General features: G+C 37.1%; 1 protein-coding gene across 3 annotated transcripts; it reads left to right on the top strand.

Moving 5' to 3' along the window:
* The first annotated feature begins 28126 nt into the window (after window positions 1–28126).
* GNAI1 (G protein subunit alpha i1) lies at window positions 28127–114202 on the top strand. 3 transcript variants are annotated; one of them, XM_030825837.1, is made up of 9 exons: window positions 28127–28200; window positions 28682–28932; window positions 83913–83955; window positions 84057–84198; window positions 94167–94324; window positions 98678–98806; window positions 105980–106109; window positions 108417–108570; window positions 112110–114202. In XM_030825837.1, the coding sequence occupies exons 1-9, from the start codon at window positions 28130–28132 to the stop codon at window positions 112298–112300; spliced, it is 1269 nt and encodes a 422-aa protein (XP_030681697.1). In that variant the 5' UTR covers window positions 28127–28129; the 3' UTR covers window positions 112301–114202. The 3 variants fall into 3 exon arrangements, with proteins under 3 accessions (XP_030681697.1, XP_003268246.2, XP_030681698.1); XM_003268198.4 differs by lacking the exon at window positions 28127–28200 and having other exon boundaries at window positions 28451–28932; XM_030825838.1 differs by lacking the exons at window positions 28127–28200; window positions 28682–28932 and adding an exon at window positions 75604–75698.
* The last annotated feature ends 29977 nt before the right edge of the window (window positions 114203–144179 follow it).

Raw genomic sequence — 144179 nt, 5'->3', positions numbered from 1 at the left:
AAGTGCCAATTAAAACCTTCATATTTTATTATATTAGTCTCTGGTGATTCATGTGAAATAATTTCTCAGGATCTTAATAATCTCTGAGTAAACTCATAAAATTGTGACTTTCGCATATAATTGATACACAATAATTCTGCAGAATGACTGAACATGCAAACCTCAAGAGCAGTTTGACCACATGTACCCTTCCCTTCCCTTTCTTTTAAGGATCCATTAGTGTCCTTTTAAAAGCATCCTCTATGCTTGTTGTTTGTTTGATAGTTACTTTAGTTTTAGAGTCTATCTTACTGGAAGTATTGGGGTCATCCGAACAGCCCTGCAGCACACAAAGATGGTGGAGTTTTTGCGGCCTCCTGGGAAGGGTATGGGCTGGAAGGGATGCAGTTTGACCCTGCTGGATGTCACAGGTATTGCCTCATAGTTTAAAGTATTATAGAAACTAAACTGGGCAAAAGCGAGGAGAGTCAGCAGTGTTCCTCTGCTCCTTGCCTCCCTTGTCTAAGCTAATTACGGCAAATGTGCACCCAAAGTTAGCCAAGTCCAGCCAGGTTCAGACCAGAGCTAGGATGGCAGAATCAGACTAATGAGGTAAAACACCAGGGATGAGACAGAATTTACAGAAGCAGGGGGAAAGAAAAGAAAATATAAAAGAGGAAAAATGTGAATGGAGCTGTGGTAATTATACAAGAGAAAAACATACATAAAGAGGGTGGCCATTGCTTTAGGAGGAAGGGAGAATCTTTGTTATGCCCTTTCACAGCCACTTCAAGGCCTGACAGATATCCATGTTCCTTCCCTGGCTGTTTTGAAATTGTCTCTCTTTTTAAGATATAACTAGAGAGATATGGCCATGTTCACTGCAGGAAAAAACCCTGAAAAACAAAATTGTTTTACTTTGACTGGATCCCAGGAGGTGAACTGACAGTATCAGTTTTGAAAAAGAAAAAAAAAGGCACAGACAAACCTGATAAAACTCTCCTTTGAAATTGAAAAGAAATCACAGTTATCAGTATCACACATATACACACACAATTTATATTCCTTATTAGGCCTTTGCTAACTGTGGGAATATAAACAAGTTATGTAACCAATTTTTAAGCTTCATTTTCTTCTACAAAGAAGGAACACCTACTTCACAAAGTTAGTCTACATGTTATATTAAATGATTGTTTCGTGTTTCAGTGGAAAACTAAGCATCTTTTACAGGAGACCTACCTGGGATGTTAGATTCTAGCCCTGTTCATTGTCTTTCAGGTATTTTGCAACTCTTTGTAAGTTATAGGTAGCTGACAGATAAATAAATTCTGTGCTGTCTGGTAGTGATTTAATTGACTTCCTCCCCTTCTGTGGAAAACTAGTTTTGTCTCCATTTGCAATTCATCTCCACATTCCTTTATTCCATAATAATTTTTGCTATTTTGCTCTTTTTTCTCTGAACCAGTTATAACATCTACCTGGTAACTTCATATCATAGAAGGAAAATAAATTCTTTAGCATGGGTTCATTTTTATATCTATATGAGTCATGATTTTTTATTTTGCAGAAAATTATCTTTTAACAAATGTATGATAATGCTGAGCACAGTGTATAGTATATACTAGAAATTCCAGAAAATAAATTATATTTCTGATTTTAATTTTTTAAATTTTTATGTGCTATTATATTTTGAATTTTTAAAATTATATTTATTCTTCGTAAAAACAATTTATGGACATATTATAAAGATAGTGCCAAGACTTACAATGTACATCAATAGTTCACTACAATATTCTCCATCTTTTAGGACCTGACCCCACAAATTATGAACTGTGAAATTTATAGCTGTGTATTAATAAATAATATACGTACACAGCTATTTTATAAGTTACCAATTTTAGATATTTCCTATCGATTTCACGTCATGGCAAATTAGAATTTAGCTCTTCCATACCATACATGTCTATTTCTCCTGCCCCCATAATTAATATAGATATACTGTAAATTTTATTTTATTTCATTTTATTTTTTATTTTATTTTGTTTTATTTGACAGAGCCTCTCTTGTCCAGGCTGGAGTGCAGTAGCGCAATCTCGGCCCACTGCAACCTCCACCTCCTGGGATCAAGTGATTTTCCTGCCTCAGCCTCCCGAGTAGCTGGGATTACAGATGTGCACCACCACGCCCAGCTAATTTTTTTTTTTTTTTTTTTTTTTTTTTTTTTTTTTTTTTTTTTTGAGACGGAGTCTTGCTCTGTCCCCCAGGCTGGAGTGCAGTGGCATGATCTAAGCTCACTGCAAGCTCCGCCTCCTGGGTTCACGCCATTTTCCTGCCTCAGCCTCCCAAGTAGCTGGGACTACAGGCGCCCGCCAACACGCCCGGCTAATTTTTTGTATTTTTAGTAGAGACGGGGTTTCACCGTGTTGGCCAGGCTGTTCTCGAACTCCTGACCTCAAGTGATCTGCCCGCCTTGGCCTCCCAAAGTGCTGGGATTACAGGTGTGAGCCACCGAACCCGGCCCATAAATTTTAGTTAAACCAAGTGTTAGTGCTTTCTTACATTATATGTTGTATAAATGGTGCCCCAGAGGCTCTGCAAAGTAGGGATAAAGATTAAATATGTTCACACAAATAATCTTCCTTCCCTCCAAAGTGCTACACTTTGATTATTCTTCTTTCTTTCTAATGCTGCTGTATTCATTGTCTATTGCTGCTGAACGAATGACTCCAAAGCTTAGTTACTTAGAACAACAATGAATTCTGTGGGTCAAGAATTCAGAGGCAGCTTAGTTTGGTAGTTCTTGCTTGGAATCTCTCATGAGGTGCCAGTCAAGATGTTGGCTAAGGTTGCAAGTTATCTGAAGTCTTGACAGGAGCTAGAAGATATCTTCCCAAGATGTCTCACTCATTTGGGGCAGGTTGTTGGCTGGCGGCCTCAGTTCCTTCCCACAGGTGCCTCTCCATGGGCTGCTTAAGCATGTTCATAATATGGTGCCTGGCTTCCCTCAAAGGGAGCATTCCAAGAAATAGCAAGGCAGAAGCATGATATGTTCCATGATCTAGGCCCAGAATTCATATCATTTAAAAAAAACAGATTTTAAAAAATATAATTCACATGCCATATAACTTATCCATTTTAAATGTACACTTTAATGGTGTTTAGTATATTCACATATACGCACAACCATCACCACAGTCAATTTTAGAGCATTTTCATCACCTCAAAAAGAAACCCCATATCCTTTAGCTATCACCACTATAAAACCCTATCATCTGGCACCCAACCCTAAGTGAGCACTATACTATTTTCTGTCTCCATAGCTTTTCCTGTTTTGGACTTTCATATAAATAGAATATGTTTTTATGTGGACTTTTGTACTGGCTTCTTTCACTTAGCACAATGTTTTCAAGGTTAATCCAAGTTGTAGCATGTGTCATACTTCATTTATTTTTATAGCCAAATGATATTTCATTTTATAAGCGTACCACATTTTACGTATCCTTTCATCCACTGACAGACATTTTGGCTAGTGTGAATAATGCTGCTGTAAACATTCATGTACAAGGGTGGGCATGGTGGCTTACACCTGAAACCCCAGCACTTTAGGAGGCTGAGACAAGAAGGTCGCCTGATCCCAGGAATCCTAGACGAGCCTGGACAACATATTAAAAACACGACTCTACAAAAAATCAAAAGAAATTAGTGGGGTGTGGTGGTGTGCACCTGTAGTCCCAGCTACTCTAGAAGCTAAGGTGGGAAGACTGCTTGAGCCCACCTTTTTGAGACAGGAACTCACTCTGTCACCCAGGCTGCAGTGAGCCAAAACCGTACCACTGCACTCCAGCCTGAGTGACAGAGTGAGTCCCTGTCTCAAACAAACAAATAAAAATTTATGTATAAATTTTTATGTGGACATGTTTTCATTTCTCTTGCACATATACCTAGAAACGGAATTACTGGTAATTCTGTTTAATTATTAGAGGAAATGCCAGACAGTTTTCTAATGTGACTGGACAATTTTGCATGCCCATCAGCAATTTATGAGAGTTCCAACTTCTCTACATTCTTACCAACACTTGTTATTATCTGACTTTTTAAACGTAGTCATCCTAGTGGGTGTGAAGTGGCATCTTCCTGTGGTTTTGATTTGCATTTTTCTGATGACTAATGAGGTTGAGCATCTTTTCATTTGCTTTTTGGCTGTTTGTATGTCTTTCTTGGAGAAATGTGTATTCAGATACTTTAGCCATTTATTAGTTGGTTTATTTGTCTTTTATTATTAAGTTGTAAGAGTGCTTTAAATATTCTAGATAAAAGTCCCTTATCATGTATATAATTTGCATATATTTTCTCCCATTCTGTGGTTTGTTTTTTTAAATTCTTGATAGTGTTCTTTGAAGCATAAAGCTTATTGAAGTCCAGTTTGCAATTTTTTCTTTTGTTGCTCATACTTTTGGTGTCATATTGAAAAATCCAAGGTCATGAGACTTACCATTTTGTTTTCTTCTAAGAGTTTAAACTTTTACATTTGTCTTTGATATATAATATCTTGAATTTATTTTTGTATATGGTATGAAGTGAATGTCCAACTTCATTCTTTTGCCTATGACCATCTAATTGTCCCAGCACCATTTGTTGAAAAGAATATTTTTCCCCATTGAATGGTCTTGGCACTCTTGTCAAAATTTGTTGACCATGGACATATAGATTTATTTCTGGTCTCTCAATTACATTCCATTAGTCTATATGTCTATTCTTGTGCCAGCACACTGTTTAATTACCATTGCTTTGCAGTGAGTTTTGAAATTGGAAAATATGAATCCGCTTACTTTGCTCTTCATTTTTTTAAATTATTTTGGCTATTCTGGGTTTCTTGCAATTTCATATGAAATTTAGAATCAGCTTGTCAATTTCTGCAAAAAGTTTGTTGTTATTCTGTTAAGAATTGCATTGATTCTGTAGATAAGTTTGGGAAGTATTGCTATCTTAACAATACTGCTATCTTAATAAATAATTGCTATCTTAACAATGAATAATAATGAATAACAAACAGTCATTGTCATCTTTCTTATATATCCAAATAATACATAATCCAATAATCCAAGCAATTAAACCTTGCAACCCATAAGTTTAGGCTTTTTAAAATTTCTTTCAACTCTATTTCATAGTTTTCAAAGTATACATTTAGCACTTCTTTTATTTATTTCTAAGAATTTTATTTTTTTTTTGATACTAGAGTAAGTGGAATTATTTTCTCAATTTCATTTGCAGGTGGTTAATTGCTAGTATATAGAAATAAAATAGATCTTTTTATATTAATCTTGTATACTACAACCTTGTTTATTATTTGCTTTCGTAAATGTGTAATAGTTTTTAGTGGGTTTTTTAGTATTTACTATATATATATACAACATCATGTCATCTGCAAAGATAACTAGTTTTACTTCTTCCTTTCCAGTGTGGATGCTTTTCGTTTTCTTGCCTACTTGTGATGGCTTGACTCTCTACTGCAATACTGCCTAAAAGTGATGAGAGCAGACATCCTTTCTTGTTATTTTGCACGGTGTTGACTGTGAGATTTTTGTAGGTGCCCTTTATCAGGTTTAGGAAATTGTCTCTATCAAGAATACTTGACTGGAGCTCTCCATTCTCCTGATCCACTGTGGACAGTTTGCTCTCCAGGAAAGCCACACAGCAGTTGTCCTGGAATTTCCCTTTATTGTCATTCTTAAAATTTTACTGACATTTTTCTAGAATTGATCATTTTTTGCTGAATACTACCTCTGTCTTTCTTAATTTACTTCCTTACTTGTTCAAGTATATCCTCTAATAGCTTCCCATGAATTAGTAACTGACATATATTTCTGCATTTCTAAAAATGACTTTAATTTATTCTCATCGTTGATTGATAATTTGGCTGACTATAAAATTATTCATCAAATATCATTTTCATCAATAATTTTGAAGACATTGCTCCAAGGTCTCCTATCATTCATTATAGCTTTTGAGAAGGCTAATGCAATTCGGATTTCTTGTCTCTTGTAGGTGACCTTTGTTATTTTCTCTAGAAGCTTTTTCTTCTTGATACTCGTTATTTTGAAATGTCACATTTTATGTGATTTGTGAGGTCTTCCTTTATTTTTTTATGGGCCACTTGTGCTGGACACCTTCAATTTGGAGATTTATGTCTTTCTAAAAATTGTTTTTTATAGTTCTTGTTAGTTAATCTATTTTGTTTTTTCTTTTCTCTATATATTTTGTATAAAATAGTTGCTGAACCTCATGAATTTTTCCTCTTTCTTTTCTATGTTTACTATTTTCACATTTTTGTGTGTCTGCATGTGTGTGTGTGTGTGTGTGTTAACTTTTGGTCCTTGGCTTTATCTTTCAGTCCTTTTATAATGTTATTTATTTCTATCATAGTTTTATTCTCTTTTCTTTCCTTTCCATAGCATCCTACACTTGTAATATCTCATTGAGAATATTAGATTATTTTCAAATTTTAAAAACTATTTCCTGTATTGTCAGTTTCCAATGGGTATCTTTGTTTTTGTATTTGTTATGGTAGCTCATTTTTATTACTTTACTGTTTTAATATTGTTTTAGTGAGGTTTGCAGAGGAAGAAAAATAATGTGTGATCAGTCATTTAAAAAAAAAATGTACTGGGTTAAATAGTATCCCCATATAATACATGTCTCCTCGGAACCCATGAATGTGGCCTTATTTGGAAATTGCAGAGGTAATCAACTTAAAATGAGGTCATACTGGAGTAGCGTGAGCTCTAAATCTAATATGACTGGTGCCATTATAAAGAGAGGGTAGACCAGGCACAGTGGGCTCATGGCTGTAATCCCTTTGGGAGGCCAAGGCAGGTAGACCACTTGAGCCCAGGAGTTTGAAACTAGCCTGAGCAACATAGGGAGACCTTGTCTCTACTAGGAAAAAAAAAAATCAGCCAGGCCTTGGCATGGTGGCAGGCATCTGTAGTCTCAGCTACTTAGGAGGCTAAGACAGGAGGACTGCTCCAGCCCAGGAGGTTGAGGCTGCAGTAAGCTGTATCATGCCACTGCACTCCAGAGCCTATGTGGCACAGCAAGACGAAGACAAAGAAGAAGTAGAGGAGGAAGAGGAAGGTGGCAAAGGGGAGGGATATTGGAACACAGACATAGATACACACACAGGAGAATGGAAGGAATGTGAAGACAGAGGCAGAGGTTGGAGTGATATGTCTACAAGCCTAGGAACACCGAAGACTGCCGGCAATCACCAGAAGCTAGAAGAGATAAGGATACTGCCCTAGAGCCTCAGAGGAAACATGGCCCTGCTGCCATCTTGATTTCAGGCTCCTGTCCCCAAGAACTGTGAGAAAATAACTTCCTGTCATTATAATTTACCTGGTTTTGGTACTTTGTTAAGGCAGTCTTAGGAAACAAATACACTCTTCCTCATTAAAGTTGGATGTAGAATTTAGCAGGAACAGAAATATTAACTTGCTTTTTTAAAAAATGTTTCAGATTAGTTCCTTTTAAACCTTCCTTTTTTGAGAAACAGAAAAGTGAGACAATTCAGAGTCTAGCACCTCTTCCCTATAATCATTACCAATGTTGTAAAAGTTTGGCTGCCTCTCCCTGTTCAGTGGTTTCTCCTGGCCTGTTCAGTTCAAGCAAGACTAGCAATATTTTCCACCCAATGACATGTGAGTAGAATAAAACAGTTCTTCCTATGGTGATAATTGAAAATAAAATTATAGTTTTATATATTTAACTAATTGGAAGTGTAGCTAATGACTGCTTTTCACATATAATTTTAGGGTCTGGGCAGTTTGATGGCTTTTTTTTTCGAAACCAGATTGGCATTCATTTTTCTTTTATGTCTAAGAATGTGTTCAGCTCTGCTACTAATTTTACTTAAATATTTTTGTCTCAAGACAAGTGAGAGATAGAAGGAAATGTAGGAAACAAAAAAGAAAGACAAAAAAAGAAAGTTTAAGAAGGAAATACTCAACTGTCTAGCAAATGCCACATAATCCAAGTTAAATATTACCTAGAAACTGTTTTATGTGGAGGGAGTTAATGTCATCTTTGGTGTCTTAAATACTGTGAGAGGCCAAATTGCAGCAGGCTCATGATTGCATTGGAAGTGAGGAAATGGATATGTGTAGAGTGCTCTACTCTTTCAAGAAGTTTTGTTTCAAAAGGAAGGAAACAGGGGCAGTTATAATACTTCCAGAACAAAAGTGACTAAGAGTGCTTACACTCAGAAAAGAAAGGGTCTCAAAGAGCCAGTGGAGCTGAGGAAGTTGAAAATATAGGACAAAAGGAAAGACAGAGATGAGATAAAGAGATGGAGCGATAGCAATAAAGAGAGAGCTGATAGAGAGAAAGGAAGAGGGGAGAGAGAAAATTGATAGAGAGATTATCTTGAGCAGGAGGGTGTACAAATATCCAGAGAACAACATCAATTAGCGTCAGCTTTGGACATAAGCACAGCCCCTGAGACTAGAAAGAGAAATAACTGATGTGGACGCAGCTTTGTTTTCATGGAGTTAAGTGAGGAGGTACAGGAAATTGTGAACTCTTGACTTTCTGTGGAATTAGAAGGCAAAATCATGTGCTGAGTGCATTTACAGAAAAAAATTAAATAAGCTAAAATCATTATTTTACCTTGAAGTCAAGGTAGCAATAAAATGACAAAATAAGCAAGTGCTCTAAGAGCTCTCTTTAAAACAACATGGAAAGAGAATCATTGAGTAACATCGAGTGTCCTAAACACATGGCTTCTTAGTAGGCCATTAACAGAATTTATGGATTTCACACAGCCCATCCATCTTTTATTTTTAGTTCATTTACAAAACAATAAATGACAGGTACAGACTGTGGTTTCAGATGCTAAGAGACTGGTAAGTTCTGCTATTTTATCTCTGAGGGCTGTAAGCATCCTATTTTGGTTGGAAAAAAAAATAGTGCTTCCTCTAAAAGATGTCCATTGAGGATGTGGCTTTTTGAGGTACAGTTTTGCTTTTATTTGCCTAAGTGCTTGCTCTTCAGAGTGTAAGAAAAAGCTGCATGGAAATTATATTTACTTCATCTGGTCACACTGTCTTATTCCAGAAAAAAATTAGTACAAGAAGTATGTAGATCCTGTAGATAAAAGTTCCTGATACAAATTTCTAAATTCAGTAAAATAGAGATAAGTTACTTACTGAAGTATTTTATATCAAACTGCTTATTTAGAAAAGAAAGTGCTTTCATCAGCTAAGCATATAATTTATTCAATCGTCTCAATTAAAGGAATGCATTCATAATTGAACATGGCACAAATGTTTGCTAGAATACTAAGAAACACACAGAATAAGACTTTTGTTTACAAAAAATAAAATGTATAGAGACATTTGTAAAACACAAACATTCCAGGAAGAATTGAAAAAGTGTTCTTATAAGCATTGCTGTTTCTATTTATCCTTGCTTTTACTATGTATATAAGTGTATTCTAGACAAAAAGGGAGAGTAATGGCACAGGTACAATTTTTGTATTCAGCTTAGGCACATAGCTACTTGTAGCTGGCTCTATTTCCAAGTGAAATCATACAGTAATTGGTATGAGCCAATCCAAACTTGGATAAAAACTCTGTCTATTTCTAGCAAGTTAATCAATCCTACCATTATGCTGAACCACTTTGTGATGCTTTTCTTCCGTCCATTGGGTTACTGTGAAAAAGCAAAGTTGCATTAAATGTGGTATCTGTCTTCTTGGTTTTTACTTTTTCTGCCAATGATTATTTCTGAATGGATTTTAGTTTTGCAAATTATAGCACAATGTCAGGGTCAAGAATGATGAGAAAAGATGAAAAATATAGAATTATGGAAATGATCCTAGCAACACTTAAAAAACTTTTATTGTAGGTATGCAAATGAGACTGCTTTAACTTAAAAATCAAATAGAAATTGAGCATTCTGATTACCATAGAAATAGAAGAACTGAGTTATTTAAGTGCCCATTTTCTTAAAATAGCAGGGTAATATCAAGGCATTTTGATGTTTGTTGGGAGCTGGAAGAAGCAGTATGTGGGCTGAAAGACCTTATATACTTCATTCAACCTATTAATTGATAATAAAACATTACTTTCATGATATTTTATAATTTTCATTTTATACTAGATTGTTTTTCTTTAAAAATAGAAAATATAACAAGTTATTTTTAAACTGTTACATAACAGAAAATTTCTTTTAAGTATCCAATAATTAAACCAAGTGGAAAGTAACAAATATTTACAGTAATAAATCGTTCATAACCATACAAGAGTACATACACATTGGACATCAATGTTATTGTTCTTGAATTCTTGACTACTTTCCATGTTTAAAAATATTGTCACAAACATGGTATGCAAACTGAGTTTGGTGTTCACAGCCAAGAAAACTAGATAAGCCATAAATGTATCACTTATGTTAACACAGTTGTACATACCTAAATACCTGATAATAACGCACATAAAATGATTAACTTACTGGCTTGTAATAATTTGGGTATACTCTGTTTTTAAAACAGAAAGCTCATTTTCATGGTCCTACATTCCTAGGCAATGCTGGGCTCACTGCTTACCCCTAAGATCACATCAATATATATTACCAAGGATATTTATCAAAATGTGTATGTTTTTGATACATTCATAAAACATTCCCAATTATTAGCATTTTGGTTTGTCTTCTAGAGCCTTCTTATTCAAATGCATCTCTGAATCAGCAGTATCCACAACTCCTGGGAGCTGGTCAGAAATACAGACTCTCAGGCCCCTCCTCAGCCTTGCTGAATTGTGATTTACATTTTAACAAGATCCCCAGCCCGGGTGATTTGTGTGCACATCAAGAGTTTGAGCAGAGATGCTCAAGGAATTAAAAACCTAGTATATTGGAAGGTTTAAAGGTTTCAGGTGGCGTAGAAAATAAATAAATTCCAAAGGAAGGCAACCCAAATCATATTCAACTTTACTTTTTCACATCTTAAATTATCTTTAAAATCTATATGTTGCAATTTGGCCATTGAGTGAGTCAGTTAAATGAACAGGCACAGTTCAGGATTTTGTAGAAATAAGAGACTTTATTATAAAGTACTGTAGTTTGGAAAATTGTTTTGAAAATAGAAAAAGATACGGTAAGGATGATTAGCAATATGTTTTCTGGTTAATTTCTTCAGCATTTTAAATCACAATTTCAATAATATTCAATCTGCCACTGAATCAAAGGCAAAAATCCCTAAATAATCAAGTGATTAAGCACTCCATTCACTTTCATTGCATTAATTGAAAATATTTCCAAAGCTAAAGAAGTTGTAATGTAATGGAAAGTACACAGGACTTGGTCCTATTTCAAAAATTGTCTAAATGTATGTTCTGGAAGTTTTCCTACCATCAGGTATTGAGTTCTCTATAAACATTTTTTGAATAAATGAATTAGTGAGAAATCAGAGACAAAGGCTATTCTTTGTAGAATGTACTGTAACAGGAAAAGATAGAAGGTAATATTCCAAAGGAAGATGTATTCAAAATATTTTTGACTGTTTATTAATCCAGAGAGCCAATTTGTTATTTTAAAATAAGAATTGCATTATCGGCCGGGCACAGTGGCTCACGTCTGTAACCCCAGTACTTTGGGAGGCCGAGGTGGGTGGATCACCTGAGGTCAGGAGTTTGAGACCAGCCTGGCCAACACGGTGAAACCCTGTCTCTACTAAAAATACGAAAATTTGCCAGGCATGATGACAGGCGCCTGTAATCCCAGCTACTCGGGAGGCTGAAGCAGGAGAATCGCTTGAACCTGGAAGGTGGGGGTTTCAGTGAGCCGAGATAGTGCCATTGCACTCCAGCCTGGGGAACAAGAGCGAGACTTTGTCTCAAAAAAAAAAAAGAATTACGTTATCAAGAAGAAAGGATACTCGTGTTTGCTAATCAGTACATTCTCTTCCTGGGGAAAATATGTGTCAGAAGCAATGTTATAATCAGAAAGTTACTGTGAACCCAAAACATTAGATGGATGATTATAATGGCTACTGCCGTCATGCCTGAAAAACTGATAAATAGCTTTTTGCCTTAAGATTATACTAAACGCACAGAATAGATGCTTGTCTTTGTGAGTTTCAAGATTTTTCAAGATCTTTCAAGATCTTATTCAGTTATTTGAATCTTGAAATGAGATTTCTGTGTGTGTGCATATGTGTATATTTTGAAAAATCTTAGTGGAAAATGTGTTGCAGAATCCTGCAGTAATATAACATCTAAATTTATAGGATTCGGTAGTTCTAAGACTTCTCATTACATCTGAAGAAAACTCTAAATACCTCTTTTTATTGGAGACATTTAGATATTTAGTCTGACTAGTGTAGATAATCAAGTGCTTCACAGATAACTAAGAACAGAACAGAAAAACGTGCTAGATGGAAACAGAATCAGCTGGATTCTAACAATTATTAGAAAGCTAATTCTAAAATTAATATGAGGCTTTAATTTCCTGAACCTTTGAAAATATGTCAGTCATCCTACTTGATGAACTCAATCTTTCATGTCTTGAAAAATAACACATTCATTGTAACATTAGAATACAACAGAAACATCCGCTCCTTGCTCCTGGTGAGGGTATTCCTTTTCCCACCCCACCCCCAGTTAACTGTTACCCAGGTTTTTCTCTTACTTTATATTTACCTCTCCTTTCCCTTTAATTCTTAGCTGGTGCACACTAGACCTCATTGTTCACTAAGAAAAATGGCTACAGGGAAACTTCCTCACATTTCCTGCAGCAAATCTATTCATTTTCTCCGCTATTCCTACTAGTACAAAAGAACTAACTGTGCTATCAAATCTACCCTCATCAGCATGCAGATATTCTCTATTATTTCTATGTTAAAAATCCCTTCCCTAATCCCATATTTCTTCCAGTTATTGTCCTATATTTTATTCCTTTCCTCAGCAAAAATCCTTTATCTAGTTGCCTGACTTACTCTCTCCAACTCCATTTGTCCAATTCATCCATCAAACTACACATATTTGACTTTATTCTCCTTTCCACTGACTTTATTCTTTTCAAGGTCACCAACTACCTCACAGTTGCCAATTTCAATAGGAATTTAACCTACTTGGCAATGCTGTTGTTCGAGAAAGCTTCCCTCCTGGATTCCTGGATCTAATAGTTTCACGCTTTTCCTCCTACCTCACTATCTCTTGAACTCAGTCTCTGATTTGCATCCTCCTGCTACTTCTGATTCAAGATTTAGCCTTCCCTCCTCCTCTTTACTGTCCACATCTTCTTCCTAGGTTGTCCCTTTCTTTCCTATGGCTTTAGATCACATCCTTGTGCTCCCATGTTCCAAATCTCATTCTGAGGTCAGACCTATCCCCTTGGTCTGAATTCTAGACTCAGGGGTTCAACTGCCTGTCTGACATCTTCTCTTAGATACCTAATTGGGTTGAAAGGTTCAAACCATAGCTGGTGATTCTCTCCATTGATCCATTCCTCTTCCTGTTAAAAATGGCTCTGCCAGTTAGTTAAAAAATACACACACACACACACACACACACACACACGCACACATCATGCTTGATTCCTCTCTGTTCCATACCAGCATCCCTGATTGATGCCCAATTGACCATCAAGTCCTGTTGGTTCTAACTGAGCTGCCACTGCCCTATTGTAAGTTATCTTCCTATCTTTTCTAAAATGCTGCAAGAACTTCTTACTTCTTAATTACAATCCCTGCTCTCATTTTCAATTTTTCTGTTCTCCAAACTGTGGCAACAGTGATCTTTTAAAATAAATCAGATTACATCCCTTCTCTGTTTATCCCCCTCTAATGGTTCCCATTGTGTCTTTTCACAGTCAAGCCCCTAATTCCTCTGCAAACCCAGGTCCTCTATATCCTCTCTTGCTTACACTCCACGCTCAGCCCCCTGGCCTCCACTCTGCTCCTGTAGCCTCCACCTTACCTTTTTCTACTTGAAATGCTCCTCTTTCCATCCCTACCCATCACCAGGCTCATTCTCAGGAAAATATCCTTTAGATTTCAGCTCAAACATCCCCTCCCCTATACGATATAAAGTGGGCTCTGCCTACTATCCTTTGTCTTCTCACCCCGGCTATTTTGCTGTACACTTATCACCATCTGAAAACACCCAATTTGTTTTCTTGTTTACCATCGATCTATTTAAATGTCCATTTGGATGGATGCTCCCGAACAACGGGAACATTGTCACTTTGGATCTTCCTTAGACCTAGACCACTGCTCACCCTGTATAGCACTTGACAAATAAATGTTAAATAAATATACAATTAAATAAATAGATTATTTGTATAGCATATCTGTTATATACAAAGGGCCAGGGATTTTGAAATTGGATGACATCACAATCTAACTCAAGCTAAGTGGTCCAACACCCTCAACTGTCTAGAAAATCCAGAAAATATTAATAATCCATGGACACACAGAACAGCACAGCTGAAGAGAATAAAAGTAAAACAAATATATTAAGCTGGAAGGGACCATTATTTTCCTTTTCTGAGAAGTTACATAGAAGTGCATATATAACTATAGGAATCTTAGAATATGTTTATAAGAAAAAATAATCAAGAATACATAAAATCCTTCATTTGGTGAGGACCTGAGTTAACATTTTATTATATGATTTTCAGATTTTTCCCATGGAGAGCTATACAGTTACTGAACTCTTGAAATGTGGTTAGTGCAAATGAAGAGCTTTTTATTTTATTAACCTAAAAGTAAAATTGAAGTAATATAAAATGTTTTTTCCAATAAACAGCACTTTATTGTTTAGTATGACTACATTTCACTTCAATTACTGAAAATAAAATGTGTGAATTTAGACACATAAATTCTGGATTTGTATGCTGGCTTTTTCTTTTTCTTTTTCTTTTTTTTTTTTTCTTTTTTTGAGAGAGTCTCACTTTGTTGCCCAGGTTGGAGTGCAGTGACACGATCTCAGCTCCCTGCAACTTCTGCCTCCCTGGTTCAAGTGATTCTCCTGCCTCAGCCTCCCCAGTAGCTGGGATTACAGGCACTTACCACCACAACTGGCTAATTTTTGTACTTTTAGTAGAGATGGGGTTTTACCATGTTGGCCAGGCTGGTCTTGAACTCCTGACCTCAAGTGATCCGCCCTCCTTGGCCTCCCAAAGTGCTGGGATTACAGGCGTGAGCCACTGTGCCTGGCCTAATTTTTCTATTTTTAATAGAGACAGGGTTTTGTCATGTTGGCCAGGCTGGCCTTGAACTCCTAACCTCAGACGATCCACCTGTCTTGGCCTCCCAAAGTGCTGGGATTACAGGCGTGAGCCACCATGCCCAGCCCATATGCTGGATTCTTAAAAGACTTAACTAAAAAAAAAGGAAAATATTTTGCGAATACATTTTTGATGGATAACATGTTAAAATAACATTTGGGATATAATGGATTAAAAATATATTTAAAATAAATTTAACCTATTTATTTTTATTTTTTTCTATGTGCCTATCAGAAAATTTAAACTACATATGTGGCTTATATTTCTACTGAATAGCACTGAATATTTAACCTTTTTGAGTAATTGTTTAGTATTTCAGTGTGTGGAATATTAGAGCCATTCTTAGTGAGTGTTTAGATGGTTTCTAAATTTTCATTTGTGTATACAATGCCAGGATAAATGCATTAAGCAAAACTTTTATTGTTGATGGATGGTTATAAGGGCCAAGTATCTTTTATGCTGAATTTTAAAAGAATTGAAGGGCATGGCAAATTTTTCGAAAATCATTTTTATAAAGCATATAAAAGTACATAAACTTATATACTTTATAAAATATATTTTATATACAGTTGTACCTTGGTATCCACAGGGGATTGGTCCCAAGAACCTCCAGGATACCAGAATTCACAGATGCTCAAGTCCCCAGTGTCAAATGGCTTAGTATTTGCATATAACCCACACACATCTTCCTGTATTCTTTAAATCATCTCTATTTGTACGACACCCAATACAAGGTCTACAACATCACTTCCTTCACATGGATTCAACATAGTACTCAGCACATAGCAAATTCAAGTTTTCCCTTGGAACATTGCAGAAGCGTTTTTTCTGAATATTTTTGATTCAGGTTGTTTAAATCCACAGATGTGGAACCCACTGATATGGAGGGCCAACTGTACTTTGATAAAATATACTCATTATATAGAGGATAAACTATAATCAATATACATTAACATAATGTATATTATAAAGATTTCCATGAGGAACAATTAAAATATTTAAATGCTAAATCATTTATAATTTTCTTAAAAAACACATTCTACGACTATTTCACCTCCCTGAGAACATATTACAATTTTTGATGAAATACTGTTATTTTAAAAAATAGAATACAAGTCCTTGGATATAAGGGACCGAAATCTCTGGTCTGTTTCTGCCATTTTTGCCTGTCTCTGCAGAGATGCCTTGAGTACAACCTCAGAAGACAAAAAGCCAAAAGACAGGTACCCCAGCAGCCCCCCTGGGAAAGTGTGTCCTCTCTGTGCTAATGTCACCCATCTAAGCTCTAGTGAAGGGTTTGCAAACAGAAATGGAATTGTTCTCAGTCCAGTTCAGAGAGGTGTTTACTTTCTGAGAGCCAACCTGTTAGACCCACTCCAAGTGGCCAGAATCTATAACAATACTGTCTCCAGAGAATCATAATACACTTCACATTAGAGGAAATAAACAAAGTAGGACTGTCTTGATTTTCCAAGCATTTTGAGTACTTAACCTGAATATTGACCATTTGCTCAATATTTCAGTATTATATGAATTACATACTCCCAGTGTCCCCAGGCCACCATTAGGTTCCTAGACAGCCAAAGATTCAAGTTTAATATAGAGAAAATTAGAGATACAGAAAGATTATTTTATAACATATGAAAAACTATCAAATTTAATAATTCTAGAAAGTGTTTTAGAGTTTGAACCAGTTATGCTACTTACCTTATTCATAAAGTCATATGACTTTCCTGGGTAAGAGTGTTACAGTTTAGTCTTTTTCATTTGCTTGTTTCATCAGTAAGGGCTTTGCCTTCTATGTCCTACATTGGAATTTACTATAATTTCATTCAATTTATATAGAGAATAAGTGAGATCTAAACATTGTTCACTTTCTCACAGTTACACTTTTATATAACTAGGTTGGAAATTCAGTTAGAAGGCACTCCTCTCTATATAATCTTTGTAGTGTCACAGAAGCATCCAGAAGATTTGCCTTCTTCTTCCAGCCCTGCCATGTATTGATTATGTAACCAAGGATCTGCCAATTAATCTTTCTGGAAGTCAATTTCCTCATCTATAATATGGGGAAAATAAATCCTGTGCTACCAACCTCACAAGATTGCAATGATAATCAAATGGGGTAAAACATATAAATACATTTTGAAAAAAAAAAAAAAAAGAGATAGAGAGATACCATTTCTGGAAACCCAGAACAATTTTAACAGCAATGACAATAACAAGTCCTCATTTTGTAACTATGTCTTGTATTAGGAATTTTATGATTGCAATCAATAGAAATCAACTCCAACTAGCTTAAGAGGGGGCAAAAAGTGGAGAGAGGACTGCATTATAAGGATTCAATGTCATTCTGGTATCTGAAACTAGGAGCACATCAAGATCTCAGGAAAGAACTGGAACCAGTTAACTTTCCTCTCTTCTCTTGTATTTGTTCTTGGTTTATCTGAAATATTATTTCTAATATCTAAAGATATATTTCCTCTGCCTATCCTTGAATAAAATTTTGGCTGCTTGCATATGCAGAGCATGTATTTTCCAGATCCACCCACTTTGAGACACCAATCTCTATTTAATTTCCAATTACAAATTCACTGGGTATCTGGTTATGCTTTGATTATGTGCCCACCTTCAGTTCTACAAATTGTGATGAATGATCAAGATTTTAAAAATGGCTGTTGGGTGAATACTGCTATTCTCCAATATATTAGAGACTTTTTATTTCTTTTTCCTCCAGAAAAAAAAGTTGTTGAATATAAAATCCCTTAGGTATCCACTCCTCTCTTTAACTTTCCAAAGCACTTTCACATGTGAATGAAATGAGATATTGTATTATCTTAACAGATAGAAACAGAATTTCTCTGAGGGGTGGAACTATTTTTGTTGAAAGGGGGAAAAAAGATACTTCAGTAAGCCATTTGAAAGAGAAGAGAGATCTGGAGGGCATAGGTGCCAGCTGAGTCCCAAGAACAAAAGAGCAGCTTGGGGTGCTCTGCTTTAGAAAATGAAAGCCATTGGATTTTGCTCCTAAGAGGATTGGGGAGAAAAAAGAAAGAAGGAGGAGACTGGGAGGCAAAGAGTCCAAGAAATGTGGCGCATCAAAGCGGCATGAGGCAAGGAACTTGTAAAAATCTCCCGATTGGTACTGTGGCCCCCACCCCTTCACCTTTACCACCTCCACCCTACACGAACTCTTTAAGAAGAAAAATATTCAAGATATGATTTCCAGTTGTTTTTGTGCAATTTGAATTATTTGTTCATTCTGCGGAATTAAGTGTGTGCGTGTGTGTGTGTGTGTGTGTGTCTAAATTAAGTACGTCTGGCCTGAAGTGGTGTGGAACAGAGGTAAAGTGTGTTAAAGCAGAAGTGGAGGCAGAGCATACACCACCCAAGGTGTCAAGGGCAGGGAGGCAGCAGCTGACTCTGGGTTATAAATGCATTATCTCCTATGCTCCCTGCAATAACTTGCCAAGTAATTAAAACAGATATCATTACCGTTTGACAGATAAGGAAACCGAAGACAATCATTTACGGAATGTCTTACAACAAATTAGTCTTGGAGCCGAACTAAAATCTATATGTCTTTTCACTGAATTCAGGTTATTGCATTGAACTTCCTTCAAATGTTATGACAGGGACAGGACAATGGTAGCATACCTTAGTGGCAAGAATCAAGAAGACATTTCTTTAAATGAAATGCTCTTAATGCTTTTAGTGAAACCACTAAGATTACCTTTTAGTCATTCTTCCATTCATTTAATATATATGTGTTGAATTCATGCTCTGTAATTAGCATTATGATAGGTGATAGCCTTTTGCTTATGAGTAAGAATCATTTGACCAAAGTGAATCTTTTTTAAAATTTTTTATTTAATTTTAATTTTATTTATTTGTTTATTTTATTTTTTGAGATGGAATTTCACTCTTGCTGCCCAGACTGGAGTACAGTGGTGCGATCTTGGCTCACCGCAACCTCCACCTCCCAGGTTCAAGTGATCCTCCTGCCTCAGCCTCCTGAGTAGCTGGGATTACAGGCATGCACCACCACGCCCAGCTAAATTTTTTGTATTTTTAGTAGAGACGGGGTTTCTCCATGTTGGTCAGGCTGGTCTCGAACTCCCGACCTCAGGTAATCCACCTGCCTTGGCCTCCCAAAGTGCTGGGATTACAGGCGTGAGCCACCACACCCGGACTTGACCAAAGTGAATCTTAAAACTATAAGAAGAAAAAAAGGAATAAGAGGACCATGAAATCCACAGCATCCTGTTTTTTTGTTTTGTTTTGTTTTGTTTTTTGGTACTTTTTGAAATTGCAGTGATGCAAAGTCTGACCTAGATTCAGCACCAGAAGTAACTAATTATGAATCTACAACTGACCATATTAATATTCATACACTGATGGTGGGAATTGAATGGTATATAGCACTTTAGAAAACAGCTTGGTAATTCCTCAAAAAGTTAAATACAGAATTACCATATAACCCAGGAAAATCATTTTAAATTTTCCTTTCTAAGATCAAGAAATGCCTGGAAAGTGCTCTGTCAGCCTAAACACTCTCCCTTATCCAAAAGTTCCCAAGGAGAAGGCTGTATTCTGAATGTCTGTGTCCCTGCAAAATTCATGTTGAAACCTAATCCCCAATTCAACAGCATTATGAGGAGGAGCCTTTGGGAGGTGATTAAGTGATGAACGCAGAGCCTCATGCATGGAGTAGTTCCTCATAAAAGAGACCTCGGGAAGCCTGGTTGCCCCTTCCACCATGAGAGGACACATAGAAGCCATCATCTATGAGGAATGAGCCGTTGCCAGATGGCGAATCTGCTGACATCTTGATCTTATACTTTCAAGCCTCCAGAACTATGAGCAATACATTTCTGTCGCATATAAGTTTCTCAGTCTAAGGTATTTGTTATAGCAGCCAGAGTGGACTAACACAGAACTGTTTAGAAAGGGGACAGGAGCACTTTGTGAATTAAAGCACCACTCTATCAATAGCTGTGCAGCCCCAGATATCCAAAGAAGTGCCTTGGTAAAAGAATGAGGTTGAATTTACAGCTGAAGCTTGAGAGCTAAGCAGCACTTTCCAGTTAACACAAATGAAAAATGGGTGAGCCCGTGTGCTCAGGCTTGCTTGTGAAAAACAACGTTTAACTCAGGCCGGTCCTGAACCCATTGACCCAACCAAGTGCACTGAATGGAAAAGAGAAGCTCCTGCAGAGGTTCTGCCTATAACACGAAGATTGGAAACAGATATGCAAGCAAAGCATGGAGAGCAGAACATTGCTTTTAAGATAAACTCAATGTTCTGAGGCTCATTCCATGTCTGAAACTTCTGCCTACTGAATTTTTAATGTATCTTCTTCAGTGTTAGTGACAGTGAGCTGGGAATAAAGGGGGTAAGGATAAGCCAGGCATAGGAGAGGTGACCAAAGATTTTTTTTCAATACATACATTTTTCCCCAGTCACTTTTCTCAGAGATTTAGGATCTGATCTTGAGCACTTGGCTGACTGACTCTCCACTTTGCATAATGTTATAGATCAGTATATGGAAGATCTGGATAATTTCATGTCTTAAAGCTCCTCCTGTGTAATATTTTTCCCCATTCAATGGCCCTTAATTCTTTTTGTTTTGTTTTTTGTTTTTGTCTGAGACATGGTCTCACTCTGTAGACCAAAGTAGAGTGCACTGCTGCAAGGCTGGAGTGCAGTGGCACAATTACAGCTCACTGCAGCCTTGACCTCCCAGGCTCAAGCAATCCTCCCACCTCAGCCTCCCAAGTAGCTGGGACCACAGGTGCATGTCACCATCCCTGGCTAATTTTTAACTGTTTTGTAGAGTCAGGGTCTCACTATGTTGCCCAGGCTGGTCTTGAACTCCTGGGCTAAAGGGATCCTCCTGCCTTGGCCTCACAAAGTGCTGGGACTACAGGTATGAGCCAATGCACCTGGACCCTGAACTCTTACAAAGAGATAATTTCTTAAAAACTTAAAACATATTTTATTCCTTTTAGCACCTACTCCATATGTGGTCTAATAAACCACTGATATTCAACAAATGTTTGCTAAACCCTTTAATACAATTATTTGGAATAATATTGCCACTGACAGTAATTAGAACAGAAAAGCACTCAGTGCTTCCCTGAATCCCTTTGGCCTGCCTCCTACTCCCAGTCCTCTATCAACCCTTCTGTCGCAGTTCCTGCTGAGCGGAACAAGAGACACGCATGTGTCAGCCTCACAGCTTAAACAAAGAGCTACAGTGAAAGAAAAACAGCTGAGCCAGCAGGAAGCATAAACAGAGGGGGAGGTGTCAAGATAGCTATTTTTAAAGCCAGTGTAGTAAATAAACTCGTAGGCTTTAATAAAGCCAGGTAGCTCTTTTCTTGAGAAGCTAGCCTATGCTTCAAGCTTGGCCCAAGGTTTGCTTGATCCTCTATTAGGACAGCACATTTGAAATTTTGGTAAGGGCAAACAACACTGCGGCAGGGGAAGACATGTCCTCATTCTTAGGTTTATTCTTAAAAAGAAAAATAGGAAGCTTGAGAACCATGAAAACACAAGGCACATAGGAATCACAAAATATGTACAAAATGTTATTGTTGCCCATCAAGATACAAATGGATACATCGTGAATTTGATGACAATTTCTCCTCTTCGCATCTTATCTACATCCCTCCTTCGGGCCCTCAAAGTCCTCAATTGTCCCCGTCACCTTGGTCTCTTTCTCTTTCCTATTTTGTTCTTACTCTTGGATCTGACAAAACAGAAAGAAAAATGCACTATAATTATGAGCACATGATGTGCCTGGAACTGTGTTATGAGTTATCTTACTTAATCAACACTTCTAATATCTCCAGTATTGAAGAAGAAACTGAGGTTTACAAATTCCAATGTAGAATAAATTCCCTCCACCTGAATGGCCTGCACAGCTCTATAGGATCTGGTTTCTGCCCACCTTGCAGCCCTCACCTCCCTGATCTCCTACCCCCCTCATCTCCACTTCAGTCAAACTAACCTTTGAGTTCCTTGATCAAGTCAACTTCCATTCTACCCTAGGGCTGTTGCCCTTGTATTCAACATTGAAAGGCACTGGAATCTGCTTCCTCCAAACATGGTTCCTTCTAGTCATCTGGTTTTCTGCTCAAATGTTGTCACCTCATTAGAGTAACCTTCATGAATGTTCAGTTGAAAGTACCTAATCTTTCCCTCAGAGTAACTCCTTGTTGTGGCCACGAAGGTGCACCATTTAGATGACCCTTTAAGGGAGCGTAGTTGGCTGATAGCCTCCAACTGCCCCATCTTTAGATCCATTGCAGTGTTCACACTTGGGCCTGAGGCTCTCTCTTCCAAGGCTGCCCTGAGCCTGTGACTGAGTAAGGTAGGGGTACTAGACCCAGCCCACTTCGCCACTTCTGCCCAGTACAGGACTTCCCTAATGAACAATATCTACTCAGGACTGGGTTGTGGGACAGAGATCTCATGAGGTTGGCCAAGACTTTCTTCAAGCTGCACCATAACCTGTCCCAAACTCCCTCTTTCCTTCTCTCCTTGTCCAGGTGTCAGAGCTGCATCGCATTCAAAGTGCTCCCCAGCTACTCCTGCTCCTACTCTCTCTTATCCTTCACAGAATCTTCTCCCAAACTCTTGTTTGTCTAATTCTGTCTTGACGTCTGCTTCTCTGAAGACCTGAACTGGTGCACTCTCTTGTAAAACACTGTTTCATTACTTTCATAGCATTTATAACTGTTTTTATTTTATCCAATTAAATTGATCCACTTATGTATCTATTTAATATCTCCCTCCTACCACTGCCACCATCTCCTCGTCAATGTAATCTGTCTTATTCATCACCTTATTCCCAGTGCTAAGAACAGCACCTGGCTTATAATAGGTCTTCAGTTAATATTGTTGAATAAATGAATTAATGGATTTAGAAAGTTAGATTTATACTTTAGTTCCAGCAGCTCCTCTTTATTCAATTACTGTAGGTTTTACTGTTCTAGGTTTTGGACATAAAACAGTAAGCAAGAAAGACAAAGTCTCTGCCCTTTTGAACTTATATTCAAGGGAGGGAAGACAGGTAATAAACACCTAATCACAAACACATATATACTATGTGATAAGAGATATAAAGAAATTATAGTGTGTAATAAGGGAATAAATAGTGGTTGTTGAGTAGTTAGGAAAGATATCTCTCTGATAAGATGACATTTGAACAGAGATTTGGATGAAATAAGGGAGTGAGTCAAGCAGATACCTGGCTCAAGAGTGTTCCAGGCAGGGGGAGCATAAATGCCAAGGCAAATCATGGACTGTGTTTGGCAAGTTCAAAGAACAGTCTGGAGGTCAGTGAGGCTGAACCAGACAACAAGGAGAATGGCAGAAAATACTATGGGGAGGCACATGGTTAAAAAAAGGGTAAGTCCTTGTATGCCATCATAAGGATTTTAGATGAGATATTCCTCTAAGTGAGATGGAAAGTGAATGGATAGTTCTCCCCGACATTTTAAAAGGATGCATCTGGCTGCTAGGCGGGAAACAGTAAGAGATTAAGGTAAAAGTAGAGGGAGCAGAAAGCAGGTTATTTAATATTTCATAAATATCTCTAGTGTCTTTCAGTAAAGATGGCGATATTTGGCCAAGTTCTGGTTATATTTGAAGACAAAGTTAGTAGGATTTCCTAACAGATTGAATAACTAAGGCTTGTGGGAAAGGAAAGAATCTAGGATGACTCCAAGTATTTGGCCTGAGCAAACAGAAAGGTGGAGTTGTTGATTACCGTGTTTTCCTCTGGTCAAGCTCAGCTGAACAGGTGTAGTCATACATAGGCAGAGTAGATTTAACCAGATTTGAAGTTTTTCCTGTTGAATGCAATGGTGGGAGTGTTTTGAGGATATTGCAAAGGAATAATTATCCTGATGGAAGATGGGATATAAGTTGCATAAGGAGAGACACTAGCACATGCAGCGCATGACAGAAAGAGAAAAGGCATATGGTCGGTAGGTGGAAGGTCTCTGTGGGACTGGAGAATTGATGGTAATAATGTAACAGAGGGTGAGATGAAAAGGTCTGAAGTGGTGGTCAGAAAGTAGGGTGGCCATATTTTTTCTTTTGTTCCATAACTGTATTAGTCTATTCTTATGCTGCTAATAAAGACATACCCAAGGCTGGGCAATTTATAAAGGAAAGAGGTTTAATTGACTCACAGTTCAGCATGGCTAGGGAGGCCTCACAATCATGGCAGAAGGCAAAGGAGGAGCAAAGTCACGTCTTACACGGCAGCAGGCAAGAAAGCTTGTGCAGGAAAACTCCTACTTATAAAACCAGCAGCTCTCATGAGACTCATTCACTACCAGGAGAACAGTATGGGGGAATTTGACCTCATGATTCAATTATCTCCACCTGGTCCCACACTTGACATGTGGGGATTATTACAATTTAACCTGAGATTTAGTTGGGATCACCTAACTAAACCATATCAATAGCAACCATATCAATAGCAATCCTTTCTTCTCAGTTGAATAATATTTGAGAAGAGTTACAAGTGAAATGAAACAAATTCCATACCTACCTCTCCAACTACCATCCCATGTGTCAACCCCTCTCCATGGTTAAGATTCTTGAAAAAGTCTCCTTATTCAGCTTCTGCATTCTCCATGTTTACTTCTTAATTCCACATGGTAAGGCTTCCATTCAAAACATAGCAAGGTAAAATTTTGTTTGCTACAGCTTTCAACATCACCTTGAAGCCAGCTAAAAAAGTCTATTCCTTTTGATTTATGACATCTCTTTAGTCATTTGTATCTTCTCATTCCTACATTAAATATCCCCAATTTCTTCAATTATTCCTTATGACATAGTTTGTAGCTACTCTGAAACCTGAGGCTCTCAGCTGAATGTGTTCTAATTTGTCTCTTAACATATGTCTCTAACTCTCTTAACATATAATGTTCTGTATTATTCAGAAATAAGAAGAAATGAAGTACTAGTGGATGCTACATGGATGAACCCTGAAAACTTTATGCTAACTGAAGGCAGCCAGTCACAAAATACTATATACTATATGATTCCTTTTATATAAAATGTCAGAATAGGCAAATCTAAAGAGACAGAAATTAGATTAGCGGTTGTCTAGAACTGGGGAAAGATAAAGGATTGGAGATGATGGCTAAGGAATGCAGAGCTTCTTTTTGTGGCGATGAAAATATTCTACAATTGATTGTAATCATGGTTGCACAACTCTGTGAATATACTTAAAGCCACTGAAGCGTACACTTTAAATAGGCAAATTCTATGGCATATGACATATCTCAAAAAAGCTTGAACCCGGGAGACGAGGTTGTGGTGAGCTGAGATTGTGCCACTGCACTCTAGCCTGGGCAACAAGAGTGAAACTCTGTCTCAAAAAAAAAAAAAGCTGTGAAAAAACAAACATGATGTTGAAAAGAAAAAACAGTACTCTGAAGTAGAGTGCTTTAACCTCTATAATTTCAATTTCACTCTGTATAAAAGAGATAAATAATATCTGCTCCACCTCCTTGACAAGGTTGTTGAATCATATTTTGCAACATCATAATTACGTAAATTATTAGCTTGAGTGACTCTCACCACCTCACATTTGGATTACTAACACAATTCACTTGCTGGTAACCCATTTGTTTTACATGTATGTAGTGGTAAGAGGGTTTTTTTATTTTTTTGCTTTTTAACATCTATTACCCAACTCAGGAAAGAATGTAAGGAGCACTTAGTACCCACTGTATCAAGTCCAACCCTTCACCTTAGCATTTAAAGCTGTCTTCCAACTTTGTCCCATACATCCCATCATTCTTTACACCAACTTTGTCCCACACATCCTGTCATTCTTCACAACCAAACAACTTTCAATTATAAAACCATTGTTTTCTCTTTCACGTATCTTGCATATTAACTGTTTAGCTGGTTATTCCCCTCAAACAAAATAGACCCTATTATGGACTGAATGTCTCCAAAGCCCTAACCCACAATACGATGGTATTTGGAGTTGGAACCTTTGGGAGGTAATTAGATTTGGATGAGGTCTTGAGAGTGGGGCCTTTAAGATGAGGCCTTTATAAGAAGAGGAGAGACCAGACTGCTTTCAAGCCCTCTCTCACTCTTGCTCTGCCATGTGAGGACGCAGCAAGAAAGAGGCCATCTGCAAGGCAGCAGCAGAACCCTCACTGAGGAACTGAATAAACTGGCACCTTAATCTTAGGTTTACCAGCTTCCAGAACGGTGAGAAATATATTCCTATTGTTTCAGCCGCTCAGGCTATGGTATTTTTAGGGCAGCCTGAACTAATACATACTTCTTTAAATTCCCCACCAATATCCTGTTATCACTTCCTTCAAACGTTTTTTCAAAACTTTCTTATCTTAGAATTTCCCCCCATACTGATCAGTTCATTATTCTGCATCCTCTTAGGAATTGTGCTACATATAAATCTAATTTGCTGTTCTTATTCGTTTATGTATCACATTTTAACTCACCTATTTGACTAACTTCAAACGACAGAAGTAATGTTACCTATTTGACAAACTTCTGTTACACGTACTTCATTTCTCCAAAACACAAGTTTTGTGGTCATTTCTACCAATATTCAGCCAGCACTGCTTCTTCTTTTGCTGAAACTGTTGGTTCCACACTCTGGTCCGAATTTAATAGGAAAGACTCACCATAAAAGATAATCAAGAATGGCTAATACACAGTGTGTTGAAATTTGATTTCCTTAAGTTTAATTCCAGAGTTCTGATACACATTAGCATTTAGAGTGCCTAGAATTACAGTGTAGAAGGTGACTAAGTACATTTAAAGATTGTTACTTTTTGTTGTTATATTACAAAAGATTATAGTTGAGGCAGATCTTGAAATTGCATCTCATCAGCCCAGCAGGTGGTGTGACTCCCATAGGAGAACAGGAAAGGACATGTCCCATAAGGAGGCAAGTCAGTCTCTGCTAGCTCACAAGCGTGGTCTCAGTGACCTACTCGAAAGCTATTCTGCTTGTATCATCAGTTCAGCCTCATCTCGGAAAACTCAAGCCCAGTTTTCCCAAATGATTTTTAGAGAATAAGATTTCCAGATGAAAACCAGGGAGCATGTTCCAATTTTTAATACATCAAGGAAGATGTTTTTCCTTGCTACCAGCCCCATTTTCTAATCAGTTAATGCTTCCTGTGATATCTGCAGGAGAAAGGTGTAGTGCAATTGACAGGGAGAGATGAGATCTTAAGCCTCTGCTCATTCATTGGGTTCTGAGTAGTAATGCCTCCCACAGGCCACAGGAACTTATCTCGGCTGATCGGTTACAGCTGGAAGGATGGGGCGATAGCACCATAGATCCACTCCTCATTTTACGGGCAAAGAAGCTAAGGCCTGTAAAAATGGCATGCCCAGTGGTACAGGAGTTACAAACACGGTCATAAATATTGGCTCAAAATTTGGCGTGGAAGCTTATGTGCTGCTCTAGAGATCTGCTACGATGTGGAGATTGGCTTGTGTGGGTGTGTTTTATTGCTCTTGTCATTTAAAAATACTTTTGATTATTTGTCTCCCTTTTTTTAGGTTACGAGGAAATCCTTCAAAATGCGTTCTTGTGAAAAATGTGAGAATGGAAGTAAAGAGGGAGGGATAGGAAGAAGGAAAGAGAAGCAAAAGGTAGGAAGAAAGTTGACCTTGGTGCCCTTTTCTAGTCCCCTCCCCCGACTTTCCTGTTCTCCACTGTGCCCATCTCTGGTTTCACCAGGCTCCATTCCTTCCCCAGCTCCCTGTTTCCCACGGCCCTGAAACCAGCCGACAGGGATTTGCATTTTGAAAAGCCTTGCGTGGCTACCGGCGCTGGGCATGCTCAAACGCCCAGAACTGGCTTTTTTCGGCAACTTTGGCAGCTCTCCCACCCCCACCCGAAGGGGCAGGTACGCACAGCTCCCTCCCTGTGAGTAAACGGAAAGAAATTACCCCACTCCCGCCCAGGGCAGAAGGCCACAGCTCCGCGGGGCAGTGGCGCGCTCCGTGGACGCTGCCAGGGGGCGCCAGGCCCTCGGTGGTGGCGCGGCGCTGGGGTCGGGGGCCGGGGGGCGCGCGCGCCCCTCCGAGGGGGCGCTGTCCGAGGGCACGTGCGCCGGCGCGCGCTCTGGGAGTGGTCGCGGGGTGGTGGGAGGGGCGGGCAGGGGCGGGGCCGCGGCGGCGCGCGGAGGCCGAGCTCTGCTGGGCTTGGAGAGGCTGCGGCGCGGCCAGCGGCGGGAGTGCAGCGGCCACTGTGCCCAGAGATTCAAAACCCCAAACCCGGGAATTGGGGGCGCTGAGCCGGGCCGGGAAGCAGAGCCTGGCCGTGAGGAACAGCCGCCCGTTGCTGTCTGCCCATTTGCGGACAGCGTCTCCCTCGACTCCGCTTAGGAAGTGGTGGGGGTGGCGTGGCCCCCGTCGGGAGGCGTTCGAACGCCCGCTTGGAGAGAGAAAGGATTCCCCTGTGCTTGGAGCCAGCACTCGGGCGCGGAGGGAGCGGCGGCAGGCTCTCGCTCTCGGCACCATGGGCTGCACGCTGAGCGCCGAGGACAAGGCGGCGGTGGAGCGGAGTAAGATGATCGACCGCAACCTCCGCGAGGACGGCGAGAAGGCGGCGCGCGAGGTCAAGCTGCTGCTGCTCGGTAAGGGCGGCCGGGTCGGGGCCCGGGGGTCGGCGGGGGACTGTGTGGCGCTTCGCGGTGACCGCTGCGCGGCCCTCGGCGTTTGGAAACCCGGAGGGAAGGGGGAGGAAGCGCCCGAGGAGGCTTCCGAGCGGGAGCTGGGTCGGGCGGTGCGGAGGCGAGGCAGGTCCCCCTCTCCGGGTGTCTGGCCTCCCTCCGCCCGGGCGGGCGAGGACTCCCCGCGGCGGGGCGGGCGCGTCACTTCACTCGGATGCCTTCGTGCGACCCAGCAAAGAGCCCAGGCGCGAGTCCGAGGCGGCGGGTCGCGTGGAAACCCTTTGCTTTGAAGTTTAGCTCAGCCTTATAAAGATGAAGGGGCATTCGCGGCTAGAAAATAACCCCCCCCCAACCCCTTCCCGGAAAACCCTTCTTCGTGTGAGGTGTAGGTTGTGTTTCACTGTGGTTTTCTCATGCCCATAGTGCCACGTTTGGTGAAATCAGTGCACCTTTTGTGGGGCCTCTGAGATGGGGCTGAAATGTCTTTCCTGTTAACTTCCTATGGCGACTCCTTAAGTGGTCAAGGAGCACTGATTACATTCCCCTAGCGCTGAGAAAAGGCAGCAGTGGATGCTTGATTTTTCTTGCTGTGGGGGCATGGAAGCCACCCAAGTGTGATTGGGAAGCTTTGCTTTAGTAGTAGGCAAGGCAGATACTCGAGTGGTGAAAACTGCTGTGAAAGAGCGAGAGGGTCACGCCAGACAACAGGGTTCTCTCTCCGCTGCCACCGTTTCTGATGAATGAGATTTGCCAGGTACACGCAAGGCTTTTATTTGTTCTTAGCACTGTTCTGTTCGTGAAACGCTACGTGGAGGTCTTTTCCAAATATTTGACGGGGAAGAAAATAAAGATAAACCAGGGTTTTCACTGAGGGAAGCATTAGGAAAATCTTTACAGGTTAAAATTTGTGAGTTAGGGTTTTCTTTTGTTTGCATGTTTTCTTCTCACACTCTAGGTATGTAGATAGATGAAAAATTTCTCAGAATCCTCATTTGCATTTCCAAGGACTGCTTTTATTTTTATACCAGTTATAATAAAAAAGAAATGTTGCACAAACCTGTTTTCAGTAAGCGTCTGTTTCATTGGTTTAATGACTGCAGAAAAAATGGTGGGTTTTTTTTCTCCATTACTAGTAGGCTTGGGAGCAGCAAAGTTGGCATGACTAAAAGTAATAATGATCTGAGTCATTTTGCAAGTAAACTGTCAAATAACTTTGCATTTTAAAGACCTGGGTGGCTTTTTTCACCCTCTCGCCCCCAACATAAATCTTTCTCAGTTAATGCTGTTTGCCTAAGTTTTTACATTAATAAGAAATACTGTATTTTGAGGAGGTTAGTGTGTGTACTTCTCTTGTGAATTGAATGTGAGATGGATATGAAATAAGAGGATTAAGAAGTTTTTTTCTTGCAGTTTTTGCTCTCCTGGTGTGATACGTTGTTTCAGTGTATTTCTGTGTGACTCTTAGTTTGAGCAGCCATCCACCATGTTTAAAGCAATTGAAAAATGAATTATCTGGTGGTGGTGTTTTGTCCTTTAATTAGGTGACTGTTAGGGATGGACTAGAATAAAGGTCCCAGGAGTAGGCTTTTGCTTATGTTCAGAAGAGATCAGTGTGTCTTAATCTTAGCACGGTTGGCATTTGGGGCTGGGTAATTCTTTGTTCTGCAGGTTGTTTTTGTGCATTGTACAATGTTCAGCAGCATCTTTGGCCTCCACTCATTAGATGCTAGTAGCAGCCCCCTAACCTATGAGCTCCAAAAGTGTTTCCACGTATTGCTAGAAGTCCTCTGGGGGCAAAATACAGCGTTAGTTAAGGACCACTGTTCTAGATTAAGACTTAAATATAACTGAATGTATAATATAGAACCAGAAGTTGAATCTTGACAGCCATCATAAGTGAGTTCAGAGAAAGATGTAGCAGAGGCCTCATTTTCAGAAGAAATTATGGAATTCGTATTTCTTTTTCTTTTCTTTTCTTCTTTTTTTTTTTTTTTTGAGACAGAGTCTTGCGCAGTGGCCCAGGCTGGAGTGCAGTGGCCCGATCTCCGCTCACTGCAACCTTCACCTCCTGGGTTCAAGCGATTCTCCTGCCTCAGCCTCCCGAGTAGCCGGGACTACAGGTGCGTGCCACCATGCTCGGCTAATTTTGTATTTTTAGTAGAGACCGGGTTTCACCATGTTGGCCAGGCTGGTCTCGAATTCCTGACCTCAGGTGATCCGCCCGCCTCAGCCTCCCAAAGTTCTGGGATTACAGGGGTGAGCCACCTCGCCCGGCCAGAATTCTTATTTCTCTAAACCAGTACTAACACCATTAGAAATATTTCAGAATGATTTTTAGAAATCTTTAGGTGACTGAATTCTTTTGGCTGTGTTTTCTAGCTTTGGTCTTTTGCTTTTCCCTACCTCTCTCCTCTTTGGAAATCCTGGCTGTCCTGCTGGCCCAGCACTCTCCTCTGTCTTATCCTCGTTCTACTCTACCCTTTTGCCCAGAGTTCCAGCACCCTAGTCCTGTAAACAGAATGCTGGCTTACTTATTCCGGAAATTTAATCTTGGAATGTTTGAAAATACTGTTTTCCTAATTTGACTTTAGTAGTGAATTGTGACCTTTTGGTTCTTTTTTGAATCCTTAAAGCATATGTATAGGCAGCTCAGTGAAATAATTCCATGTAAAACACAGCAATAGAATCAACCGGAAATGTAAAATCGTTTCTAGGTAACGTATAACCAGTGTCACAGCCATTTGCATTCGATCTTGTTCCTCTTCACTTATTCTGTTTTTCTCATCAAATGATGTTTTTTAAGTTTAAGGCATAAAATCTCTAAAGTATTTTTAAGACAGTCTGTTAAATATATTGCATTTTTTTCTTAAGGAATGTATTGTCATTTTAGACAGCTGGGCTGAGTAATTTAGATATGAGACTTGCACACTATTAGTAAAGATTTTGTCACTGAGTGTCTATATGATTTAAATCAGAGGTATTTCACTATACAGGGCAGTGAATTAGGCCTTAAAAAAAGAGTAGCTAGTCTAATCATTGACACTAAGGAAATTAGGCCAGAGTTTGGGTTCTTTGTCTTTTAGGTTTAGTTTTTATGCTTATTAGGATGATAATACTTAATAAACATTTTAAAGAAGTAAGTAATAATGAAAGTTTTTATATAATAATGTCTAATTGTTGTTGAGGAAATTATTTTTTATTGTTATATCTTTGAGAATGTTTTAATTTATCATCCTTTTATGGGCAGTAAGATTAAGCTTATGCTTTATTTCGGTAGGTAACTATAGTATACTACTGGTACTTATGGAATATTATTTTATTATGTGTTTTGAGGACATAAGAGTTCATATACAAATAAATGATCATGAATTAATTTTCTGTTCCAAAGCTTTGAGCAGTATTCTCCTTTATTCCACCTCACTATCCTTCCTTCCGCTGCACTTACCCTCATATACAAAATTCCACACCCTGATCTCCTTCTTTAGCTTGGTTTAAATATTCCAGGTTTGGGGGGAAATGAGCTGAGGGATTGGATTTCTTCTGTTTGGTGGGTATTTTTCTATTGCTGCCACCAGCCAGCTCTTTGGGATGCTGCATCATTAATCTTCACTCCTTTTGAACTTGCCCTGTGACTTCCCCCAGTTGAGAAATTTTGGCATTGCAGGGCCTTTGATTTTTCATTGCTTTGACTTTCTTAGAATTGGTTTAGGATCTTAGATGTCAGAAAGCCCATTTCCTTGAATAAACGGATCCGGTATTTCAGTATGGGTTGTGTGCTTCTCTCTCATGGCGTACCTTGTATTAGCAGTTACTTTAATAAGAAGCCACAGGTGGTTTAAGAGTATATTTTGGAATTGCTGATTTTTTTCTGTACCTTCTGTTTTTCATTTTCATATTTATAGTTCAAGTCCTTCTCTGCCTCTGGTAGCCTAATTCCAATAGGCTTTCCTGCTTCTTGTCTTTCCGTCTAGCTTCCTTGCTCAAAAACCTTTGTTGACTTTTCCGTTTCCTGCAGAATAAAATCTTTTAGCCTTGGCTTCCCTCTACCCTTATACTTTTTCCTTAGGGCACCCTTCTCCAAACAGAAACTGTTGGCCTATGTTAAAGCATATTTGCACTTGATTTCTGGTATTGTTTATCCTTCTGCCCAGCCTATTTTCCTACTGCTGTGGGCACTTTAAAGGCAGAATTTTTGTAGGTTTTCTTTGAATAACTAACAACCCTTCTATTTTATTATGTGTAAAATGACTTCTTAATTATGTAAAATTATTATCTTGCTGGAATGTAAACTTCATGTTCTGCTGTTTTCAGTATCAATGAGAGTAAATAACTGCCCAGCCAAATTATGTAAACAAAAAAGGAATAGTAAATTATGTGATGACCACTGTGAACACATGGCATCTAAAATCAAATTGGTTTAACATTTTTTTCATATTGATAAGAGCTTTTCATAGTCATTCTATTTGTTATATTAAAGTTGCGAAAATGATAATGGATATTCGTTGGAGGAGGATCTGCTATGTTGCAATTATGGCACTTTGCCCTGCAAATTTTTTTTTTTTGTAAAGGTAGATCTCATTTTCTAATTTTTATTTTTGGCCCCAATTTCTAATGCATAAAAAGTATATGACTCTTGTTGAATGTCTCAGTGATAGGAAATATGCCTGTCTTACAGAATTTAATAGGTGTTACTTAAACCTGAAAAAGACTGCTGTAATTTTTTAAACAAAAATTGTGTATTCAACCACAATCTTAATTTTTATTTTGTTGCACATTTCTAACTGCCTTGGAAAATTCTATGTACAGCAAATTCACACAGGAAGACCTGAGTGTATTTGAGTGTGTTTGTTGCAGATTTCTTGGTCACATGTTCTGGCATGCAGTTAACCAATGTATGACTCCCCAGAGTATGACACAGTGAAGTTCAGATCCCAGACTCCATTTGAGTCTTACGGACTAAGATGAGCTCTGCCTAATCTTTTAGTGCTCAGACTGGTTTCTGTCATAACTTGTTAGTGCCAATTAAAAACCTTAATGGAAATAGGGCAAAAAAAATTTTTAAATGAATGTTCATTACCATAAACGTAGTGACAATGCAAAATTTATTGTTATACAGTTGTGGAGGTTAGAAGTCCAAGAAGGGTTTCCACTGGGCTAAAGTCAGGTTGTTGATGGGGCTTCTTTTCTTCTGGAGATTCTAGAGGAGAATCCATTCCCTTGCCTTTTTCAACTCTACAGAGGCTGCCTGCTTCATTGGCTCATGGTGCCTTCTCCATCTCAAAGCCCAGCAATAGCTGGCGGAGTCTTTCTCATGTGGCATCACTCTCCTGCCTCCCCTTTTCACTTGGAAGGACCCTTGTAATTACATTGGGCCCACCCACATAATCCAAGTTAATAGCCCCATCTCAAGATCACATCTGCAAAATTCCTTTTGCCCTATGAGGTGACATATTCACAGGTTTCAGGGATTGGGACATATTTATCTTTGGGGACCATTATTTTGCCTACCACAGTCAGCCCTCTGGCTCCCAAAGGCTCATGTGCATCCTGCATGCAAAATGCATTCACCCTCTCCCAACATCTCCAAAAGTCTCAACCCAATACAGCCACAACTGACTGCAAAATCTCAACCAGGGCTCATCATCTAACTCAGGAATGGGTGAGATTCTGGGTGTAATCCATACTGGAACAAAATTCCTTTCTGTTTGTGGACCTGTGAAACTAGCAAACAAGTTATCTGCTCCCAGAATATTGTGGGTCAGGTATAGGTTATCATTAAATGGAAAGAAAAAGGGAGTCTCTAGTTTTGAGCACTTTCAAAACTTCTTTAGGTTTCAAGGCCTGGGGATAGTTCTCTGTGACTCTGCTCCACCCTCTGGGTACTGAACTTCTCCACTCTTGGGAGTCATCCTTCTTTTCTAATGAAGGGTGGTAGCACCTGTATGCTACTGATTACTTTTATCAGCCTGTTTCTTGCCTGTGGAATTATGGTGGTCTGACAGCATTATTTCATTTCATATTCTTCTACTTCACTTTTTTCCTCTCCCGTTTTACTGTAACCAGCAAGAAAAAACAAAAACAAAGAACCGGCCACATCTTCAATATTTTGCTTGGAAATCTCTTCATCTTAATGTCCAGGTTTATAGCTTATAAGGTCTGCTTTCCACATAACTGCTGGACTTAATTCAGCTAAGCTTTCTGCCTGTATATAACAAGGATCCCCCTCCTCTAGTTTCTAACAACATGTTTCACCTTTCTTCCCATCCAAGTCCTCAGCAGCATAAGGTCCATGCATCTAGGAACAGTATGTTCATGATAATTCACATATTTTCTAAGGTGATAATGTTTCATCTACCATGCTCCTCACTTCATTCTGAGCCCACACTGGGAGAGACATTAACATCGTATTTCTACTAACAGTATGTCAAGACCACCTAGACTTTTTCTCTTATGCTTTTCAAAATTCTTTTAGCCTCTGTCCATTGCCCATTTCTGCGTTTTTAGGTGTTTGTTATAGCAGCACCCCATTTCCCATGATCTTCATTGGTATCTCACATATCACTTTTAAGAGTGCAAAATAATTGTAATTTTTACATTCTCCAGTCCCTCATAATTTATGTGACTATCATGGTAACACTAAAAGCACCAGTTCCTTACATGTCATATTGAACCCATGGTGTTACTCAAGTCGTAATGTGAAAGAATAAAGCTTTTCTTTGCCTGTTCTTCATTGACGTTTCTCCTGATCATCCAGTCTAAATTAGTCTTCCTTCCTCTCCCTTCCTACTAATACCATATTGAACTCATCTCGTACTTTTATTTTTTATTGTCTGTTGCCTTTCTCTATGGCATTGGTCCCATCAGAGCATGAATCTTGTCAGACTTATCACCTGATGGGATGGCGCATAGTAGCTGTTTCATAATTGTTGGTTAAATGAATGGATAAATTGTTGAACATTAATTTTGACTAGTTTTCTTTTAAAGGGAAAAATTGGTATGTATTCTTTGTGCCTTGGGTATTTTGAGTGAATTTTAGCCTAATATGTATCTTGCTGGTTTAGAGTAATGAAAACCTACACATTATTCCTAACACATTTCTAAAAAGTAAACTAATTTAGGGGACCATATTCTTGTTGCATGACCAAAAAAAATCGTGATTCTTGGTAAATAATTAAGTGGTAGAGTGAAATGTGATTTTCATATTTGAATATTCTGGGAACTTTGTTTTTAACAGTATTGTTGCCTTGCTGTTTCACATGTTATTTTGCTGCTTTCTTAAAATGCGTACACTATTGCAATGAGGCATTTAATATATACTCACAACTATATATTTCACACAGGATGATGTGACTCTGGTAAACTTAAGCTTTCAGGAGCCAGCAGGCTGCTCAGAAGCTCACCAGCAGACTGTTCTTTATGTCTTGCTTGTTCTTTTGTGGTGAGGATGATCACTGGTAACATTTGTAAGATATGTTCCATGCTTTTCCTGTCAAATTACGCTTTAGCCTTACCAGATCCTTAAGAGAATTTACAGTCTACTTGGGGAAATACAATATACACATAAAGATAAGTCCTCATAATGTCAAATGGGGAAGAAAAAGAATAAAATAGATACCAGGAAGGGGAGGTGAGTGTCAATATTGGGACTTCATTGTTGATCTTGGGCGGTGGAGGTGGAGGTAGCCTGCCTCTCGGATATTACTTTGGTTATAAATCTGTCAATTGCTTTCATGTATTTCTGAACCTACTATTTAACCCTTATTGGGTGTAAGCTTTGTGTTGTATGGAAACTTGTAATTTAGAAGAGACTTTGCTATCTATGAGTTTAGTTTTCTAACATTTTCCATGTCTAAGGAATTTTTTTTTCCCCTCCAAGGTTTGTTTAGCTCTGTAGAAAGACTTTCCAGAGAGGAAAGGGGAGTTGACTTAGAACTCTGGTGGTATAAGTTTTCCCATGAGACCTTGGGCACGTTACCAAATTTTATAAGCTTCATTTTTTTCTTCTATAAATGCTGGATAATAAATATATCTACTTCATAGGGCTATGTACAAAGTAAGCTAATGCATCTGAAGTACTTAGAATACTACATGGTACATACATTCTTAATAATTATAGGCTATTATTATAAATACTTTAGAGACTCTCTGGAATCAGCCCTCCCTTGCAGTTTCATCCATTTATGATCATAGACATTAAATTCTTTTTATTGGCTTTTCTTAGCAAGGATGTGTGTGTGTGTGTGTGTGTGTGTGTGTGTGTGTGTGTAGTGAAGACTTCAAGAAGTAGAAATTCAGTTTTAAACATTAGTTTCTAATCCCACCATAACTTCCTTGAGGGACTTGGATTTCTCTTAACAGCCTCCTTACTGGGACTAGACCAGGTAAATATCTGTGCTGTGTTAAGAATTCTATAGAGAATGCACTTTAAGTAATCAGAAGACTTTACAAATGTTATAGAAGTAATTTTCTCTTCATTTTATTATCTATTTTTAGAATTAGTGCAGTGGCCTCTTGCAAACTTTTTTTTTTTTTGAAAATAAAGCTGTTAGTGTAAATTATGAAACGTTAAGTTTATTCAAAAGATGGTGCCATTTCTCAGAGGTGTTTATGACAACTTTCCACAAAATATAAAATCTTTCTAAAACTTTCTGTACTGTTGACTCAAAGAGATTCCTGATAGAACTCCAGGATTATAATGGATTTACTTTTAGGAGAAGAATATCTTGAAAAGTGGTGGTAACTTTGATAGAGAACCAGTGAATCATTGAATCTATGATAGTATTTGTGCCTTTTAATAAATTGTAAAATGAGTTCCTTAAGACTTACATCTTGAATTGTATGAAACTCCTCCTGTTACCCTTGCCTCACTAAAGTACAGTCTAGAATTTTTTCTAGTAACTAATCTATATTATTCATTTTTCTTGTTTGGGCACATACATCTTATTTGACAGCCGTTGCTGAAGGCTTACTAATTTTGTTCTTCATGGTATTTAAGAGGGATGGAACTTGTAAGTAAACTTACAGTTATAATCAATATAGTGTAGTAGGAGTTAAAAGAAAACTGCCTTCTTATATGGTTCTGAAGTTAATCTAATTCCAAGAATTATATTTATTTCGGTATAGCTTAAAATTGATCCATGTATACTAGCTCACTTAAGTTTTCACAAACTGAGCACATTAAATCAGCAATCAGATCAAGAAATGTATGCAAGGTATATTTTGTTATTGTAAAAAATAATGCTGGTCAGTAAAGTTGCTGGGACTATAAGATGGTGCTCCTCTAATTCAAGACCAACACTGAGCACTTGCCTCCATCGATTCGTCCTCTCTTGCCTCCAGCACCTTTTTCCATACACCTGATTCTCTAGCATCTTCACACTGCTTTAAAGACTCCTGTGTATTGGTCTCAAGTCATGCCTAGCTTTAAAAGTGATAAAATCCAAGTAATACACCCCTTAAGTAATTTTTAATCTGTTTTTTTATTTAAACTTTTCAGAATATTCAGAAAAATAGGCAGTGTTCATATTTTTCCTTTTTCACTTTCCAGTCACTCTTCAAATTACTTTCTGCTTTAAATCATTGACTTTCTGATTGATATAGAAGTATTGAGAAATAGACAGTCATGTAACCATATCAATCTATATATTTTTTAAAGAGGTAATGTGTCTATTCCCGTGTACTTTTCTCCTTCCGGAGTTCCTTTTATATGAAGGTTGGGCTTCTCATTCGAACTTAATTGTAACTTCTTTGTGGTTTTTATCTTTTTGTGCTACTTACACATTTTCTAGGTTCATTTTTATCCAGTTGGCAATAACTAATCTGCCTATTAATATATTGAGCTTTACATTTTAGTGGTGAAATTTCTATGTCTAAAAACCATTTCTAATCTTTAACTTGAAAAAGTATCTGTTATTCTACTTCTTTATTTTCTGGTTTTTTCAAAGCCATTTTCATTATACTGTACCTATTTCGTAGTCTGAAAAATGATTTTTGAAGTTCTTGAGCTTCAGCTATTTGTGGTGTCTTGACTCTGTCTCGTGTCTCTTGTAATTTTTCACTTGTGAGCATATATTAAGCAGTACATTGTCTGTGTGAATCCTGTAGACCCTGGGTTGGCTGCAGTTTTCCTTTCAATCTCGTGGATGCTGTGGCCTTCTTACTTGGTTTTTCCCAGGCAGCCCTTTCCTGTAGAGCCAGTATGAGGTAGCCAGGTTCTCAGCTGTTTCGAGTGCTTTGCCTTCTCTGGTTATCTCAAGCATGAGGAAAATTATATGTTGCATACATTCCACAGAGGTCCCATGGTGATGGGGAAAGGTCAGCTCAGGCATTCCCTCTGCTTAGCCACACTTCATTATACTGCTTGGATACGTGTTGCTGCCTAGGAGACTTTCTTAACCCAAACAGGCCCCCCTGCCTTTAGCAGTTTCTTCATCTTCTCTGACATACAATTCAGCTTTGGCCCAGAGAGGAGATTAAGATATGGGTCTGACTCTGCCTCTCTTTTCTCCATCTGCCTTCTGCAGTTGCTCCTAACTGAATGCCCTGCAGCTCCCAAGCTTGCAGGCTCTGCCATGGGATGCCTGGGAAAGTAAGGCACTTGTACGCTTCCATTTTTGTCTGGGTGATACCAGTGTCTGTCTCTTCTCCCATTATTCGTGTAAATGCAAAAGAGAAAGAAAGCACTTTAATAATTTTCAAAAATTTTTCATGCTACATTCTCTATTGTATCTGGGTCTGAAGTTAGGTTTTTGTGGTTTTTTCCCACAGTTTTTCCTACTGTATGTCCTTGCTGCAAACCATGTGCTGACCTTATTTTTTTAGAGCTCGTTCTTTTTACAGTTAAACTTTACTATACATAGAAGTAATTTTGAATCTTTCAAAATGCAGATTCTCATTGAGTAGGTCTGAGGTGGGGCCTGAGATTCTGCATTTCTCACAGACTCCCGGGTGCTTGTATTGCTGAGCCACAGTCCAGTCCATCTCAGAGTCCTAGAGGAGGTAATCTTCTCTGGTTCTTTTCCATTTATCCATTTCATAAGCATTTCTCACGTCTTATCTGGCCTTTGCCACATTCATGAAACCTATCACTTTATCAGGAAAGTATTTAAAACAATGCCTTGCACAGAGTAAACATCCTGTTTTAGATATTCACATGTACATGCACACACACATATCTATCACACTTGATGTTATTATTGCTGTTTTATAGTTAATCTTCTAATGTCAACCTAGAAACTTGTTTTAGTAGTGCATTTTGAGAGAAACCATTTGGTATCATCTTACATGGAAACATCCGCTTCCTTAGGAATGACCAAAAACTATAATTAGCGATAATGAATCTTTTATGATTTGGGAAGAGTTTTTTAAGTGGAGTTCTTTTGATGATACGATTATTCAGGTCAGGCTGAAAGAGCCCCAATAATAATGTTTTTCTGACTGTTTTCCTCTGGTAATGTTTGTGACAAAATTCCTTCGTCATAAATAAATATAGTTGCTGGTGCAGACTGAATATTTGTATTCCCCCGAAATTCACATGTCGAAACCCTAACCCCCAAAGTGATAGTGTTTGGAGATGGGGCTTTTGGGAAGTAATTAAGGTTAGATTAAGTCATGAGGGCTGGTCCTTCATGATGAGATTGGTATCCTTATTAAAAAAAAAAGACACAGGAGCTCTCTTGCTTGTACCAAGAAGTGGCCATATGAGACATAACTCAGTGAGGGCCCTCACCAAGAACCAGACCATTCTGGCCCCCTGATGCGATCTCCAGCTTCTTGACCTATGAGAAATAAATGTTTGTTGTTTAAGCCACCCAGTATAGTTTTCTGTTATAGCAGGCTTCACTGACTGAGACAGTTGCAAACTCTGATTAAGTTTACAGTCATTGGACTTGAAATAATCATGCTGCTTTCCCATCACTTCAGTTCTTCTGATCTGTAGGTGGTGCATACAACATGATTTCCTTTGCGTTTAAAAGGGAATTCTGATCTTAGAAAACTACCCTTCATGTTTAGTGATAAGTAATTGCAAAATAAGAACTATTTGGTGATTAAACAGCGTGTGTTCTATAGCTTCTGCTTTCATCATAGTATCATTTGCCGGTTGAGCTTAGTTGCAGTTATGACATCTGGTTCTTATGAAACGTGTAAATTCATTCAACAAATATTTATAGAATGCCAGTTCTATGGCCTGCATTTTCTAAATATGTGGGAATGGAAGTCTTTGGGAAGCTGATATATTAAAGTACATAACACATTATTGGAACATTTAACCATTAGGTAAAACAATATGTTTTTTGTTGTTGTTGTTGTTTAGTTATGTTTAAATATAAAAACTGGGCTGTGGATTCTCTCTCTCATTTGTCTTAATATGCCTTTGTAGTAAATCATCTTAACGATGTTTTAGATGAATGCAGTTTATAGGTCAGGTTGAGTTTTACTGCTTTTTGCCAAAAACTGTTTCAGACTTTCAGAGCTAAGCACTAAGTAAGTGGACTCCCAAGTAATTTATTCCGTGCACATGGTGATGCTTGGAATTTTAGAACTGATTCTCTGGAAAGTTGTCAACTGACAAATGTCCGTTGTAGACTTAGCAGTCCCATCTGAAATAAACTGTAATTTAAAAAGTAGTATAGAAAGAGTAATTCTGAAAAATATAAAACTCTCAAAAAGATCTTAGTAGTGGCCCCCTTTGGAGAATCGGTAGGACTTAGGCTTTGTAATTCATAGACTTGTGTAGATTTTGCATTGTATTTGGGTATATGTCGATGTTTATGTCCATCAGTGAAAAAGATGTTATTTTAAAATTTAAAAAAAACAAAAAACTTAGAAAATTAGAGCGTCTGAATGATTTTATTAGATAAGCAACTTAACTTTTAAAAATATAAGCTAAAAACCATTTTGAAGAATTTCTAGAATGTGTTCATATCCATGGAGAAATAAGTTGAGAACCAAACTTTAATGTTTTAGAATTGAATGGTTGTATTCTAGAAATGATTTAATGTAAAGGTTTGTCTTTATTTCTGAAAGTTAGGATTAGCTATTTAGATTGATGATAGTTTTAATAACTAAATATTATGTGGATGTTTACAACTAATATTTCCAGTTTATTTGATAGAACTTTTGAGGTAAAAATATAGTTATAACTTCCTTGTAATATATTTCCCACATATTTTGAGGTGTTCAGTCTTGAGACTGATAATGTGGTATTACTAATACTAATGTAGTCTCAATAGTCTTAATTATATGCAGTATCAGTGTAGGAAAAAATAGAGGAATTGCTTTCTTTTGTTCTAGTATTTATTTTCAAATGCTGCTTCTCTCTGTATGAAGTATTATAGCTATACTGTGGACATTTAGGGAAGCAAACATTTGAGTAAATTTCTTTTCTCGATGTATTTTGAATGGTTGATGTCGTATTGCAAATGTAACTTTACACTTTTTCTGGGTTAGATATTTACTTATTAAATATTTTCTGTAAATCCCAACTTTAGTGGCTATATAATATGTTTTACAGATAGTCCATAATTTGTCTAATCACACTAATGTTGATATTTGATGTCTCCCACTTTTACAGTCATGTACTATGCTGGAACTGTCAAATTTTATGCATGTATCATTGCCTGTATTCCTAATTATTTCCTTAAATTATTGGGTTAAAAGTTTTGAACCATTTTAAAGCTTATGATGTGTATAGATATTCACCCCCTAAATGGTCCAGTTTCTATCCCTACAGGAGGCATGTGAGGCCGCTGTGTTTCACCTTACCCTCATGAGCATTGAGTGTTCTTGTAATTATCTGCATTAACTTGTTGGGTAACAGTGGCTTCCCATTGTTACTTTAATCTGCAATTTTGGATTTGCTGAGGGGCAGCAGAAGGACTATATACTCTAAAGTTAATGTGCTCCATTTTGAGACTCATCAGAACCTGTCTTGTAATACTTTGCATGTTTGTATATTTCCCCTTCCCTGTGTACTTTTTGATTTTGTTACTATTTCACCTAGATTGTTTTGCTTCATGTTAATGAGAGGATTTAGAAAGCCTTAAATTGTTGGCCCATATAACTATTCCTTGAGTGGTTTTAACAAGGCAATTTTAATATTCACGTAATTTTATATGCCTTCAGGATATACAAACTAAAGTAGAGAAGAATTTGTTAAATGAGAAGAAAAAATGGAAACTACAATAGACAAGATTAATTCATGTTAGCATTGAAGACCTACATACCCTAAACAAAGTGGGACCAAACAGCACACCATCTGTATACCACCTGTTTTCATGGAAGTGCAGATTACAATGAGATGCCATCAGAACTGGACGATACCAAATGTTGACTTGACAGCTTTAATGTACTGTTGTTGGCTGGGAGCATCAATTGGTAAAACAATTTTGGGTAAAGCTTTATCAATACTTAGTAAAGGTATACATACCTTTGAATCGATAATCCCATTCCTAGGTATGGATTCCAGAGAAAGTGTTGTACATGTACCAGGAAAAATATTTACTACAACATTGTTAGTAATAGCAAAATTTCAAAAGAACTAAATTCTTAATCATCAGGAGTGAATAAATATGTGAGCGGGAATGAGTAAATAAATGAGGGTATATACTGAAAGTGAAATACTATGTTAGAACTACACAAATGAAGTACTGTACAGAGATAGTGAATGTATGACAAATCTCAATAACAATGCTAAGTTAAATATGCACTTTGTAAAGTGATATGCCTTAAATCCTCAGAACTATGTCATATGTTTATAGGTACAGACACATAAAGGAAAACTAAATAAATTCAGGGAGAGGATAAACATCAAATTCAGAGTGCTGGTTACTTCTGAGGAGGCGGAGAAGGAAGTGGAACAGGAGGATGCATCCAGGGTACTGCAATGTTTTTATTCTCAAGCCAGATGCTGGACACACAGATGTTTATTATCTTATTTTCTAGATATTTTTATATGACTGAAATATTTCACAAATAAACAACTTTTGTTATTGTAGGCTAATTCATCTCAATTTTGGCATGTTTTCCTGTGATTTCACATCTGGTTATTTCCCAAGCCTTGTTTACTCCTTATTGCATTGCATTGGCCATCCATCATCCTCCGTTTTTCCATTTTTACACAAGTTAGTCTTTTGTAATGTCCTCCTACCTGGTCTTCTCCCTACATACTTCCCACCCTTCAGTCTGTATCAGTCCTCCAAAATGACAGGTTTGATTGTATCAGTAACTGGCCGGAAGTCGTCAGTAGCTCTGGTTATTTACAGAATATTGTTCTCTTCGTTAGCATGGAATTCAGGAGCCTCTGTGGTTTGGCTTCCACCCTGCATTTCCATATTTCCCATGATTCTCCCTTGCCACAGTATGAGAACTTCCCCTGCTTTCCCATCGTGATATCCTTGCTTATGTTGTTCCTCTTTCAGGGAGTGCCCTTCCACCCTTACCTGTTTCCAGTCCTGTCCAGGCATGTTCATGAGCAGAGTTTGGGAGAACTTTTCTCAAAGTTGAATAATATCTGGATTCCCTAATAAAACAATTCTTATGGATTCCTAATATTGATTTAAATGTATTGCAAAATCACTTCAATATACAAAACCATGAAAACGTATAATTAGGTATAAAAATGTTTCTCACTTCTAGATAACCACAAAGCCAAAAAAAAATTACACACAAAACCACAAACCAATAGAGTTCTCATTAACATGACTTGTTCTCTGCTGGTTGTGATGTCAGTCATCTGTAAACTGCTTTCACATGTGGCATGCCTACTATCAAATGCCACAAGATGTCTCAATTCTTCCCTCCTCTTTCTCTGATTGCAAAGTCCTCATTCCTGGGGTGCTCCCACCCCCAGTGGAATAAATGCCTCAATGAAGCATCATCGTGAATGAAAAGGCTCAGTAGTGTTCCCCACCAAGTGGCTGCCTTTCTACATGAAAAAAATACATCTGCCTCTAACTTTCAAACTGCCTAAGTGCAGATTTATTTAATGAATACTAGCTATCGTTTGCTACAGGCTGTGTCAAAGGTTGTGTGGATCCAAACATGTATCATACATGGATCCTGCCTTGAGGAGTTTCGTGGCAAAAGAAACCAAGGAAACGTTATTTACGGGAGGGATAAATGCTAGACGGTGTGATTTGAACTTGTATAGGGAGGCATCTGAATTTCAAGTTCAGAGCTGTTAGTACGTAGCCCTTCAGCTATTAAAGGGCACAAGCAAGAATATGAAGTTGACATGTTTATTTTTAATTTTTTCGCTTTGTTCTCCTTTCACGGCCTCTTTTCAGTTTTTTAATATATGCTATTTTCTTCAGTTTTCTAGAACTAAGGTGGTGGGTAGTATTAATCTCATGTTACAAAGCAGGAAATTGAGGTTTTGATAGATAAGGAATTTGCCCAAGACATACTGCTAGTAAGTGGCCAGGCTGGGTGTTGTCTCCTTCTATACTGTCTCTCAGTCCTCTCTTACGCTTCTTTCCTTATGTTATTTCATGTGCGCATTTGCAGTTATGCAATTAAATGGTATTTCCCCTCTATTAGGGAGACAGGGCCTGGTCAAAAGTAGACACTAAGTAAATATCTGTTGAATAAATTAGTGAACAATTATATCTTATGTTGAAAGAATTAGTAACGACAACACCATTATTAACTGATATACCCAACAGGTGTTTTAACTAGATAATTTAAAAGGGGAGACTAAGTCTTAAATATCCATTGAAATAGGTCGGTGTTCTGTTTTTACAAAAAGAGGTTAAAGAAATCAACTTAAGCATATAATCTGGGGTAGATTCAGTCTCAATTCTTTTTTTTTTTTTTTTTTTTTTGAGACGGAGTCTCACTCTGTCGCCCACGCTGGAGTGCAGTGGCGCATTCCCGGCTCACTGCAACCTCTGACTTCCGAGTTCACGCCATTCTCCTGCCTCAGCCTCCTGAGTAGCTGGGACTACAGGCACCCGCCACCACGCCCAACTAATTTTTTATATTTTTTTAGTAGAGATGGGGTTTCACCGTGTTAGCCAGGATGGTCTCGATCTCCTGACCTCGTGATCTGCCCGCCTCGGCCTCCCAAAGTGCTGGGATTACAGGCATGAGCCACTGTGCCGGGCCAGATTCAGTCTCAATTCTTAAACACCTGCATTATTTATGGCTGAAAGATTTCAAATGAAAAGTGAAATTTATTAAAAAAAAAAAAACCTGAGGCAATTAAATATCCTGAATCTTTGAACAGAGAGTTAATTATATCTAATACACTGTATTTACCGAAGAATGTAGACTTTTATATTTTAGAAAGATTTTTTTTAACATCATTCCTTTCCCATTAACCAAAGTAACTAAAATATTAAATTTATGATAATGTGTCACAATGTAAAAATATTCCTATCATTGACAGGCCAGCCCCTGCATGATAGTGGTAGAGATTCCAAGAGGGCAGTTAATCAAGCTTGTCATGTCATAGTCTTCAAGAAGGATCAAAGGGTTTATTTTAACTTTGTATTCTTTTTTTTCCCATTAATATAGCCATAATATAGTTTTACATCCTTGGTTTTGATTATACAATGTGCATTTTAAAAATTAGTAAGCTGTAGTTAATGCTTGTATTTTTCTAATAACTTTTAATGTATGTTTGAGCACTGATTTGTCTGATTATCAAATTGGAAGTAAAACTATTTCCAATTCCACAAGTTAACTTGGAATAATGTCAGAGGTATTTTTTCTCTAATACAGTAGGAGAAAAACAGTAAGGTGGTTAATAAACAAGACACAGGTGGCTGAGGTAGGATGCTTATTCCATCTGAAATGCTTAAATAGTGTAAATATACAAGAGAGTGTTTCTGGCGAGTTTGTTTTGAGGACTTGTATTAATGGCCTTAACATTCTGAAACATGGCCCTAAAATACTTTTTTCCTGAGGTCATCAAGAAGGTTTACATCCATTGTGCCATAGTCAAGGAGGAGAAAATAAATTTAGGTAACACAAAGTGGTATTTTATTTTTCTTGCACTTTGGTGATTGCCTAGTTAATCTTTTCTTTTTTTTTTTTTTTTTTTTTGAGATGGAGTCTCGCTCTGTTGCCCAGGCTGGAGTGCAGTGGCGCAATCTCGGCTCACTGCAAGCTCCGCCTCCCGGGTTCACGCCATTCTCCTGCCTCAGCCTCTCCCAGTAGCTGGGACTACAGGCGCCCGCCACCACGCCCAGCTAATTTTTTTTTTTTGTATTTTTAGTAGAGACGGGGTTTCACTGTGGTCTCGATCTCCTGACCTCGTGATCTGCCAGCCTCGGCCTCCCAAAGTGCTGGGATTACAAGCGTGAGCCACTGCGCCCGGCCGCCTAGTTAATCTTTATATCTTCTGTAACTTCGTTTCCTTGAGCCTAACTCCTAGAAATATTTCAGGCAGGCAATTTACATGTATTTTTAAGGAAATCAGGCTTATATAGTCACTGAACTGATTATTTTTTAAATTAATCAATTATTTGTTTATTTTTGAGACAGCCTCATTCTGTCACCCAGGCTGGAGTGCAGAGGCATGATCTCCGCTCACTGCAGCCTCGACTTCTCAGGCTCACGCGATCCTCTCGCCTTAGCTCCCCAAGTAGCTGGGACTACAGGCACTCACCACCAAACCCAGCTAAATTTTGTATTTTTTGTAGAGAGGGGGTTTCACGATGTTGCCCAGGCTGGCCTCAAACTCCTGTACTCAAGTAGTCTGCCCGCCTTGGCCTTCCAAAGTGCTGGGATTACAGGCATGAGCCACTGTGCATGGCCACTGAACTTTTTTTTAGAAAGGAAATAAAAGGTGCACTTTTAAATTGTTATTTTATGGTTATAGTGTCTTGTGTTTAATAGAGTTCTCACTTGTAAACATTTTGTTAATGGTGTATTTTTAAGCTTCTGTGTGAATTTGGTGAATTTTGTACTTGGTGTATTATGAAAAACTAGGATTAAACTTGGTGCGCAGGGATTTTAGAAATAAAGCCGTAATCTTCCCCAAGTTCTTGGGTTTGCTCTGGAAAGAGTGGCAGGAATGAGGTGACAACATGATTTTTTGAACACTGTGTATACATTAATTTCCAGACTGAAGTTATCTGGGGCTTCCAGTTTTTATTTGGATGCTTCTTACGTAAACAAGGCTCTAGCATACTTTCTATTGTTTACTGCAGTAACTTTAGGTTCATTGTTGACAAATAACAGTTTAACTTTTACATCATCTTTTGTAGTTGGTTTTCTTTATATTAAAGGAAATGATGTGTACATTGTATATTTAAGAGAAAACTATAATGTTTTCCTGAAAATGGTCTTTTCTTGAAAATAGTATTTACATTCACAAGAAGTTGGTTTTGATTATTGTCACTGGAGCTTTGGGCTCAGCAATAGCTTTCTGGGCTGTGTTCCAGAATTATTTGAGAGCTATAATTGTGAAAGACTTGGATTTACAACTTACTAGGTTATAGATAAAATATTTTTTAAAGTATATTCTTTTTCTATAAAATATAGTTTGATCTTTAGTGAGATGTATTACTAGAGGAAAGTTACCTGTTACCTATTCAGAAAAAAATAAAATGATACATTGCTTGTTTTTTCCATTATAGCCTGCTTTTGAATTCAAGTTTAAATGTATTGTTTGTTATAAATGTATTTCTAACTGAAGTGATTTTTCAAGATTACTGACTCAATATGTGGGATTATGCAATTTTTGAAGTATTGAGCTCTTCTTGGTAAAAGAAAAAGTTTAATACTTTTTATAGTCTCCTTACACGAAGGAAGACAATATTCTGAGTTGATATTAATCAAACACAGGAATTATTTTGGTTTTTGGATATTTTAATCAACATTGAATTGCTTTTTTCTTACATAAAAAATAAACATTCATTGATACATTATCAACTTCAGTAACATCAAATTCTGTATTTGTATCCAGTAGTACATATATAATGCCTAACAGTAATTTCTTTGGGCCTCTGTAAGGTCTATAATATTAAATAAAGTTTTCAGTGATTTCAGTTAGGTAGTTAGAGGTTATGTTTTTATTTATTCTGAAATGATTTCATCAGGATTAAACAAACTTCTGTGTGCTTACCTTCCTTAAATATATTTTATGTAGTCTAGTTTTCAAGACTTTGTACTCTTAGTTATTAAGGTGTCAAAGTCAGTGAGTAGGCTGGTGCCTTTATTATTGAAGATAAGTGATTATAATTGAAGTTTTGAAATTTTAAGTAGCAATGGCATTCCAGGAGGAATGATAGCAGAGTTATGCAGTTAGATGTTTAAGAAAAAAAAATACAGTGTGTTATTGAGCAGAGTATTAGAAAGCTGCTGGGCGCAGTGGCTCACACCTGTAATCCCAGCACTTTGGGAGGCTGAGGCGGGTGGATCATGAGGTCAGGAGTTTGAGACCAGCCTGGCCAATATGGTGAAACCTGTCTCTACTAAAATCACAAAAATATTAGCCAGGTGTGGTGGCGTATGCCTGTAGTCCCAGCTACTCAGGAGACTGAGGCAGAAGAATCGCTTGAACCCAGGTTGCAGTGAGCTGAGATCGCACCACTGCACTCCAGCCTGGGCAACAGAGCAAGACTCTGTCTCAAAAAAAAAAAAAAAAGAAAGAAAAAAAGAAAGCTAATGTACATATCAGCAAGCAAGTCTGCCTCTCTTCCTCGTGAAATTCAAAAACTAAGAGCTGTTGGAGCAGGCATTAGTTTTCTGAGGCTGCAGTATTCATTTGCATAATCTCACTTTTCCAGTCCTAAAAAATATGTTGTACTCATTAGGCATTTATTATATGCTTATCAATGTACCATGTATCCTGTTAAAAGAAATGAAAGAAAATATGGAAAGAAAAGATTCTTTATACTCTGAATGTAGCAGTGAATAAGAGATTTAAGATTTCCTTTTGCAAGGTGAATCAAACACCCCGAGTGTATGTTATGTTATGTTATGTTATGTTATGTTATGTTATGTTATGTTATATCTACCCTTATAAAGGAAAACTTTTTTTTTGAGATGGTGTCTTGCTGTGTTGCCTAGGCTGGAGTGCAGCGGTGCAACCATAGCTTACTCTAACCTCAAACTCCTGACTCAAGTGATCTTCCTTGTCTCAGCCTCACAAGTAGCTGGGACTGCAGGTACATGCCACCATTCCCAGCCAATTTTTTAATTTTTTATTTTGTAGAGGTGGTATCTTGCTCTGTTTCCCAGGCTGGTCTTAAACTCCTGGCCTCAAGTGACCCTCTTATTGCAGCCTTCCAAAGTGATGGAATTACAGGAGTGAGCTACTGTGCCCAGCTAAAGGAGGGCTTTTGAGTACAGAAATGAATGATTGCTTTCTAATTCTATAATTTTTTAACAGACTTTATTGTTTAGAGCAGTTTTAGGTTCGCAGTACTATTGAGCAGAGAGGGTACAGAGCTTTCCCATATATCCCAGCCCCACACATGCATAGACTCCTCCGTTATCAAAATCTCCTACCAGAATAGTACATTTGTTACAATGGATGAACCTACAGTGACACATCATCATTCAAAGACCATAGTTTTACATTAGGGTTTACCCTTGGTAGTGTACATTCTCTGGGTTTGGAAAAATGAGTAATTACATTTATCCAGCATTATAGAATCACACGGAGTAGTTTTACTGCCCTGAAAATCCTCTGTGCCCCTCGTATTTATTCTCCCTCCTACCTTACGCTAAGCAACCACTGATCTTTTTTACTGTCTCCATAGTTTTTTTTTTTTTCCAGAATGTCATATAGTTGAAATCATGTAGTATATGTAGCCTTTTCACATTGGCCTTTTCACTTAACAATATGCACTTAAGTTTCCTCTGTGTCACAGTTTGATTATTTATTTTTTAGAGCTGAATAATATTCCATTGTTTAAATGCACCACAGTTTTATCTGTTCACCTACTGAATGACATCTTAGTTTGCTCAAATTACGGTAATTATGAATAAAGCTATTGTAAGCATCCATGTGTAGATTTTTGTCTGGACATGTTTTAATTTCCTTTTTGCAAATACTAAGGGACACAATTTTTGGATAATATGGTAAGAGTAAGTTTAATTTTGTAAGAAACTACCAAACTGTGTTCCACAGAGGCTGTACCATTTTGCATTTGCCAGTGAGTGAGAGTTTCTGTTGCTCCATACTCTCACCAGCATTTGGTTGTGTCAGTGTTCTGGATTTTGGCCATTCTAATAAATGTGTAGTGGTATCTCATTGGTACTTCAGTTTGCATTTTTTTGATGACATATGATGTGAAGCACCTTTTTTTTTTTTGAGACAGAGTCTCACTCTGTCGCCCAAGCTGCAGTGCAGTGGCATGATCTCAGCTCACTGCAACCTCTGTCTCCCGGATTCAAACAATTCTTCTGCCTCAGGCTCCCAGGTAGCTGGGATTACAGACACTCACCAAAACACCTGGCCAATTTTTTTTGTATTTTTGTTAGAGATGGGGTTTCACCATATTGGCCAGGCTAGTCTCGAACTCCTGACCTCAAGTGATTCACCCACTTTGGCCTCCCAAAGTGCTGGGATTACAGGCATGAGCCACCGCACCCGGCCCTGAAGAATCTTTTTATACACTTATTTTCCATCTGCATATCTTCTTTGGTGAGGTGTCAAAGTTTTTAGCCCATTTTTAAACTAATTTATTTTCTTATTGTTGAGTTTTAAGAGTTCTTTGTGTATTTTATATTTTTTACAATATACATTATTTTTTGAATTGAGAAATATAACCTTTGTATATTTTGGATAATAGTCCTGTATCACCATGTCTTTTGCATGTTTTATCCCAGTCTTGTCTGTTCATTCTATTGACAGTGTTTTTCACAGAGTATAAGTTTTTTATTTTAATGAAGTCGAGCTTATTAGTTCATTCTTTCATGGGTAGCGTGCCTTTGGTGTTGTATCTAAGTCATCCCTAAACCCAAGGTGATTGAGAGTTTCTCTTCTTATCTTCTTGGAGTTTTATAGTTTTGCATTTTACATTTAGATCTGTGATCCATTTGATTTAATTTTTGTGAAGAATATAAGGTCTGTGCCTAGGTTAATTTTTTTTGCATGTGAATATCCAGTTCCATCACCATTGGTTGAAAAGACTGCCTTTTCTCTGTTGTATTGCCTTTGCTTCTTTGTCAAAGATCAGTTGACTTTTATCTGTGTGGATCTGTTTCTGGGTTCTTTGTTTTCATCCATTGATTAATCTGTCTTTTCTTTCACCGATGCTACACTGTGTTGATTATGATAGGCTTAAAGTAAGCCCGTAGAACAAGTAGTGTCAGTACTCCAACTTTGTTCTTCTCCTTCAGTATCGTGTTGGCTACTCTGGATTTTTTCTCATATAAAGTTTAGAATCATTTTCTTGATATCTACAAAATGATTTGCTGGCTAATTCCATAACTCTTAATGAGGTGTTTGTTTGCTTAATCAGTATTCTAATATTTAGCAGTGTTTCCACATACTTATGAAATTCTTGTTTTCTAAAGGGTGACTGATAAGGTTTGGCTGAGTCCCTACCCAAATCTCATCTCGAATTGTAGTTCCCATAATCTTCACGTGGGAGGGACCTGGTGGGAGGTAATTTAATCATAGGGGTTGTTACCCTCATGCTGTTCTTATGATCGTGATTTCACATGAAATCTGGTGGTTTTTTAAGGGGGCTTTACCCCTTTTACTCACTTGCTTCTCTTCCTGCTGCTGTGTGAAGGATGTGTTTGCCTCTCTTTCTGCCATGATTAAGTTTCCTGAGGCCTCCCCGGCATGCTGAACTGTGAATCAATTAAGCCTCTTTCCTTTATAAATTACCCAGTCTCAGGTATGTCTTTAACAGCATGAGAACAAACTAATACGGTGATCTTTAAATAAATAGTCACAGTATACATGGCAAAATACTATTTTCTCAGTTTGCACCACGCTATTCATGCCAGCCTCAGGCAATCTGTCCCTTTCAAATTGCTCCCAGTTCATCCTGGGATTTATAGGGAGGACCTTTCAGCTACAATCTTTGACCTATGGCTCCTGGATTCCACAGGAACTCTTATCATTTTCCTCTTTTCTCACTATGGCTCACAGTGGCGATGTCTTCTAAAGCTGTTGAGGTTAGAGGTGGCATAGCTTCTGTCACGGCCCACCGCCCACCACAGACATGCTGATACTGCTGATGCCCAGGCTTGAATTTGCTGTGTCTATCTTGTGGCCTTGGAGAGTTCCTTGTGATGTTCTCCATGTCAAGCTGAGGGTGCCATCCTGAGCCACATAATAAATAAATATATCTTGTGCTGCTGGCTCAAGTTCTGGTGGCTTGTGCTTTCGCAATCCCACAGAGACTTTTGTGAAACAATTTTTTGGGGGGCTTACTTGTTTATTAGCAGTGCCCCTGTGCCCTATTTCAGTCCCAGTCCAGATGGGCTGGGCTAAGTGACACCATACTCAGAAACATAGTTCTGAGGCTTGTACTTTGTTTTTAATCCAAGCTATGTACATTGATACCCTCTACCCTCATCTTGAGAGGTGTCTAGAAAAACCTAATTTCTAGGTGAGCACATCTAAAGTTCAGTCAATACTCTTGTTGGCCCATAGCAGACGCTAGATATTTCAATTTACTGTCTTTTTTTAAAAAAAAAAGTATGATTGACACATAATAATTGAATGTAATTATGGGGTACAACATGATGTTTCAATACATGTATACATTGTGTACACGATCAAATCAGGGTAATTAGCATATCCATGACTTTAAACATTTATTATTTCTTTGTGATGAGGACATTCACCACAATACTAGCATTTAAAAATATTTGTTGTTTCCTGTTTGGATGGTAGAGAATCTTTAGTGGTGGTTCTCTCCAGGTAGATATTCTTGATTTCACTTTTTTGTATTAAGAGTCTAGTGTTCAAGTAGGCTGAATTTAGTTTGAAACTCAGCTTCCTCGCTGGTGGTGTGATTTGTGGCACATTTCTAGATTTCTGGGGAACTCAATCTCCTTATCTGTGAAATTGACAGAAGACACATCTCATAGGGATTGTGTGAGGATTAGAGCTATATGTTAAGTGTATTGGGCACATGCTAGATACTCGTTATGTGGCAGTAACGTTGACCTCTCTAAGTTGGTTGTATCACTTATTAACTATCAGTAAATAAAGGAATCCCTCCTGTTACTTGGCTTCAAAGATCTGTGCTCAGAGGCAACTCTATTGCAGATCAATTTCCTTAAAGCCTCTCTGGGAAGATGCCTGCTTCTTCTGTAAATTATCACATCAACACTCTACAAGTGACTTGCATACTCTAGGTAGCCTGTCTTCTAAGTTAGGTTATTTTAGAGTTTTTTTTTTTTTTTTTTTTTTTTTTTTAATGCAGCAGTCAGGAGAGTGTAGATTAAAAAAAACAAAACAAAACATCCCATGGAGCCCAGCTTCTCTGTAAATTTTCTGGACCTCATTTTGGTTACTAAGAAAAATGGAAGTAATCAGCCAGGTGATCTTTTAATAACTCATTTGTGTTTAAAAAATTCATTATTCTATAAGAGAAGATCTGTTAGGCTCAATTTTGTATTTTAGGCAGGTGGCTTCCATATATCTAGGATGTATTCTGGTATTTCTGGTGTGGAATTAAATAAGCATCGAGGAGAAATTCAGTATAGGTCAAAGTTTGGGAATTGACCAAGCACCTGTCAGCCCCTTTTGGTTTTGGTCTGCAAAGATTTTCATTACATTTTAAAAATGAATATTTGTGATATCCATTTGCAAATCAAATTCTTCATTTTAAGCTATTTGCCAATGTATTATCTGTTGTGATTTTGTCAGTTGTAACTTTTTAGAAGAATATTACTTTGAATTGTTATGTAGCCCATTATGTTCTTCAGACCATTATGAAATCTGTTTTATTAAGGAGAATATTTTGGTAAAACAATTTGAGTATTTCCTAAGGAAGGCAAAAAGTATATTTTTTATATTCTTTCCATTTAATTCCATTATTTGGTACTAGTTCTAATTTTTAGAAAAAAAAAATGTTCTGGTAATTAATGTAATAGTTGGCATTGTGTAGTACGGTATCTTGCAGTCTTCTCCAGAACACCAAATTTCCACAAACCAAGTGGCTCCCTAGTTAATCACATCTAAGAAGTGCCGAATGAAAGTAAGTTAACAAACTTTTAAAATATAGTACGCTTTTTAATCTTTGATATACTAAGTGAATTGTGAATCCTCAAAAAGAAAGTAGAGTATACACCTACTAAACTACATAGTCTGGTATTCAAAGAACACATGTTGAGATTCCTCATGATATTAGTGTTCCAAGGATACGGTTTGTGAGAAGCTTATTATATAGTACCTTGTAGTTCATAAAGTACTGTTGCATTATTACCGTATTTGTTTCTCACAACCCTTTTAGGTGTTGTTTTACTGGTCAGGTACTTGAGCATCTGAGAAATTGTTGCTACATATTGAAGGCACATACTTATTTACTTGGAGATTAATTTGTGTTAAGAAGGAAATTAGAATCTTAAATCAGCAACAGTATGTTGTTTTGATAAGCATTTTAGGAGTTAATTGAGTACAGCTCTGGTGATTACAGAGAAATCTGTTAGAAGTTGTTGACACAAAGAATGAGTTTAAAAATGTCAACTATTTTACCACTGGGCGTGCTAGTGAAATTTTCCACTCAATTATGTTTGTGTCAACAACAAAGAATTTCTTTAAATGTCATATATTTTTAGCAGTGCATTATGCATTATGGCTGTGCAATATAAACTCTCTTAGTTTTTATTAAATTTAAATGTGTGTTAGCCTATAATGTTATCATTAATGCTGTGCTTGTTTCTAAAGTGGGAGCTCCACAACTCAAAATACTCTGAATCATAGACTGATAGGAAGTTGAGTCCAAAGCGATTTTTTTTAGCATCCCTTGGTTTATCCTCCTCTTCAAAAAGCTGAAATTACCCCTGAAACTACTGGATCATGGAATTACACAGTATGATTGAAAGTCACTGGAAAGATGCTCAAGTTTTTATTTACTGGCAGATACTTATACAGTGCTTACCATTTGCTACCCTGTGTCCTAAAGGATCTATAAATACCAAGTTATTTAATAGTTATTGAGTGTCTGTGCTGTGGACTGAATGTGTCCATCCAAAATTTTGTGTTGAAGCCCTAACCCACAATGTGATGGCATTTGGAGGTGGGGCATTTGGGAGGTAATTGGGTTGGAATGAGGTCATGGAATGGAGTCCTCATGATGGGCATGAAGGGACCTTGAGTTCTCTTTACCATGTGAGGATTCAGCAAGTAAGTGACTGGCTGTAAACCAGGAAGAAGGCCCTCACTGAGAACCTGACCATGTTGGCAATTTGATCTGAGACTTCTAGCTTCCAGAACTATAAGAAATAAATGCTTGTTGTTTACGCCACCCAATCTGTGATACTCTGTTATAGCAACCCAGACTAAGATAGTCTGCTCCTGTGCCAGGTAGTTAGCCTGGTCTTTAAGGCATTTTATGAAATTCTACAGCACCTCACTGAAGAAGTTTGTATTATTTTACTCATTTTATAGATGAGGAAACAGATACTCTTCTGGAAATCTGCTTCTCAAACTGAAGGTACACAGCTGTATGGCAAGGTTAATACAAGCAACAGGAAAAGAACTATCCTACATCTTTAGGATTTGGCTTTGTTGCTGCACAAGCAAAATCAGCTGAATTCTTCTCAGCTTTGTGTTTCTGAAGAGAAAGTTGTTCTTGGAGCTTACCATTTCAGTACCAATGGAAAATCTCTCCACCTACAAAGAAACCCTCCTTGGGTTGAAGGCATACTTTGAACAGCTCCTTGAGGTTGGGGAATAGATGGTTAAGATACATACCTGGGATAAGTAATAAAACGGTCCTTAATCAGCCACACACTAGGATTTGGTGTGGCTGAGCACGATGGATGGGTTTTGAGACATCCTGTGGGAAGAGATTTAAGAGAGTTGAGGTGGCCTTCAGTGAAGAGAAACAGCAAGGAAGAATGGAAGTGTGTGGGTAATATTGATAGGTTTCTGCTCTGTATTGTTTGATGTTAATCTTATTCTTGTCTTCCCACAAAATCTTTAAAGTGTTTGCTTTAAAAAATAATTTGTAAAACTGGATTTGTTTTAGGGAATGTGGCTAAGTACTGACGATAGATTCAAGGAAGACTTAGAGGACTTGCTGAGACACCCAAGGGAGGCTGACAACCCTGGGTTGTCTATCGGTCTGTCTGGGACTTGTGTTGATTTCCTCTGGCAGTATATGTGTCAGTTCTCTTTTATATAGCATCTGAAGGTTTTACATGTTTGAAATACAGAATAGTCCCTATCCCCCAGAACCCCTCAGTATTTTATTTAAGCTACACAATTTTAATTTTGTAATCATCTTTATCCTGCACCTCAGCATCCATAGTACTAGCCCTTCTGTGGGTAGGCTCATACCTGTTTACCAAATGCAGGTGTGTTCTGAACAGTAGTGAGTTCTTACACCTTGCTTGATCTCTACATGTCCTCTTAATAAGATGGTCTGTTTGTAGTAGATTCTCCATCACTCCATTGTGTGTTTAGCGAACTCTTCACTGTTGGCACGTTAATTATATTCAACTGAAATTCACTTACATAACTACTTAGCTCAAACCAGTAACACATATTTGAGAAACTGAGCATTTTGAGTCCAAGTTCTGTATTTTACATTAATTTAAACGTATGTGAAGATAGTTTTAGCCCATTATTGTTGAATTTTGAGATATTTAGAGACAGTAGTTTTCCTTTTGTCTTTTTGCCTACCTCATAGTCAGAGTATGAATTCTGTTGTATATAATCCACATGTTGATACTAATTCATTGATCAGTGTTCTTTAGAGTTGCCCCACCAGGTGCAAACCTACCTAGAGGCCAGCCTTGTATTCTTGTATTGAACATAAGAATATCATGCGGCATATTGTAAAAGCATCACTGAGATTACACTACTCTAGGCCTCAGATATGGTCCATGCCTTTTTTCTTGTGTCTAATAGTCTTATCAAAACAGAACTGACCTTTTTTAGTGAATCTATGCTACTTTGTCAAACTGGTGCTTTCTCTCTCTCTCTCTTTTTTTTTTTTTTTTTGTGGAGACTGAGTCTCTCTCTGTCACCAGGCTGGAGTGCAGTGGCGCGATCTTGGCTCACTGCAACCTCCACCTCCTGGGTTCAAGCAATTCTTCTGCCTCAGCCTCCCAAGTAGCTGGGACTACAGGTGCGCGCCACCACATCCAGCTAATTTTTGTATTTTTAGTAGAGATGGAGTTTCACCATGTTGGCCAGGATGGTCTCATCTCTTGACTTCATGATCTGCCCACCTCAGCCTCCCAAAGTGCTGGGATTACAGGTGTAAGCCACTGCGCCTGGCTGCTTTCTTTTTTTCTTGCTTGCTTTTTTTTTTTTTTTTTTTTTTTTTTTGAGACGGCGTCTTGCTTTGTCGCCCAGGCTGGAGTACAGTGGTGCAATCTGGGCTCACTGCAAGCTCCGCCTCCCAGGTTATGCCATTCTCCTGCCATAGCCTCCCTAGTAGCTGGGACTACAGGCGCCCACCACCACACCTGGCTAATTTTTTTGTATTTTTAGCAGAGATGGGGTTTCACCGTGTTAGCCAGGATGGTCTTGATCTCCTGACCCCGTGATCCGCCTGCCTCGGCCTCCTCACTTTCTTTTTGAGTACTCACATTTTACCTTTTAATGAGTTGTCTTCAGAATTGGCAGAAGTTGACTCTAGACTTTACCTCATTTTATCACTGCCTCTTTTAATTTGGGGCATTTGTCCATCTCTGCTCTTCTCTAACATCCTCCGTGATTTCTCAATTTTTCTTTGATGAGTTTACAAAGATACCAGTAATTGGAGAAGCAAAAATGATGATTTAATAATAGCTGATTGACATTTCAGAACATTAATATACCACTTACTTCTTTACTCGACCTTTTTAATAGCACTGGAGAGGCATTGGAAAAAAGGATATATGAAAAGTTAGAAAATACGCCTATGAGAAAAAGGTAAAGATGGCATTATTTGTCTCCAAAAAAGAGAAAGCTCAGACTTTATATGTGAGGATGTATTGTAGTAGCCAGCTCTTTTGCATGTTCCACCAAGACCCAACTGAAGGGAATTGATTTAGGCTGCATTATTAAGGGATGTATATTGAGTATTAATAGGAGTTTTATGATTCTGAATATTGTTCATCTATGGAGGGACTTTTTGGTAGAAGTTGTGATTTCTCTCCCCTCTTAAATCTCTAAAAATAACATCAATTTTCATCTCTCAGTAGTGTTGTACAGTGCTCCCAAAGGCTAAAAGAGATATTAGGTGACCTTTCAAGTCCTTTCTTGCTCAGTGACTTTGTCTTTTCACAGATCTCACTCCACAGCTAGAGATCTGTTGCATTAGATTCAGTTTTGTTCTTTCTTTGGCATTTAAAGGGCTGTTAACATTCCATCATGAATCTGCTAATGGAAGGGTGACCCTGCAGTTTAATACACTGTTCTGGTGTAAAAATAAAACTCCACTTTGTATGTTTATGTAAAATACAGATACTTTATGTGGTATTTCAGATATTTAAAAAACATGAGATATTTGATAAATTATTTTTAAAGACAGTCTTTATTTTCAGTTTACCTTCAGAGTTTTGGCAGAACATTTTCTCTTTCTGTTGTGAAATTGAACATACTATGCATTTATTTTTATTTTTTCATTCAAGCACTTTATTTCTAGTTCTTTTAGTTAACATATTCTGCAACTAGAAGTAGTTTTCAGTATAATAGTTTTTAAAAACTAGATTACCAAAAGAACAAATGCTATTTGAGAATATCATCTCTCAAAATTTCTAATTTGGAAATAAATCATAGATAAAAAATCAAGGTAAATATGTAAAATATTGTCATAGCAGTTACTGTACCATTTGGATAATATTATCTCATTTGATCTTTGTTACTTTTACTTCGCTGAGAACTAAATACAGAGAGGGTAAATTAGTATACAACCTTGGACTCCTAGATCTCAGCTTAGAAATAGGGATTTTGGGCAATTTGCTTAATCTTTGTTTATTAAACCTCAGTTTTACCATTTATAATCTAGCATGGTAATGGCACAGTGCTTGTTTAGATTGCTGGAAAAATAAATACAGAATCCTTAGCATAGTGTTTATCACATAGTAAGAGCTATAAAGATTATTATTTTTATGCATTAACAACAAATTACAGTTTGCTTACTACCATTCACTGGGCATTATGCTAAGCAGTGAGCATGTAAGGACAAAAATATTCCATTCTTTGCACTGGGCAATCTTTCATCCTTGTATTGGAAACATAGGTAGAAACATGTAATTGTGATACGAGTGCTCATAGACATGCAATCCTCCAGAAAGTAGAGTTGGATAATAATTTGATCGTTGGAGAAAACAGAATTTCGAAATTGTTTAAAAAAACAGAGGGGGTTACTATTTCTTTAGATTGTTCTCATTTTAGCAAAATAGATTGATACATTGTTCTTACAAATAATCTTAAAGTAGACATAAACAGTTTTCCTTTGCTTGAATATAAATGTGTTTAGAAGACAGTTGGAGGAAGTGGAGAGCCTCTTAGTTCCATTTACATACTGATATTAATGTTCTAAGTTGATTTTAGGATTACTCATTCAATTTATATTCTAATGTTATTTATTTAACTCTACGTGTGATAATTTACTTTTAGTCCCTTAAAATGACATGGGTGCTTTGGCAATAATATCTATATTTATAAAGTTATTTTCAGTTTGATATCTCCCACCTCTCACTAATACTGCTGTCATAGATTGGGGATGAAATGTTACAAATGAATCTTCTACATATAATACATGTGTGTACCTGTGGTTCTTAAAAACGATTTGCTGCAGCTTCCCAAGCAGGTTCCAGGTGCTCTTCCCTTTTTAGTCTTTAGATTTATAAGTTGACAAGATGTATAAAGCACTTTTGTCATTTGAGGCTTATTTGTCATGATTAGAGTATATTACCTGACATGTCAAACAGCCTGTGAGAGCTGATGAGGTGACTGTCATCATTATAAATAATAGCCAGTGAGAGTGAGTGGGTTAATGGATTGCCGTTTCCTGGTAGTGTTTTAGAAGCTAAGGTCACCTGAGAACCATTGGTGGTTTCATAGACTTCTTAGAGTTGGAAAGAAACTTGGAGTTACCCCTTCAGCCTCACAGCTAAGAATGACCTTTTTCTACATCTCTGACTAATGGACATCCAGACTCGAACACTGCACATGGATGCATGGAAGAAAGACAAGAAAGTTTTTCCTTGCAATGCTCAGCATTATGTGGAATGTAGACATTTGTAGCGTCTGTAGTGTATAGCAGGAGGCGTATGCAGTTAGATTCACTTTTTGTGCTTAAGATGGTGGTCAGTGTCACAGAAGTGAAGATGGAGTCAGATGTCTGGCAAAGGAAAAGATTTTCGTATTTTACTTCACCTGGAGTAGTAGCTCCCATCCTGCCAGACCCGATGCTCACTCTTGTAATATAATTTTAATGCCCCCTATAATATTCCAAAACAAAATTTGTAGATAATAGTAAGTTATTTTTATATATTTACTAAAAACCACTATAATATGCCCAACTGCAATATATTAGGGAAATAAAAGTAATTTATCCCATGTTTTTCAGTATGTAAATGCTCAGCCACAACTGTGTCTTTGTAAAAGTTGGAAACTTGTTTCCTTATATAGAATCATTTATAGTTTACTATACGTGCAAACTGCAATAGATGTGCCATTGAGAATATGACATGCAGAAATGGTGTTCAACTTTACTGAAATTTCCAAATGACAAGGATTACAGTCTTCTTTCTTTTATGAAGTAGTTGCATTGCTGGAAAAAGTCAACACATATCAAAATCATGCAAAAAAGTCTTTGTGTTTATGTGGAAAATTGAGTTAGGTTGTAGATTCAGATATTGTAAAGTTATGATTTTCCACCAACAGAATATAAGTCATTAGAAAATTGTGCAGGACATGGAAAGTACTCTATTGATGGGATTCTTCTGTATATCACAGTAGTATACCAAACCACACCAATGACCAAAAATGTTCCCACAAATTCCCATTAAACTGTTCCTGGGGTAGCGCTATCCTTTTTGAGAATCATTGCCCTTAGCTGACTCCATGAGAACTTCAACTTGCAACTTGAAGCCCTAGGTGCTGCCTCAGACTAGAGAATATACAAGAAATGGCTTTTGACAGGTGCTCTAGAAATCTCTAGTCATGTACTTAATGCTCTTTTTACTAATTTACTTGGTTTTTAAAAGATTACTGTGAAATGTATTAGAAACAAGCCCCCCGCATGCATACAAAGGCCATAACTAGAACATCTGATTCACTTAAAAATTCTGACAAAATATACATAATATTCACCATTTTAATTATTTTATTTTATTTTATTTTATTTTATTTTTTTGAGACAGAGTCTCACTCTGTCACCTAGGCTGGAGTGCAGTGGCACGATCTCGGCTCACTGCAAGCTCCGCCTCCTGGGTTCACGCCATTCTCCTGCCTCAGCCTCCCGAGTAGCTGGGACTGTAGGCACCCGCCACCACGCCCGGCTAATTTTTGTATTTTTAGTAGAGACAGGGTTTCACCGTGTTAGCCAGGATTGTCTCGATCTGACCTTGTGATCTGCCTGCCTTGGCCTCCCAAAGTGCTGGGATTACAGGCATGAGCCACCGCGTCTGGCCAATTATTTTTAAGTGTACAATTCAGTGGCATTAAGTACAGTCACATTGTTGTTCATCATCACCAGTGTCCATCTCTGGGACTTCTACATCATCCCAAATTAAAACCCTTTACCAATTAAATAATAAATCCCCATTGCTGCTTCATTCCCAGCTCCTGACAACCACTATCCTACCTTTCTAAAAATGTACCGTACTGATTTGACTAAAAATATTTTATTACAGGTTTTTCCTTTTTGATGATGTTAGATTGACTATCTTTTTATGTTACAGGACCTATATATTGCCTCTGTTGCCAGAAACTTATGCTTCATTTTGTTTCTTTAATGTTGCTTGTTCTGTCCCTTAAATATAACTAATAATATTCTAATTACTCTTCTTTCTGTACTTATGTTCCTGATTCTTTTGATTTTATCATAAACTATGATTTTCCCCTTTAAAATGTTCTTAGATTTAAAATAGGGAGTGAGAACCGTGTCTTGACAGATGACAATTGTAGTGAGATTCCGTAATCTACACATGGCTTTTGCGGTGGTTTTCCATCCACTTGCCCCTGCTCTCTTTAATAAAGTTCTGTCGTGACTGTTAAAAGGCCTAAAACCTTTTAACGTTTGCAAGTTGGAGACTTACAGGCTAAAATTTCCTCCTGAGGGAATCCTTTTGTATTTCTAGTATCATTTTAAAGTAATAGACATGTATCGTTTTCTCATATCAAACACCACCCCTATCTATTAGGTAAAATCTTTGGACTTCTATTTTATATAAAATCAGTAGTCTTTCAGCAAATTGTGTATTCAGAAATGCCATACAATAGAAGAGGAGGTGGAATGAAGGTTCCATTTAGGAACAGTTTGCTCTTAGCAAGTAACCAGGTGTTAGTATTTCAGGATGACTTCATGGAAGGGAAGTCATTGAAATGTCTATAATCAGGTTTTTAAATATCATTCCCAAATTATCTTGTTGATTATTGATTACCAAATTTTATTAACCTTTAAAGACAGTTTTATTGAGATATAATTCACCAAAAGTCATTTAAAGTATAATATATATTTCCGTAATTTTTAAGTTTAGGCATAATGTTGTGCAGCCATTACCATAATCAATTTTGGAATATTTATATTACCACCAAAAATTTCATGAACTTTACCAGTCACTTCTCATTTCCCACAAAACCCACACCCTTACTCAACTACTGGTCTACGTTCTGTCTCTATAGATTTGACATTTCTGGACATTTCATATAAATGGAATCATATATTATGATCTTTGGCTTCTTTCACTGAGCATAATAATGTTCATAAGGTTCCTCTACATTGTCACATGTGTCAGTACTTTCTTCTTTTTCATAGCTGAGTAATTCCATTGTACAGACAGGCTACATTGTTTACCTCTTCATCCATTGATGGACATTTGTCTTGTTTCCACCATTTTGCTATTATGATGCTGCTATAAACATTCATGTACAGCTTTTTGCCTGTGAGTATATTTGATTTTTATTGTGTATGTATGCAGGATTGAGTGTTTAACCTTTTGAATAAATGCCAGAGTGTTTTCCAAAGTGGTTGTACCATTTACATTCCTATCAAGCAGTGTATGAAGATTACATAATTCTTCTACATTTCAGCAATACTTGGATTGTCTACCTTTTTATTATGGCCATCCTAGTGGGTGTGAAGTAGTACCTTTATTGTGGTTTTGATTTCCATTTCCCTGATGACTAATATTGTTGAGCATCTTTTCATGTTTATTAACCTCTATTAACTCTGAAAACTTAAGTGTACAAAATCCCTAATGGAGGCCTTATTAGTCCATTCTTAAACTGCTATCAAGAAATACCTGATACTGGGTAGTTTATAAAGAAAAGAGTTTTAATTGGCTCACAGTTCTGCAGGCAGCATAAGAAGCATGGCTGGGAGGCATCAGGGAACTTCAGTTATGGTAGAACATGAAGGGGAAGCAGGTATGTCTTGCACGACTGGAGTAGGAGGAAGAGAGAGGCGGGGAGGCGATATATACTTGTAAGCAACCAGATCTCAGATAACTCACTCACTATCATTAGAACAGCACCAAAGGGGAAGTCTACCCCCATGATGCAGTCACCTTCCACCAGCTCCACTTCCAACTTTAGGGATTACAATTTGTCATGAGATTTGGGTGGGGACACAGACCCAAGCCATATTAGAAGCTCTAACCTGGCAGTTAGCTCCATTAGTGATGATGGATCAAAGGGACATAGCGTATTTCATTAATTCTAAGATAGACATTTTTCACATTTGACATCACTAAAATCAATGCATTTTACAGTAAATATATTATGGCTTTAGTAAAGACAGTTTGGAAAAGAAAATTCAGTTGACAGTTGAGGTTTATTACTTCTGGTTCTCTTAGTCCTAGAGCAACTGATTGAACTAGAAACTAAAGTATATTGTTAAATTAGGACCAAATAGTTCCTTCTCTTACAGCTCATCAGATTAAAATTATGGTGTGATGCCTCTTTACCTACATAAGCCTTTTCTGATGAGTATTTACTTGCCAATTTATAGGCAATGATAAACTTGATATATTTATCCTCATTAAAAAATCCTTGTAAAAAATCTATTAATTTATTGGGCATTTCCTCAAGATTTTTTTTCTATGTTCTTCTTTGTAAACTTTAGGTCTCTGTGTGTCAATGCGCGTGAAATAGTGCAGGGATTTAGTGAAAGCTACACCATCATTTATCATTGTTAGACTCACTCTTGTCTGGCAAAGACAGCTGAGAAAGAAAAATATTGAAAGCTTGTCTTTTATTGATCTCCACTGGACTTTGACCCTTGCAGAAACTGGCTATGGCCAGAATGTGTGAAGTCAACGTCATCTTTTATTATTGATGTTTATTTTAATTTACATCTTGGTGTAAAATGGCATCTAGCGAAACTGTATGCTTCCCATAGTATTATAGAAAACTAGGGTGCAGGGGGAAGCAATCCTATTGACAGATGATGCACTTTGATAGATTCTGGCATCAGATTATTAGATTATATCTTTTCCGGAACCAAATTTGCTTCTGTATAACTTCTGTTTTTGATTTTAAATTTCAGTCTTTTAGTTACACAGTATGACTTCTCTTTCATAGGAGGGCTTTTCAGTTGTTTATCAGACATCTTATTTCCCCTAGTCTTTTTTCCTTCTAAACATTCCTTCCTCCCTCAGCTTTTCTTCAAATGAAATAGTTTGTTTTGTACACCACATCTCTGTATATAATCCTGTTCGTGTGTCCTTCCTGGACAAATGTCTTTAAAAATGATATTTGAAAGAATAGTGGTCCATTGAAAAGTATAATAGTACTTGTACTTTTAGGATTATATGAACTTGTACACATTTTATTTGTATCAGCCTTTCTGTAATCTTTTACTGTCATTTTCTTGTAATCTGAGCTTTTTGGAATTAGGACCTACGTGTTACTTAACTTTGACTAGATTTCTTAACGTTGTCCTGGCTATGTCGATGAAATAGTTCATTTTGAAAGATTTCTATGGCTAGTGAATAGTTGGAGGTTCGTAAAAAGAGGTGAGGCTGAAAGGCCTTTGGGTCCAGTTCTAGAAATGCTTGGAATTCCATGCTAAGAAGTTTGCATTAAAAAGTTGTTACAGATTTAAACATTTTAGAAAAAGAGTTCTGTAAGGAATATGCAATTTGGGAGCTGAAGGTAGTTAAGTTTTGAATATGTTAACATGCAGAGGGAAGTTTTCTTTGTCTCATGGGATCAGATTTTGTCTGTCAAACCAACCTGTCTTAAGGGAACTTCTAAAAACAAAATAAAAATTGCCAGCATACCCTGAGTATTTATTTTAATCAAAAACATATGCTTCTATTCAGCAATATTTTGTAGTCATGACTTTTTTTTCCTTGAAGTATTGTTCAGAGTTGTCTTTTTCACATAACCAAAATGGACTCCTTATTTCCAGTTTCTGTTTCTTTCAAGTGAGAATTTAAAGATACTTGCAAAGCAACTTGAATGAAGAATCCTTCCAGATTGTAACATCCTTTTTCCTCCCTACTTAAGAATTATCTCAGCTGCATTTTTTAGCAGCTTGCCTTACTTATTTTCTTTCCATGGCATTCACCTTAGTTTTCACAAGGAAAACCAAAACAAATTCTTTTTAAAAAACTTTCATCTTGCATGTTTATTTGCATATTAGAAGTTTTTTAAAACGTAAAGATGGAACCGAGGGTAAAGGAAAGAGTAGGTTTATGGAGTGTGACAGAGACTGCCAGTTATCCCCCAATACCCAGTGTCCTTCAGCATCTGTTTTCTGGGCACATGGCCACACAGTTAGTGACTGTATTTCCTAGCCTTTCTTGAAGCAAAATGAGGCCAGAAGACAAGCTTCTGCCTATGAGGATGTGAATGGAAGTGATGGGTACTGGTACCACTTCTGGATTGTGCCCTTAAAGTGAAAGGGCACCTCCTCCACTTCCCGTACTTGTTTTCTCCCTCCTGCTGACTGCAGGGTTCACGTACAGGTGGGATCATGGACAGATATCTTACATCTGAGATGGAAGCCATCTCATGAAGATGGCAGCACAAAAATACATGTCTTTTATATCTTGTCTAAATATACTTTTAAAATATGCTTAGAAACCTGTTGCGTATGTTTTAGTAGGATTACAGTAATTAATTTGGACTATAGCTTAGATGTCAAGTAAAAAAAATTATTTTAATTTATCCTGTACACAGCCTACCTCCTGCTGAGCCCCTACATTCTGATAAGCAGGGGAAAACTATAGAATGTCCGAAAACTGCAAAATGCCTAAGTCTTAGGCCTGTCTGATAATTTAAAAAGTCCACTTATATAGTGTTGAGATAAAAATGCTTCGTCACTTGCCATGCTCCCCTCCTGCTGTTCTCCCCAGTTGGTGTGGGGGGCAGCAGGTGGGTGGGAAGGGAGGGAAGAGTGGCTTAAACTCATTGTAGCAGGAATTGTCTGATCCCATAGATGTGATGTTCTGTGCCTCCCTAGTCTCAGAGATGATGGCTTCCTGGTATTCCTGGCATCACAAATGAAATATCTGGTGCTGTAACTCATAGCTTGCTTGGAGCTTACCTGCTTGAGTTCCCTCTAAGTGCAGTCCTCAGTCTTTTTTTTTTTTTTTTTTTATTATACTTTAGGTTTTAGGGTACATGTGCACAATGTGCAGGTTTGTTACATATGTATCCATGTGCCATGTTGATTTCCTGCACCCATTAACTCGTCATTTAGCATTAGGTATATCTCCTAATGCTGTCCCTCCCCCCTCCCCCCACCCCACAACAGTCCCCGGAATGTGATGTTCCCCTTCCTGTGTCCATGAGTTCTCATTGTTCAATTCCCACTTATGAGTGAGAACATGTGGTGTTTGGTTTTTTGTCCTTGCGATAGTTTACTGAGAATGTTACAAGAAAAAAACAAACAACCCCATCAAAAAGTGGGCAAAGGACATGAACAGACACTTCTCAAAAGAAGACATTTATGCAGCCAAAAAACACATGAAGAAATGCTCATCATCACTGGCCATCAGAGAAATGCAAATCAAAACCACAGTGAGATACCATCTCACACCAGTTAGAATGGCCATCATTAAAAAATCAGGAAACAACAGGTGCTGGAGAGGATGTGGAGAAATAGGAACACTTTTACACTGTTGGTGGGACTGTAAACTAGTTCAACCATTGTGGAAGTCAGTGTGGCGATTCCTCAGGGATCTAGAACTAGAAATACCATTTGACCCAGCCATCCCATTACTGGGTATATACCCAAAGGACTATAAATCATGCTGCTATAAAGACACATGCACACGTATGTTTATTGCGGCACTATTCACAATAGCAAAGAGTTGGAACCAACCCAAATGTCCAACAACGATAGACTGGATTAAGAAAATGTGGCACATATACACCATGGAATACTATGCAGCCATAAAAAATGATGAGTTCGTGCCCTTTGTAGGGACATGGATGAAACTGGAAAACATCAGTCCTCAGTCTTTTACTAAGTCTTGGTCATCTCTCCTACTGCTGTATTTGTCCATGTAGCATCCCAGTGTCTGTCAACTGAGTTACCACACTGTCTGAAAATTGGAGGTGCCTTGGTTGGGAAATATCAGCCCCAGAGGCTCTCCTGCCCAAATGTGGTGTAGTCATTTTTAGGGCCCATGTTGATAAGGGGCCCAACTTGGGAGAAAGTGTGGGGAAGGATTGGAGGTAGGGGTTATCAGGAAACTTTTGAGAGTTAAAAGTAATTTGCTTCAACTAGGAGTGAGATTTATGTATATGAGTGATGAGACGGGAAGATGGGTAGATGCAAAGGAAATTAAAGAAGATGATTTTATTCAACTTTAATCATAGAGATAACCATTTTTTTCTAAATAAATCGCATAATTTTGATTTAGTGTAAAAATTTGGAAATTACAGAAATATTCAAGAAGTAAAATCACATTACTCCAGTATAAACACTTTTTTCACTCAGAGATCATTGTTCTCAGTTTTAATTTTTTAAAATTTATTTTTAAAAAAATATTTCTTCAATGTAATTTTTCCCGTGTACTTGTCTTGTATGAATAAACATATGTATATATAGCTCTGAAATACACTATATATGCTTATTTTCCCTCTATGAATTGTTTTTGTATCTTTTGCTGTTTTTTTAGAATATTGGTATTTTTCTTGTAAGTGTTCATTATGTATTAAAGAAAACTACAGTTTGATACTCATCAATTATGAATTTTTTTCCTATTCTGTAGTTTGCCTTTACATTTTATTTATGGTTTTACATTTTTTTCTTCAAGTAGGTTTTGGGGCTTTTTATTTTATTTTACGTATTATGTTTACATGTTTATATATTTGTTTATATATTTAAGTCTAACCTGCTTTTAAAACATTTGTCAGCGTAAAAGCCAGGCTCTTGGATCCCATAAACCGAACCTGACCATGGCTTAAGGAAGGTAGATGTTTATTTCTCCCATGTCACAAATATAAGTTTAAATAGTCCTGAGGTGCTCTACCCCATGTGGTCATTCAGGGATCCAAATACTAGTAGTCAGTCATTGATTCTTCACTACTATGCACCTGTAATAAAAGAAAAAGCTAAAGAAGCAAAAATTATTATTATTTTCACTAAACCTTGAGCCATAAATATATATCTCTTTAATATTCCATGTGACCAAATGGGAAATACACTTACAGTACTCCTGTATACCAAAGCATGATGGTTGGTTATCGTGAGGGAAAGCAGTTGTATGAGTGTTTGAGTTGTGAACTGAACTAGTTCTTTTCTTGGAAAACCATTTTTAATTGATAGACAAACTATGGTTAGTACACCTTGGGATTGGCAGAGTTAGCCATTCACTTCAAGGAAAATAGCCAACAGTATTTGTTGTCAGCAATAAAATTTGAACTTTCAAGCCAAATAAAATTTTTAAAATAAAAATATTTAAAAACTTGTTCCTGCTACTGGGATCTCGGCATCTTCACAAGACTGAAATCCTTTTCTGAGGAGATTATGAGTAATTTTGAAAAGGAAATTAAAAAATATGTATGTGTATATTTATGTGTGTGTGTATAAAAATAATGAAATACGTCAACATTTGGTCCTGCAAAACTTAACCAATTTCCAAATCAAACGTGGGTTAAAAGACTCATTCCAAGTACAAGATAGACCGATGGATTTAATGTATAGGCATACCTTGTTTTATTGTTCTTCACTTGATTGTACTTTGTAGATACTGCCTTTTTTTTTTTTTTAACAAATTGAAGGTTTGTGGCCACCCTGCATCCAGCAAGTCTGTCAACACCATTTTTCTAATATGTGTGCTCACTTTATATCTCTGTGTCACATTTTGGTAGTTCTCACAATATTTCAAATGTGATCTGAGATCAATGATCTTTGATGTTACTATTCTGATTGTTTTAGAGTGCCATAAACTCTGCCCCCATAAGACAATGAACTTAGTTAATAAGTATATATGTTCTCATTGCTCCACTGGACTGGCTGTTCCCTCATATCTCTACTTCTCCTCAAACCTCCCTATTTCCTGAGACACAGGAATATTGAAATTAGGCTTATTAATAACCCTACAGAGTGGCCTCTAAGTGTTCAAAGGAAAGGAAGAGTCACAAGTCTCTCAGTTTAAGTCAAAAGCTACAAGTGATTAAGCTTAGGAAGGCATGCCCAAAGATAGGCTGAATGCTAGTGCTGTTGCACATGAGATAGGCTGAATGCTAGTCCTCTTGCACCAAACATTTAGCCAAATTGTGAATGTAAAGGAAAAGTTCTTGAAGGAAATTAAAAGTGCTACTGCAATGAACACACGAATGATAAGAAAGTGAAACAGGCTTATTGCTGACATGGAGAAAGTTTTAGTGGTCTGGATAGAAGATCAGACTAGCCACAACATTCCCTTAAGCCAAAGCCTAAGCCATATCTAGGCCCTACCTCTTCCGTTCTGTGAAGGTTGAGAGAAGTGAGGAAGCTGCAGAAGAAAAGTTGGTTCAGGAGCTTGAAGGAAAGAAGCCATCTCCATAAAAGTGCAAGGTAAAGCAGCAAGTGCTGATGTAGAAGCAGCAGCAGGTTATCCGGAAGATCTAGCTAAGATCATTGATGAAGATGACTACACTAAGCAACAGATTTTCAATGTAGGCAAAACAGCCTTCTATTTGAAGAAAGTCTCATCTAGGACATTCATAGCTAGAGAGGAAAAGTCGGTGCCTGGCTTCAGAGCTACAAAGGACAGGCTTACTCTCTTGTTAGGGGCTAATGCAGCTGGTGACTGTTGAAGTCAGTGCTCATTTAGCATTCTAAATATCCTAGAGCCCTTAAGAATTATACTAAATCTTGGCCAGGTGTGGTGGCTCACGCCTGTAATGCCAGCACTTTTGGGAGGCCAAGGCGGGCAGATCACCTGAGGTCAGGAGTTCGAGACCAGCCTGGCCAACGTGGTGAAACCCCATCTCTACTAAAAATATAAAAATTATTCAGGGGTGGTGACAGGCGCTGTAATCCCAGGTACTCAGGAGGCTGAGGCAGGATAATCTCTTGAACCCAGGAGGCTGAGGCTGCAGTGAGCTGAGATCACGCCACCACACTCCAGCCTGGGTGACAAGGGGAGACTCTGTCTCAAAAAAAAAAAAAAAAAAAAAAAAATACTAAGTCTACTGTGCCTGTGCTCTGTAAATGGAAGAACAAAAGCATGGATGACAGCATATCTTTTTTTTTTTTTTTTTTGAGGTAGAGTTTTGCTCTGTCACCCAGGCTGGAGTGCAGTGGCACAGTCTTGGCTCACTGCGAGTTCTGCCTCCCGGGTTCACGCCATTCTCCTGCCTCAGCCTCCCAAGTAGCTGGGACTGCAGGCGCCCGCCACCACGCCCGGTTAATTTTTTGTATTTTTAGTAGAGATGGGGTTTCACCATGTTAGCCAGGGTGGTCTCGATCTCCTGACCTTGTGATCCGCCTGCCTCGGCCTCCCAAAGTGCTGGGATTACAGGCGTGAGCCACCATGCCTGGCCAGCATATCTTTTTAGAGCATGGTTTTCCTAATATCTTAAGCCCAGTGTTAAGACCTTACTGCACGTATATGAAGATTCTTTTCAATATATCTCTGCTCTTTCACAATGCACCACATTATCTAAGAGCACTGATGGAGATGTGCAAGGAAATTGTTGTTGTTGTTGTTGTTGTTGTTGTTGTTGTTGTTGTTGCTGTTTTTAGAGACAAGATCTTGCTCTGTTACCAGGATGGAGTGCTGTGGCATGGTCATAGTTTACTGCAGCCTTTAACTCCTGAGCTCAGGTGATTCTCCCTCCATAGCCTCCCATGTAGCTAGGACTACAAATGCCTGGCCAGTGTTTTTTATTCTTATTTTTTGTAGAGATGGGGGTCTTGTTATGTTGCCCAGGTTGGTCTTGAACTCATGGCCTCAAGCTATTCTCCTGCCTTGGCCTCCCAAGGGGATTATAGATGTGAGCCACTGTGCCCAGCATAATGTTGTTTTTATGCCTTCTAACACAGTATTTGTTCTGCAGCTTATGATCAGGAAGTAATTTGAACTTTCATGTGTTATTATGTAAGAAACACATTTTGTGAGGCTATAGCTGCTATTAGATAGTGATTCCTTTAATAGATCTGAGTAAAGTAAATTGAAAACCTTCTGAAAAGGATTAATCATTCTAGATGCCATGAAAAAACATTTGTGATTCATGGGAAGAGACCAGAATATTAACATTAACAGGCATTTGAAAGAATGCCTGGGTTGATTCTAACCCTCACGGATGACTTTGAGGGGATTGGGACTTCAGTAGAGGAAGGAGCTGCAGATGTGATGGAAATAACAAGAGAACTAGAATTAGAAGTACAGCCTGAAGATGTGAATGATTTGCTGCAATATCATGATAAAACTAAGGAAAGAGGAATTGCTTCTCATAGATGAACAAAGAAAATGGTTTCTTGAGATGGAGTCTTTTCCTGGTGAAGATGCTGTGAACATTGTCAAAATGACAACAAAGGATTTAGAATCCTACATAAACTTAGTTGATAAAGCAGTGGCAGGGTTTTAGAGGATTGGATCCAATTTTGAAAGAAGTTCTGCTGCTGTGGGTAAAATGTTACTCAAAGAGCATCACATGCTGCAGAAAAATCTTTCTTGAAAGGTAGAGTCAGTCAATGCAGCAGACTTCATTATTGTATTTTAAGAAATTGCCACAGCCACCTCAACTTTCACCAACACTACCCTGATCAGTTGGCAGCCATCACCATGGAGGCAGGACCCTTCTCCAGCAGAAGATGATGACTTGCTGAAGGCTCAGATGATTGTTAACATTTTTTGGTAATAAAGTATTTTTTATTAAGGTATGTACATTTTTTAGACATCATGCTATTGCACAGTTAATATAGACTGGTAGAGTGTGAACATAATTTTTATATGCACTGGGAAGCCAAAAAATTCATATGAATTGCTTTATTACAATATTCTCTTTACTGCAGTGGTTTTGAATAGAACCCATAATATCTCTGAGGTATGCCTGTACAACAATAAGAAAACTTCATAGAAGTCGTTTCAGATTCTACACTGTAATCAAACTTTAGGAAGTTACCGCTTCTCAAATTACAACGTAGAATAAGACTATCCATAATTATACTTAAATGTTATTGAATGATCCACCCTTTTCTAACTAAATTATGTGAAAATGGATTTTCTTCTTATATTTCAACCAAAGTGTAATGTATTACAGTATATTAAATGCAGAAATAGATACGAGAATCCAGCTGCCTTTTACTGTGCTATTTGTAGAAATGCAAAACAGTGCTACTTGTCTTACTATTTTGGGGAGGGAAGGGAAAATATAATTATTTCATAAAATAGTGTATTCCTTTTTAATAACTAGTTAGCAACTTAATGACTGTGGTATGATAACTAATCAAGAAAAAAGGAGGTGACCTTTTTCTTCTTTTTCTTCCTTAGTGGCTCTCAATCTTTAGTATGCATCAGAATCACTTGGAGGAATTGTTAAAACACAGATTACTGGACCCCCTCACCTCCAGGGTTTCTTTCTGATTCAGTAAACGCTGGATGGGGCCTGAGATGTCCGTTTCTAACCAAATCCCCAGGTCATGCAGATACTGCCATCATAGCTTCAGAACCACTGTTCTACGTTATTTCTTTGGTTTATTAGGCAAACTTGTTTTACCTGCCGTTTGGGAAGGAAAAATACTAGAATTTTAAAAAGACATGTAGTTCAGGTATAAAGATGCTGGAAGTGTAGTATCCTTAGTTGCCAGAAATTTGGGAATTAATTAAAAATTAAGCAGAACAGTTTGTCAGGACTTATTCAGTGTCTGAGACTTTCCCCTACATACAAGCTAACAATTTACCGTACCACCATTTCATAAGTGCTATGAAAAGACATGAAATTCCTGGTTTGGAGACAAAAAGTGACTTTAATACAGCAGTTATGCCAGAGAATCAGCATTGGTGGTGATTTACCCAGTCCATAAGGGCAGCCTGAACAGTGCCAGGTGATAGGTGCATAAGAAGTGGGTTACATTATAGTAGAGGAACCCTGACCTTAGGGATCACAGTTTTTAAAAAATAAGTCAGTCTGTCTGACCTTTGTCCCAGAGGATATATTACCTTTATTATACTGGACAGTAAACCTATTTTTTGCCGTAGAAGGAGACTATCTGTATCTTGTTGTCTCTGCAAATATCCTTGAAAAGATAGGAATAGGTAGTCTGTGACTCTGCTCACAAATGTTCACAAATGTGAGAGAGGCCCATGAAGAATTGTAGCTTGGCATAGGAAATGTTGAAAAAGTTTGTATATGTTAATTATTTGCCAGTCCTTAATAGAAAACAGCTTAGTAAAAACATGAGAGCAATTAGACTTGAGCTTTAGACAAAGCAGTGTATGATTTCCTGATGAAGAAAAACATCCTCCTCTTGTGTGGTTCTAAATTATTTTCATAAATGTGTGTGTACAATTGTCATAGGAAGTAAAATTTCTTACCCTTATAGGTCTTACATGAACTATAAAACAAAACATTCTTATGAAGTGCGTGTATATGTGTGTGTGTGTGTGTGTATATATATATAAAGTGTAAATGTGAAATTAGTATGAGAAGTAATGGTATGTTAGCCACAATAAATTGCACTTGTGATATGATTCTTTTGATTTGGCATACCTCTTTTGCAAAGGGCTGTATAATGTCAAATTTTCCCACATCTTTTTCTACCTAAAATTCTGTAGCTTTCTTTTGTGCACCATGCAGTGTTTATTTGGCCTTCACTTGGCACAGATGCCTCATTAACCTCCTTTGTTTTTCCCTCATTAGCTCAAGATAATTAAAGTATTACTGCTTGGCACAGGGGTAGTCAAGACTCTTTGGGTCGATGTGACAGAAAGCAACCTCATACCTGGCTCTCATAGCTGGGAAATCAAGGTGGATTTGTCTGCAGTTACGACTAGAGTGATATATTTCCTGCTTGGCCCAGGTCAGTCCAGTTGAGCTTGTGTCTACTTTAACTCTCTAAAGTCCCTACTTGGAAGATAAATTCTATGTTCTCCTGACTGTGGCTTCATGTAAAGGTTCAAACAGTACTGTCAGGCCTCTCATGTCCTGGTTTTCATTCAGTGCTGCTCCCCTAGGTTTTGGCCCATCCTTTAATGGCATCCTCCATTATGTGCTCATTGAAAATGGCTTTTTTGTGGGCCAGATTTCACACATCTTTTCAGTGCTGTGATCTTTCTTGATAGCTTTCATATAAAAGGGAAGGGAAAGACTGGCTCATTCCCTTGTGGGAGGAAAAAAAAATCACTATCTTAAGTGATTGTTTTGTAAGTTTTTATATATATATATATATATATATATATATATATATATATATATATCTTGTAAAATTTTTGTTTGCTGGTTGGTATAAGATCTATAAGCATAAGGAATTTTATTCCCAATGACACCACTCTCATGGGCCACTTGGAAACACATGACACTTCTTCTTTGACCAGCTGGGTGATTGACAGTCAAACCAGATAGAATGGTAGATGGAAAGGTCCCTCCAGCACAACATTTGACATTTGCTTAAGTATCTTAGGGACTTATAAACACAAACTCAAATATAGACCTTGAAACTGTATGACACCCTTCAAACATATGGTGTGATTAGGGTGACTCAGAGTTTATTTTATCACTATACAAATAAAAACACTGTATTAAAATTTTTTGCAGAAAACTTACAGACACCTGAAAATATGCCTATGGCCTCTGGTCTTCCACCCTTCCTCATCGAGTGGGTGTGTAGATTCAAATTTTAAAAACATTTTGTCTGTCAGTTCAGTTAGCCAAATGGTCTATTTGACGGGCATCTCAGAAAAGAGCTTTCAGTGCTGCACACAATTCTTTCTTTTGTCCAGCCTTTCTAGGGTAGCTTTGTGTGTGCCTTCATTCATTTTTTTAAAACCACATAAAGGTATTCTTTCATGGTTCTGCAGCTAAATATTCAAAGTGTCAGCGGGGTTGACTCCTTTGATATATAAAAATTATATATACAGTATACAAGGTGATGTTTTACTAAATGGGTACGTTAATAATTAAGTCAGGCTAATTAACGTATCCATCATCTTGCATACATACCATGTTTTGTGATAAAAACATTTAAGATCTACTCTGTTAGTAGTTTTCAAGTATACAGTATGTTGTTATTAACTGTTGTCACCATGGTGTGCAGTGGATCTCTACAACTTATTCATCCTAACTAAAACTTTGTACCCTTTGACCCACATCTCCCTCCCTCCCCTTCAGTTCCCCCAGCTAATCCTCCTGGTAATCACAGTTCTATGCTGTTTCTATGAGTCTGACTTTTTTAGATTCTACATGTACTATATAAGTTAGATTATGTGGTATTTGCCCAGGTTTATCCATACTATCACAAACGACAGGATTTCCTTTTTAAGGCTGAATAATATTTCATTGTGTATATATATACAACATTTTCTTTATCCATTCATCCGTTGATAGATGATTCAGATTGATTGCATAAGTTGGCTATTGTGAATAATGCTGCAGTGAACATATCTCATCAATATACTGATTTCATTTCCTTTGTGTGCATACATTCTTGCTCATTATAATAGTATGATACCTATCTCAGAAGTGAATGGCTCAGGGGATAGTTTTATATGGAGTTAAGATTGGGGAAAGTGGGTCATTTTGAAGCTCTGGATTTTGGATTTTAATGTTTACAGTCATTATTAAATTCTTCTTATATCCCAGAATGTCAGCTATCTCCCATATATGTGTAAATATTTATTTAAATATAAGTTCAGAGCTTCTTAGAACTAAATGGAGAAGATTTTAGATAATTACCTTTGTTGGGGAATGATAATTAAAAACAAAATCTTCTCCCAACCCAGAAATCCTCTTTACAAAAATAGCACAGAAAGAAAATATTTTCATTATTAAATAAGCATTAAACCAGATTGTGATGTACATCTGCTAAGATATTGGAAAGACAAAAGACCCTCACCCCTTTATACATTACAGCCAATTCAACCTATTACATGCATGTTAACATGATAAACAGTAAGTCCTCAAGTAAGAGGACTTCAAAGCACCTTTGTCACACATAGCTTACCCTACCTTTACTATGGTAATTGGGATGACCATCATGTTAGCTAATTGGCCTTATTCATAAGAGAAAAAGAAACTTCTATCTTTAGGACAGAAGTTAGTTTTGCATCTTGGAGCAAGGTGCCCATGAAATCAAGTTCCTACCCTGCCACAGAAACTGGGAGATAGGATGCTATCTCCCTTGATATTTACATTTCAAAGAGATGGCTCCCAGGTCCTTGAGAAGGACATTCCTGAGTCATAAAGCTGGCAGAAGGCCTATTTTGTTTTCAAAAGAATATATTATATACATTTCAAAGAGAGAGAAAAGTATTTCCAATTATAGTTTTTCTAAAGTAAATGCTCTAAGAAAAAAGGGAGGGGAAATGTTTTTCCTTTCAACAGGGAGAATTGAATGTTTTATTTTTAATTTATATTTGCCCTTGCACCCCTACTTTATCTGCTTCTGTCTTAAATATAAGGACCTTGATCTTATTAATCTTACAGTAGCATTATAATAAAGAGAAAGGAATTTAAATGCATTTATAATTTAGTTTTAGTTCATTGTCAACTAAACTGTAGTTTAGTTTTATTCAGTGTTAACATTTTAAATCGGTAAGTTCAACATAAAAATTAAGATTTCTTAATAGGAGAGTAGTGGTATGAGGACTTCAGCATAAGATAACTTGGCTAAATCCCCATGTTGTAGCCGAACAGCCTGTGACGTTGGACACCCTCCATCCTTGAAGCCAGGAAATAAATGATATAAATGTGACCCTAAGCAGAAAGTTGACCAAAAGATTTTTTCTTTGAAAGAAAAAAAAAGATACTTGTTTTCTGAGGTCAGAAGTGTTTTTTTGTTCGTTTTGTTTTAAACTTTACCAGCAGATAAGACTAAAATTTCCTATGCTACCCCCAACCAAATCAGAGGCAGACACTGTTTGACTATCATATTGATAGCGATAAATTACATAACTCTCTTAAAGGAATTAGAATCTAGCAAAGGGTTACCTTATATCTTGATTTGTTTTTATTTTTTCTCCCTTCCTCCCACCATCTTGACTTGATGCATTTCCCTTTCCTGGATCCTACCTGTAGGCTGCTGTATGTTTGAGACCCCAGAGTGCCCGTGAGTTCTCTCCCTGGTGTTAATGTGATGGTGCTCCTTTGTCCTCAGCACAGTCTTATTTGCTCGGCTCCATATTTGCTCTCAGAGATGCAGTTTTTCGTTAGCCACTTCCTCCTTAAAGGAGACCAGTGGGCGGACGGGGAGGACTCTTCTGTGTGCCTGTTACCAGTAGCGAATCCAATGCATCTGCAGCAACCTCAATTCTTGCCTCCTCAGAAGAAAGAATTCGGCCAAGGGGCATAAGGTAGGGAGACCGAGACAAGTTTTAGAGGAGTGAAAATTTATTAAAAAGTTTTAGAGCAGGAACAAAAGGAAGGAATGTGCACCTGGATGAGGGCCAAGCTGGTGACTCAAATGGTTGGTGTGCAGTTTGGCCTTTTGACTTGCAGTTTTATACATTGGTACGTCCGGGGTCTTGTGTCCCTTTTCCCCTGATTCTTCCCTTGGGGTGGACTGTTCACATGCGCAGTGGCCTGCTAGTGCTGGGGAGAGGAGCCTGTGCAGTGTGTTCACTGGAGTTGTGCCCATACTCACTTGAGGCGTTCTTCCCTTACCAGTCTAGCATTCCTAGAGGAAGGTCATATACCAGTTAAACTCCACCATTTTGCCTCTTAATGTGCATGCTTGAGCTCACTCACCCATGTCTTCAGATCTTATTGGGAAGCTGCTGATCACCAGTTGCAGGTTTTTTTCTATCTATATGGAGACTGCCTTTCCCTTTCACTGACTGTGATCAATTACAATTTTAGAGAAACATTTAACAACCTCCTGTCCATCACCTGATGGTCACCTGACATTCCTGGTCAAGTGGAGCCCTCTCCTGCCCTGCTCATGCCTGACTAGCGACCTACTGTAACATCACAACTTTGGCTTTGTCACCACTGGCCAACCATAACCATAGCACACACATTCTCAGCCCTCTGGGAGTCACATTCTCCCCTCTAAACTCGCATTCACTCCACAGTGATTAGCTTATTGATAGTTCCTGTGCGGGCGGGCCACTTAGTCACCTTGACCAGCCAGGTTTCGTGACTGCAAATGGTCGTGCACTTTGATCTTTCTTGACTGACACATGTTACATATTTCTCTTTTCTTCTTGAAGTTGCTCTTGGTAGATGGGAGCACTTTTCATCCCATCCTGGATTTAAGTGAAAAGTAACAGCAACTTGGCTGAGTACTACTGGAAAAAATTTACCCCCCAACCCCATTTTTTTCTTTTCAATATTGCTTCCTGCTGAAGCCATGTTCACAGGGTTAACAAGATTTCTGGACAGAAATATAGTTTTAATTAAGCATTAGTCTGTGCTTTGACCCACTTCCTTGTAACTGAAAGTCACATAACACTGGATACTGACCATTTGCATCCCCGTTGTTCCTATAGATAGTATTTCTGGCCTTAGATTGGATCTCTGGTGTTAGAATCATGAGGCTTTCGTTTAAGAATTATATAAGTAGATCCTGAATTCCAGTTTAACAGCGGAGGCCATCCAGTTTAAAGACCCTCACAGAAGAACCGAATCAGCCTAAGAATAGTTTCTTCATCTCCCTGACCTATGGCTTTACCCTGCATTTGTCGACCATTCAATCTGTACACTTCAGCCCACTCCAAAACCCTTAAAAACGCTATCCCCAAACTCCTCAGGCAGATGGATTTGCGGTTTCCTCTACCTCTGTTTGGTGGCCCTACTACGATTAAACCTCTTTCTCTGCTGCAGCCCAGGGTCTCAGCATATTGACTTGGCATGCACATCAGGCAACGATGTGCAGTGTTACACTCCCAGCCTCCCAGAAGTGAATGTGCTGCCTGGGATTTGTAGAGAACAACTATTTACTCTTTCCTGTATGGAGAAAATACCAGTGTTCAGAATGTTGAAACCCTAACCACGTGGCATTTGTAATTTTCCTGTTAGGAGACTCTGTATGGAAGTGAGAGTTGAAAACTAATTATGTAAATTGCTAAGCTTTGAAACGTTTTTGCAAAATTTCTGCCTGTAGATATCTATTCCGCAAAGAGTATTTTGTGACTAGTAAAGAAAGTACAAATCCAGTTAATGACTGCCATCCCCACTCTTTTTTTTTTTTGTTTTGAGACAGAGTCTCACTCTGTTGCCCAGGCTGGAGTGCAGTGGCACGATCTCTGTTCACTGCAACCTCTGCCTCCCGGGTTCAAGCAACTCTTCTGCCTCAGCCTCCCAAGTAGCTGGGTCTATTGGCGCCTACCACCACGCCCAGTTAATTTTTGTATTTTTAGTAGAGACAGGGTTTCACCATATTGGCCAGGCAAGTCTAGAACTCCTGTCCTCGTGATCTGTCCGCCTCAGCCTCCCAAAGTGCTGGGATTACAGGCATGAGCCACCGCGACCGGTCCCCCACTCTTTAATGTTAAACAGATTTCAGGGCTTTTTGAACCACAAGCCATTGACTGGATGTGCAATGCAAAGTAAGCTAAGTATCCCATGTTCCCATTTATTTGAAGAGATAAAAAGTTAATTAGAATGTAGAGATAATGTCTAATAGCAGGAAAATTTTTTTTTTCTTAAGGTTTAAACATTCTCATTTGTACATACATAGTTCAACTGGAAACAATCTTATTCTTTACTATTTCTGATTTTCTTTCCTTTCGTGGATCTCTAAACTCACGAGTTTACATCACTTGAACCTTTCTCTGGGCTTTTGAGTTGTTTCACTAACAAAATGGACCATAGTGGCTATTCATCAAAGTTCACTATATCGGTGGAATCACCATCCCTGTGTACGAATCCTGGGATCTCGAGTGACCCATCATCACAGCATGGCAGCCACTGCCTCAACTCACAGTACTCTAGAAACCCAGAGTGGTTTATTAAAGACAGCCCCACTGGAGACTGCCTAGGTTGCACTGCTTGGGTGGACCCCCTGGATTAGAGAAATGTGTGAGCCAGAATGCCTGCCATTGTGCTTTTCATGGAGCCAAGCACACTGTTGTTGATTAATAAATAATGGGTTGTTTATCTTGGAATTGTTTTTATTGGCAGATGCCCTGAAAGATTCAAAGGCTGTCTGTAAATGGAGAATGCCTTTACTGTTTATTCAGTGCCTGCTTTTCTATTCAGTGTGAGGGTATTTTGGGAAAATTTCTTAAATATCAAACCACAAGTAAAATTTAGGGAGTTTTATCCTCAGATTTTCAAATAGGCCATTCAACTATGACCTCTTTTCAGATGCCTGTGATTTGGATGTGTGTATGTGTGTATGTGTGTGTGTGTGTGTGTGTGTGTGTGTGTGTGTCTTTGTGTGTCTGGAGAGGGAAAGAGGTAAAGGGAGAGATGAGGCCCAGAAGTTGACCATCAGTTGTATCAGTCAGAAATAGCTTAAATAAATTCAATTACATTTCTGGTTGATTGATTTTGTGTATAGCACAAGCTAGCTTCTGAGAATTCAAATACAAACATGTGCAACGTGAGAGGCAGCAGGAATCACATGCAGTGTGGGTAAGGAGAGGTTGACAAAGGAGGTAAGTTTGATGGTTAATAAAAAATCACCAGGATGGCAAGACCAGAGCAAATTGCATTTTGGCAGGGGAAACAGTGTTTGAAGATGTGTGGCATGAGCAGCAGTGGGTGTTCCTGGAACTGTAAGTTGTTCAGTAATGCTGAACATAAAACTCTGTAGGAATGGCCCAGGGAAAATGGGAATACGGAGCCTAAAATGAAATGAAAATATAGTGAAAATCCTGGGCCCGGTCTCTCGAACAGTCATAAATTCCTCCAGGATATTGTAGTATTGGCCAAAGAGTATGTGAAGCCGAATGATAGACTTGTCATATCTTCCATGTCTTGTGTCCTTTGCTCAGATGTTCTCAATACCCAGCAATCAAGGGAGGGGAGCCTGACAAATAATTGCTCTAATTTGGTATAAAGATAGCAGCTATTGTTAAGTGGAAAGGGTATTTAAGAAGGGCCTGATTTTGTAAACCGTCATTTCCTTAGTAGTATTTTCATTTTAGGGTAGCATAGCACTAGGAACTCAAATCTTGAGGAGACCCTGCATGTATACAGAGTGAAGGAGAGTTTTGAGAATGGCTCCTGGCCTTTTGGCTTGCATGACAATGAAGATGAAAAAACACTTTCTATTTTATTTTATTTTTTTGTCCAGCACAATACTGAATCCTCAGTGCTAGCAAATCATGTTAGTTCTGTATTAGGTTTTTAATAATGGTGATCGAACACATATTGCATGAGACGTAGCTGTTTGAACATCTGATATTTTAAAATAGTTTTTCATATGGCTTCTTGGTGCCACTGCTGCCTATTTCACAAGAGCCACAGGTTAAAATTAAGATAATTGGTCAAGCAGTTAAAACATCTTCCAGTGGGGAGCAGAGTCTTAAATAAAACTAATTTATACAGATTTAATTTAACTTAGAGAAGACTGAATTTTTTAATGCTTTGGAGAATACACACAAACAACAGTAGAAGCATGTTTTTTTTTATTTGAGTTTATTGACTTTAACTATATGAAATAATAGAGCAGATGTATTTCCCAGAACTTTTCTGTGTGTTTGGAAAGCGATGAAGCTCATTTTATTTATTTGTTTTAAAATTTTAAATGCATACAACATGATGTTACAAAATATATGTATCAAAATGGTTACTATATTGGGACAAATGAACATATACATCATTTCATGTAATTACCTGTTTGTCCCCTGTGGCTAGAACAGCTGTCATCTACTCATTTAGCAAAATCCTGACTCCATACAGTATTATTACTGTACAACTACAGTTCTCATGTTGTATGTTAGATCTTCATATTTATTCATCCTACCTATTTGCTGCCTTGTATCTCATTTTAGTATAAAACAAAATTCAGCTCTAAGAGGTAGACACACAGAGAGAGACTGGGGTGTGTGTGTGTGTGTGTGTGTTGGGAGTTGAATATACTTAAGTGATTATGATGAAGTTAGAAACCTTTTATGTTTTATATTTTTAGGTGCTGGTGAATCTGGTAAAAGTACAATTGTGAAGCAGATGAAGTAAGTAGATTTAAACACTAAATTTGCTGTTTATGTTTAAGTTAGTGTACCGTTCTACCAAAGGAAGTAAATATTCTTTTTTTTCCCTTTTGTCTCATTAGAATTATCCATGAAGCTGGTTATTCAGAAGAGGAGTGTAAACAATACAAAGCCGTGGTCTACAGTAACACCATCCAGTCAATTATTGCTATCATTAGGGCTATGGGGAGGTTGAAGATAGACTTTGGTGACTCAGCCCGGGCGGTAAGTTATTAAATTTGTTGGAGCTGACCTGATGAGTAAAAAGAATAACCTGTATGCTAATCTCGTACCATGTAACATAGGCTTGTCAACTATCAGGACCATTTCATAAAAGGAATCAAAAGCATAGAAGTGAGTGAAATGAGGAGCGTTAGAAGTGAGTGAAATATTAGAATATGTAGGATTGCGTAATCTCTCCTTTATGTTTTCCTTATCCGTTAGATGATTTGGACAACTGAATAATCACCACAGTGCTTTCTGTATAGCATGCTGTGTTGGGTACCCCTGTATTCCCACAATAATTTTTAGTACTGAGTAAACTGCTTACCCTGGCACTCTTCACAATCTGTTTCTGCAATTTGGAATACTGAAGTGATCTAGTTATTTGTATTCCTGCCTAGACTGAAAAGCAATCTAATCTCGAATAATGAAAACAGTATAAAAGTTTGCTTATCTTTGGAATAGGAAAATATCGGCTATTAAAAACCGTGTATCAAAATTTGAGAGCTAAAAGAGATTTTTGGAGACAAGCTAGTTCCAGTTCTTTATTTTGCCAAGAAAGAAACTAGCACCCAGGAAATTACATGGTACAGAGACTGCCATACAGCTCGTGGTAACCAAGGCACTATGCCTGTGCCTCCTCATTTGGCCCAATAACTTGTTTCAGTTGGATTGGAAGCAGCCCAATCCAATCCATAAGGCACCTTTGTTTTCTTTTTTTTCTCTCATCTTCTGTTTGATTGCTTAATGTATTTATTTCTAGCAAATATATTATTGTATTATTTTTACTAGTATTTATTTTTATGATTCCTTTATAATTCTGTGTATTCAGTATACATACTGTCTCCCTACTAATACTATGAAGATTCTGTGTATAGAGACTATAAATTTTTCTTTTTGTCTTAGTATCAGCTAGATTTTATTTTTTAAAGGTAGGCTCAATTCATGCTTACTAGGGAAGAAAAATGAATGAAAGCAACATTAGGGAATACACATTGGAAAAATCTGTAAAATCTAGTTTTTAAAATGTTACTTTAAGAATTCTCTTACAAGTTACTGAGCCATGTTAATTTACTGTTTTTTAAACTTTTTTAAAAAGCTTAGTGTCATTAATTAAAATTTTCAAGTAGATTTCAATATCATTTTAAATAATTTATACATTTATCATTTATTCAGCAAACTTTTTGAGCTCAAAAAGCATTTGTTGAATGAATAAATGATAAATGCATAAATTAGCGTGATTTCCAACCAATAAATATTCTTGAGATGATCAAATCTTATTTCAGAAAAGACATTTTAAAAGAACATTATAAATTATTATTGAAAATAATGTTGAAATCTACTTGGAAATGCTAATTAAACTAAGCCTTTTTAATCTTTGTTTGAAAGACTGTACAGTAGGGAACCATGCTTAGATTAAGAAAAAAGAATTAATAAAAATTGTACCTTACACCAATTCCAATTATAAACTTTTAATTTAAACCTTGTACCAAATTCACATATATGACATTCTGCATTTGAATCTTTTATGTGCTTATGAAAGAAAAATCGTTGTAGCCTCCATTTTAGGAGATCATGAAGGATCAATACAAACAGCTTTTCATGAGTTCTTTTTATTTTCAAGTTTTTCTCTCAAGGAATGTTGTCGTTTTCTCTTTCTTTTTTTAAACATAACTTGGGCGTAGTTTCAAGACTGGAAATAACTACTCTCAAGCTCTATTTTTTTTTTTTAAACCAGTTTTCTGATGCTTTGGAATCTCATGTGGGCCTGCTTTGCTCATCTTTGTTTCACTATTGCTGGTTTGACCCACTCTTTTTAAACTCCCTTTAGCGATACTTCAGTAACTGTCTTCTTCCTGCCTTTAGACTATTACTTCTGTTTGCTTTCTCCATCATCATTAACTCATTCACACAAATGCCTCATGTCCTTCCATTGCTTCTCATTGGTCTACCCCATGTTTTGTGTTGCCTATCTTTACGTAAGCTTTCAAAACTACTGGGCTTTTGCAGTTGTGCTAAGGAATACAAAGATGAATTAAACGTGGCCTGGACACGAGGAAGGGGCATTGAAACTGTTGAAACATGAATAAGAGTTTTCTGGACAAAAATGGAAAAAGCATTCTACGAATAAGAAACAGTGTATTATTATTATTATTATATTTATTGTTATTATTATTTTGAGACAGAGTTTCGCCCTGTAGCCCAGGCTGGAGTACAGTGGTACAATCTCAGCTCACTGCAACCTCTGCTTCCCAGGTTCAAGCAATTCTCATACCTTAGCCTCCCAAGTAGCTAGGACCACGGATGTGTGCCACCACACCTGGCTAATTTTTGTATTTTTAGTAAAGATGGGGTTTTACTGTGTTAGCTAGGCTGGTCTCGAGCTCCTGGCCTCAAGTAATCCGCCCACCTCGGCCTCCCAAAGTACTAGGATTACAAGTATGAGCCACCATGCCCAGCCACAAACAATGTATTCAGAAGAAGTCTGAATATATTTCTGTTTCTGTAAGTATTAACCCTGAGTTGAAGGATAACCAGATACTGAATTTTGATAGGTACCACAGGTTTGCTTTCCGAAGAAAAGCAACATGCATAATCTGTTGTAGTAACTTTTCATCAGTGTCTGTTTTACCATAGTCTCAACAACTTAGGTGTTATCAGCGTTTCAATTTTTAACATCTGATAAATCAGAAGTATTGTCTTTTTCTACTTTTTTCCTGATTTTTAATGAATTTGAGAATTATTTTAAAACATTTTGTTCATTTGTATTTCTTCTGTGAACTCCTCTTAGTTTTCACTCATTTCTGTTCAATTACTTATCTTGTCACATTGATTCTGTTTAAGTATTAAGCATATTAACCCTTCCTTGCATATTGCAAACACTTTTGCCTAGCATATTTCTTTTAGTTTTTGAAATAGTACGTTACAGAACTGTTAAGATTTTTGCAGTCGATTCTCACTTCTGTGTTTTGTTTCTTATTAGAATGGCATTCTTCACTTTATAATTTTTTTAATTCTCTTATTTTTTTAGAATGTTTGTAGTTTTATTTTTTATATTTATCTCTACCTCTTCACACACCTTTAAATGTTGTGTTTGTTGCTAGTTAGGATCTAAGTATATTTTATAATATCTTTTGCCTAACAGTCGTTTATTGAATATTAAATAATCAGCCTATTCCGTCTATTCCTCAGTGACTTGAAATTGCTGCCCTTAGCATTAAATTGGGTGTGTTTCTGGACTCCACGTTTTCTTTCTATTGATGTATTCTTTTTCCCCACATCTGTCACTTACTAAGCTATTCAACCTCCCTAAGCTTGTTTCCTTATAATACAAGGGAAATAATAACATCTGTGTTGTAGGGTTGTGAGGAATAATGACGTTTTGAATATTACGCACTCCCCACATGCCTTGGTCGTAATACGTGCTCAATAAATGTCTGTTGCTGCTATTCTTATCTTTTGCTTTTTTTTCTGTTTGTTTTTTTGAAATGGAGTTTCACTCTTGTTGCCAGGCTTGAGTGCAGGGGCACGATCTCAGCTCACTGCAACCTCCGCCTTCCTGGTTCAGCGATTCTCCTGCCTCAGCCTCCGGAGTAGCTAGGATTGCAGGTGTCTGCCACCACACCTGGCTGATTTTTTGTGTTTTTAGTAGAGACAGGGTTTCACCATGTTGGCCAGGCTGGTCTTGATCTCCTGACCTCAAGTGATCCACCTGCCTCAGCCTCCCAAAGTGCTGGGATTACAGGCATGAGCCACCGCACCCGGCCTTGTTTTTTTTTTGTTTGTTTTTGTTTTTGTTTTTTTAAATAATTATTATTACATTACTGTTACTCTACTGAGAGTCACATCATTTTAATTTCTGTGGTTTTATGGATTAGTTGGCACCTAGTAGAGTAAACGCACCCCATTTCATTCCGTTGTTCTTTTGCCGGATATCAAGGCCATCATGATTTTCTCTGCCAGATGAACTTGAGAGCCAGCTGAATTCCCCCACAACCCTGTTGAAACACAACAAACCAAAACAGCTTGTTGATTTGGTTGGGATTACATCTTACTTAGTAGATAGGTTGATTTAGTAAGAATTGAGTAAGAAGATGTAAAATCTTAATAAGTGGTGACTAATTTTCTGTGGTTTGCTTCATATTTGGCAGTTACCAGATTTCCAAAACAGATTACACACTGGTTATTTAAAATGAGAAGAAACAAAATTGTTTTCAAGGCTTGCATAGAGCAATCACATTTTATGCGTAATATCATTTCACAACTTTTGTAGAATGAGGATAGTCCATCTGTGAATGATAATATATTGATAATTTAGGTGATTATGTTTCTAATGAAGTAAAATTTCAGAAGCTTTACAAAGGGGCATATTCACCTGTTCAGGCACTGAGCACTTAGAGGAGAGCTGTTCAAAATGTGGTTCATGGACTAGTGCCTGTCCACAAAAGTGTGCACAAAATGGATATAGAAATTAAATGTAAGCTATTGGGTTTACAGCAATTGACAGAGTAATTTATTGTTCAGTCTGAGAGTTTTTAAAATATTAATTTATGTTTTGTGTGTCATTTAATTTTTTCTACTATTATTCTGGAATAGACTGGAAACAAATGCAAATGAAATAAAACACCACACCGGTTCTTCATCACAGAGAGCTTGAGAAGCACTTATTTAGAATACTTTATAGGCTGTGAGGAGTAGGCAACCTCACCTTGAATTGACTGAAATAAGTTTTCTCCCCAAGCCTCATACATGCTCCTGCATAATGGCCATTTTTCTGTTCCAATAACTTTGTTATTTACTTTTCATTAGTTAGTTTGTCTGTGTCTGTCTGTAGATTTGCTAGATTGTTTTTTAGAAAGGTTCTATCAGTTTACCTTCCTTGCAGCAGTTTTTGGAATGCCTTTTCTTAGCGCTCTGGGCAGCCAAAATTTAGGAGTCTTGTATTTAAAAAATCTTTGCTAATTTGTTGTTCGTAAATCATGTATCAGTTTAATTTGAATTTTCCATTTTTAATGTAGCTGAACAGTTTTCTGTGTCTATTGATTATATTTTTATTTTTCTATGTGGCTTGTGCACTTTATTCATTTATCACTTGAAATCTTGGTGTTTTGATGATCTGTTTGCTTGTCTATATGTACATATGTATTAACCCTTTGTCCATTAATACAAATGTTTAGTAAGTCACATTTTACTTAACTGCCATTAATGTTATGGTAATACTGTATTTTAAAAAATGTTTAAATCTTCCCATTATTTCTTCCATTGTGTTTAAATGTAGAACATCCTCTCTCAACAAAAGATTTACCAAATATTGATGCTTTTTTTAAAGCAAGGGGAATTTCGAGGGAGTGGATTTTAACATTTGTTTCTGTGTTTATTTTTTAATCTGTGTGAAGCATGTTTTGTTACATGCATGGAGTAAGGATGCACATTTTATTTCTTTTCAGGTGGCTATCTAATTATCACCAGTGTTACTGGATTAATTTTATCTTTTCTGACTGATTTATCTTGCCACATTTATCATGTACTAAGTTCAGATTTGGGATTTTTTTCCCCTATGGATCTGCCTACATGTTGTAGGCTTTTAATATCTGATAATAACATCCCTGTGCTCCCAGTCTTTTTCAAAATGCTCCTTGTTACTTTTACTTGCTTTTTCCACATGAATGTTTGAATCATGTATAGTAGTATTCTGGTTTATGTTTGAGAACTAAGATGAAGAAACTTACGGTTTTTGTTTTGGTTCTGAAAAATATTGATATATATGTGGCAAAATGATACTAGCCACCATTTGAAATGAATGTGTGCTTCTAATACAGTATATTTCTATCCTCATTTCACTTATCTCATGTTTCTGTATTGACAAGTTCTCTTGTCAATACAAAGAACACTTAAATGTCAGTATTTCTCCGTTTTACCAATTTGAAAAAGTATATCTATACATGTGTAAGATTTATAAATTTGTATATTTATATAATATGTTTATTGATAATTTCCCTTCTTGACTTAATGAAACTCGTACTTCATGCGAAATTCACTGCAATTTAGTTGAAAAATTATCTCTGCAATTTAGTTAAAATTAACTTTTTATTTTAGGCTTTTTCCCCCTTTTAAGTATTCTTATGGGGAAAAAAGAAAAATGACTTCCTATTTCACTTCCTCAAGACATTTTTACTTTGATTATATTTGTGCTTTTAGAAAAAAAAATGTATTTTACATGTATGTATTCCTTAAAGCAACTCTTTAACATCTGATCAAGTCGGCTTCATCCCTGGGATGCAAGGCTGGTTCAACATATGCAAATCAATAAATGTAATCCATCACATAAACAGAACCAATGACAAAAAACACATGATTATCTCAATAGATGAAAGAAAGGCCTTCAATAAAATTAAACAGCCCTTCATGCTAAAAACTCTCAATAACACTCCATTACCATATTATTTAGCTTCTATTTTAGAAGGGCTTGCAGATCTTTTTAAATTTAAACTCTTAATCTCATACATAAATTCTATCTGCTGTATTACAATAAATAGTCATCCGACCTTTGCTTTAAAACCTCTGTCTCTCATTCCCCTTCCCTTTATTTGTTTTTCAGGTGGATTTGATTATTTAAAAAAAAATTCCTCTAGTTGAGATGAGTTCTGATATCTTTTGCTCTTAAGAATGCCCCTTTTTCTGCTCTGTGCCTAAACATGAACTCTGTTCTTTCTTACCTTTTAATTGTGTCAGACGACAGCCATCATGCTCCCTTAAAGTCTTCTCCTCCCATCCTAGGCAGACTCTTCTGAATTTTCATCAAGTGGGTGACAGCTTTAAATAAAACATATAATCACTAAATAAGTACAGCATGCCAGATATCCCCTGACCACCGCTTGGAATGAGGACTTATTATTTGTCTCTTGACAAAATAATGCTTCATAGCTCCTTTCTGAGTTCTCAGAGCACATGGTTATATGAACTGGAATTTACTTTCTCTAAATCATCTTATTTTTATTTGCTTTTAGTAATTTGAAAATATTTTAGCTTTGCTACATCCAAGGAATTTTTCTGTCAAATAATTGCCTGGCGAATAATGTTTCTTTCTTTTCACCACCACAAAGACTTCTTGTAAACTGCTTTATTAACCTGTATCCTTACCAAACTCCAGTCTTCTCTTCTTTTTCTACTCTGTATCACACTATTTTGGTACACTCACGTTTATATTTATAAATGTTAAGTAATTTTCTTTCTCACAGATTTTGCAAAGACCTCATTCCATGGAAAGATAAAATCATTGCATCATTCTGTGTTTTTAAAATTTATCCTGTTTTAGATAATGAACCATTGACTCCCTAATTTGTATGATTGGGTGACTAGCCATGGAACTTTAAGTAAGTTGCTTAACCTCTTTGTGCCTTGGGTTCGTTTTATACAGAAGATTAGGTAGAATAATTTCAGCAGTGTTTTCCTGCTCAGATTATTGCCTGAAAGCTCATCTACAGACACACCTGAATGTCCTGGTAATGATGTGGAAGTGAATAATCCCAGTAAGTTTTCGTTAAAGAAAAGAGGCTTGAAAAAATTATCTGAGCTTTACAACTTGATGTTATGAGATACATATAGATAGTAAAATGGTTACTACAATGGAGCAAGTTAACATATCCATTATCTCACATAGTTAATTTTTTTGGCTATAAGAGCAGTTGAAACCTATTTAACAAAAATCTCGAATACAGTACATTTTAATTAGCTACAGTGCTCATATTGTACTTCAGTCTCTACTTCTCTAGACTTGGTCATCCCGTGTATCTGCTACTTTGTATTCTTTCAATATGTCTCTCTATTTTCTCTTTGCTCTCCCTCCTCTCCTCCCCCACCCCATAACCATAACTACTGGTTTGTTCTCTAGCTTTGTATATTTGACCTTGACCTATTTTTGTTTCCGTGGATTTTTTGTTTTGTTTTTGGAGACCTGGAGGACATTATGCTTAGTGAAATAAGCCAGACACAGAGAGAAAAATATTACATCATCTCACTTATATGTAGAATTATGAAAAAGAAACATTTTTTTAATGCCACAGAGAGAATGCAATTTATAAATACAGCTTCCAGTGTTTCTTAAGTCTTTACTTCAGGCCTGTTCCTGGAAAGTTTGAGAAGAATGTGATCTTGTGACCCATACTGGAGGGCATTAGTCTTTTTTTGTCAAAAAACGCTATTGAAATTGAATAAAGACGTCATAATGAAAGCTCATTTAAAAACCTATTTAAGCGAAAAGTACTTTTCTAAAATAGAAATGTTATATTTGATGTAATTTAATAAATGGTCAGATTCAGAAATTTCTCATGTATAGGTAATAATTTGGATAATTGAATAATTGTTTACTGGAATTAAGACTAGTGGTGCTAAGAATGACTTGAAACCATGTTATGTGAGGTTTATTAAGGATATCATGCACGTGTCACTTGGTTGCTTGCATTTCTCTTGTGATTTGCTAAAAAGGGAAGCATATGCTTGAATAATATGTTCTCATGCTGAGAGACTTAATTATTTTTCATGATGGGTTCCAGCTGAAAAGAAAATGTTTCACAAATTGGCAACAGCATGAATTTATATTGTCAGCTAGTACACTCTGCTAGCCTGTGTCACCAAATGCTGCTTCTCTTCTATACCCCTTATAATAATGTGTGCCGTCACTTTATAAGCATCTGCTACAATACTTTGGAAGAATGCCTCTTGAAAGAAATTAGAATTGTCCACCCAATTAACTTAAAGCTACGTATCTCAAGAAGAATCGCTGTGAAGAAAGAAACTTCACATCTGGGTTTTTTGTTTGTTTATTGTTTTGTTTTTTTTTAATTGTATTATTATTTGGAAACTAGAGTTGTGTTATCCAGTATGGTAGCTACTATCCACATGTGGCTACTGAATCCTTAAAATGTATCTACTTTGAATTGAAATGAGCTGTATGCATAAAATACACACCAGATTTTGTAATATGTATGAAAAAATATGAAATATAATTGTATATTTATTACATATAAATGAATTGATATTTTTATACATAGGTTAAGTATACTGTTAAAAATCATTTCACCTAGCTTTAAAAAAAGCTTTTAAAAATGTAGCTATTAAAATATTTAGATGGTATTAGTGGTGCACATTATATTTCTCTTGGACCACACAGTGATTTAGAGTGGTTGATTACTTGTGGATCAGAATAGCCAAATATGAGTAGCCTCAAATTTTAAGCAAAGTTTAATTAACTTTATATAAAGTATCTTTTCATTTAGAAATTTTTACATACTGTCCTCTATATATATCATGAGTATTTCTACTCCAAAGCTGTGCTTATTTTGTTTTCTATGCCTGGATTAGCAAAACACCTGCTCCCAACTGCTGCCCCATTGATTTTAATGTGTCCATACTTAAAATCTCCTGAAAATCTCAGACCATTATATGAAATTAGTCTTCTGGTCTTGCCCACTCCACACTGATTTCTCCCTTCTCTGAACTTACTTTGCAACTGTAAGGTATATCAGAAAGCTAACACTTAATTCAATTCTATCTCTAATCTTTAAGATAGAAAGTTGTGTTTCTTAGTTTAGAAAACATTTTGAGGAGAGAGGAAGAAGACATAGATTCTTCTTCTGTTTTCTCAAAAATGATCATCTTCAATCCACAACAAACTGTCAGTGGATAATTGGCTAATGTCCCCTTTATTAGCCGGAACCTTAATTATTCTTCCAGCTTCCTAGTGCCTTGACAGATACTACTAACACCACAAAACATAGACATATGATGTATGATTATTGTCTTTTGGTCAAGCCAATTTTTAAGTGGTGCCTTAGAGAAAAGTAATGACACGTTAATAAAAACAAAGGAAATTCACTATTGCCTTTTTTTTTTAACTCTAAAATTGTCTCCTTTGTACTTTTTTATCTGTAACGTATCCCTTTTTACTTAAAAAATGTCCTTTGAATGTTCAGGATGATGCACGCCAACTCTTTGTGCTAGCTGGAGCTGCCGAAGAAGGCTTTATGACTGCAGAACTTGCTGGAGTTATAAAGAGATTGTGGAAAGATAGTGGTGTGCAAGCCTGTTTCAACAGATCCCGAGAGTACCAGCTTAATGATTCTGCAGCATAGTAAGTAATCATAACTTCAGAACTAAACCATCATGAATAATTACTTGCAAGTCAAATATACTTCCAAGTCAATTTTATTGCAGAATTGGCTGACACATTCTTGTACAGCTTAGGATATTCAGGATGACAATATTTTAAAACTTTATCTGTCTTATGTGTGTTGTGTGTGTGTAGATAGCAACGTTATTTCCTATATGTTCAATAGTGTCTCAAGAGACTCATGCTATGTAACTCTAATTGAAACATGGAGAATGGTTCCTTTTCCATTCTCTTTTCAAGAAAGTAACTGGAACTTTCCAAAATCCACTCTGAATTGGGGTGTATTTCTAGTTTACTTGGAGCTATCTTAATGAGAGTGTAACCGATTTGAGTTCTTTTCATTATATTAGCAGTGCCTGAGAAGAGTTACTTGTCCAATGACAGGTAATATAAGTAGGGATTTTTTGAAGGAGTGCAAGATGACTGCAAGGTATTTTTTGACTAAGTAAAATAGCTCTGTATTTGAAAATTGTCAGTTGTGTGTGTGCCCTGCTGTATTTGACACTGTTTCCAGATATTTAAGTACAGTTTTTTGGAAGAAAAATCTGCCCTGAATTTTCAGGTGGTGGCCCCAGAAAGTTTGCAAAGCAAGTTGTGATGAAACCTAATCAGGGAGGCTGGGTGAGGTGGCTCATTGCTTATAATCCCAGCACTTTGGGAGGCTAAGGTGGGCAGATCACTTGAGCCCAGGTGTTTGAGACCAGTCTGGGTAACTTAGCGAGACCTCCCCCCACCATCTCTACAAAAAATACAAAAATTAGCCAGTCGTGATGGTGCACACCTGTAGACCCAGTTACTCAGCGGGGCTGAGAGAGGATGATTGCTTGAACCCAGGAGTTTGAGTTTGCAGTGAGCCATGATTGTACCATTGCACTCCAGCCTGGAGATGGAGTGAGGCCCTGTCTCAAAAAAAAGAAACAAAAAAAAATAATCAGGGAGCTTTCTGTTTGGTGATCTCCATAGAACAACACCAAAAACAAAAAAATAAATTTATAATTTGCCACACATACTCAAGATTCCTATATGATATGTATTAGGCATTAATTGCTCTTAAAACCTATGTTCTGCATTTGTTTTACTTTCCAGGATTGTTCCATTTTCTTGACACAGCTGTTGGCTGTTAGGGACACAAGTAAGGATTAGATAGATGACAAATTTTGAAAGGTCTAGGTGAATGCATGCACTTTGCCACAATGAATAAATAAATGAGATGTGGCTCCTGAAGAACGAATGATATTATTTGTTCAGCATCAGACTAGGTACTATATGTTGTGTGATTTAGTGTGTTTAAGAAATAATGAATATTGTGTCACCCACATCAATCTTTATAACCCTGTATTTCTTAATCCATATTTTTAACATTTTACACTTGTATTAACCATATGTATTATTACATGGTTTATACCTGTATATATAACATAAACATATTGAATATGTAGCCCATCTCTCCAACTGGTATCATATCCTATACAAAGAAATATTCCTTGACCCACTGAGTTGGTGCTTGCTCTCCAGTTTTAGGTACTCCTAATGTACTTTTTCTTCAGCTTTACATTTATTTTGAGGTTATTTTGTTTCTATTTACTTTGTGAATATTTGATTATTTTCTGTCTCTGCCATTACATTGCAAATTCAGTAATGTGTTTTTACCTAATATTATATTCCCATAGCCTGACACAGTCATCACTCAATATGATCTTGTTTAATAATGAATGAATTCATAAACCAGACATCACAGAGGCTAGAAGACAAATTAGAAAAAGTACTTACAGGAAGAACACAACTCTTAAACCAAATTTGCTTTGACACCACCAGCATCTGTAGAGATTTAAGTGCGAGTCACTATTATGAGAAGATTGCTTTGAGTTAAGCCCAGCAAAAGGAGCTACTTCAATAATTAAGGGGTACTACTTGGGAATGACAGATTGAAGTTCTCTTTCTCACTGTATGGGGGAACTTCCACACCCCCTCAGTCTCTTGTCCAAGACCCTCTCTCCTGTGCACTCTACTTGGACGTGAGTTAACAGAAACATAGGCCAGGCATTGGTGGCTCGTGCTTTGTAATCCCAGCATTTTGGGAGGCTGAGGTGAGAGGATTGAGCCCAGGAATTCCAGACCAGCCTGGGCAACATACTGAGACCTTGTCTCTACAAAAAGTAAAAATAAAAAAATTAGCCAGCATAGTGGCCCATCCCTGTAGTCCTAGCTACTTGAGAGGCTGAGTCAGGAGAATCACCCAAGCCCAGAAGGTTGAGGCTGTAGTGAGCTATGACTGTGCAGCTGTACTCCAGCCTGGGTGACAGAGCAAGACCATGTCTCAAAGAAAAAAGAATTAAAATTATAAAATGAAAAATATGTTGCTTTAGTTTTACATTATTTTATTTCTAATAGTTGTGACCTTAAGATGGCACTAATGCAGCTGCTTTTTGGGAATGAAGAAAGTCTTAGAAACATTTTTCTCCGTAGTGCTCAGAGGGCATCTTGATCTATGAATTCTTGACTGGGGATGCTAAGATGCTGTCAAGTTGCCCATTGGGACTGACTAGCCACCAATTCACACTTTAAATTTGTAATCATTTAAAACAATCAGAATTTTTCACAGTGCCTCCTTTTCTTCTTTGTCTTATTGAAATATTTTTGGAGATTTTTTTGAACTATAGCAGTTTTTTTGTTTTGTTTTGTTTCTGGTTTTTTTGTTTTTGTTTTTTTGTTTTTTGAGACGGAGTCTGGCTCTGTTGCCAGGTTGGAGTGCAGTGACGTGATCTTGGCTCACTGCAACCTCGGCCTCCCAAGTGCAAGCGATTCTCCTGCCTCAGCCTCCCAAATAGTTGGGATTACAGGCATGCCTCACCACGCCCAGCTGATTTTTGCATTTTTAATAGAGACGGGGTTTCACCATGTTAGCCAGGATGGTCTTGATCTCCTGACCTCGTGATCCGCCCACCTCAGCCTCACAAAGTGCTGGGATTACAGGCGCGAGCTACCGCGCCTGGCAAACTATAACAGTTTTAAGCAAAGAAATCTGTGAGTAATCAAAGAACATTTTAAATAAGAGTAGCTCGTTATTTTAAAGAGGCAGTAAAATCTTGCCATGGCTTGTTTGATTTGTTAAGTCAGATTTGCTTACAGTAAAGTAGAACATTTGGAATTAAAAGCACAGAGAAAGTACTGGAGGATTATCACCAATGTGATAATAAGATTCTCTTAAATTCCGTAAATACAATACAGGTAACTCAGGCTGTCATCTCTGTATGTATTCTAGTATAATTACCACATACATACACTTGACTGTCTAAAACATTTTTTTATTTCTAAGTTATCAGTCACCTTATAGGTCTCGTAATAAAAACGCTGCGGTGATGGTCTCTACATTCAGCTGACCTTAGGACTCATTCCAAACTCCTCATTTAAGGCTTTATATAGCTTACTAGTGGCTTTATTCTCCAAGAAAGAACATGCAACTATTCCCATCTCCATACTGATTTACAGCTTCTCCTGGGGCAGTGTCGTTCCTTTTCTTCCATCCCCGTTATTCATGTTTCTGTTTAGACCCCTCACTATCCATGAATCCTTCTTTAATCACCTAGGTCCACATTAATCTCTCCATACCTGTACTTTCTGTGAATTGCTGACTATGTCATATAATTTGATACAAGATAACTTACTCTCTTACATTGCATGCTATGATACCACTACATTTTTATATCACAACATATGTAGCACCAGTGGCAGAGAGTATTACATGAGTAACTAAAACGTATTGATTTAGAGAGCAGTAAAGTGCAGCGTAAAGGAATATGTGCTGTTTTCCTGTATGTGACATAAGACTTTTTGAAAAGAAACATCTCATTCAGCCTTTGGGCGGAGCTTTCATCACGACTTGCTCCAAAATTAAGACCTTAAGAATCTTCAATAAAAAAGAGTGATGTCTGGATCATAAACACAGTGCTGTATCCAAAAGGTGTGATAAAGAATTCTAAGAAACAAACACATGGTGTGTATTAGCTTTTTTTTTTTAAGTTATTCTTTTTCCTTTGAATCACTGATAAACTGTCCCTAAGAAATAAAGTACACATTTAAAAAACACTAAAAGAGCTTTGTGGTTGCAGAGGTGTAAACATTTTTATTTCCGTGGGAGTTATATAAGAATATAAGATACAAGCTTAAACTGGTTTATATCTTTACACACAAATTTAAAAACTTTTAGTGATTTCAGATTATCGCTTGTATTGAAATGTGTTTTAATTTTTGTTTTGGATGATCTTTATTGGCTGTATTTACCATTAACATGTTGTTTTGTTTAATTTTTTTCAGCTATTTGAATGACTTGGACAGAATAGCTCAACCAAATTACATCCCGACTCAACAAGATGTTCTCAGAACTAGAGTGAAAACTACAGGAATTGTTGAAACCCATTTTACTTTCAAAGATCTTCATTTTAAGTGAGTAGCTTTGAAATATATGATTTCTAAATTTAGATAAAAACACATTGCTTTAGAAATAAAAGGTATAATAAAAGTTTATAACATTTTTACAGTTGGAAATTACAGTTGGAAAAAAACTTTCTTCAGATGATTGGACAAAAGAATTTTTGGGTGAAAGATGTCAAAAAAAACATTCCTAAGAGGAATATTTTTATTTAAGAAAATCTATCCAGACAAATTCTGTTTTGCCTGTAGTTTTTACAGTGATTCAAACAAAATAGTTTTTGGCTTTTATTTCTAAACAGAAAATTCTGCTCTAATATACTGTGTTTTCGGAAAGTGTTGCCATCTATTTTTAGGTAAAAAGAGAGCAAGTTTTACTGATAGTATAAGTGCTTATTTATGGAAATATTAAGAAGAGCACCTTTAACAATTTTTTTGTGAGCAGTTTTCTTCATAGGGAACTTACCTTCCCTATGAAGGTAGTCCTTATGCACTATTTCATGATAAGAAGTATTCATTTAAAGTGTGCTGAATATCCACTTACTGAGGTCAGAGCAGAAAAGCACCAAATTGTAGTCTTTAGAAATGCAAGGGGTCTTGGAGTGCATATTTTTCCAGTTCCCTCATTTTATGATGAACGAGGTTCAGGAAAGTTTAGTAAAACATCATATTCAAATTTACGAAACTACTTTTCTCTTTCTCCAGTAAATAACATTTTCCAAGGTATGAGGAAAACCGTTGGACTAAACAAAAAGAAATACAATGTTTTCATTTGCAGAGTCTTGTTTTATCTTATACAGCCTTCCTGGTCAGTTACTTTAATCTGTTTCCCTTCCAGGTCATCCGCTAGTCATTATCATGACTTTCTTCTTCTAAAATGCTCCACTTACTCATTTCATTGTTTGCTCAAACAAAATTGCCTTTAAGTCTGTACTGTTATTCATCATTTCTATTAAAGTAATAGTAAAATCATGAAAAAAATTATGTAGCCTATGTAAAGATATGAACATTAATAAGGTAACATCACAGGATATTCTACTGAAACAAAACTTCCGTATTTTCATAGACATCTAAGACCCCTGTAGTGTTACTTGATGTTAAAAAATACTAATTAAAAAATACAGATGTTCCTTTTTTGCTTCTTAGTGTTACTTACTTCAGTACATTGAAACTAAATAAAGAGGCAGAAGTTCTTTTTTTTAAATCTACTGGTTTCTTGTAATTCACGTTCATTTAAAATGTCACATGTCCCAAGTGCCAGTTGAGTGTTCAGCTGAAGGAACACCAAACACAAAGGCCTTGAACAGCTTTGGGAGGCCTGTCTGAAGTCAATGACTAATTTATATGAATATAATAGGGTCACATTATTCACACAGTATTAAAACCTATGCATGTCCTACACCACATATTCACTAGTAAGTATTCCTGGAAATGAAAATAATAAAAATGCTAGAATTAAATGAGTTATAGACTTACAGAGATTTTGTTGTTGTTCTTTTAAGTTTAACAGATAGGGATATTTTTGTTTGTTTTTAACCCAACAAGGTTAAGATTGATTTTAAGGAAGATTGCCACTGCAGTCATGGGCATCAGTTAGGTATCATCTCACAGCTGCAGAGCTTTATAGATACGTTGACCCAAATTGAGCACACTCCAGTTGTCACTGCAGGAAACTGGATTAGAAAAGGTGTTCATGATCTGTTTTTTAAGGAAAATTTTAATATTTCATGTTTTTCTAAATTTCAACTTTTAAATACAATGAAGGATTAGATAAATCATTTGTTACCAGTTTGTGATTTTTTTTTAAGATTATGTTTAGTGGAGGTTTTTGGTTTCTTTGTAGAAATTCAAACTTTACAAGACTGTGTATATATCTCCCTTTTACCCAACTCCATCCCCACAATACCAAAAAGAATTTTTAGAAGATTACAAAAGCAAAAAGAAGAATAAACTGTTATATTAATTCTGTTTGCAAAAAAGTAATTTATCTGCATTTGGTTTGCAAATGGAGTGTCCCATATCTTTATTGAAATTATTTTGTCTTTTTTATTTTCATTAAAAATTATATGATTCAACATAATCATTCTAAATAAATCTTTACTGTGAATTATGGATTAGGCTTTGCTTCAGCTATCTCTATTGCTCTGAAATGGTCGTGATGATAAAGCAGAATTTCTAAAATCATTTTGGAAAAAAGGTTCCTAGTGAGAGAAAAAATAATTATCAGTTCATCTCATAAAGAAATCTCACTGTTACAAGTAGTGAACACTGTTAAATTATATGCAACGATACTTCTGATTGCTTCCATAAGTATTTTAAATTTAATACATTTGTTACTATCACTTGTCACTGATTTGCATGTGGTTCATGTAATTTAAATTTCCAGAAAACTAAAGCTTTATTTCAATTTTTCATGGCTACTTCTCCCCAAAAAACAAACATTGACCTACTTTCTTAAACAAAGATATAGGTAATAATTAATTTATCTGGCAACATTAGCTTTGTGCTTTAATATGCTATGGTTTTGCATATGCTTTTTTTTTTTCATTTTCATTCTTTTCTAAAAAGAAAAAAAGCCCTCAGTGGACATTTTATGCTGCTGTCGTTATCTCTTACTGAAATCATTTAACTTCTTTTAATCTGCTCATTACTATTTCCCTTAATATTAAACAAACAAACTCAATACTCTGATTTCAAATAATCAGATATGTCTGATCTGGAGAATATTGTCATTTTATCTTAAAACTAAGAAGTGATTTTAATGACAAGGAAGTTCACTATTAGATTGGGAGTTAGAATTTTTTTTTTTAACCTAGTATACCTTAGATTCTGATTTTGGTTTTGTTCACCTTGTTTTAAAAATTATGTTCTAAAGCAAACTTAAATTATGTTCAGGTAATGCCTTACAGTAGTCCTCCCTTATTCAAGGGGGATACGTTCCAAGACCCCCATATATGCTTGAAACTGCTGATAGTACCGAACCCTATATACACCATGTTTCTTCGTAGGCATACATATGTATGATAAAGTTTATAAATTCAGCACAGTAAGAGACTAACAACTAATAATAACATAGAACAATCATAGCAACATACTATAATTAAAAGGTATGTGAATGTGGTCTCACTTTCTCAAAATACTGTAATATTTTTGGACCTTGGTTGACCACAGGTAACTGAAACTGCAGAGAGTGAAACCAGGAATAAGGGGGAACTACTGTATTTCTAACCAATATTGTCTGAGGAGAAAATGTGTGGAGTTGGAGTTAACAAGTAAAGATTCTAGACCTAGGTTCCCCTAATAAGTAGTTGGGTAAACGGGCTATTACAGTTTTGCTCTGTGTTAGAGGCTTAAAAATAAAATGAGTTATTGCCTATGAAAAATGTTGTAAAAGTGAGAACTTCATACATAGTAATAAGTGGCAGAGGCAAATATTAAATCGATTATTTGGTACTTAAGGCAGTCTGACTATATAAAATTCACTTTTCATCTTGGTCAGGTGCACTCTTAAACATTTATTTCAGGACCATAGTTTTCACTTCCAGCCTAGGTTTTTCAAACTTGTCATTTCAACATCCAGCAAATACTGGGATTCAGTAAAGTTGACTTTCAACATTATCCTTGCAGGAGGTTCATTTATCATACTCCATTTAGGCTTCTTGGTTGAGGTTGATGTATTTAGTTGCTGTTTTTATTCGGTGACTTAAAGATAAACACAGGTTTGTTAGGAACCTCAGATAAACTTTGTCTTATTTTGGATTTTGAATTCTGTTAAATTACTATCATTACTAGCATATAGTTTCAATTTTGCTTTTTATGGGTTAAGTGAGCCTCAGATGAATGAGAGCAGAAATGCATTTAGAATAATTCTACTGGGAACTCTTGAGTGTGGTCATCATTTTATGGTTTTTTTGTGCTCTTCATGTTGTAATTTTTTGTTTAATTTTAACTGTTGAGTAAAATTTCAGTTTCACATTAAAAAAATTGCTATGAACAAATTCAAAATGAGGCAATAGGGCATCATAATTTAAGAATTCATATTATCCCTGTGATTAGGCATTTATGGCCAGTGTCTATGTGGATCATTTTGCTTTAATTAAAGAATCAGCAACTTTATTTTACTTTTTTTTGCCAGATATAAAGCATTCTTTCCTAAAATTATCATAATATGAGATAAATTTCTATTTCATTTCTATAGTAGTATAAATGTGTTACGCATTTGGGAATGCAACATCCAGTTTATGAGTTTGATGTCCATATATGGTTAGCTAGCTTTGTACTAATTAGTTTTGGTGACAGTGGTATTAGATGCTAGTCTAAGGCATAAATCATCACTTCTCAGCATGTCCAACATCTCCTTCCACCCCACCCTTCAGAATCCCTAAGAAAACTCACATTCATTTCCTATGTGATATTGGTTTAAACTCATCTTTTCCTATGAAGGAGAACATACTATATTTTTGCTCTTTTTAAATAGAAGTTCAGAACTTAACAGTATATAAAATAATGAAGATACTTTTAATACAAGTGTAGAGCAATGAATAATGCTTGTACATTTTTAGCTACCATTATATGGAAAATGAAAGCAGTGATAAAAATTCTTGTTTCTTCTAGTTATCTTCATCTAGCTCTCTCTGATTTCCAACAAACTTCAGCAGTTTGATCATTTGTAATATCATTTCTCTGTCATTGTTGCTTCTGGATTAATTACTTGGCTTGGGGATTAATTGATCCTCAAAAGGATGGTCCCCCAAACTAGTAACATCTGACTCCTAACATTCTGAATCACATCAAAGTTTGAGAACCACTAGCTTAGACTCTTGAGTTCTTTGTTTATGACCATGACCATTCTCCACCTGTCATCACATGTCCTCCTTCCCTGTGTGTCTGGTTCCGTTTGGCTTAATAGTTCATTCCTCAGTTTCTCTCTTCCACGCTCATTTTACTAGAAGGAGCAAGCAGGAAACTGCAGCCTTCTACACTTTGCCTGCAGTTTTCCTCAACTAAATATCCAAGTTCATTGCTTAGAAGTTGCACCTTCCACCCAGCGCTAGAACACACAGTTCAGCCAGCTGTTTGCCACTTTATAACAAGAACTGTCTTTCCTGTAGTGTATAACATGTTTTCATTTCCTTCTGAGGCCTCGTTAAAAGCTCCTTTAACATTTGTATATCCACCAACATTCTGTCCATAATGATACATGTATTCTCTAAGACAACAGAAGGTTCTTTCCAGCTTTATTTCCATCTCAGCTCTTACCAGAATTGTCTTTAATCTCCCTATTTCTACCAGCAATCTCTTCAAGATAGTGTAGTTTTCTTTTCTGTCAAATGCTTAAATATTCTTCTACCTCCTACAAATTACCCAATTCCAAAGTCACTTCCATGTTTTTAGGTATTTGTTAGAGTAGCGCCTCGCTCTCTGCACTTAAGTTGTGTCATCAGTATTCAACAGTAAAGCAGATCCAGTAGGTTATGTTTATTTCAAGGAATTGGTTTATGGGATTATGAAGGCTAAGAAGTCCGAAGTTTGTAGGGTAGGCTGGCAAGCTTTGACGTGAATTGTCATAACATTGTCGAGGAAGAATTACATTTTCTTGTGGGAAACCTCAGTTTTTGCCAGTTTTAGCCTGTAGAGTGATTGAGGGCTGTTAAATTATTAAGGACAGTATTCATTACTTAAAGTTAACTTATGATTACAGATGTTAATCATATCTATAAAATACCTTTACAGCAACATCTAAATAAGTGTTTCATTAAATAACACCTAGATAAATGTATGATGGCGTAGCCAAGTTAACACACAAAACTATACCATCACAGAGAGGAAATGTGGGCTAGGGTCATTTGGGTTGTTATTGACATCTATTATTGGATGGACAGGGGATGTGTGACGTCTAATCAGAGGAGTTATCTGAGATATGCTATCTTTTCAGTAAAGTTATTTTCAAATTGTGTTCCTGGGCATTTTAGCAAGTGGTAACCCAATTTAAATCATTTTAATTTACTGTCATTTATTTTGTTCTTGTTTGATCTTTATTACCAGCTATGCTTTTCACATCTTAAGTCTGTGATTTATTTTGTGGTAGAAACATTTTGTTATATAGCTTACCTGAATTTAATGAACAACAGTACCAGCTAAGCCAAAAGAATGAAGAAGCCGGCTTCACTTAAGTGATCATAAAAGTAACAATACTAGTTGATGTCCTCAGATTTGGTTTATAGGCCAGTACTGCTCTGTAGGGAAAATTCTTTTTGCCTGGGAATTAAATAGGGACTATTTTAATTAGTGCACCATCTAGATAAATGGAGCCTTTAAAAATGTACCAGTTAGCATAGTGTTTTCATTATATAAGTGGTTATTTCTAGGTTGCATAATGTAGTCTATGCAAATTTTAACTTTTGCTTAACTTTATAAAGTCTTATAAGAGAAAAGGAATAGACTATTGTCTTTATATTGTTTGATTTTGCTACTACTTTGTTCACTAACCTATAGTGATTCACTATTGTATATTGTATAAAAGTTGAATTTTTTTCATTCTAAATTTTAAGGCCATTCAGTAGGATCCCTCATTTATTTCATATTTCAGTTCTCTCATTTTGTAATGTATCATGATTTTACTTTTTATGCAAACCTACCCTATCTGAATTTTATTTGCTTGCCCTACATTTTCTTACCTGAAATGGTTTCTTCTTTACATCAAAGCCTTGCTTATTACTTCTGAGTTAAAACGACATGTTTTAGTAGGAGGAGGGATCTCTGTTCTCTGCCTTCAATGTTCCGTGACTGTGGCAAATGGAGTATTTACTCTTTGATTTCTGCGTTCCCCAGTTGCTTCATGTGACTTCTCAGTGTTTACATAGTGCAGTCCATTCATTTGTATTTGCTTTAATGTTCTAAGTGTTCTCATGTGTGTTAATATCTCGTTTTTTGAGGGTATTTTTGTTTTTGCTTTTTTTTTTTTTAGAGATACCCTCCCTTCAATCAAAAATTTTAAAAACTAGCAGATTTTTTTCCCCTTCTGAGAAGTCCAGTTTGTGACATTTTTTTCTCCCATAAAGTCTTTCTTTCCTTCCTTTTCATCAGACATTTCCACAATTATTCGGAGCTTTTTTTGTTAGCATTAAAGAACTTCTCAGAGCTTTTTGAACATTTAATGTGATGTTAACTCATTTCTCCTCTTAACAGAATGTTTGATGTGGGAGGTCAGAGATCTGAGCGGAAGAAGTGGATTCATTGCTTCGAAGGAGTGACGGCGATCATCTTCTGTGTAGCACTGAGTGACTACGACCTGGTTCTAGCTGAAGATGAAGAAATGGCAAGTAGAACTACTTTAAGAGTTGAGCTTGAAATTTGAAGAGCTGAAGGTGTTGCCAAGAATTTTTCTCAGAAAAATTCTTGAGAAATTCTTTCTAATGTGGAAGTCAGTGTGGCGATTCCTCAGGGATCTAGAACTAGAAATACCATTTGACCCAGCCATCCCATTACCGGGTATATACCCAAAGGACTATAAATCATGCTGCTATAAAGACACATGCACACGTATGTTTATTGCGGCACTGTTCACAATAGCAAAGAGTTGGAACCAACCCAAATGTCCAACAACGATAGACTGGATTAAGAAAATGTGGCACATATACACCATGGAATACTATGCAGCCATAAAAAATGATGAGTTCATGTCCTTTGTAGGGACATGGATGAAACTGGAAAACATCATTCTCAGTAAACTATCGCAAGGACAAAAAACCAAACACCGCATGTTCTCACTCATAGGTGGGAATTGAACAATGAGAACTCGTGGACACAGGAAGGGGAACATCACACTCCGGGGACTGTTGTGGGGTTGGGGGAGGGGGGAGGGACAGCATTAGGAGATATACCTAATGCTAAATGACGAGTTAATGGGTGCAGCAAAACAGCATGGCACATGGATACATATGTAACAAACCTGCACATTGTGCACATGTACCCTAAAACTTAAAGTATAATAATAAAAAAAAAAAGAAATTCTTTCTAATGTCTATAACAATTTGAAAGTACAGGGTCTTTCCTCTAACTTTTCAATTTGTCTAATAAAAGAGAGATATACTAGAGAAGCACAGGTGGATCTTGAGGAAAAGGAAAACGTGGAGAGTCAATCTCACCTCAAGCCTGTAAGCTTAACTATGCATTTCTATATCTAATATCAACATAGCACATGGAAATATAGTTACATAGTAGTCCAAGATTCCCTTTTCTTACTTTGTTACTTCTGTTAGTTTAGTAAATCTTTTTTTGTTTTTTTTTTTGAGACGGAGTCTTGCCCTGTTGCCAGGCTGGAGTGCAGTGACACCATCTCTGCTCACTGCAACCTCCACCTCCCAGGTTCAAGCCAGTTCTCCTTCCTCAGCCTCCCAAGTAGCTGGGATTACAGGCACGTGCCACCACACCCAGCTGATTTTTGAATTTTTATTAGAAATGGGGTTTCACCATGTTGTCCAGGCTGTTTTTTTGTATTTTTAGTAGAAATGGGGTTTCACCATGTTGGCCAGGCAGGTTGCAAACTCCTGACCTCAGGTGAGCCACCCACCTCGGCTTCCTAAAGTGCTGGGATTACAGGCCTGAGCCACCGCACCCAGCCAGTAAATCTTTAATATATGTTATGCTTTGTTGCTGCCCTGTAATTTTCAGATAGGTTTCAATGTACCATTAATATGGGGGAAATGTTTTTAAATAGAAATGTAAAACTTTGTCATTTTAAGTTAACTTGATTACAAAGTGGGGGAACAAAAGAGTAGAAAAGTCGGTTTTGTTCAGTTGACCCTTGAACAACAGGGGTTTAAGCTGCATGGGTCCACATATATGAAAATTTTTTTCAACCAAGCACATTCATGGGATGCAAAACCTTAGTATACAGAAAGCCAGCTTTTCCTCTATGTGGGTTCCACAGAACCACCTGCTGGACTTGAGTGTATGCAGATTTTGGTACCCTTGGGGGTCTTTGTACTAATCCCCCTGAGTATACCGAGAGACGATTGTATTTTTAAAATCAAGTATATGAAATTATAGTGCAGTAGGTGCAATGCAACACCACATGTTCATTTCTCTCATTTCAGCACTATAAAATGTATCAGTGCCCTCTCTGAGGAGCACAGATCCTGGAAGGTCAAGAAACAGGAATTGAAATTGTCCTTCCAGTATTTATATTTATTATAATATTTAGAGTATTGGGCTAATTGGGTCTTAGCTTGTTCAATTTAATTTATTAATCCTTAAAAACCTCTATCTTTTAATGGAAACTTAGATGAAATGAACTCTATGACAATGTCATTTCTTTTCACATGTTCACACTTCACATCCCTAGATTATAATGTCCTGTAGCAGGATGTTCCCTGCCACAGAGCATGACATATAGTGGGCACTTAGCAAGTAAAAGTTGAATGCAAAAAGTGATGAAAGATGATTAGACACTTCTCTCACTTAAAGTGAAAGTGTGTTCTGAAATGGCAGAAATGTATTTTTGTGATATGTTATGTATTTTTCAGTGACTAAACTCTTTTATTACAACACCTATTATTTTTTAAAATAGTCCTCAAAAATCCTTGCTGTTAGTGACAGTTGGTTTTATTTTTTTCTATTACAGAATCGAATGCATGAAAGCATGAAATTGTTTGACAGCATATGTAACAACAAGTGGTTTACAGATACATCCATTATACTTTTTCTAAACAAGAAGGATCTCTTTGAAGAAAAAATCAAAAAGAGCCCTCTCACTATATGCTATCCAGAATATGCAGGTATTTTACTTTTCTGGGAATAACTTGTCAAGTTACATATTTCTAAGTGAAACTTCCCCTAAGGCAAGAATTCAGTTGTTAATTTAAATCTCTTGGCTTAGTGATTCTTAGACCTTTAAGGGGTCTTTTTTTAAGTCTCAAGAACTTGCTTTTTATAAACAGAATTTTCCTCAGTCTTGTGTTGAGTAAATTGTACGATGAGTATTCACTGCCATTTTACAGGAAATGTTAAGACAACCCTGTGATGTCAGTGCTCAGGTATCCCTACCCATACAAATGAGAATACCGGGGCTTCATGAAGCCAGAGTCCAGTTCCAGACCCAAGTCCATTGTCCTGCTCCTAGACCATTAACGACTAGGCTACATTTAATTAAACATTCAGTGGAACCAAAAGGGGAGGGTTCTTTGGTAAATATAATCATGTTACTTACAGCTCTTTTTGTATACTGTGAACTTCCGTTCAAACTGTTTTCACACGGTTGCTTTAAAACTTCGCTTTCTTTTTGAAAGTCATAGTCCTAAATTACTGTATTCAGGAACATTTTTTTGTGCTTATTAGAAATAAGTTATCCAGAGTCAAGATGGCTTAATTTTTCCCTTATTTGAATGTATTTTTCAGTTTATTTTTATCATATTCTATGATGTAGCCATTTTGTACTAATTCATAGTACCAGATTCCCCAAGTGAATCCATAAATATTGTATACCTACGGGGATTTTAGAGCAGCTAAGGATATGCTTGTTAGTTCTTTCCTTGCCAAGTAGACAGTGTGTTTAGGAATTTTTGCTTGTGTTTCGCTTAAGTTAATAAGAATACCTGACTTCAGAATCTTTGCACAAAAAGAATATTACATAATTCTTTCACATCCCCAGAGTTAAGATTATTGTTTAAGATCTCCATGGCATGCCCTAAGTATTGATTCAGTTGCTTCTTGCTTCAGCCGCAACTCTCAATTTCCTATGGCTGTGGAAGAACCCTGTGTAGCCCCTAAACAACTCACTTGATTTATCTCCTGTCTGTCTGCTCCTGTGTTATCTAACTTCTCCTCCTCTTCTTTTTACTGTATGTTGCCACTTCACCAATTTCATCTGCAGTCATGTCATCTTAGCTCTCTATCCTTTCATAGTCATATCTATTCTCAATAGGTTAAATTTTGTGGTCAGCCCTAATTTCTCTCTGGAGCCTAGATTTACATTAGCAACTGCTTGAACATACATGTTTTGTGGTTGGTTGGTTGGTTGGCACCTGAAGCTCAAACAGAACTCTTTCTCTTGTTTACACTCAGATCTCTTCTCTTTCCCTTTTGATTGTGTCATCAGCCTCCCAGTTCTTGATTTTTGAACCTGGTTATCACCTATACTTACCTTTGTTCAGGACAATTCTATCACACATTAAAAAACAGTCTATCATATTTGCTGTCCTGTCCCTGCTTTGCCATTCGTTTCTTAAGACTTAAAATCAGAATGAAGAATGTTCATTCATATGTGTTGTAGCTTTTAGGGTAATCTAGCTAGCTGCCTAGGATATATAGAGCAAATCGAGCTAGGCACTCAATGTAAGCTGTTTGGCTGAAACATGGTTTAATTTAACAGTTGCATTACTTCTGTGGGCCAACAAGATGCTGTTGATTGCTTTAAAATTTTGGAGAATGAAACTTACGATTTAATAAAATTTGATTTTTAAAAGTATGTGATTTCTAGTGATATAAAAGAGTTAAAATGTAAACTTAAAGACGATAGCTTTAGTACCTTTTTATCCCTAATAAAAATCTCATAATCCATGCTGTCATAGCACATTACACAACATTCGTATGGGTAGTTGTCACATTGTATTATACTGGATTCTATAAGATATAAAAGGAGTATGAGGCTGGTGGGGTATGATGTTCACTCTTGAAGAGTTCACATTCTAGTTTAGGAGACTCAGCACTGAAAAAGAATTTAGGATTCTATAAAGCAGTATAACAAAAACTGAAATAGTTATTTCTAGGAGGAGGAAAAAGTTTTTAAGTGATAGAGAACCCAGCTAGATTTGATTAATTAGGAAAACTTAGATGGAGTGCCAATTTTGAGCAAATGTGAAGGCAGGCAGAGATCTCAGCCGGTGAAGTAGAATGAAGAGGAAGTACTGCAGTACCACAGGTGGCAGTTTGCATGCTGGGTCCTCACGACATGGACCTGGGGTGAGCGCCATTGTGGAGGAGAGGATCTCAGAGTGATGGCACTGCAGAGCAGGCTGGGTAGTAGAGGACCTTGAAAGCCTGGCAGATAATTGTGGATTATTACTACAAAAGAGGTGTTTAAACAGTTTTTTTCCAAATGAATTTGAATGTTTTTCAGTTTTTTTATTGAAGCATTACATAGAGCATTACATTATATACATTAATGTATATTATAATATTATGTACATACATACATACGTACACACACACCCTCAGCATAAGTGCGTTTTTAAAGGTGAACATACCAGTATCCACCACTCAGGTCAAGAAACCAAACAGCTTCAGGACCCCAGAAAGCCCCATCATGCTTCCTCTCAGTCTTAACCAATCAAACCCTCCCCCCAACACACACATACACACTCACACCCCATACACAGAGTAATCACTGATTACTCACTGATAATCACTGAAGACCTTAATAAAAGAAAGAACCCAAAGGAAATATACACCCACTTCACGTGTTCCACAGACACTATTAATTGGTGAGGTTTTTGTCCTCACCAGTTCATTTTTCAAACATTGTTGGATCATACAGTATGTGATCTTTTTGCATCTAGCTTCTTTTGCTCAACAGTACACTTAGGAGATTAATTCATGTTATTGAGTACTTTCATTCTCACTTCTTCTATGTCTTTAGTGATACACATTTCTGTCAAGTGTATATCTAGAAACTGAATTGCGGGGTCAGAGTATGTGTGTGATTAGATACTGCCGAACAATTTCTGGAGTGTTTGTACTCAGAGGAAGTCTTTTATAGTCAATAACCTGAAAGCTGGAGTGTGTCATTCACTTTTTTTGTAACTTCATACTCTTAAACATCATTGTAGACCTTGGTATAATTTTTGAATAAAGAAAAATGAGTGAAGAATGCTAATTAATGTATATATATAGAAAAGGGAGGAAAAAATACTGATCAGCATTCAGCCAACATTTTTTGATCCACCATTGGGCCAGAACTGAAATAGCATGCCATCATCAAGCATCTGAGTTGGGGTGTAGAGGACAGAGGATAAGAGGATAAAAGATCTGGCATTTGGGGATTAAGGCAGGAACAAAGATCATGATGAACGCGGAATGCCATGTAACGGAAATTTTTTGTTTAAGGGATAACTTACAGTCATTAAAGGTAATTAACATGGAGTGTTTTTCATTTAGAAGAAATAGTGTCTCCCATTCTAGAAGGGAAGGCACAGTTAAGGAGTCCATGAATGAAACTGTATGAAACTGACCTCAGTTTTGTATGTATGAAACTGAATTCAGTATTTTAAGCAGTTATTTTAACTTTTTGCATTATGTTTCTTTCCTTTTTCCATCTCAGGATCAAACACATATGAAGAGGCAGCTGCATATATTCAATGTCAGTTTGAAGACCTCAATAAAAGAAAGGACACAAAGGAAATATACACCCACTTCACATGTGCCACAGATACTAAGAATGTGCAGTTTGTTTTTGATGCTGTAACAGATGTCATCATAAAAAATAATCTAAAAGATTGTGGTCTCTTTTAAGTTTTGCAGTTAATGGTAAAATGCATTTTCAAACCAAATGAGTACTTATATATGGATCTCTGTAGACTAGAGTCTTGCAGCAACACAGAATGTAATATAAGGCAAATGCATCTGGGACCTGACCAAAGTTGTTCTGTTTTGTTTTTTTAACTGAAAGTAACAGAAGGACCTTTCTTAAATGTGACAGATGGTCCTGCAGTGTGAAACTGAAGGACAGTGTTAAAGCTGGGCTCTAGTATATTGATGATTTCTGCATAAGTGTAAATATGCAAATGTATGTATACATGTATTTATGACTTTGGTTTTCGACATTATTTTTAGGTTTTAAGAGTGGCAACTTAGGATTTTAGGGTGATGGCTTTGGAAATAACATAAATATACCTTGTACTGAATGACAGACTATTACTACGTTTGCCAGTTTTAAACAGCTTTATTTATGTTCATGTCCTGTAAATTTTTAAGTACAGTGATTAATATTAGGAAACATTACAGCCCTTATCTTGATTATATGTATACTTGTATTAATAAAAATGTTATTTGTACAAACATTGCACAGACTATTTTAATAACATGATTTGTTCTTTAAATTTTATGTGTTTTATTGAAATGTTCTTAAGATGAATACACCTGCCTTTGGATCAACTATTTAAACATTGTATGCATTTTGATTTTTCCTACTTTAAGAAAATAAAATAATTTAATTTTACATTAGATTCCACATTAGATTTGGTTTGAAAAACTAAAATTTCAGATTTTTGAGGATATACTGCCTTAGACTTAATATAAGCACTTAGTTTTCACTTGTTTTCACTCTGAATTTTAATATTTGGCTGATATTAATCCATTGCCTCAAAGGTGATGTCATATTAATTTTTATACACTTTAAATAACTACATTTTTGTTTATAACTAAGTTTGGAGGGATCCTAAGAGCATTTCTGTGGGTAAAAAAAAAACCTGTGGGCATAATGAATTTTGAGACATTCATTGGTGAGGCTTTTACTTCTCTTGAGGAGTCTCTTGTACCTAGCATACATGATGGCTCCTTGTTGGGAAGATAACAAGAAGGATCTTTGAATACTCTATAGCTGATACAATGCAAGATTTAAATGTATACATATAACTAGTTTCAAATGTAATTATCACACTATGTTAAAATTACTTTTTTCCCTTAGATAATTCAAATTTCTCCACTTGCTTGAGTTTATATCATTTCTTTTTCAATTATACTATTATTTCTGAGAATGAAATGGACAATTACACTTAGAAAATGAGTAATAGTATTTAGTAAGTCAGTGATTATATGTATGCTCAAATAAGTGTTATGTGTCAGCTAGATACTGAGCTTTGATAGAATAATTTTCTTTTGATTATTCATGATGTGTCATCTCTGACCTTGTTTCAGCAAAGTAAACAGCACTCCCCACCCCACCCTCCTTTTTTTACTCATCTTGGAAAAAGTTAGTCTTTCAGTACATGTTGCTGGTAAGTAGTTTCCAAGTTATGTGTTGTCACTGGGTTGAAGTATATTTGTTGAAGCGTGTGTGTGTGTGTGTGTGTGTGTAACCATAAACTATATTCATATCTGTTTCATTTGGAGGATTTTCGTCTTTGTAATGTAAAGAAATTCAAAGTTATCAAAGTTCCTTAAATGTGTTAGTTTAGATTCTTTATGTGCCTTTCATGAAAGATACGTTTTATTAATTTTACTGGTGGACTTGTAATATCCACGTTGTGAAGCTATGTATGAAATTCAACTATAATATGAATAAATTTGAATCATGAGAATTATGGGTTAAAAAGCCACAAAGAAGCACATATTGGTGACCATCATTAATGAAATCCTGAACTTTATTCTGTGTAATTGTGTTAATCCTAATAAATTTAAATTTTTAAAATTTTACAAACCTATTGGCTAAGTACATTTTGGATTAGAATTTAAGTATCAGTCTGTTGTATCTTCATTTCTTCTTTTTCTATGCTCTTTTTACAATTGCAGCTACTCCAGAAGCTCAAATTTTCCCTGCTCCAAGCTATGAGATGTGATGCCACATTTGGAATTGCCTTCTTGATACCCCTTCTGAGAATCTATTGCCTGCTTTATTTTATTTTTTTTTTGGAATAAATTGATTTTTTTTTATTATACTTTAGGTTTTAGGGTACATGTGCACAATGTGCAGGTTTGTTACATATGTATCCATGTGCCATCTTGATTTCCTGCACCCATTAACTCGTCATTTAGCATTAGGTATATCTCCTAATGCTGTCCCTCGCCCCTCCCCCAACCCCACAACAGTCCCCGGAGTGTGATGTTCCCCTTCCTGTGTCCATGAGTTCTCATTGTTCAATTCCCACCTATGAGTGCGAACATGCGGTGTTTGGTTTTTTGTCCTCGCGATAGTTTACTGAGAATGATGTTTTCCAGTTTCATCCATGTCCCTACAAAGGACATGAACTCATCATTTTTTATGGCTGCATAGTATTCCATGGTGTATATGTGCCACATTTTCTTAATCCAGTCTATCGTTGTTGGACATTTGGGTTGGTTCCAACTCTTTGCTATTGTGAATAGTGCCGCAATAAACATACGTGTGCATGTGTCTTTATAGCAGCATGATTTATAGTCCTTTGGGTATATACCCAGTAATGGGATGGCTGGGTCAAATGGTATTTCTAGTTCTAGAACCCTGAGGAATCGCCACACTGACTTCCACAATGGTTGAACTAGTTTACAGTCCCACCAACAGTGTAAAAGTGTTCCTATTTCTCCACATCCTCTCCAGCACCTGTTGTTTCCTGCTTTTTTAATGATGGCCATTCTAACTGGTGTGAGATGGTATCTCACTGCGGTTTTGATTTGCATTTCTCTGATGGCCAGTGATGATGAGCATTTCTTCATGTGTTTTTTGGCTGCATAAATGTCTTCTTTTGAGAAGTGTCTGTTCATGTCCTTTGCCCACTTTTTGATGGGGTTGTTTGTTTTTTTCTTGTAAATTTGTTTGAGTTCATTGTAGATTCTGGATATTAGCCCTTTGTCAGATGAGTAGGTTGCAAAAATTGTCTCCCATTCTGTAGGTTGCCTGTTCACTCTGATGGTAGTTTCTTTTGCTGTGCAGAAGCTCTTTAGTTTAATTAGATCCCATTTGTCAATTTTGGCTTTTGTTGCCATTGCTTTTGGTGTTTTAGACATGAAGTCCTTGCCCACACCTATGTCCTGAATGGTATTGCCTAGGTTTTCTTCTAGGGTTTTAATGGTTTTAGGTCTAACATTTAAGTCTTTAATCCATCTTGAATTAATTTTTGTCTAAGGTGTAAGGAAGGGATCCAGTTTCAGCTTTCTACATATGGCTAGCCAGTTTTCCCAGCACCATTTATTAAATAGGGAATCCTTTCCCCATTTCTTGTTTTTGTCAGGTTTGTCAAAGATCAGATAGTTGTAGATATGTGGCATCATTTCTGAGGGCTCTGTTCTGTTCCATTGATCTATGTCTCTGTTGTGGTACCAGTACCATGCTGTTTTGGTTACTGTAGCCTTGTAGTATAGTTTGAAGTCAGGTAGCGTGATGCCTCCAGCTTTGTTCTTTTGGCTTAGGATTGACTTGGCGATGCGGGCTCTTTTTTGGTTCCATATGAACTTTAAAGTAGTTTTTTCCAATTCTGTGAAGAAAGTCATTGGTAGCTTGATGGGGATGGCATTGAATCTATAAATTACCTTGGGCAGTATGGCCATTTTCACGATATTGATTCTTCCAACCCATGAGCATGGAATGTTCTTCCATTTGTTTGTATCCTCTTTTATTTCATTGAGCAGTGGTTTGTAGTTCTCCTTGAAGAGGTCCTTCACATCCCTTGTAAGTTGGATTCCTAGGTATTTTATTCTCTTTGAAGCAATTGTGAATGGGAGTTCACTCATGATTTGGCTCTCTGTTTGTGATTGGTGTACAAGAATCTATTGCCTGCTTTGACTCATTATATTCAAAACTAAATTCATCATCTTTCTCTCCTTAAACCAGTTCTCACCCTGACTTTGCCATTTTTCCTTACTAAATACCATCATCATTTATACCTTCAATGGGGAACTTTTTAGTTCTGGGATACGTGTGCAGAACATGCAGGTTTGTTACATAGGTATACATGTGCCATGGTGGTTTGCTGCACATATCAACCCGTCGTCTAAGTTTTAAGCCCTGCATGCATTAGGTGGAACTCTTCTGATTCCTCATCTCCATTTCAGTTTACTGACAGTTCTACAAAGCCTTACATCTGTTTTTTGTTTGTTTTCCTTTCTATTCCTACTACTACGTATTCAAATCTTTGCTAAACTTCCTCTTGAAATGGCTTATTAGTTAAATTCCCCACCTCCCATTTCTCTCTTCTCGAAAAATCCAGGTTAGTTATCCTAATATAGAACTGTGGCCCTGTCACCTTCTTTGCCTTGATCTGCGTTGGCTCTGATTTGTCAATAAAATTAAGTATAAGTTAGCCTCCCATTTAATGCTCTTCATCACCTGAAGCCTCTTCACTGCTTCGTCATTCCTTTCTGCACTGTATCCAAATAGTGTCCTGTGCATAACCTGGGCTTTCCTCCAAGTACTGTGTTTGTTACTACATGTGATATGCTTAGAGCAGTGCCTACAATGTGGGAAGTGTTCATTTGTGTCTGTCAATGTTATTTTTATTAGCACTCTTAAAATGGTGTGTAAAATTTATTGGCACTTTTAAATTTGGCACTTTTAAATTTGTGATACCTCTTTTAGACTCCTCTGGCATCTGTTCTTCAGGGTGCCCTTCTGGGGACTACATGATTCTGATAGAGCTGCCAATTGCATTTCTTACTTCTCAGTCTATAGGCTTAGACCTGACCAATCCGAGTCCTCCAGCATTGGACAAGTGAGCCAATCATCGTCCCAGTTGCCATTCTTAAAGTCCCTAAGGCGCTTGTGGTTTCTAAAATTCCCTTCATTCATTTCAGTATCCTTCTAGAAGTCTACTTTTTTATGCCTAATCTAGTTTAATCGAATTCAGTTTGTTACTGAAAAAGTACTGATTAAAATCCGTATGTTCTCATTGAATACTGACAGTAAACTAGAGATCAAAAAAGGCTCAAAGAGGTTAATTAACTTGAGCAAGACCAGATCAAGGTTTTAAACCCAGGGCTTCTGACTCCATGTCTGTCAGAGGACCCCAAAGATGCTACCTTATTTCCAGAAAATGTGTTAAGTAGTGTTTCGCCTATCCCCACTCTGCCCTTCTGAGTTCCTCTGAGCCATAATAGTTTTTCAGATTTTAAAAAAAGAGATACTTATTAATGTCTTTCATCAGAGCTATTTTTTACTCCTTAGATTTGAAGCTACTTAAGAGCACAGTTACCATTTTTTACATCATTTGTTGTTTGCAGAACCACCTTATATAAATGAATTTAGTTGATACTGTAATCATTATTACAGATGGTAGCATCATCATTGCTTAGTGTGTTATGTTGGAAGTAGAAAGTGATGGTGAAAATCCTACGCTCTGGCACCCCGTCTGGCTTCAAATCCTGGCTCAATTTCTTATTAACTGGGAAAATCTGGGCAAATAATTTAGTTTCGCTCTGCCTCCATTTATATCATCTGAAAAAAATAAGGATTAAATAATCCATTAATTTTAATGGTTGTTGACAGCATTAAATAAGTTCACAGTACATGTTAAGTACCTAGAAGAGAGTGTGGAATGTATAAGCTGTCAATAAAATTTGCTGTTATTTGATTATAAATAATAGTTTTAAGGTGCCTTTAAAATCATAATCAGTGCTTAACCAATGGTTGTTGATATGAGCTTTGAATGAAATGCCTCAAAAACAAAACTGTCATAATTCATTTTCATGATGAAAACTAAATGTCTCACATACTGATACTGGAAAATGAGAAAATGCAATCTCTAATCAGCTTGAGGACACTTCTGTCAATTTAATGTAACCAATAATATGACAGAGTTGATATTTTAATGTTAGGTTGGAAATTTTTCTTTTTTTTTTTTTTTTTTTTTTTGAGACGGAGTCTCACTCTTTTGCCAGGCTGGAGTGCAGTCGTGTAATCTCCACTCTCTGCAACCTCCGACTCCGTGGTTCAAGCAATTCTCCTGCCTCAGCCTCCTGAGTAGCTGGGATTACAGGCATGCGCCACTACGCCCAGCTAATTTTTGTATTTTTAGTAAAGACGGGGTTTCACCATGTTGGCCAGGATGGTCTCGATCTCCTGACCTTGTGATCCGCCTGCCTCGGCCTCCCAAAGTGCTGGGATTACAGACGTGAGCCACTACGCCCAGCTAGTTTTCTTTTTTAGTTCTTTTCAAAACCCTTTCTTAACAGTTGAAATGCATTTATATAAAGAAGTTTACGTTTCACAATCCCACTGGCCTGTTTCCCAGGCATTTTTTTTTTTTAACCAATAACTGTTTGCTTTGGTGTCTGTTGTGATTTCTCTTATTTAGTTGGATTTTGTAGTTACTTTAAAAGTTATGAAATTTCACATTTCATCAAGTCCAGAGGACAGAGACACCCAAATATGCACAAACAGGAATCAGCTGCAATCGTCCAAGCCAGAGCTGATTAGGCCTCAACTGGAATAGTCCCACCATGTAATAAATCTTCCTGAGTACTGTGTGTAAGGTCAAATATTTCCAGCTTCTTTGATTTTACTGCCCATCTTCCTAGGTCTCCATCCATAAAGTGGATGGAAACACTGTCATTGAAGGAGCTAGTTCTTCAAATTCAATTTTTTTTTTTTTTTTTTGAGACAGAGTTTCGTTCTTGTTTCCCAGGCTGGAGTGCAATGGTGCGATCTCAGCTCACCGCAACCTCCGCCTCCCGGGTTCAAGCAATTCTCCTGCCTCAGGCTCCCGAAGTAGCTGGGATTACAGGCATGCGACACCACACCCAACTAATTTTGTATTTTTAGTAGAGGTGGCGTTTCTCCATGTTGGGCTGGCCTCGAACTCCTGACCTCAGGTAATCTGCCCGCCTCGGCCGCCCAAAGTGCTGGGATTACAGGTGTGAGCCACTGCACCTGGCCAAAATATTTTTAATTGATTAAAAATGAGATAATTTGAGGAAACATGCATAGAATACTAGGCAGAAACTATTTTAGCAGATAAGAGTGCCACTTTTAGTAAAGGAAGGTGTCACCTAGAAGAAAGTACAGGTGCTCCTTGACTTACCGTGGGTTAAGTCCTGAAAAACCCACTGTAAGTTGATAATACCTTACTGTGAAAATGCATTTAATACACCTAACCTACCAAATGTAGCTTAGCCTAGCCTACCTTAAAGGTGCTCAGAACACTTAGATTAGCATACAGTTGGACAAAATAGCATAAAGCCTATTTTACAATAAAGGATGTCTCGTGTAATTTTCTTGGATACTGTACTGAAGGTGAAAAACAGATTGATTGCATGGGTACTTAAAGTATGGTTTCTAACTGAATGCATGCCAGTTTCGCACCAAAGTAAAGTTGAAAAATTGTTAAGTTGGACCATCATACGTTGGGGACCACCTGTACATAGAGTAGGACTCTTGAGAACCTAAGGACCACAGAAATTCCTTTTCCAACTGCAGTGTCTATGGAGGGATTCTTATAATTAATTTTATTCCTGTGCAAACACTATCTGTGTATTCTCTATTTTACCAGGATTTTTTGTTTTTGCTAAATTAGACATACAATTTTGCAGTTATTTTTTACTAAATTGACAAATGTTTGTACAATTTCAGTGTAAAGCTAGTCTTCAAAATAAACCACTGTGAAGATTGGATATTACCTTGGATTTTCTGTTATGCACTCTTGAATTTTAATTATGTTCTGTGGAAACTTCACAGAGTTTTAGCTTTGATCCTTCACTTTTGAAAATCAAGAGTGAAGTAAGTCAAAGCTACTTCTAAACAGCTCTATCTTTAATTTCTATTAAATAGTACTGAGGTATCAATTTTGTAGCTTGTGGAATGTGGACTATCCCAGCAGCAAATTCATTAATATGATTTGTATGTATAGGACTTACTTTGCAGCATTCCATTTTAGTATAACATATTTTCCTGTTTACAAATATAAGTAATTACCTTTCCATTTTAAGTGACCAATTGTCCTAGCAATCTACTTCACAAGGCAATTTACCTGTAATAAATATAACTTTTTTGCAGACTTGAGCATACATTTAAACCATTTACACCATTCTCGAATTTCTTAACATAGTAAGTTACAAATTTTAACTATGAATCTTTTTCTTCAAAAGGAATCTTGTCTAAATCTAATAAAGCATTTTTTTGGCTGAAGCTGCAGTGGAAAGCTTCAGTATGAAGCTGGCATAAGGAAAGCCAGTAAAAAGTGCCCTTTCTTCTGAGAGCCCCACCTCTGATCCTCCTACACTTAAGGCTTCTAGATGCAGATTTATACAATAGTGCTAAATCAAGACCTTGAAAAATGTACTCATGTAGTAAGATTTACTCAAAACCACGAACTCCTCCATTATTTAAAATATGTTAGAGATACATAAATATATAGAGAAAATGCGTACATAATTTATTGAGTGCCTACTGTGTGCTAGGTACTTTTCTGGGTACTTTACTAATGCTCTCATTTAGTCGTCAGAGCAGTCCTGCAATATTGGTAAAATTTCCATCTTCTATATAAGGAAACACATTTAAGAGAGGTTAGTATTTGGTGCAATGCTGGCTACCTAGGAAGTGGCAGAGCTGGGTGTAAAATCTGGAGTTAAGACCTTTGTTAGCCATATCTTCACAATCCAGTGTCATTTGTTAGCCATATCTTCACAATCCAGTGTCATTTGTTAGCCATATCTTCAAAATCCAATGGCATAAAGAAGTTTTTCCCAAGGGTGCCACATGGTGTAGTGCAGCATGTCCACCAGCATTGCCTGAACAGATGTTAATAAGTATGCATTATGCACCTTAGCATGTCAATGGCTATGAAAAGCCAGTGCAGTAAAGAAGTAAAGAGCTCTCTATATGTTAACCCTCCATTTCACAAACATAGGAACTGCACAGACACAGCAGCCACTACCCACGTGTGAATGTAGAGCACTTGAAACATAGCTAGTCCAAAGTGAGTTGCCCTGTTAGTGTAAAATACAGGAGTTCAGATATACAGAATAAAAAAATTACATGTTGAACTGATTTTTGATATATTGGGTTATATAATTTTAAAATTCTACCTTTTTTTACATTTTTAATGTGGTTTTGGAAAATAGGTACTCAGGTGTCTTTGCATTATATTTGTATTTGGGAAGTGAAATGTTTTTTTTTTTTCCTTCCACAGCAACTCTATTTGCATTGCATGGAAATGTTCCCAAGTTTTAGAGAAGCACATACAAAAAATTAAAAAAAAAAAGGATAGAATGCTAAAATTTGAATGTGGAAGATCTGGGTCTTGGTGTCTTGAATAAATCACACCTTCAGTGACTTTCTTGGGAAATGGTGGGCCTTAGTAAAGACTTGGACTATTCCAGTTTTAAATGCTATGGTTTGGTTTGGTGTAATATAGCCTTTCCTGTGGGGGGAAAACCCATCTCATTTTCACTTTAAATATGTCAGCTATAATAAAAGAGAGACATACACATTTTAAGATATATACTCTAAAACAGGGTTTTGAAATTAGCAGCTCTCTTTATTTTTAGTTTCAATACATGGAGGGGGAGTCGACCCTTCAAGATACTGGAAAATTATTAACTCCCAGTTTACAGACTCATCTCTTTGGTGTTCTGCAGCCACATCAAAAGATTAGTGTTTTTGTTTTTTAATGTTGTTATTGTGTTGTGTTTTGTTTTTTTAATATGTTTCAATTCCCCCAGCCAAATTCCTTTCTTTCTCCACACCTCCCACAGGACTGGGCTGAGCAAAGTCATGCATTAAAAAAGCTTCTGAACTTATTTTGGAAAGAGTAGCTCCCTGGAGTGTGGAGGAGGATAAGAATTTGCTATCTGCAGGACTTAAATCAGGATAGAGTATCAAATATTCCAAGGCCTTACATGCATATTTTGTTTTTTGATAAAGACAGAAGATTGCAAATGGTTTGCTCTTTTACAGTCAATAAAATCATATCTACTAATCTATATATTTGAAGTTTACTAGATTCTCAAACTTTCCACAAGATTTGAGTTCATTAGTTTAATGGGATCAATCTGAGGAAAATTAGATTTATGTGCAGATTTTAGCTATCCTTGTCTTTGGAATGTGTATGCACACACACACACACACACACACACACACACACACCTGTGAGAATGATTATTTTCTACTTGGTACAGTGTGCATCAAAGTTTACTATATTGGAATATGGGAATAAATTCATTTATAATTAGTTGAAATTGTCCAGAGACAGAGTTAGAAAACTATGTTATTTTTGTTTTAAGTTTGGAACAACCTGAATGATTAAACCTGATTTAAGTCCCCCTAACAATTATGAAGAAGAAAAAGACTAGATTTTATAACAACTTAATTGTCCTTTGGTTAAAAATTATGTATCCAGTAAAGACATTTAAAAAGTAAATTTATGTCCATATTATTTTTAATAATCCAACCTTTGAAAAAAATCGTTGGCCGGGCACAGTGGCTCAAGCCTGTAATCCCAGCACTTTGGGAGGCCGAGGCGGGCGGATCACAAGGTCAGGAGATTGAGACCATCCTGGCTAACACAGTGAAACCCCATCTCTACTAAAAATACAAAAAAAATTAGCTGGGTGTGGTGATGGGTGCCCGTAGTCCCAGCTACTCGGGGGGCTGAGGCAGGAGAATGGCGTGAACCCAGGAGGCTGAGCTTGCAGTAAGCCAAGATTGCACCACTGCACTCCAGCCTGGACGACAGAACAAGACTCCATCTCAAAAAAAAAAAACAAAAAACATTTTTTAATCACATCATGTTCATATTTATACACATCATTAAGGTAATTCTGTTTTTACCTCTCGTATTAAGTTGGTCGAATGCACTTATATTTATTTAAATACATTATGGTTCACATGGAAAGCAGAGCTTTACATGGAAGAAAAGCAGCATCAGTCCTACCTAATTTCTTGGAATCCAAGTTTATTTTTTAGGACTGTGATTTTTCTTGGCATAAGTATGTGGATAATCAAAATCAATGATTATTCTGTTTACCAACACGTATTTGACTGGCAATCTCAGGCCAGGGCTGTTTTAAACACAACTTATCTCAAATTTAGCAAAAGAGTTCACTTAAGTCATATAAATTCTTCATCTTTTCTAATTAAGTGTTATCTCTTTTTTCCATGAACCCTTGGCAAAAATGCCTTTGTGTTTAGCTACTGTCAAGGACAGTTTGGAAGCATTTGACCTGTTAAGGAAAATACAGCTGCTAGCTCCACTTATAGACATTGTGGGAAAGCTCTAATGAAAAAGCAACTTTAAAAATGTATATGTTTCTTCTAATAACTCATTTCACCAAATCAATTTAATACTTTTAATTTAGGTCTGAAAAGACTAAGGACAACATTTGGTGTGGATAGGTTTTTAAAAATTTTGCCACAGAGATTTAGACAGAACAAAAACTATTATATTGACATTATTATTTTTATTCCAAACCCTGTTTTTCCACTAGTATTTAGGAATAGGAGTGTGAGTGTGTGAACTCGGGTGTCATTTACTTTTCAAATGACAACTTAGCACCTTTGCTGTGAAAAGTCCCATTTAAGGACACAAAACAGGAATAGTAATGAAAAGGCCAGACTGTCTGAAACTGAATCCTGGCCCTGCTGCCTCCAACTGTGTGACTTTGACTAAGTTACCTGGCCTTTCTATGCCTCAGTGATTTCCATATAAAATGAGGATAACATTAGTGCTGTCCTCCTGTAGTTGTTGCAGGGACTCATGAGTTATTAATGTAAGGTACATGATGTGTGCCAGACACGTGGTAAGTGTGATGGAACTTTTAATTTTCATCATAGTGATGTTGGTGATGAATATATTATGAAGACTAGAGAGGAAAAGAAAAGGGAGATAGACATTTAAGTAACTAATTGTAATTCAAGGCAAAACAAAATGGGTTTGGTGAACATCTGTTCCAGCACAGTTCCAGTTTATCCCCTATTGTCACAGCATGATTATTAACTTCATCCCACTGCAGTCTCAGAATGGATCTATAGTCCTGTAAGAGCTATAAGTCCTATAAGAGCAACCTGATATGAGAGGTCACAGGACAGACTTAAGGCCTTAAGAAGGAAAAGACTTTTGAACTGACCCATAAAAGGAACAGGGGCAGAGAGGGAAAGTCATTTCTCTGTCCATTGCCCAGCTCTTCTTGAAGGTGAGCTAGAAGAAGCTACATTTTCCTTTAGTTTTCAGCAGAGCAGAAAAGAATTCCAAACAAGACTATGTTAGCATTCTATTGCCACTGTAACAATTTACCACAAAATTACTGGTATAAAGCAATGTAAATTTATACATTTAAATTCTGGAAGTCAAAAGTCTAAAATGAGTCCATGGGACAGCACATCATCTAGAAGCTCTAGGGGAGAATCTGTTTCTTTGCCTTTTCCTCTTTCTAGAGGCTGTTCACATTCCCTGGCTCATAAGCCCTTCCACTGTCTTCAAAACCCAAAGCCTATCCTCTTCCCTCCAATCTCTGCATCTGTCCTTACATTTTTTCTATATATGTTCTGACTCCTGCCTCTTTCCTATAAGGACCCTTTTGATTACACTGAGCTCATCTGGGTAATCCAGAATAACCTCTGCAATTTAAGAGCCTTAATTTAATCACATCTGTAAAATCCCTTTCACCCTATAAAGTAACATGTCCACAGCTTTCAGGAATTAGAACATGGACATCTTTTGGTTGGGGCAGTGTGTTATTCAGCCTACAACCGAGACTCATTTTTCTGGTATCAACAGTACAGTATTTAAAGTCAAATGTCATCCTATTAAAGATGAAAGGTTCAATGTTTTAACAATCTCAGGCACAGAGCCGTCAGCTAACTGCAGTTTCCAAAACCAGAATCAGGAATTCTCTGAGAAAACAGGGCTCCAAACTTTAATGTGACGTTTTAGCTATATGTTTAGGAGAGTATCAAGTGCAAGAAATCCTCATTATCTGAGAGCAATTGGTAATGGAAAGGATTTTAAAGTTAGACCTTTTAAAATAGGAAGAGAAATTCACAATAAATAATCATAAACAAGATTGACTGGTTCATTTTTTGACAAATGAAGTGTAACATTCTAAAAATATGCTTTCTGTGCTTAACAAAATTTAAATTACAATTTCAGTTGTGCTCTGATCTGTTGAACAAAGAGTAAAGTAAGTTGATTCTTTTAGTATGGTATTTTCCAAAAATGGCAGAGCACAACTGCCTTCCTATTTGGCTTTCATAGAATGATCATAAAGAGTTATTTCTGAAAATACATTTGAGGACTTTCCAGGTTTTTCAAAGACCTCTCTTAATAATTCACTTCTGAATAATTTTGTTATCATTCTTATATTCTTTATTTTTAAACAATTCTCATTCTGTGTCTTCATTTTTTATGGGCTTCGATTAAAGAATTTCTCCAGTATTACTTTCATCAATTACATTAATATATTCACAATATTTCTAATTTCACTAACAGTTTATTTGAATCATATTTGCATTGAACATCAAACCACACAATGCAAATAGAATAATAAAACTTGGATGGGCAAAGATGTTACTGTCATTGGTACCGCTGTGTACTCCTATTAATAGAAGAGGAGTGCTTGAGCAGGGACTAAATCAAAAGTTCCGAATGAAGTTTTCATTATATGATGCCTTTTTCCTCCCCACGCGATCTTTTTTTATAATGGGTAAATCAAATAATAAATACCCAGGTAATCAATCTAGCCTTTTACTTGAATAGAGATGTAATAATTTGGGGGAAAAAAGTTGGGACTAAAAACTCCATTTAATTTGTCAAAATTATGTTTTTTATGTTACTATTATAATAATTATATTCAATAGTGTGGTGATCAATTTCTGACAACTTTTTCCTTACCTATAAGCTCCATGAGGGCAGTAATTATGTCTATAATGTTCACTATTTTGTCCCAAACACTAAGATACCGTTACAGAGTAGGCAATCGTTCAATTTTCAAGCAGGAAGCAAGATGTAAAATGTTCTAAAAGATGGTAATGTTCAGCAAGTACTCACTTACAGCTATAATATTTATATAGAGAACTTGTTATATCCATGTGAACCTAGAATTCATTGTAGAAAGTGGGAGAATTCAATAAAAATATTTTGTCACTAAGACTTAATGTAGAAAGAAGTAGAATTTCTTCTCCTTATACTTTGAAGAACATTCTTGGTGGTAATTCAAACTCAACATTTCCCGTATTTTTCCACTGAACATAGTATTATCCAAGATAGGTATTTGGAGAAAAGGGAAATTGTTTCATCAAACAAATTTGTAAATAGACAACATACCATACCCTCCTCTTAAAGTTCTCTAAGTCTTGCTGCAAAAAAAGAAAAATGTTTCATTGGCCATGTTTATTTGATAAGGAGACGTCAACTGCCCCTGCCCCCCAAATACCAACAAGGACACAATGAGTATACTTAGAATAGTTTTTAAGTACTTCCTGAATTTTTCTCCTCTTCCCACACCATCTCTATTATTTTGAGCTTTAAGAACTTGGCAAGTAGAGAATGGTGGGAAAAAATAGAAAAGTAGGTGAAGAAAAGAAGAGAGAAAAACAGATAGAAGAGTGGAAATGTTCAATAAATACAGATGGGTGAACAAGAGGCTGTACTCTGGAGCCAGGGTTTCAGGGAGAGGAGAGACTTAGTAAAACTGCTGGAAGAGGTGGGTGGTTTTCATCCACAGGAAGGCTTTTTCAGGAGGAAGCTATCCAGTGTTTAAGGATATGGTAATAAATGTCTGTGGTTGTTTGCAGAGAACAGCTAAGAAAGAGTTAGTATTTTGGTCCTTCCTCTCAGAAAGCCTCTTGGATTCTTATCCAAATGAGTCGTCACCCGCCTAGAGTTTTGTGAGCCAGAGAGTTAAGGGATAGCCATGGAGATTTAAGGACTTTCACTTATGTAACTAACCCCACCTAAGTGAGTCTTTATAAAAATTGTTTATGAAATTGTATGTGTTTGTGAATGGGTATGCACAACACATAATATATAAGATACGCATGCGTGTGTGCATATGGAATATATGTAATATGTGCATGTATGTCTTAAAGAAGAATAAAGCAAACACTTGTCTTCTCTATGATATATGAAGTTACAATATCTGGAGCCCACCATGTGTCTGTCCCTGATCAGTTCCTGATCACAACTCTCTCTATTCCATACAAAGCTAAACAGGATCCTGAAGTTTGTGTTCATTGTTCCCTTGTGGTTTCTTTAAATTTATCACATATGTACATACTCTTTATATATTTTTCCTTTTTTTTCTTTTTTTTTTCTTCTTTGAGATGGAGTCTTGCTCTGTCACCCAGGCTGGAGTGCAGTGGTGTGATCTCAGCTCACGGCAAACTCTGCCTCCTGACTTCAAGTGATTCTCTTGCCTCAGCCTCCTGAGTAGCTGAGTGCCTCTGAGACTACTGGCATGCACCACCATGCCTGGCTAATTTTTGTATTTTTGTAGAGACAAGGTTTCACCATGTTGGCCAGGCTGGTCTTGAACTCCCGACCCCAGGTGATCCACCGGCCATGGCCTCCCAAAGTGCTGGGATTACAGGTGTGGGCCACTGTGCCCAGCCCTATTTTTCATTTTTGAACTTTAGATATATGACCTCCAACTGTAGGTGTCCTTCTACAACTTGCTTTTGTTGTTCAACATTGTTTGTGAGATTTATCCATGTTGGCATGTCTTGCTTTTCATATACTTTCACTGGTAAATTTTAATTGATTGTATGAGCATGTCATAATTTATTTGGTAATTCTCTATTGTTGGACATTTTGATCATTTCCCCTTCTTTGGTCAATACTGCTGTGAATCCACTCATCTGGAGCTGATACTTGGGGAATGGAATTATTTGATACAAACATACTTATATCTTGAACTTGGCTAGATGTGAAATTGCTTTTCAAGGTGAACATAGCGATTTATACTCCTATGCACATTTTATAAAACTTGCTGTTTATTGTTATACTCAAGAGCACTTGGTATTGTTAAAGTCATATCCAATATGCAGCAAGGCAGCAAAATTTGCACCATGATCAGCTGCTAGGGAGACAGCTTGTGAAATTTTAAGCGTACTCTCTAAAAACACATCTGCACTCTGTCTCTGTGAGTCAGCATGAGTTCAGCCCCAGCCAGTCTGTATGGTGTCCTGTCTTAGGAAACAATGTTTGAGAACAGAAAGATTTGCTTAAGATCTTTCTTTGAAACGGAAAGATGGCCACCACTCCATCCTGTGCAGGTATCTGGACTAGCAAGGGCGCCTCTGCAAGAGGGGGAGAAACCTCTGACTGTGTGAGATGCACATGATCAAATCAATGGTATATGGGGACTCATCTAACTTTACAGTTCCCTTTTCCTGTTTGGTATTTGGAAACAGAACTAATCTCCGTTTATATATATATTGAGTTAGTGCCTTGGTTTTTGGACATTTCAGTGTGGGGTGTGAGTATAGGGGTCTATCTCAAAAAGGGAAACAGAGAATCTCACGAGGTATAAGGAAGAAAACTTGAAAGCTTAAGCGACTATCTGAAAAATAAGAAGTGTAATTGTATTTATGCTGCAAACAAGTTAAACAGTTGTTGCCAAGTCCACAACAGGTGATGTAGGAAACCCTCCTTTTGCTTCCTATTTCATTCATACTAAATCCAATTTAAAATTCTCTGATAAACTGTACCCTAACCCAACCCTCTCATAACTAGCCAGCTTTATTTCTCACAACTCCCTCCAAAATTTCATCTTGTCTCATCAGTTTGGTCTCAAAGCCTTGTGAATATGCCAAGGTTTATTGTCAATATTTTCCTTTTTCTGGCATGACCTTCTCACTTCCTTCTCTGATGTAAGTAGTCTGAGGTTATACTTAACAACTCTTCCTTAAATCACAATAGCTGCAAGCCTTCACCAACCTTGCTTATAGAAATTCTAATAGATCTAAGGACCTCCGTTTTCTAGGTATTCCCACTATCTTCTTGTGGTGAATTATGAAATGTTTCCCACTGGTCTTACATTTCATTATTCCAAGGAAACAGTACCTCAAAGCTCCTAGAGGTCAAACTTCATTTCCAAATCCCTTTTGTCCAACAGTTGACCATGATCCATGTGGCATTGCCAATGATTTATTCCGTTCTTCTCAGTAGTGCAACTGGACATACACTATCACTGATAACTTTGCTATAAGTCCTAATAATTCTGCAAGCCTATGACTCACCTGAACACCAATCATCTCTCTCTGAATTTCTAGTACTACTGCTGTCCCACATGCTCTCCAGGATCCTGAAGAAAACTTCTGTCAATGGCTCCATCCATTTCCTGGCTACTTTTTGTGAAAATGGGGTGACTATCCATTAGTCAACACCCTCTTTGTAAAAGAAACCAAACATAAATTCAAGACAGTTTAATAAGTAAGTATTAACTCCTGTAACTGGCAAGTCTGAGCATGGGGTAGACTTTGAGCACATTGTGATCTCGAGTTTCTAACAAAGCTGTCATTCATACTCAGCTTTTCTATGACTCTGGGCTCTGCTTTCCTCTGTGCGATGGTTTCATTCTTATGCAAGCTTTTTTTCCACACGGTAAGAAAAATGGTTCCTGTCAGCCTCAAGTCATTATTCTCTATAACTTACTAACCAAAAGAAAGAGAGTCTCTCTCTTTCCCAGTGTCTAGCTAATCTCATGGGGGACTAAGACAGGTATTTCTGGGGTCATATGTCTAGCCCTTGGATTATCCCCCTTGCTAATCAGGAAGGTAAGTTACTGTGATAAGCTAGGCCAGGTCTGGGGCAGAGCCCTGTGGCTAGAGCTGGTGGAACTATGTAATTGACAGGCCTCCTCAGAATCACACCAGATGGAAGAGGAACATTTCCCAAGGAAATATGATGAGTGAAGCATGCATGCATGCATGTGTGTGCATGCAGACACATATACACACAATATCCCCTGGAGTCTTCTTGACTAAGCCCAGTTAGGAGTTCTACACACTTCCATGGCCCTATGTATAAGAGCTTTCTAATGGTTTAAGCTCTTTCTTTCTTACAGTAGAACTTGTCAAACTGTCAGTCTCTAAGTTTTCCCTCAATGCTAGAAGGACTGCTTAGAAAGTTCTGGAATTAAATGTGTAATGTGCCTGAAAAGTCGCTTTCTTCAAATAACTTAGACCTTGGCACTAAGTATGGTTCACTGGCCCAGCTTCCCTTTCTGAGGTAAATTTCTTTTTGAGGAAGAGAAGCTTGAGGAAACAAGCTTCATTTAATAGGGTCCACTTGGTCAATTAGGCTTTTATGCATTTAAATCTCAGTGATCAAGGTGTCGGTGCCTTTTCCCCCTGGAGGCTCCTAAATATAAATGAATACGTTGGGTAGAGTTGCTCATAAATCCACCCACTAGCACCCACGTTCTAGCTTTGGAAATAGATGGTGCCTCACTGCACTGTTCAACACAATCTGAGCCCCATGTTTTAAAACTCCAATAAGGTCCCATATTATTTTCCCAGGGCCCATTTAGATCCCTCCTGTATCTTTAACTTTTCCATTGTTTATGTCAGCTAACATTGCTCTACAGTCTCCCTGAACTGTTAGTCATTTGTAGTCCTTACAATTCAGAACACCCATCCAGCGCAGTCATTGTATGTTCAACAAGAATGTGTAGTTATCGAAAGAACCGTACCTTATACATACAATATTGCATATTGTATGTGTTTAATACATACTTTTAAATAGTCTTGAAGATATACACATCGGTCACTCATTTTATATATACATTTTTTAAGCTCACAAAGTTCACATAGTCCAGAAAATAATTCTGACCAATCAATTTCCTGAGAGATAGAGGAAAGCTCCCAGCAACACTCCCCATGATTTTCCTCAACTTTCTTGGAGTGAGATATGTACTGATGCATTTAAACTAATGCTTTTCAAACTGTTTCACTGACTATTAATTCTGCAAGATGTCTCTCAAAATATTTCCAAAGAAACGTTTACTATTTCTCCCTTTGGGAGATTTACAAAGCACATTACCATAATAAAGATTCTGAATATGACTGCATTAGAGAAAGCTACTTAATTTAACACAGCACCTCACAAACTTATTCCACCAGAGAAATGAATTTATATGAAACATATATTAACCTCTTGTACATTTAGTGCTTGAGGAACACAGTATGATAAGTGCTAACAAATTAAGAGATGTAGACTTTTTTTAATACGTCAATCGCATCTCAAATGTTTTGCCAGTAAACAGTTACTTCATGTAAGATGGAAAGAAAGGGATTAAAGTGTTAGGATGGTGTAAGAAAAAGGACATTTACCTGGGAGAGCAGTTTGTCTGGGCCCTGTGTCTATCATAGCACATTTAATGTGCAATTTCACTCCTGACCCTATATTACCTTATTGATTTTATTCTTTGGTTCACTTCTTGATGATTTTTAATTTGTTATTTGGTTGTATTACCTGTGTTTAGGTTGTTTTAAATTCGTCCTCTCATTTACTCAATAAAAGTTTTTTGAAAATATGTAAACTCTCTGCTAGCTGTGGTAATGAAAAATTAACAATAGATACGTGAAAATACCTTCCCTAATTTTCCAGCCCACTGGAGATTTCAGTAAGTAATTACTGCAAGCTATAAAAATTCTAGGGCTTTCCAGAGAGTGCTATCTCAAGTCCAAATAATCAGGTAAGTTTTCTTGGAAGAAATCGTATCAAAGACTTGAAGGATGAGTGAGTGATGATGAGGTGACCATCTGTCAGAGGCCGCATTCCAAGTAAAGAGAACAACATGTGTTCTGCTGATAAGAAGAGAGAAAAGACATGCTGGGTTCAAGAAACCTAACATTTAGTACGGCTATATCATTGAAGGGATTCAGGGAGGGGAATAGTTGATAGAAGATAAATGAAGCAGGGCTATTACACAGAGCTTATGCAGTGCTTTGCAAGTCATTTAAAAAAGTTTGGACATGATGAAATTTGCATTTTAGAAAGATAACATTGACTACAATGTGAAGAATGGGTTGAAAAGGGATAAAACAGAGCAAGCAGATCGGTAGTAGGGGTGTGTTTAATAATCCAAGGAATAGTGGGCTGATTTTTAAATCGAATATCCAAGTTTCTAAAATGGAGCAACTCAGATGAATGCCACTCTAGTAGCTAGGTGTGGGAATGAAAAAGTAACAATTGATATATGAAAATATCTTCTTAACGTTCATCCTCTTTCTGGCTCTTGTAGCTTCAGCTATTGAATTAGTGAGGAACAGCGAGAAAGCAGGGTCAACAAAAAGGGCCAACAGTTATCACCACAGATTAGTATATGCTTAAGACATGGTAAGTAGCTGATCTATGGAACAAATATGCGTAGCCTATACACAGTGTCTCTCTATCCTGCCTGCTCAACAGCCAGAGAGCTTTTGAAAATTCTGATACTAGGGCAGAGATTCTGATTCAATTCAATTCTGATTATCTGGTTTGGGGTCTTACAAACATCCCTAGGTAGGATTAGAGGGTGTGAGTGAGATACAATGAGAACCAATGAGTCTACAGTTAAATTCAGAACTATCTATTTTAGCTTTTTAATTTACATTCCATAGTCGAAGGTAGTTTTCCTCAAACTTTAGCAGGCATTAGAATTACATGGGAGGCTTGTGAAACTCAGATCGATGGGCCCTACTCTGAGAGTTTATGATTCAGTAGGCCTGGGTGGGACCTGAGAATATACATTTATAACAAGTACTCAGGTGGTGCTGCTATTGTTCCAGAAACCAAGATTTCAGGACCACAAGTCTAAGAACCACTAGTCATTTTGGAAATAAGAACTTCATAATTTCTTTTTTGCTAGTGGAACAATATTTTCTTATTTTATTCTTTTATTTATTTAGATATTTGGAATTGTTTCAGTTTCACACCTGTGCACTGCACACCAAAATGGAAACAAAATTGAGAAACTATGATATGCTTTTATTTTATTATAGACATGAGAAGTAAATACAGGGCTTACAAGAATTTCCTCAAAATATTTTCTATGCTGAAATGTCTTTTAAAAAATTTATTCTGATTCAAATAAGGAAGGAAACCCACATTTTAAACATGATGCATATGCAGTGGGAGAAAATATAAAATAATCTGATGATTCAATACTGTTCATGATTTAGCAAAAGCTTGCCCACCATACTTACTAGAGTGGCATGTCTGCCTTACATTTCTCTCTGAAGTGAGTCTACAGCTTATACCAACACCCAGTACCTGGGGCTGGCTGGCTGGCTCACAACTCACAGTCAGAATCAACTACATCGTAGTCTGTGCTAATGAGTTATTTTTATGTGACATTATTGTTGTTCTGATTTTTTAGGAACCTTGGCTAGTTTATAAAAGACTGTTTTTTAACAGCAAAATATTACCAAGAAAAATTTGATTTCATAGTCAAGTCTGACATGTTTCTCAAATGCACACAAATCATTTCAAAGTTTTAATTAAAAGTAAAATCTACGTTAAAAAAACTGCACATGGATTAATCACATCAATTATAATTTAGAAATTATATACAGACATGTGTTGCTAAATTGGGAAAAGTTCTGAGAGATATACTGTTAAGCAATTTTGTTGTACAAACATTATACACTGTACTTCCATAAACCTAGATAGCCTACTACACACTTAGGTTATATGGTACAGCCTATTGCTTCTAGACTACAAACCTGTACAGCATGTTACTGCAGTGAATACTATAGTGAATATTGTAGTGAATACTGCAATGTTAACACAATGGCAACTATTTTTGTGTCTAAACATAGAAAAGGTATAGTATAAATATATTATAAAAGATAAAGAATGGTATTGTGTATTGATCTGTTCTCACACTGCTATAAAGAACTACCTGAGACTGGGTAATTTATGAAACAAAAGAGGTTTAATTGACTCACAGTTCTGCAGGCTGTACAGGAAGGATGGCTGAGAGGCCTCAGGAAACTTAGAATCATGGAAGAAGGCAAAGGGGAAGAAAGTATGTCTTACCATGCTGGAGCAGGAGAAAGAGCATGAAGGGGGAAGGGCTACATACTTTTAAATAACCAGATCTCGTATGAATTCACTCACTATCACAAGGACAGCAAGGGGGAAATCTATCACCCTATGGTCCAATCACCTCTCACCAGATTCCTCCCCTAACATTGGGAATTACAATTCAACATGAAATTTGGGTGGGTCACAGAGCCAAACCATTACAATCTATATAAGACACTTATCATGAGTAGAGCCTACAGGACTGGAAATTGCTCTGGGTACGTTAACGAGTGAGGCCTGGCACAGTGGCTCACACCAGTAATCCCAGCACTTTGGGAGGCCAAGGCAGGAGGATGACCTGAGGTCAGAAGTTTAAGACCAGCCAGGCCAACATGGTGAAACCCTGTCTCTTATACTAAAAATACAAAAATTAGCCAGGCACCGGTGGCTGGCACCTGTAATCCCAGCTACTTGGGAGGCTGAGGCAGCAGAATCACTTGAACCCGGGCAGCAGAGGTTGCAGTGAACAGAGATTGCACCATTGCACTCCAGCCTGGGCGACAAGAGTGAAATTCCATCTAAAAACAAAGTTAATGAGTGAGTTGTGAGTAAATGTGAAGGCCTAGGACATTATTATACATTACTGTATATTTTATAAACTTTATACTTAGACTACACTAAATTTATAAAAATATTTTTATTTCTACAATAATTTAACCTTAGCTTATAAAGTAACTTTTAACTTTATAAACATTTTAATTTTAAACTTTTTTACTCTTTTGTAATAACACATCTTAAAACACAAACATTTTACAGCTGTAGAAACAATGTCTTCTTTCTTTATATTTTTGAAAGGCTTTTCCCATTTTTAAATTTTTTTTTTTTTTTTTTTGCTTTTTAAACTTTTTTGTTAAAAACTAAGACATAAACATACACATTATCCTAGGCCTACACACAGGGTCAGGATCATCAAGGCGTCACTAGACAGAATTTTTCAACTCCATTATAATTTTATGGGACCACTGTTGTGGATGTGGTCCCTCATTGACCAAAATGTCATTATCTGGCACACGACTATATTAAATTATAATATGAATTATTAGAAATTTAAAATTTTTCATAAAATTAATTCTTAAGGAATATAAGAGCCACATTGTCAAAGGTCTTAGCATTACCCTTTCTGCTTAGCATGTAACATTTCTTGTGACTATTGGTGAATGAAGCCTTATGGATAGGAAGAAATTTTCATACTGAATAATTTACCAAAAATACATTTTTTCAGAATAAGTTTGGCATGTTTTTTACATACCATACATTTTTTTCTACCAGTATCATTTTTAGCAGTAACAAAATGAAATCTACTCAATGCCCCCAAAACATAATGATCACTATAGATTTTACTTCTAAAAATATACCAATATGAAATATCACAGGAAGTATGGATATAAAAGCAAAACTCTCAAAATAAAATGAAATGTTGCAGTTTTGAAGTTAAAGAGTCAACTGACTTCTTCTCAATTAGAAAAAAAATCTGGCTAAGCAGATGGATCCTGTACTGAGAGCGCCAAGGCCAACAGACTTGGCTTTATTGGACCATGACCATTAGCCATAGCTTTGCCCTTTTCTTGTCATTAACTCATATTACTTTACCAAACTGGAATATTCTAAAAATAAGGTAACTGTTATATTAGTTTTTGGGAGCATCATAAAAACTGGCAGGAAAACCAACAAACCAATACTTTTTATTACTAAACATTCCAGATTTTCACCAAACAACATGAGAAGTTTTCATCAATTTTGGATGCTTGCTGAATTTCATCTTTACCCCAATTTTTCTTAGTAGTTGCTTCTTTAATAAGATGGTCCCTGTAACCTCCAAAATTCCATTATGAAAGAAACAATACTGTTTCCACAATCTCGCTATTGTGAAAACATGCACTTAAGAACTCATAATTTATCCAGAGCAGTTTCAAAATGTCAGGGTAATGGGAAATTATTTGAAAATATGTTAAAATTGCAGACAAAAACCCTGTAGCCTCTGTAAGCTCCTCGAAAACTTTACTGTTGATTATTTAAATTATCATTTGTGTCAGAATTTGCGGAGTATTTAATTGCCAGCCAAGTAAAGAAACATTTACTACCAGTATCAGTATAAGACATTGCACTAGATACTTTTCAACATAGATTTAATTTCATTCTGAGTACATATATTATCTATCATTACTTATTCATAGCTTAAAAAGATAAATTTTAACTCAAAACAATAATAGAAAGCCTCAATGGTTAAACATGTATTCCAAATTGGCCATTAATAGAATGTAAAGATTGCATTTTTACAATAAAAAATAAAGAAAATCTATGACTAGAATTAGACATCGAGACAAAATAGGATGTTATTGTATATTACTTTTTGATGTTTTAAGTATTTATGCCAACAATGGTGATAAACTTGAAATATTTGTCTCTAGCCAATGCAATAAATGCATGGTGAAGCTGGAGTCCCAAGAAAGGCTGTATAATATTATTTATGGTTTTTGGAAGTGGCTCTAGGTTGATAAATAAGTAATTAATCATAGCACTTTAGAACAGGAAGAGAAATTAGAGATAATCTACTTCCACACCCTTATTTTACCCATGAAGCGCAGAGCTAATACCAGTAATGCTTGTAGGTCTACTTTTGTTGTATTTACACTTGAAGTACAGATAGCACATCTGATAACACATTCTCATACAGTATAGCGTAAACTTGGAAAGAGTTTATTCTTGGCTTTCAAGCTTTTGTGTGCTGCTGTGTTTGTTAATGCCCAGAGATCCCATACAATAAGTCTGAATGGAACCCAGGTATCTGCAATTTTAATGGACACTCATAGTGATTGTGATGCAAGTCATCTTTGGTTAGTACTAATGAAATACAGAACTATAGATCTTAAAGTTCTAAAAAGGGATTTTTATGTTGAGTAAGCACACTTTTCCAAGCAGCTCAGTTTTTTTTCTTATTCAAATATATTGCTTTTTCTTTTCCTTTGTCAACTCTAAGAAAAGGGAATGTTGTTTAAACAAGAAGCCTGGAAGACCCTAGAGCGGTACATTTGACTCACTTCCCACACTTGACTAAGAATCAGAATCACTTGTAAAAATACACATTCATAGGCTCTTTTCTTGGAGAGTCTTATTTATGGGAAGATACATGGTAGGATACACAAATCTCCAGTTTCCAGAATCACTCCTGGTGATTTTGTTAACTCGCCCAATTTGAAAGCCCAGCCGTGATCTGTTATATTGGAATATGTTTCAGTGGTTCTCAACTTTGGCATATAGGATTAACTAAGGGGCTCTGTGAAACCTAGAGTGTTAGACTCCAACTCCAGAGCTTCTGAATGTGTAGGTCTGGGGTCAAGAATTTTCATCTCTCCCAAGTTCCCAGGCAATGCTGCTGCTGTTTCAGGGATGACACTTTGAGAACAATTGGGCTAGATGATGCTGTGCTGAAGCAGATAATTAACAGGAAAGTGCCTAGAAGTTGCTGCAATACCTCTGCCAAAACCCACAATCTGCCTCCTGTTGCCTAAGAACAATATTATGCCCTCTACTTCTTTCCTTTCTTCCAAATCTCAAGCAGGTGTTTCTGATTAGTGGAACCTGAACTGGAACCTCCTGGTAGAGATTCTGGTACCTGTAGTTCCCAGGCTTCTAGCTGTTACAATGTTTGGGTGCAGCTGGAGCTAGACTGGAGGCTAGAAGAGGGAAAATGGTGCTCAGTCACCAATACATAACGTAGCACAAACGTGCAGGTAGGTTTTCGTAGTAGCTGGTCCCAAGCTAAGGAAGTCAGTTAATTCCTGACCGTACTCCAAATGTGAAAGGGCCAGTAGGATCTGAGGGTCTGGAAAATGGAAAAAAATATAAGACACTTAAAAGAAAGAAAACAATTTTAGAGTTAGGTGATCAGGATGAGACCCGACTGGCCAATATGACTAGTAATATAGACTCAGTCAAGAGATTTATTAAGGCCAAAAAGAAATCTGACCAATGAAGAAAGGCATTACACTTTTGACAATGCACCCAAATGTAGAATCCTGCAAAAGACCTGGACATCTGAAAACTATTATTATATGTGTAAGTGATCAGTAGACAGAACAGGAATTGGAAGCAAAAATAGATTGCAAGAAGGGCCGAAAATCTATGTTAGGGAAAAAGTATGCACAGAATAAGGCATACTTCAAGTGAGAATACAAGAGAGAAAAGAAAACTGAAATCTGATCTGAATATACAGAGGTCTCACATTCACCAGGTAAATGAATGCATTCATATGCAATGACAAAAATGAAAATAGGAAAAAATATTTTAGGACACAGAACGAAATGAATGTTAAAGGTGTAACTATAGAGGAAAACAGCAGCTAAGGCAAGAAGCATAGTGTTCACAATTAGCGTCCAGTGAGTGGAAAGAAGTAAATTATTAAGATTCTGGTTAGCTTGACTGACTTCTGCCAGGCCTTCATTTGTACAGACACCATTTTTAAAATCAGATGTCAAAACAGAGAATAGTCCTGAGATAAAAGATTCAGTTTTACGAATGAAACTAAACAGGGACATTGAAGCTATCATTGATTTGGGTAGCCCGAGGTAAGCAGATGATCACATTAGCACAGAACAAGATTTTCAAGCACTAGGTTCTTTTCAATTTTCTCTTGAATCCCTATCTTAGTTATAGTTTAGGGAGATAAAAAAGCAATATTCTTTGCTCTCAGTAAATTAAATAAATACCCTACATTGCTGCAATATCTAAACACATTTTAGCTTTCATTTAAGCATTTAGAAATGCTTAGGCAGAAGAAATCACAAAATAATAAACATAGATGTGACCACATTAAAATTTAAAACATTTTAATGCTAAAACAAAAACAAAAAATAATATGTATTAGAAGGGAAGGGTGCCTAGGATAGCTGCATTGTGTGAACAAAGCAAATTGCAGCATAATATGTATGGTTTTCTCACATCTTGTAAGATTAAAAAATGAATATAGAGAGACAGACCTTAAACTGTGAAGTGGGTATGTCTGGGAGTGAGGCAGGAAAGGGAGGAAGGGGGCTTAAACATTTTACTTTATACAGTTTAGTTCCATTCAAATATTTTATAATGAGCCTTTTGTTTATATAAATGATTGATCACTTAAGAATTCAATATTAAAATATTGGATTGTGGAATGTTGGTTATTTGTATATTTTCTTGACTCCCCTGGATTTAGGATCTTCTCAGTAGCATTTTGTAACAAAAAGCAATGGAGTGATATCTGCTGAATGATGAGAAAAAAATTATTTCTCAGAAATGTCGCAATAATTTAAGACATCAGAAAGACATTTTCCAATGAGCAAGGACTCAAGAAACATACTAAGCATGTACTAAATAAGACCTCCATCCATGCATACATACATATATATAATTCACTAATTAGAAATCACTGTGCTGAAGACCAGTGGTGAATGCAGTCATTAGAACATGGAAATAACGCTAAAATAATATGGACTGTCATTACAGAAAATAACATAGAAATTACAATTCGTGAAATAAATCTACATAACAAAAATAATAATTTCTCTATAAAAGACCAAAACAAAAATTATGCAGTGTCTCCCTAAAGTGGCAAAATTGAGACGGAAGCAGCATAATCGCAAAAGTGTCCTGTTTTTTAATGCATGACGTGCAGTGAGTTCTGTGATGTGCTACCCGGATCCCTCTTCAGGAGTGACACACATTTCCTCAGCTGCCTGGAAAGTTGCTGGGTATGCTGCCTGGTCAACAACTCTCTGTCTTCAGCTGTCTTCAGGCAATGCCTCATTTGAAGTGACACCTGGCCCAAGGTCACAGCCCCTTCTAGGGACAAGGCAGTATGCAGTGACTGGTCATCTGGGTCCCCTCGCCAAAACTCTGAAGGATTGATTATCTAAGCTTCAGAGCTCCTTGTGGGTTGCTAAAGACTCTATTGAGATTGCATAACAACCCATTATTTTCTGCTGCCCAGTCCTGTTTTCCCCTATTCCTTCTCACAGGTGTTGATTTCAAGAGCAATTCCCCCAAATCTTCCTGCACTCAAATCTCCATCCCAAAAAATATTATGTTAGGTTCTGACTCTTATAATAAGATTAATGAGAAATGAATTCAATACAAATTATTGAAAAGTAAAAAAGTACTATTTTTTTTAAAAAATGCAGAAAATGAACAAATGTAAAAACTCATTGAATTCTGTAAGGGGATCAATAAAAGATCAATTAATAATAAAACCTTTAATCCCCCTATCTCAACAATCAGAACCTTGAAAATGTAATGGAATAATTTTGAATAGCAAGTAAAAGTAAAACATCATGATAATAAACTTAAAAAGAATAGTATGTGATATATAGAAAATAAATTTAAAATTTTAAAAGAAGAGGATAATGAGGAGGAATGTCTTACCCTACCATTGATCAAAATGTCATATAAACCTATGGTAATTTTATCAATGTATTATTGGATGAAGAATAAAGAGGTTATGAAGTAGATGAGCCTAAAAATAAACTCAGGCATATATAATTTAGTTTGCGATAAAAGTAGCAATTTATATAAGTGGGGAAAGAAGAAACTGGTCAAGAGTAGTGTTGAAATGAGTGACTAACCATTTGCAAAACACTAAGTCAGATTTTTAAGTCATCCCGTCTAAATAAGGTTAAGCCTTAACTTTCCACTTGAGCCTTTGATTCCCACTCTTCCTGTCCCCTCTGTAACCTCATACCATTTATTTTTCTCATATATTTTTCTGTATCTCCTGTCCCTCCCCCTCCATTCTGTCAACATGTAAGCATCCTTAAGCCTTTTCTGTCTTAAACAAACAACCAACAATAAGGAAATAAAACCTCTCTCAACCCCTCTAGCTCTTGGTGCTTCCACCATATTTCTGTCCTCTTCTTGACTGAAACAGCTTCCTATTGTTACTGTCTTGGCTGCTTCTCCTGCAGTCACTTCTGCTTACAGCAGTTTGTTGTTTGGCCCCGTATCTTAGACTCAGTACCTAGAGACAGATTCTGAGACAGAGAATTTGGGCCAAAGGGTTTGTTGTACATGCTCTCAGGAGATGCTCTAGTAAGGACACGAGGCAGGCAGGATTAAACAGGGGGAAGGAGCCCAGCGTGTTTCCTCCTGAGGCCTCAGTTGATCCTGTGGGGAAGGACTGGAATTCTTCCAATTAAGACAAATCTCCTCACCATACAGTCGTTGACCTGGGCTGCCTCTTGCATGGCAGTTCTGCAAATGGGGGCACCTGCCTCTGATGGATGGCAATTCCCAGAGAAGGAATGAGGTAATTGGCTCTACAGAGAGGGTCTGTGTGAGCAACATAGTATGCACTACACCTAAACTTTGAGAGGTTCACAGCTACTTCCTTCCTCAATTCTATCTTCCTACCAGGGCAAAGCTGTCCGGGATCCTGATTAGTCTTGTTTCCTGGGAAATTATGAAAAGAAGTGTCAGTTGGATGAACTACAGCCCCTGTTGCTGCAGCTGATTTCAAAACTATAACTGATACCATCTTCCTGTACCATCCATTCTGCAACTGATTTCAAAACGATAACTGATACCATCTTCCTGTACCATCCATTCGAGGTTCTCCTCTCCCTCAGCTCACACTTCCATTGATCTAGGAAGTTTGCCTCATTAGGTGATGCACACCATCATTCTTGAGCAGTTTGAGCTCCTGGTTGCTATTCTCAGGCCATGGCAGATGTATTTTCCTATATACGATTAAAACTGGGCATGGTAGCACCAAAGAGGCCCAGACATATACCATCCTGCCCTCATTGGGTAGCAGCTGCCCTTCCTCCTCCTGAAGACCATATCAATTACCTCTTCCAGGGTGGTGCCTCCTTTCCTTTCCTGCTGGTTTCTTGGCACAAGGATTCTGGAAGACTGAGTAGCAGTAGTAGTCTAAAATTCAATGGTACTGTTATAGGAACCAAAATTTCTAGACATGTAGAATCTAAAACATATAGGGGAAAACACCAATTCCCTCCAAGTGGATCATTGGGAGTAGTGGTTATCAGGGCCACTCCAACTTTAATCTTTCAGTTCCCCAGCCCTTGAATTCTACCTTTGGGGAACAAAGCTCCATATGATGATTGTTGATTTAGGCTGTATGTGACACCCTGGAGGGTGATGCTCATTCTCACAGGGTATCCTTTCTAAGCTGGCACCTCAGCTATGCTTTTAAGAAGCCAATCTGCCAGGTGTGGTAGTCCACACCTGGAGTCCCAGCTGCTTGGGAGGCTGAGGCCAGGAGCATAGCTTGAGCTCCTGAGTTCTGGGCTGTAGTGTGATATGCCAATTGGGTGTCCACATTAAGTTCAGTGTCAGTATGGAGACCTCCCAGGAACAGGCGACCACCAGGTTGCCTAAGAAGGGGTGAACCAGCTCATGTTGGAAATGGAGCAGGTCAAAACTCCTGTGCTGACCAGTGGTGAGATCACATGTGTGAACAGTCAGTGCACTCCAGCCTGGGCAACACAGAAAGACCCCTTTCTGTCTCTCTCTCTCTCTTTTTTTTTTTCTCAAAGAGGCCAATTTATCTCCACCAAGCTGATTGCTTCTAAGTTGGGCAGGATATCACAAGAACAGTGGATCCCTTCATCTCAGACAGGACCAGGAGTAGTGTGAGGCAAGAGGGGCCCCTAGAATGCAACATTTAAGGAGCCACTCAATCTCAGGATTGTGCCACTTACCTCAGGCTGTTTCTTGTTCCATACAAAATGGCTGACCAAGTCCATTACTGGGAGCTCTGCCCATCCAGAAGTTTTCCTCTCACTGTTGATGAAAAAGGTCAAACTCTCTAAATAGTTGAAGAGATTTATTCTGAGTCAAATATGAATGACCACTGGCCTGTGACACAGCCCTCAGGAGGTCCTAAGAACATGTGCCAAAGGTGGCTGGGCCACTGCTTGGTTTTATCCATCTTAGGGAGGCATAATGCATCAATCAATACATGTAAGATGTACATTGGTTTAGTCCCAAAAGGTAGGACAACTGGAAGTGGAGGCTTCCAGGTCATAGGCGGAGTCAAAGATTTCCTGACTGGGAATTGGTTAAAAGAGTTATTATCAATAGAAAGGAATGTCTGGGTTATGATAAGGGCTTGTGGAGACCAAGGCTTTATCATGCAGATGAAGCCTCCAGGCAGCAGGTTTCAGAGACAATAGATTGTAAATGTTTCTTATCAGACCTAAAGAGTCTCTTCCATCAGTAATTCCAAAAGGGAAGTGGGTATGAGGCATGCCTGGCTCCTCCTTCCCATCATGGACCAAACTAGTTTTTCAGGTTAACTTTGGAATGCCCTTGCAGAGAGGAGGGGTCCATTCACGTGGTTTTGGGGTTTAGAATTTTATATTTTTGGTTTACAGCACCGATGACTTGCAGGGCCAGGCTTGAGATAGATTATAGTGTAGAAGCCTTCACTTCTAGCTTGAACCCACCATAATAATTTACCCATCTGTTAATCCTGTTTGTCCTTTTACCTTCTCAGTAGTTGCCATAGGGGTTTCCTGAGAGGCAGCAGGCATGAGCAGAGGGAAACAAGCTGTACAACCCTGGCAGATGACTGGGGAGCTCGGCCCCATGTCATGCAGTTTACTTGTACATTCCAGCTTTCTGGATCTGTCATGCTCAACTCCAGATGTACCAATTCCATCTGGCAATGGATTGCTGCTGGGCTTTTTTGAGCCCTTTATGACTTGGTG

The sequence above is a fragment of the Nomascus leucogenys genome, chromosome 13 (assembly GCF_006542625.1).
Source record: "Nomascus leucogenys isolate Asia chromosome 13, Asia_NLE_v1, whole genome shotgun sequence".
NCBI lineage: Eukaryota > Metazoa > Chordata > Mammalia > Primates > Hylobatidae > Nomascus > Nomascus leucogenys.
This window is presented reverse-complemented; position numbering and strand designations above follow the sequence as displayed.

Excerpts from the sequence above, each read along its gene's own strand:
- GNAI1 (XM_030825837.1), top strand. The coding sequence starts at position 28,130 with ATGCTCAAACGCCCAGAACTGGCTTTTTTCGGCAACTTTGGCAGCTCT. Across the intron at positions 28,201-28,681 it reads ACCCCCACCCGAAGGGGCAG|GAAGTGGTGGGGGTGGCGTG; the intron begins GTACGCACAGCT and ends GACTCCGCTTAG. Across the intron at positions 98,807-105,979 it reads TTCAAAGATCTTCATTTTAA|AATGTTTGATGTGGGAGGTC; the intron begins GTGAGTAGCTTT and ends TCCTCTTAACAG.